Raw genomic sequence first — 144,179 nt, 5'->3', positions numbered from 1 at the left:
GCCTGTCCCCCTGCCATATACTTAGAATTAAAGAGCATAATAATCCAGGGAGTTGGCAGCAGGGTATTGCAGTACCTCTTTTTAAAAAGAAAGAAATTAAGCACTAGTTTCAGTTTGCATTCCAAAGGTTTCCTTTGAATTCCTCGATACGGAGGATGGCACTTGGAAACATTATCATAAGCTGGAGGGCAGCAGCTTGCTTTAATATTTGCATTTGCATTTAATTAATATAATTTACTTCTCATTGGCATATTTGTGGAACATGCTGGTCCACAGCTGGTAAATTTGTTGTACTTTTTCCTTTGATATTATTCCAGGATACTTGCTTTGTGCTGGCAATGAATATGCAACCTAGACACTATTATGAAGCATAATAAGTCTGCAAAGGGTCTATATTTCACACATTCCAGAGCAGGAAACTAGGATTAGCCACCTCCTTTACACTCTATCAGGATCCACAGTCAAATATGGTTCTTGTAGGGCATCTGTCTGTCTGTCAACAGAAACATATATTTAATGCATTTGTGCTTTCATTTGTAGGTGTACTCTTACATCATCTTATCTGTACAAATACCCGCAACAACAAGTTGCCCAAACACTGTGGCCTCATTCAGATGTAAGAAAAAATCATACTTCATTGCTACAAGAATGTGCCATGGTGAACCTTGAGGTTGTGCACTCTCCCTTCTCCCTTCCACAGTTTCCTGTTTTGTTTCAAGCCAGGAAATTGTGGTTTGTGCAAAGCATTATTAGTCAACAATTAGTAAACAAACTAGGATATCCTGGCTTGATATCCTGGTGTATGGACTATGGTTTGTTGTCATATCTGAAATAAGCCTGTAATATGTCATAGAGAATAAAGTTTCCTCAATGTTAAAAGTTACAATAAAGAAAATTGGTCAAAATAGGTACCCCAAAAACAAACAGTCCTGAGTTGTCTGGAATCTTACATTTCCATACAGATTTACAATCAGTGGATGGGCTGATGCAACTATGTAGAAGAGATCCTTGTAATGTTTCACTGTTTTATGCTATTTACCTGTAATGTAAATGCTGTTTGGACTTTGTATGGTAAGGCTGGTATGTCGTTAATTCTGTTGGGAGGGGGAGTGAGTGAATAGAATGTTGGAGTGAATGCTGATTGGCTGATGGATTCAACCGTGTGACGGGGAATGACAGTTAATTGTTGGCAGTTGGGAGTGAGAGAGAGTCAGGGTTAATCTGCTGAAGAGGTCAGATCATGTAGGGCCTGTGTTTTATTGTTTTGGGAATAAGAGGGAGAAGGAGTTAGATTTGACTCTAAAGGGTAGAGTAGGCAAGGATTCATGATATATTTATTGAAACAACCAAGTACTGAAACAAATAAAACACAAGATTAATAACATGCATGAACTTCTTGTTAAATAAAAGTTATTTTGTTTCACTCTGGATTGGATTCTTTAAGTACTTGAGGTAAGTTATATGGTGGCAGTGGTAAAGTAGAAGGTGAATAAAAGGTGCACAGAGAACCAAGTTGGTTGCTATAGGACCAAGAAGGGTCAGAGAATCACAGAAACAGTGAGAGATCATCAGCCTCCCTCTTGGGCAGATACCAGCACCAATGGAAAGACCCACATAGTCATCATTCACTTGGTTGAATCATTTACATGAGATTGCACCATGCCAGTCCTATTACACTGCAGCTACATGCAAAGGGGCCTTGAGACATGTAGCTTTGAGGCAAGAAAAAGAAAGTTATGCCCCCACTTTAAAAGAATTGAAACTGTCAAAATGCCTTCAAGAAATGGTTATCCGTACATCAGGTTCTAGATCAATTGCAGCGAAAAGCTAGCATTAGGAAACAGTCAAGCAAATAGGACAAGAAAAACCCATCTAGGGGGGGATCTACACTACTGCTTTTAAAACGCTTTAAAGCACTTTGAAAACGTTTTGAAACCTGTATATGCAGTGTGTCCTGGGCCTAAACAGTTGTCAAAACTGTTATAAAGTGCTTTAAAGCACTTTAAAGCAGTAGTGTAGATGCCCCCCATAGTAATTGAACATATTGGCAGAAGATGTTAGATCTCAGTAGACAGAATCAAAACCCATAGCATTTCGCGGCATTGTATTTTTGGAAAACAGAGAGAATTTATAAATAAATGTATAAAGCATATTGAGATAAGATCACTACCCTGAATTTCAGACACTTTTTGGGAATATAGCAAGTCACCAATTAATTAAATGTTCCTTTAACTGTGTGCTACTGTAGTTTAAGATTTCCAAAACTCACATAAGAGGAGGAAAACTAATTCCCCCTTTTTCTGATCCTAGCAAATATACTGTAAGAGGTACTGGGCTAGGGATGGGGAAGAAATTCATTCACATAATTTCACATTTTTGAACCAATGTGTGTAGAGAAACTCAATTATCCTTTTAAATGTGTCCTTTTCTAAAATTTGCATTGGAGCTCTCCAATTTAAAAAGTCTACAGAAATGCTAAAATTAGGGTAAAGTGAGCACAAATGTGAGCATATTAGTGAGAATAACCTTAAGAAATAAGAAAAAAAATTGCTTGCAAAATCATGTATATTAGGCAAAAATGCATCTGATAGAAGGATTGTGAAGAAAAATGCATATGAATTTTCAATTCAAAAAACAAAAAACTCTCCCAGGCATTTAACAGCATTTAACAACTGTGGTATTATGGCTTATGGTAAGTTTTTTTTTTTAATGGACCCCAAAACTGTTGTTGTTTAAGTGGATACTATTGTTTTATATTGTTGTTTTTATATTTTTGATGGTTTTCAATTTTGTATACTTTTTTTAATGTTCACTGTTTTTAACTTCTGTAAACCTCCCAGAGAGCTTCGGCTATGGGGCGGTATATAAATTTAATAAATAAAATAAATAAATGTTCCAGATGAACTGTACTTAAGAGACTGAGAAAATTCTCAAAGTTTGGGACAAACTGAAATTTAATTTGGAAAAATGAGGAACTAATGTCTGTCTTTTTTGCTAAGTGTAAGCCGCTCTGAGAGCCTTTTTTGGCTGAGGAGCGGGGTATAAGTATGATAAATAAATAAATAAATAAATAAATAAATAAATAAACTAAGAGCAACCAAAACCGACACAATCATCCAACCCTAGTATTGACCCACTACCAAAATGATCTCCTCCCCACCCCCTTAGTTACAAGAATGAAGCCAGGCTTCCATAGGAATCTTCTTGACCTTGCTCCCACACAGCTGGTTTCTTTTGACTTTCAGATGTCACCCAGAATTCTTTTTATCCAGTGTCATGTCATGCCCTTTGCAGCATTGCTACTGTTGGCATATGCATCCCCTAGCTTATATGGAAACTAAAGGTGACAGCTGCACAGCGCTGAGTGACAAATTCAGACAATTTCTTAAATCACAGTAGCAAAGCTGAAGAATAAAAATACATTCCATGGCAGGAAAGGGGGCTGGGTGTGGGTGTGGGTGGAATATATAAAGACTATTAGATTATCTCTAGTATAATTTAAAAAATGAGCTTTTGGGGTTAATTGAACTTCCAAAAATGGATGCTTATTAGTTGCACTGAGCAGACTCTATTGCATGAAATCCACATCAGACTTTGACTATAAGTGAAAATCTTCCTTTCTTGGAGAGTGTGGAGGATGTAAGTGTGACTTTGTTGGCAGTAGTTAATTGTCACCTAATAAAGCCATTTGATTTCAGAAGTTGTACATCAAAGCAATACACATGTCATGCAAAATCGTTGCATCAAAGGCAGCCAGCAAATGATCAAATTGCTTTGTTTTGAAATAAACACATACCTAAAAGGCAAAGGCATTTTGGGAAATGTTTGATAAGACCTAATGAATTTTTTCAACGGTTCTCTTGATGTGGGGAAAAAAAGATATATGAATAGGAAATTTTGACATGTACAGTTTTCAAGAAAACCAGTGATGGTACTGTCCTATACTACACATCCTCAAAGATGGACATTGCTGTAGAAGAGAATGATGGACGCTATAACTAGGACTGTTGCAAGCTTTTGCAAAGGTCAAGACCCCTCCTCAAATTCTTGCAGGAAGGATCAGGTTGAACATAGCACTGTTCATATCCTGCAAATAGGCCTGTTGTTTGCCCCAATCCTGAGAACTGCCAATGTGGTAGGAGAATAAAGGGCAATATGGCCATGGTACTCCCGTGTCTCCCCAAAAGCTTTGCATGAGTTCACATAGAACGTGCAAAAGCCCTTTTGAGTGTGAGCAAAGGCGTGCTTGTACATCCCAAGCTGTAACCACCCTTGTGGCCTTTCTGCAAGAATGAATGAAATAAAGTTCCTACTTTACATGCTGACGATGTATCAAAATGATGGATAATACTCAAGTTCCATGTAAATGTGCTGAGGATCAAAGATGTAGCAATCTCTTTCTGCTTCTCTTTTCCTAGCAAATGTGTTTCTGTCTTTCTTTCTGGGTTACAGCACTCTCTGCCAAACTCCCCCAAAAGCATCCTCCTATTCCTTTGACAGTCCTTTCATTTTATTGTGGCTCTTTCATGTTCCTAAAGCAAACTCTGTCACAACACAGGCAACTCAATTATCTGTAACAGAGCACAAGCATCCATTTAAAATGATACACACATATATTTCCAGTGACATTCTTGGTTTGTCTGCCTGACTTTGCATAATGCTGTACTCGTTGCATGTTGAACATTCTCATCTACACAGTCATTGCTGAGGGCTTTGAAACAACCACATGATGAGCTGTGACCTCAATATTTTTTCTCCATTGCCAAAAGCATTACATTTCCAAACTGTAAAAAAAATTGATGACATATTTGATGAAACATTCAGATGAAGTGGTCACTCACAGCACAGCAGTATGAGCACAGTACATTAGCTGATCTTAATGAGTATGCCACAGCACCCAAGAACTTGAGCAATGACTGAAGTGAATATTTTATGTCTTGAGAAACTCAGAATTGGCCTCAAATAGGTCAGGTCCTCTCACTAATGTTTCCAGCTGAAATTGTCTCCATAATCAAAGGTAGCCTCTCTGTTTCTAACTTCAGTTTCTTCTCACCCTTTCCCCCATTTTGTATTGAGTTTTGAGAGATCACAGAGATTCTCTAGGTTAGTAACCTCTCTGGAAGTTATTTGATTGGTAACCTCTGCTTGTTTCATAGCTGCACACCCTAATGAGGGGCACAAGATAGATTTCGACCATGTTTGCCAATGTCAAGATGCAATGAACAGAATGAATATAATGGCACTCAAGCAGCACCTATACAAGCTCTGATGTAACGACAAGGTAGATTTGTAGACTGCCTTTCTGACAAATGCAGGGAGGATAGTTTCCATTATTTGAAGTATGTCTATTGCCTGTGCATTTCCTTTCCTGATTGATAGCATGCAGGTTGATCACATTGGCTATGCAGGATCCACTGAATCCAACAGCAATCTGGTTCAACCGCTATCCAGTGCCCCTAATATTTGAGCAACTGGTTTTGCCCCCAAAGCTAAAGGATTGCTTCAAGGAGATATTCTACTTAAACCTCAAACCCAAGGTCAAGCGATGCCCTTGAATTAATGCTCAGATTTCAGCGGGGATATCGAAGGCTCCAGGCCAACGCTTTCATTTTCATCAGCAAGCTCCTCGGCCTTTTTGCGGACATTGCTGAGAGTATTGGAAGCCTTGCAGAGGCCTGTGGGGCTTGAACAGTTGGGAGAGACATAGCTGCACACTTCTCTGCACATGAACGATCTAAGAAGCAGGCAGCACAAGGGAAAGTCATGTCCAGGCAGTGCTCATCAAAACCACTGATTCAATTTTTTTTGTCAGGTTCAACCGTTCACACCCTGAGGTTTGGCTGGTTTTCTTTTGTCTCATCTCCCATTGCCCTCTTCTCCCAGGGTGTGCCATCTCTGCACCTGTTCTTACATTAAAGCACATGTTGAAGACCTGAAATACATGATCGGTGATTTTCTTTCTCTCTACCCTAAAATATTATGCCAAAATTCCTTTCCCCAGGCAAATGTCCTTCCATCTGGTATCACTGGGCTTAATTAGTTGAACAACAAAAAAGGTAAGCAATATGGGTCTGCTCTTCACGGAATGGTAATTACCAACTATCTAACATTTGCAAAACATTGTAGAAACCTTTTCCTTCTGACAACAATTTTATGTCACCCCTCTGTAACTAAACCATTGCTCAGCTTCGGCTGGTCCGCCAACTGCAGAAATTTCTGTGGAGATTGGACCTAGCCACAGTGACATTTGCCTTTAGTTGGGGGCATCTTCAACAGATGGTTTCAATAACTAAATTGATGTTGAAATCTATGATTTCAATAGATGATTTCAATAACTAAATCTGGACCCAACCCACAGTGCCATCACTGGGCATGTGCCCATAGAGTCTCTCTGTTTACAAGCCTAAGGCAATGCATTACAACAGAGATGGCAGCCAATTTTATTCACATAGAAACCCTTCAGCTTCCCTTTGGAAAAAGAGCATTTTTACAGAGTTATTTTTTTCTTCCCCTGCAGTGTGCCCTTTCTCCCTGCATGAAATCCTCGGTGTACCTAGGGGCGTTTCTGGGTTTTGGATCAAGGGGTGGGGCTGCCTCTTCTCCCAGTCCATCTTTTCCCCCATTCGAGGTAGGATGCCTTTGGACACAAGCTTCCTTTCCCACTTAGCACTACTTCCCATTCAGAAGCATTCATAATAGGGCAGTAGCCTTCTTTTGCATTCACAATATCTAGCATTTTTTCCCATTCACAATATCAAAGTAGTGCTGTTTCAAGCATTTACAATAGCGTAGTAACCTGCTCTCTCATTCACAACATCTAGCATCTTTTTCTGATTCACAGCATCACTATGGCACGGCTTCAGGCATTCACAATAGCACAGTAACCTGCTCTCCCATTTACAGCATCTAGCCTTTCTCTCACACACAATAGCACAGTAGCACTGTTTCAAACATTCACAATAGTTCAGTAGCACTCCTTTAACCTTTTGCAATAGCCCAATGTTAAATGAGAGGGCAGAGGTGTGGGATAAACTACAGGGGCTTAATTCAGCACTTCCTGAGCAGGGGAGCATGGACAGGATCAGGAAACAAGCCTCTCCCATTTGCTGAGCAGCATCTATGCATATGATGAACTTCAGTTCAACTGGCAGGACTCTGCCCACCCAACCCCAAAGTAAGATGGATTAAAGAGCACTGCTGGGAACTCAAGTGTTTACTAGTGGGGCATGCTATCAAATACTGTGATGTGTCCTCATCTCCTAGCAGAAATGCTCCTTTGCAAAGTTCTTTACCAATAGCCATGCGCTCCTCCAGGATGGTCTGTTATGAAGTTCAAGCATGGTATTTAATCCACCTCCTTCCCGCAACCCAGTTTTCCACTTCTCTTGTCCATGGCTACTAAGCATGCTCAATCCTCATTTTGCTGTTTTATGGGAGATGCTTTCCCCTTTTGTTCCTTTTTTAAATGTGTGTGTGTGTGTGTGTTTAAAAAAATGTTTTGCAAACCTCATGCTGAAACCTCATTCTTGTTTCTGAGTAGCCTTGGTTTGGCTTCCTTTCTGTCAGCATTCACCACCTGAGTTTGCTATTAGAGGGAATATGAATGGAACCATTCTTTGATCATAGCCTGAATCCCAGAGGCCTGTGATAACAAACTACTCTATCCCAGCTTTTCTACGAGAACAGAGAGCTCATCTACACCAAGCAGGATATTCCACTATGAAAGTGGTATGAAAGCAGTATATAAAAGGGAGGAGCCACATTACTGCTTTACAGCAGTATTGAAGTGCACTATAGGATCTACACTACTGCTATCAGTGTACTTCAATCCTGCTATAAAGTATACTGCTTTCAAAGTGCAATTTCGAGCTTGGTGTAGATGAGCCCACAGAACACCCTAGGAAAAAGAACCAATGGGTTTGTTTGCTGTATTCCTGGAAGAAACTGAAGACATTAAAATGTCCTACAGTTTGTTAGCTTTTTAAACTTCACGCTTTGTTAACTATTATTTCTGAGGCTGTTGGCACACAGACACTGAATAATTGCACCACTAAAGTTAGAGATATGTAGTAATGACTGTAGGAATGCTCAAATTATTTGAACAGTGCCCGTGATAGCTGATGATACCCAACAAATTAAATTGTGCTTTTAAAAAGCAATGCAGGTAAGGAATATTTTAAAAAGTATTCATCCTCATGAGATTACGCTACTTTATTAGACTCTTAGTGTGCAATTCCATGCATGTCCACCCAAAGGTAAATCCCACTGTGTTCAATGGGCCTTACTTCGTGGTACCTGTGTGTAGGACTGTAGCTTTAGACTCCAATCCTATACAGACTTACCTGGGAGTAAGTACTATTGAACTCAAAGGGGCTTACTTCTGAGTAGACACATATAGGACTGTATTGTACCTATTTGTCAGTAAGCCATTTGTAACACAAATATAGTTTGGTTAATGTACTAAATTATCATAGACACCACTTGAAAATGACAATATTTTGTTTACAAAAGATTAAAACATTAAACATTAAAAATCAATATATAAAATTTAAAAACATAAAAACAGACAACATACAAAGACAACATCCATTTTAAAGTATAGAAAAAGCTTCAAAGTACAGCAAAAGTTACAAAAGTAGGAGAGCGTGAAGTTAATTTCAGATGCATTGAATGTCACACTTGTTCTTTATTTCAGTGATTTTAACATTAAGATGTTATGTAGAACAGGTTTGTCTTATGTTGGGGTGGTCTAGTACCCCATAGGGGAGCTCTTAACTTATGCTAATGCGATTCTGCATTTTTATATTCTTGTATTTTTGTTTACCATTTTTATTTTATTTTAATACTCACTATTGTTATTGCGTTTATATTAGCTGAACTTCTTACTTGTATTCTATCTTTCTAATTATATCAAATTGTGATGGCTTATCGCTTTTAGCAATAAAGATTTCATTCATTCATATGTTGGGGTGTCCTCTTTTTTGGTTTCCAAAATATGGTCACCCTTGGCTTGTGTCTTCTATGATACTGGAGTGTGGATTAATAATGCAAGAGTTTGCAATGCAATAGAATGAATGAATGTGAATAAACAAATGAACAGATAAACAAATAAGCAGTGTGTGTCTGTGTCTGTTTCATTGTCACATGTCTTCACTTCCCCCATGGGAAACATCAGCTTCGACTGAATCACATGTAAGACTGCTTTTTCTATGCTACCTTTCACCCAGAGAGATCAGGCATCTTTTTTTCTCCTCAACGAGATATCTTCGCACATAAATAAGATTCAAAAGGAAGACCAATTCCTATTAATCATACATTTAGGATCATTTCATTATGCTTATGAGCCAAAGGAAATAGTTTCTAAGTGCTTCAGAACTAAAAGAAGAAGGGAGCACAAAAAAGAAGACCCCCCCCCACTATTAAACAAGGACGTGATAAACCTCTCTCGGGATTATAGGTAGAGCAGTAAAGATAAAACAAGCAGCCTCCTATTTCATTTCTTTGGTTTATTAACATGAATTTATTAAGATATGCAGGAAGTTAATCATGAATGAATATTTGAGAAAGGCAACGGAAAAGATAAACAACAAACAGGTGTCAAAATGCCAGCACAAGTGGACAAAGCAGCCCATCAGCCAGGTCAATGGTTATTGTGTAAAACCCTCCGGGAGTGCTGGCTAAGTGAAACAGCTGTGCCAGAAATTTGCTATATGTTTGCTGAACCCAGATGGAGAAAAGGAATTGTGTCAAGGGTACTTGGAAGAGATAAGAGGAGGAAGTGAAGAAATGGTTGGTCAGTCAGGCAAGTTCCTGTTCATATTTAAATGTTGGAAGATGGAGTGAGGAAACAGATCTTCATTCCGTTCAGTGAATCTCCTGATAAAACAGCTCTGAAGAGGGCAACAGCGAGTGGAACCAGATAATCACATCCTGCTGTTGTACCTAAGTAGGCACAAGTCTAGCAGATAATTAGATTGGGTGGGGGGAAAGCCTGTGACCTGAGAGGTAGGTGCCCTTGAGCAGCATGAAAGGATGCTCTCGATGTTGGGATATTGAACTGGAAGATTTTTTTTCTCTTCAGGGTGAGAGATGTTTGGTAAAATGGGGGAAGATTGGGATTAGCAGAACGCTGTATGTTTTTGTAAGGGAGGAGACATGAATTGGGGGTATAGACCTCAATTAGAAGAAAAGGAGGGAGACTCGCTAGCGGAAGATATAGGATACAAAGAATGAATGGAATATCATGTCGTTTTCACTACTATATCCACCATTAATTCTTTTGTTAAAAGAAAAATAAATGTGCTGGATGGCACCTTGATGGCACTGTCCAGAAGCCTTCAATGGCATAAGCTTTTCATCGGCAACAACCTACTCCATCAGATGGTGAGTTCGAACTGGGGAAAGTGGCACCTACCTCCCAGCTCACAGAAAAATCAGCAGAAACTTGACAAAGAAGACATATTCAACTCCTCACTCCTCCCCACGGGTTGCACTCTTGCCGCTCACATCCTCATCCCAGTAAAGTGATGCTTTGCTGGCAAATTTTGGTGGCAAACCACAATGGAGGCTGAAAAGGGAGAAATCTAGCTTATTCTCAAATTTCAAATTTAGCTTATTGTTTTTGGAGAGGGGGACTGTTTGGGCCAATTTTGGCAGTGCAGCAGGGGTAAGGGTGGCAGGGGCCACACTAGAGACCAGGGAGGGCACATGTGGCCCACAGGCCTTGTGTTGCTCACCCCTGCTTTATAGTATGCAAAAAAACCATAGTCTCTGTTAAGCCCTTATCTGTTACAGTCAAATTTTTATCAACACCTGTTCAGCTCTCTTCCATTCCATGCACGCACATGATTTGACCTTCCTAAGAACAGTAACTATGAGTTCTGCAACACTGTATCCAGGGAGACTGACATGATCACTCACTGGTTTCATACCAGTCTTGCTCTTTATATATGATTAGTGTCCATGCAGTCTTTGCCTTAAAGACTGGCCTATTTGTCCAATATAAACTGCAGATGGACATTTGATGCATGCAATTAAGTGATAGACAAACAGGTATAAGTGTCATGGATAGCATGGGTGATGCAAAAGCTTGTGCAAGAGTTAGTATGGTGCAAAAATATGGAGGTTTTATAGAAACTCTCGTGGGTTTTTTTCTTGAGAAAGGAATTACGCAAGTCATTCTTGCAGAAGTGGAAAAACATTTCTTTGAATTTGGAGTCATTTTCTCATCCAATGGTCTAACACAGTGTTCCCCGGTCTAGTGCTCTCCAGATGTTATGGAGCACAACTCTCATCAGAACCAGCCAACATAATCAAAGGCTGTGGGTTAATGGAAATTGCAGTCTAACACACATCTGGAGGACACCACGCTTGGCTAGGCAGATCCAGCACAAGAAACAAAATTTATTTATTTATTTATTACATTTTTATACCGCCCAATAGCCGGAGCTCTCTGGGCGGTTCACAAAAGAGTTCTTCCATGCATCAATGGATCCAACCAATCATTTTAAGGGAAGTTTTAGAAGTTCCCCTAAAAGTCCATACATAATAACTGCATTTTATAATATTATACATGGAGGGCTTATTTATTTATTATATTTTAATCCGCCCAATAACCAATGTTCTCTGAGCAGATTAAAAACAGTTCAAAGGCTAGGAGTGCAATCTTATGCATGTTTAGAAAAAAGTAGTGGATTCCCCAGCCAGCATGCTAATGAACTATTGTTTTAGCAATAGGGAAGACAAATAACTTTTCTTTCTAGGCACAATCTGAATCTTTAGGTAGATTTAAGCAAACCCTTCCGAGAATTTAAAAGTTGGAAGGAAAAGGGAGTGAGAGAAAAAAAAATAGCACATTGAAAATAGGCAAGCACAATTGTTGGCAGAAGGTGTTTTTCTATCGGGAAAATGGGCCAAAATTCAGAATATCAGCAGGGTCTCTTTAGACCTTCTTGTTTGACCCTGCTTGAAAGATGGAGTTCAAAAACATGAACTTTCTTAGCAGGGGATATTGATTTGCTGTTGCAGTAGAGCACATTTCAAGTCTTCATCTCAGCCTAAGCAGGGTCGGGGGAGGGAAATGTATGAAAACTTTACCTGGATTCTTTTCACCACTCTTGTCAGATGTACAAGTTAAAACCTTAAGCATATTTACTAAGCTGTACCTTTGAAGCCAATGAGACGTATCCTACTCTTCCCCTTCTGCTGCTGCTTTCACCTAGCCAGTTATCATATGCTAATAGCTATAGATTCAAAACAGAAGAGAGAGGGGAATGAGCATGCTCAGGGTGGGGTGGGGGACCCAAGGTTTGCAGAAGTAGAAAAAAATGGTTATAAACTAAGGGATGAAAAAGAACCACCCTCACTCACAAACTGCTCAATAGATTTGAGCATGCTCAGCAGTTACAAAATGCTGATTGTCTGTGGTAGGTAGGGTGGGAAAGCCTGGGGGCGGGGATGGAATGGAAGCTCCTGAATAGGGCATGGCATGGCTGGCTGGCTGGCTGGCTGGAACAATGGAGAGGAGCACTTCATACTACAACATTGGATTGCAGGTCCCACTTGTCTACCCTATGTCCTTCCAAATCTTGTTCCCTGATGCCCTGTGATCTGGAATTCCTTATTGACTAGTATTGACTTTACTTTGGACTGGAGTCTTTCTTACTTTCAGCCTAGTCAGCAAAGAGGCAGGAGGCTCAGAGGGCCTGGTAGAGCATACTCCATTTTTACCAGTCCTCACCCTTTTTATCCAGCATCCATTACTTATTTCCCACTTTATTTCTTGTGGATTCTAAGTTATCTTTCTTTATTGTTCTGTTAAAAGAGACTGTTGAATAAAGATGTATTTGTTGGATTTAAAGAGAGGCTTGAGTTAAACTGGCTGAAAAGTGCCTACAGGCAGGGCACCTTAGGCATGGAGACAGCACAGAATGCCTGGCCTTGGGAAAGAAGTTGCAATCTTGAAACAACTGAAGAAATTAGAAATTTTTCTGCCTGACAAGCCTAAGATGTGATGAAGGGTAGGTTAGGCTTTGTTCCTGTTAAGGAGCACTTACGTTCAGGAAGGTAAAGAAACCATTCAGTTTAATCCCATTGATGCTCTTACACTCGAAGGATATAAATGCTGTTAAATCGCCGATCTCCAAAGGAAATGCTCTGTGTGGTATACTGACAAATTAGTGGGGTAAATCTGGAATGGTTCCTGTAAGACGGGACTTTGTGGTATTAGCTGTTTTCTGCTTGGCTCCATGAAAGATGTTTTAATGTGGGAAAGGGTAGAATTGGAAAGTTAATCCCCTGCTTCGTAGGCCTGGATGTGACACATGCTGCATTAGCAGTCTTCATAATTTCCATCCTCCTCTCATCTGTTTTTGGGCCCTTTGTTCCAATGTGGTGGAGGGGAGGGGGTGGAAATCCTATTTAATTGTAATTAAAGATTTCATGCTGAATGTTACAGATTTAATTAGTTTCTCTGGTTTCACATAAGGATGACTAAGTCTTCCCCGCCCCCAAAAGTTTGGATGGGCTGCATTCAGTGAGAGGGGATGCTAGGGAGCTATTTTAAACCTTGAGTGTTGGGAAATAAGCTTAGCCGCCCTCAAACAGCTGTATCCGGACATGCTTCTGAGCATTCACCATGCTAAGCTCTTCTTGATTTGGAAATTTTTCATTTTAAAAGGATAGGCAGTCTCATTTAAAGCTGAGGACTCCTCAGCCCCAACTCTAGGGAATATCTGTTTTTGAGAATGCGGCTCCATGGCTGACATAACCGAGTGAGTCTACTGTTGAGATGCAGTGGGTATAAAACAAAGAAACTGAACACAGTTGTATCAAATAGGATGCTCTGTTGGCCTCCTGTTTGAATGTTTCTTATTTTTAAATGTGTACAGTTAAGCAACAAACCCTGAAGATACAACAAAAAAGATTTAAAAATATAAAAACATCAGAAGAGCCATGCTAGATCAGGCCAAGGGCCTTTCTAGTCCAGCATCCTGCTCTCTCAGTGGTCAGCTAGCTTGCTGCAGAAATTAGACTTTAAAGGCTTTTTTGTTTTTGTTTAGGGACTTCTTTAGATTAAGGGGAAATCATGTTTCTTTACCAAGGCTTTGCTTCCTGCTTCTCGTCTGCAATTCTAATGGGCTTCATTACATGGTCAGAGAGGGGCTAACACATGGTCTATAATTGAAGACTTCCCCACTTCATATTCTTGAATGGAACAGCACCCTCTAGAGGGTGCTTTGTTGCGCAATGTCAGCTGCATATAGTAGGTAGGGGTGAGGGGATCTCCCCATGCCAGGCTTGGGGGCATCACTGCTGCCATCTATCTGTGAATGCTCTCCAGGCTGCACAAAGCTTTTCTGAAGTCCCGCTTGGCCCAGCAAGTGCTCAGCAGCCACTCACAGCTACTTGCAAAATCATGAACTTTCCCCCTCTGTGTTAATGGTGGCCACCATTAATGCAGTGTGTGTGTGTGGGGGGGAATGCACAATTTCTGGAAGGCCCCCATTGGCATGAGAGTGGGAAATGCACCATTTTCTGAGGCTCTGGAAATTCCACATTCCCCTCTGTTGCATTAATGGTGGCTGCCATTAACACAAAAAGGGGAAAATGCACAGTTTCCAGAGGCTCCAGAAATTGTGCACTACCCTTTTCTATACCAGTGGTTACTGCCATTAACACAAGAGGGGGGGGGGGAATGCACAACTTCATAATTATAGCTAGAATGACCAGATACAAAAGAGGGCAGGGCTCTTGTACCTTTAACTGTTGTGATGAATAGGGAATATCACCAGGTGGTACATGCATACAAATGACATGTGCTGAAATTCCCTTCTCTATACAACTGTTAAAGGCCCTGTTCAGAAGACACCTTAAACCATGGTGGTTAAGGCTTTTTTGTTAACAAACAAACAAACAAAAAAGTCCTTAACCACTGTGGTTTAAGGTGTCTTCTGAACAGGGCCAAAGTTACAGGAGCCCTGTCCTCCTTTCCATATGGTCACCCGAGCTTTATCCACTGAACTATAGCCCTGAAGAAACTCAAGTGGGTTATCTTTTTCTCAGTTCAAATGATGTCTAGTATGATTGCTAGGCATTGGTTCCTCTTTGAAATTCCTAGAAATTACTTCTGACCTTTATTTATTAGGGCTGTCGCTCATTTAAAGTTTTTTTTAGTTGATTCATCATCTGTCTTCTAACTGGTTAAACAATTACTTATTTGGAGTGCAATCCTATGTGTGTCTACTCAGAAGTAAGGCTCATGGAGATCAATGGGGCTTATTCGCAAGTAAGTGTGCATAGGATTGCATCCTTACTAAATGGAAATAAATAAGAACATTAATGAAACCTCAATATAGATACCTTTTTCAGATAATTAACAAAATGTGCTGGATAACTTACCTCATTTTTTTTAAGTACAATAATAAATTTACTGATAGATAAAAAAGAAAGAAAAATATTTGGATTCAATAAACGTTAGACAGAAGTTGAGCAGAATGTTAGTGAAGCAAGCTTTTTGCTCAACATCAGTGTACATTAGGGGGAAGAGAATGAGCAGAGCAAGTGACAGTTGGAAAGGAAGGTGACATTTGGTCTAAAAAAACCACCCTGTTCGACATTGCTGTAAACTTTATGAGTGAAAGTTTAGAGACACAGACCAGTTCCAGAGATTGAGGGGGAAATATAGCAGAATGATAAAAGGCAGGGAATAACCCATAAGGAAGTATATTTTTTAAAAAAACATACTGAGGAGAAAAGTGTGGAAGAAGAAAATTATAAAAGGAGTAAGAATGAAAACATTGTACACCTAAGAAAAGAAGAGAGGGAAGAAAATAAGATGGTGGCAATTTGAAAAACGATATAAGATGTTCAAGTTAGAAAAGAAATTTTAGGAACTTACAACACAATGCTATGCATGTTCCTAGTTAAGTGGGCATAGTATTGAAGCATTAAATAAGGAGAAAGGAAAGATCTGAATATGAATGCAATTTTTTTATATATAAAAAAGGAAGAAAAGTCTGTAGGTAACTACACTAAAGAAAAAACTGGCAGCAATTTAGGCAATTGCAATTTGTAGAATGTACTCAGTGAAAGAAGAATTGTATTAAAAAAACCCACAAAACCTGTATTTCTGAAAAAGATGGCAATGTCTCAAGGAACGGCAGGAGGGAAAAAAAAGAGGTATTTAACTTTAGTTATCAGGCACCACTAATCGTCTGTTAAAAATAAATGTGTGTGGGGAAATAATAAAGGTTTCTAGAACAGATTAAAGAGATATTTGAAAGTGTATTGTCAAACAGAAAGAAGAAGCCATAACAATGAGGACGGTTCATATAAATAGTAAAGGGAAGCATATCATTAAAAAAAATAAGATAAAAAATAAGAAAAATCTATAAGCTGCCGAACAAAGCACAGACCAAAAACAACACAAACAAAAAACCAGTAGAAGTATTGTAAAAGAAACCCATAACTATTAATATAAAAATCCCTGAACAGATGTGTGTTCATCAAAGAGAAATAAGAAACACCCCCATAGCACACTTCGCAATACCAAAAATACAGTTGTAAAAAGAATGGACACTGTATAAAAGAAATTGTGATGTTTGCATTGTGACAGCTTACTATTTCATTTTCATCGTCATTTTCAGTTCTATACCACCCAATAGCCAAATCTCTCTGGGCAGTTCACAAAAATCAAAACCCAAAATACAACATAAGAAAACATATTATAAAATCTTTAACATATATAATCAATTTAAAACAGCTAAAACCAATTGAGTACAAAATACCAGGACCCTATAAAACAACTGACATTAAAAGCTTTATCAAATGCCTGGTAGTAAAGGAAAGGCTTAATTGGGCACTAGAAAAGATGCCAGGTGGGCCTCAGTGGGAAAAGCATTCCACAATCGGGGTTGGGGGTGCTACGTCTAAGAAGCCCCTGCCCCTTCTTGACATCCTCCATTACTCCCTTGAAGGAGGAACTCAGAAGAAGTCCTTAGATGTTGATTGCACTGTACAGGTAATTTTTATCATATTATGCCACCATTTTTTCACACCTGTAGGGTTGGGCTGAGCAATATTGACACCTTGGTTGATATCATGTTGTCTGCTGTAGGCTGAAGGGTTTCTCTCTCTCTCTCTCTCTCTCTCTCTCTCTCTCTCTCTCTCTCTCATGCACCTGTCAAATTGATTCGGTGTTGCTTCGCAAACCGTGATTTATCCAGTTGGTCTGAAATAACCATTTCACAGTATCCCACCAGCACGCAGAGCTAGAACGAACACAGTGTAGTAGCATTCATTTCTCACCCCTCAGCATTTAATTTGACCTTCCAAATTAAGAGAAAGTAACAGTATAATCCTATACACACTTACCTGGGAGAAAATCCCATTGAAATCAATGGCGCTTACTTCTGACTAGGATTGTGCTGTAGGTTGTATTTATATGCTATCCTTGACATTTCCCTTTTGTTTTTATTTGCACTTGCTTTTTTATCTTGTTTTGTTTCATTCCCCCAAACAGTGAAACTAATCAATTTCTACTATGGGACTTGAAGTAGCTTTTAATTTAATTCTGCTGAATCATTCTGAAAAGTCCACTATAGGGGTTGGGTGAGTGTTGCCACTTGATGTTTAGAAAATTCAGTAGGGCACATCAGACAGCTGTACTTTTAGAATTCCAATGCTGAGCCATACCCGAATGCAGACTAATAATCTTGCCATCCCTTCTTCTGTGTAGTGAGATGTCACAATGGGATCCATTTGGGACTTCAAGCTCACTCTGAGGGCAACCCTTTCTCTCTCTCTTTCTCTGATGTTAGTGCTCCCAGCACTTTCCTCCTCGACCCACACATCCACCCTAATTGTGTTTCTTACTCTTTTTCTCCCCATGCCCACAAGGCATAAGTGAGCCCACATACAAGTTGAAAGACTGTAATGAACTTTTAAAAGTATAAGCAGCAAAAATGTTCATATTTTTCTTCTTCTTGGGGTTTTCTTCTTGGGGTAGAAGGAAGAGGAAATGAATGGCAGCGAACTTCACACTGCATTACTCATTCACTCATTTGGTAAGTTTGTATCCTGCCTTTCTACCATTATGGAAGTCAAGGCGGCATGCATGAGCTTTGCCTTCTAGGCACTGACCTGATCTAGACCTCCTTAGCTTCAGCAAAGGGGCTGCATTGTCTGTCTCAGACCAAACATTTCCACATATAGCCAGTACCATTATAACACATGCATTCTATTTGAGGGTTCTCAGTCAATTTGATTTTGACTGATATAAGTAGTGGGCAGTATAAATGGTACCCCTTAGGTATCTAGTATGTTGCAAGACATTTTATAGATGAATGAAACCCCATCTCCAAAATGTCAATAATCATATTCACCTCGTTCTCACAATCATTTTCACCCATCATGGCTTAAATAAGCCACCATGGTTTGCAGCACATGCCAGGTGCCTGCAAGTGCTTGTTCCATAACCCAACACCTGTTTCTAGGTTGTCATGTCTTCCGAACCCAGCAAGGGTGGGGTGTTGGCATGGTTAACAAACCACCCAGAAACCAGGTTGTTTGTAAATGCAAACAAACCACCCTTGCTGGGTTCGGATGACGTGACAACTTAGGAGCAAGAGCTGGGTTACAGAAAAGTGCCCAAATCACTGTGGCTGAAAATGATTGTGCAAACCTGCCCATGGAGAATTGGTATAGTACAGCAGCTGTACAAATGGGATTTTTCCTCCCCTTGCATGTGGCAGGTGCAGGGCGATCAATCTAGATTGGGAATACAGCATTATTGACAACTGTTATTATTATTATTATTATTATTTATTTATATAGCACCATCAATGTACATGGTGCTGTACAGATAACACAGTAAATAGCAAGACCCTGCCGCATAGGCTTACAATCTAATAAGTTGTAGTAAACAATAAAGAGGGAAGGAGAATGCAAACAGGCACAGGGAAGTGTAAACAGGCACAGGGTAGGGCAAAACCAACAGTGTAAAGTCAGAACAAACTCAATATTTGAAGGCTATAGGGAAAAGAAAAGTTTTGAGCTGAGTCTTAAAAGCAGTGATTGAGTTTGTAGTTCTCAAGTGTTCTGGAAGAGCGTTCCAGGCGTAAGGGGCAGCAGAAGAAAAAGGACGAAGCCGAGTAAGGGAAGTGGAGGTCCTTGGGCAGGCGAGAAGCATGGCATCAGAGGAGCGGAGAGCCCGAGCGGGGCGATAGTGTGAGATGAGAGAGGAGAGATAGGCAGGAGCTAGGCAGTGAAGAGCTTTGAAGGTCAGTAGGAGAAGTTTATATTGGATTCTGAAGTGAATTGGAAGCCAATGAAGAGATTTCAGAAGTGGAGTGACATGTTGGGGCCCAGACCACACTCCATATACTTTTTTCAAACCATTTTCAAAGCATTATATCCTGATTGGATATATTCCATATCATGTTTGCAAACCCACAGTTCTGTGTAGATATGCTACAGGTGAACAACCTGGCCAGTTAAATCTACTTTTATAAATTTAAAGGGGAAAAACCCACCTTGGTAAATCAGTTGTAATCCAATTTTTCAAAAAATGGTTTTCTCAATAAATTACAGTATTTGGCTGCTATTTATGAATTCTACTATGTGAGATGGGTGTATTTTTCCTCTCCCAAAAGTGTGCTGCGTATAAATGTTGGGTATAATTTTATACATTTCAGAGTTGTATTCCTAGTATAAAAATGGATAACATTGGTCTACCAAAAAGTAGCTAGTTACTTCATATTTACATGGATAGATCTGCATCCACCATTTTGCAATAGCTAAGCCTTTTGTATGGAGGTCATCCCTCAGCAAATGTCCTATTACAGTGGTTCCATAACACACACAGAAATCCAAAATAAATTTGGCTCATTCTCAGCATTGTGAACCGCCCAGAGAGTTTCGGCTATTGGGCGGTATAAAAATGTAATAAATAAATAAATAAATTGGTGTAGATCTGGCTTAAGTCTATTGTTTCTTGGGGATTGATGACATTTCCTACATGAATCTGTTGTTACAGTGTTATCTTTTATGATGTAATTTTGGTAGTTCTTGGTTGCTATAACTTGATCCTTTATGGTTATTAGAATTCCTAAAAGCCATACAGGATTTATTATTGTTGTTGTTGTTATTATTATTATTATTATTTACATTTCTATACCACCTCATAGCTGAAGCTGTCTGGACGATTTGCAAAGATTGTAAACTGCCCAGGGACAGAGTGAGGTGACTGCTTCAGGTAGAGGACGTTGGTGTGGGAAGCGATAGCAGGGATAGCAGTGCTATGTGTGCTCCTCAGCCTGCCTGCACCTCTTAAATTATCTGCTGCCTTCAGGTGCAGTGAAGGGTGCTGTCCCATCACCAGTGTGAGGTCATGTTCCATCTATTGCCAGTCTGTTCAGCTGATGTAAGTGGAATATGGGCAGGGCTATCTTGTCCTTTACTTCAAGCAGCAGAATGTCCTGGGCCAGCCTTGGTGAACCAGGTATTCCCAAGAGGCAGAATTAGAGACAAATTAGGGTCAGTGATATACCAGGGATGGGTTCCAGAAAACAGGAACTGTCCCAGATAAATAGGGGCAACTGAAGCATTCATAGCCATAAATAATTAAAATTCACTATTAAAGGTTAACACATTTTGGAAATGTATTTTTCCTATATTCTTTGGGACACATTTTCTGAAAAGGGGATAGTACTCACCTGTGCAATCACAGAAACATATTCCCTTAAATTCACTGTCCACTGCAGCACAATGTTCTCCCTCTCTCCCTCTGGTACCTGCTCTGTATGCGTGAGGGGTTCAATTCACAGTCAAGAAAAGAATATTAATGCTTGAAGAGAACAGTGCCTGTGAGGAAATGAAAGGCTGCATTCCAGGCTGAGAAAGCCTCCCTGTCCAAATTTTACATCATTATCTGAGAATTATTTGGCCATTGACTATTGAGCCAACCTGACCATGAGCTGGAACAGAAGGTCCCATTTTAAGAAGAAATTTGGGGAGAAGGAAAATTCCTCCTATACCCCATTTCCCATTGCCACATTGCTTCCCCTGCCAGCCACTAACTGGGGAAGACACATGCAAGCATTCTAGGTAGACAGTAAGGTTTCCCAAAGGTAGCTGTACACCAGGCAGGGTCAGAGGGTAGTAACCAATGTTAGTCCTAGTTAGTAAACTTATTGGAATGAATGGGAATGAAGTTAGGCAGACTTAGGCTACTCTAAGGTTGTTTCTACAGGCTGGTCATGGCTGAAAATGCAGGCTGGTCATGGCTGACTCCCTGTGAGTCCAAATGATGCACAGGGACTCCTGGGGGCAGTGGGGATGAGCGTGGGTTTTCCCAAGGATAAATAATCCCTGGGAAAATCCGATTCTTCCCATGGTCTCAGGATCGTCCCGAGACCGTGGGAGGTGTGGCCGCCTGTCCCGGTGAGTAGCAGGGAGCAGTAGAGGGAAGAAACTGGGCTTGGAGGAATCAGGGTGGGGGTGAGTGGGGTTGGCTTTTTTAAAAAAGAAAAAGAAAAACTCACTTTTTGTTGGAGTGAATGTGTGCTCAGCTCCTTTAAAAAATAAATAAAATTTAGGGGTGTGCACGGACCCCCCGATCCGCCCCGTGGGCCGATCTGAAAATTTCGGATCGGCCTGCTCCGCTCTGCGCCGCTCTGCCCATAGTCCGCTCCTCTTCGCCGTGGAGCTCCGGCTCCGAATCGGAGCTCTGCAGTGGAGGGGAGTGGTGCCAGGTAAGGCCCCCTCCCTCCTCTCCCTTACCTGCAGAGACCAAGGGGGAGGGGGGCCTTACCTGCGTCCGTCCGCGGTCCCTCGGCTTCTTCAATTGAGCCCGTGGCTCAACCAGGAAGTCTGGGCCGCCCGTGTGGCGACGGCGGCAGAGCCCGGTAAGGGACCAAGGGGGAGGGAGGCCTTACCTGCGTCCGTCTGTGGGCCCTCGGCTTCTTCAATTGAGCCTGTGGCTCAACCAGGAAGTCTGGGCCGCAAGTGTAGCCTAGACTTCCTGGTTGAGCCGCGGGCTCAATTGAAGAAGCCAAGGGACCACGGACGGAAGCAGGTAAGGGAGAGGAGGGAGGGGGGGTTTACCTGGCCCTGCCACCATCGCGGCAGGGCCAAGTAAACCCCACTTACCTTTTTGGCGGAGCTCCGGATCGAGGCGAAGGATCCGCCTTCACCTCGATCCGCTCTGCAACGCTCTGCTGGCCCCCCAATCCTCTTCGCCTCTGCCTTAAGAGTAGGCGAAGCCCCCCGCTCTGCTCCTGCTTCTCCGGTTCGAGGAGAAGCAGAGCACATCCCTAATAAAAATGGCAGGCATGACACCCTCCTTCCTCCTGGGCTGTCACGCCTGCATGTGGACTAAGGGGAAGATCTCACAAGAGCCTCCCCCTCCCTCCCTCTATGCCAGGCTGGTGTAGAAATGGCCTAAGTAGAAGTAACATTGGATACTACCCAGAGTGAAAGGTTAGTTTGAAGAGGTAGCTGAAAGAGGCAGGCTTCTCTGACCCAAGTTGGAGAAAATTTGGCCTGGGTTCACTGTTCTTTGCAGAATTTACTCTGAAGTAGACCTATAACACAGTCCTTCTAGGACAATGTCACCTGTGCAGTAATAAATAATGCTCCCAATTTTAGCTACTTAGTATTTAGAGTTTTCTTTTTGTAAACAAAAGAAAAGTGTTGGGACAAAAACAGAAATCCCATAGGTCACTCACCCTTCAAAAGAACATTATTGGCAAGTGTAGCTAATATATTGGCACCCATGCAGTGTAACCCTATGCAGTTTACTCAGAAGCAATATCTACTGTGTTGAAGGGGACTTTAGTCCCAGATAGGTCTATATAACAGCCTTCCCTATCCTGGGGCTCTCTAGTTGTTTTGGACTGCAGTTTTCCTCAGCCTCAGACAGTATGGCCAATGGTCAGAAATGCTGAGAATTGTGGCCTGAGACATCTGGAGGACATCATATTGTGGAAGGTGGGTGGATAGTAGTAAAGCCTAAGGCACTGTAAAATGTTTGTTTAAAGAAAGAGGTTACGGGTAGAATAAGTTGATTGGCCTGAACGATATGGATGGATGTGGTCTGAAACACAGGTAAGGAGAGTCTATCACTCTCTTCTTACTCTTCCTGAATGGGGCATGACAAAGAACATAAGAAGAGCTGTGCTGGATCAGAGCAGGGGCTTATGTAGTCTGGCATTTTCCCCATAGGGGCCAACAGAAGACCACAAACAGGATACAAGCTACACAAGTGCCCTCTCCCAGAGTGAATTTCCCAGCAACCGATGATGGCTCTGGGAGACAGCCATGATTTACCCATTAAGGGAGCTACCAGAAACCTGAGCAGTATCTGAGCTCAGGAGAGGAAGACACACCATGATTACAGGAAGACTGCAACGAGCCAGATCCATTGGCTAAAGGCTCGTGACTGGAAGGGACAGGTTTTCTGTAACTTCTGTATTTCAGGCAAGAACTACCAAATGTCAACTTTTCCTGAAATACAGTAGTTACCATAGCTATGGATAGTTACTATAGCAACTGAAGAACATAGTATGACGACAGTTGTGGGAAAACTCTGCACTTACGGTCCTGCATTTTATATTCCTTGAAATAGTTTTTGAGCCTTGGGGGACTGCAGGAGACTAACTGAAAAGACATTTGCTTTACTATATTCTGTATGAATAAAATGATCACCATAAATCATAGCAGAAGCGCTTAACAGAAATGTATGACAAATAAAGTGAGATTGATTCCAAACCTATACCTCTTTGGAATTGCTTGATTTTTATTATTTTATAGCATTGGAATCCCGAGGGCAACTGTCTAATAAGAGGTGTTTCGTGTGCGTATGTGTGTGTGTGCGCGCGGTTGGATCCAGACTTAGTCATATGTAGAGTAAATCCATTGAAATTAATGGGATGGCACTGAGTATTCATAAAGTGGAAGGAAGGAACCAGTAGCTCACAGAGGCAGAGCTCCAAGAAGTAAAGTTGTTGTTGTTGTTGTTGTTGTTGTTGTTATTATTATTATTATTATTATTATTATTATTATTATTATTTAGTCATGGGAAGCTTGCGAAACTAATAGTAGCCTTATGCAGACCTTGTTAACCCACACAAATGTAGGGATAGATAGACCAGCCTTCTCATATTTGGCAGAAGATCTGAAAGGGTTTCTTGCATGTATGTGCATAAATTCTCTACATGTCATCAGTAATCCTGTGTGATTAGAGTTTCCGGTCTCATAGAAAACCTATGTGTGTGCAATTCTTCGTGTGTAGAAGCCCTTTTTAGATATTCCACTGAACATGGGGAAGTGGGGTGGGGGGAGCAGCCAATGGATGCACCAAACTGGAGGAGCAAGGCCAGGGGTGACTGGCCACTGTTCTGCTCCATCTTTTGTGCATTCATTAAATGTGTGGAGGGGAACCTCTGCATATGGCTAGTGAGATGGCACTGAGTATTCATAACGTGGAAGGAAGGAACCAGTAGCTCACAGAGGCAGAGCTCCAAGAGGTAAAGTGGGTGGACAAAGGGGGCAGAAGGGGAGCTGACTAGTAGCCACTACTCACCCTGATGTGGGTACAGAGCCCTATGGCAAGGTGTGTGGAGCAGAGATATAGAGGAACCTGAGGGAAACATAGGCCATGGTGAAAGAGGCTTTAGGACAAGGGCAAAGGAGACAAGAAACTGAGGACTTTGAAGAAACATCAATGCATACATGTTCCCTTGGACGGAGTGTATGCTATTGTGGTGGTGGACGGAAAAGTACCAGGGATTCTGCCAAAAGATGGAACGGGGTAGGGAACTAAGGAAGTGGAACAAAGTTGGCAATGAGACTGAAAAAAACAAGAAATGATGAACATTGGTTTGAATTAACCAGCCAGTTCTTTTGCTGCAAGATCGCAGTCAGACAGTAATTTCCATTTTCTGAACAAGGAGTATCCAAGGCGGAGAGAATGAATTCCATTGGTTGTTATGACTAAAACTATGGCAAGGAAGGGAATGTGAGGGCAGAGTCACATGCATGGAATCGTTTTGACTGGGTGACGTGCTTGATATATGCTTCAGTTGCTATAGCGATGACATCCAGGAAGCTGGGCGATTCATTATTTCTCCCCATGAGAAGCAGAATTACTAATTCGTAAACACTGAAGGTGCTGTTTTCGTCCTGTCAAGGAGTAAGTGTAAGTCATTCAGGATGCTTTTCATTTTGAGTGAAGTAAACATCCTAAATAAGATAGAGTGACTACTTTCATGACTTTCATGTCACCTGTCCTTGTTTGGCACCAAAGCAATAGCTGAATGTATCTTAGTTGCATGTCTGGCCTTACTCCAGGAATTGGTAGCCACTAGCCACTGCAGCAAGGTAGTCCAATAACATTTCCAGAAGCAGGAACATTTCCAGGGGGGAACCATGTTAGTCTGTTGTTTAAAGGGCTGGAGCATCTTCCCTATGAGAGAAGGTTACATCAACTGGGATTGTTCAGCTTGGAAAAAAGGAGGCTAAGGGGAGACACGTTAGAGGTGTACAAAATTATGCATGGTATGGAGAATGTAGATAGGGAGACATTTTTCTCCCTCTCTCAAAATACTAGAACCAGGGAACATCCCATGAAGCTGATTGGTGGGAGATCCAGGACAAATAAAAGGAAGTACTTCTACACAAAGTGCATAGTTAAATTATGGAACTCACTACCACAAGATGTAGTGATGGCCACCAATTTGGATGGCTTTAAAAAAAGGGTTGGATAAATTCCTGAAAGCGAAGGCTGTCAATGGCTACTCGCGCTAATAGTTGTGTGCTATCTCCAATATTTGAGGCAGTAAGCCTGTGTGCACCAGTTGCTGGAGAACTTGGGCGGGAGGGTGCTGTTGCACCATGTCCTGCTTGTTGGTCTCTGGCCGATGGCTGGTTGGCCACTGTGTGAACAGAGTGCTGGACTAGATGGACCCTTGGTCTGATCCAGCATCAGGGCACTTCTTCTGTTCTTATGTTGCTGCAACAATTAAAAGCCAAAGCAGACATTACGTTAAAGATGCAGCAAGCATTAATGGGTCAATAGTTAGCACTGTGAATTGCAAGTGTCCCCCCAATCCATATCAGGACCACATTGTGGGGGACCACAGCACTGGAGAAAGGTTAAAGCCCCCTAACCATCATACTAGGATCCCAGTCCAGTTTGGGGCCCTGTGCTTACACTAGAGTAAAAGAAGAAGAACAAAGATGTCATGTCTTAATGTAATGTCTGCTTTGGCCCAGAGTTTTGCAGTACCAAGATTTATTATGGCATACCATTTTGTAGACTACAGGCCACTTCATCAGGAGCATTAAGTGTTACCCAAAGTTGGCAGATATATAAGCACATTTGTTTATAGAGAGAAAATGTAAGCAGTGATGCTCGATAAATGTTAAAAAATGCAGACCGTGACAAGTATATTAAAGCTTAAATGTATGTAAAAATAATTTCAGTGACCCATGACTCAAAAGCAGTGTTGCTGATAACATAAACATCCTCACATAAGTAAGCTTTTTTCTCTAGTTCCAATCACCAAAGTTCTCCCTTTTGAGCTCTTAATGGTGCACAGGAATTTAAGATTTAATTGAGGATTTAATTTAGTCTGCACTTTTCAGTGAACCAACCTGATTCACACTTCCCTGGCTAATATGTTGATTGGAATGCAGTTATGCTCCCGTTTGCACACTTTCCTGAGATTTGCAATGTAGTTCTGAGCTCACAGTATGTACTAAGCTGTATATTAAACTGTGCAGTCCACAATAACGTGTGTTGGGGTAAAATGCATACAAAACGTGTAATGAATAAAAATATATTCAAAAATAATGTGAACTTCCATGCTGTGTTTTTTTAAAATGCAGGTTTGTGCAGAATTGGGATAAAATAGACATGTGAAACTGACAGGGATTGGAATAGATTGATCCATCAATCTGTAAGTGATACAGCCCCATATTGCCTGTCATATGAGTTATAGGTCCTTGACAGGTGTTTATATACTGCTGCTGGTGGGCTGTGATTGGCTACAGAATTAGTTAGAATCCTGTTTAGAAGGATCACGAGGACTGGAGGAAGTATATTTTTGGCTTTCATTTCGATCAATAGGAGTATTTTGACTTATCATCTTTTTGGCCAGTTTCTTCATGTCAGCCTAGGAGGTGGGAGAGGGTTTTGAGAGAGCTTCCTTCCCACTTGTCCTCCAACTTGACCCTGATGCTGCCCGCTTTTGGCCCATCTGCCAATGGAATTGCCCCAGAACTTGGGCCATACCAACATAATGTTATGCCTGCTGAGAGACCATGGTGTTATTGTATCTTCAAAATCCACTGCCATAAAGGACTTAGGCTACCTATACATGCTTATCTGGGAATTAGCCTCACTGAACTCAGTGGGACTTACCTCTAAATATGCATGTATAGAATTGGGCTGTAAGTCAGTATTCTGTGGTTCTCCAGTAAGTGTAAATAGAGCATAGGATAATGCTATAAATTTATAATTAAAGTAATGAGAGGGCCTTCTCAGTGGTGGCCCCTCAATTATGGAACACCCTCCCCAGTGCGGTCTGTCTTGTGCCAACTTTGTCATCTTTCCAGCATCAGGGTAAGACTCTATTCCCAAGCATTTGACAGCATATGACAAGATGTTTATTGTTGATAGCTGTGTATTATTATTCTTTTTGCATGCAAACAGTTTTATATTACAATTATTGTAGGGTAGCTTTAAGGGTTTAATTTTTGTAAACCACCCAGAGAGCTTGGGCTATTGGGTGATATAAAGAGATAATGATTGCATGTATAAATCAATGTCACTGATACTATATTATTTGTACCATCACATATTTAGATGTAGAATGAGAGAATATTTCCAGGAGGTCAAACTTGAGGCTTTATTTCCTTAAAAGGAGATCTCATGGGGCTATATTAATTTCAGACCTTCAAGACCCTGAGACAAATATAAGACCTTAGTTGTCAAACTGACAATGTCAGCATTTCTTTCTTTTCATTTTAAAGGCAAAGTTTCAGAGTAGCTAAGACAGCTACTCTTTTCTCACTGAGGTTTTAAAGTCCACTGGCAAAGATTCAGACAGTTACACAACTCTTGCTATCCATCAGATGGGTGTATATATTTTTTCATCCCCTTCCCCTTAGTTGAATTCAGCTATTACACTGAAGTGGAATCAGGAAAGTTCCAGTATAACTCTAAACTTCATCTCTCTCTGATAACTCCTGTCAGTGCTTCCACATGTGATTCAGAGGCCATAGCTAGACCTAAGGTTTATCCCAGGATTGTCCTGGGGTCAAACCTGTTCATCTAAGTGCCACACAGGGCATCCAGCGCTCAGGCAGTGACGAAATCGGGATGATCCTGGGATAAACCTTAGGTCTAGCTATGACCAGAGAAAAGCTTTCTCTGTAACACATGTGGATATATTTTGCACTCTTGGGTATGGATGTTGCAATATTTGGTTTTCCATTACAGGTGGGAGTCCCTATTTACTTGGCTCGTAAATTCACATTATGCTTGAACCTAAATATTATTCCAAGAAAAATATCAGGCATAGCTTTTTAATGTTATTTTATTCATTTTGCCCTCAGGTCAATATATACTAGTTGCTGATTAATGTACCCTAGCAACTGATGTACATACTGATGTACATATATAGCCATCAGGACTAATGTGACTACCTCACAGGGTTGTTGTTGTGAGGATAAAATGGAGAGGAGGAGGACTAGGTATACCGCCTTGGGTTCCTTGGAGGAAAGAAGGCAGGATATAAAAGAAATAAATCAACATCATCATCTTCATCATCATACTGATGACAACACACTTCAAAACTCCGGATGACCGCACCCAATGGTTTCATGTAAATGTTAAACAGCAAGACTGGAGATTCTCCCTACTGGAGAATCCATGGAGCTGAGCAATGTTCCCCAAGCACCACCTTCTGGAGCCGAACAGCCAAGTAGGAGCAGAACCACTGCAATGAAGTGCCTCCCACTCCCAACTCAGCCAGACGTTCCAGAAGGATACCATGGTCGATGGTATCGAAAGCTGCTGAGAGATCAAGGAGAATCAACAGAGTCACAAGAAGGCTAGCACCATGGCTTTTGTTCAAGTAGTTAGGGAATGTAAAAGGTATTGTGGGGGAAAAGGGATTCACTTACCCTCCTGTGGTCTTTTGGTCACTTTGCATGTAAACAGCACTAAGTGCTGAAGTGCCTCTAGGTCAGTGGAGGGGAATTTCTGCTTATGGGCCTAATTCATTCCACAGCTTTCCCCACATCTGGCCCACAGAGATTTTGGCTCCCTCTCCTGTCACCTCCACCCCAGGTGTCTACTGGGGACTTGGAAAGGGTTGGGATTCCCTCTGGTATCTCAAATCAATTTGTTGTTGTTGTTGTTGTTGTTGTTGTTTAAAAAATCACCTTACCATGCTGCTCATTTGCCTTTACCATGCCTTCCCCAATCAGGCATTACATGGTGCAGGTGAAGCAGGCCTAGCACAGGGTGCTGACTGGAGCTCCAGCCAGTGCGTCATGTCGGGGAATGATGGTGTTTAGGGACATGGCTATACCCCTCCCCAATATCATCTGATCCACAGAGGGCTGGGTTGGTGGACATCCAACCCTCCCTCCATTATAATCAGTTCCCTTCCCCTGCCATATGCAAAAAACCTAGAACATTTCAAATGGATGGGTACAGGGGTTAGGGAATTATGGTGAATGAAGAACAGTTTAAAGCTTTTTCTACTGCTTTAGAAAAAAGCAGTCTTATGGCTTCCCCCAAATGAATACAGGGAATTGTAGCTTGGTGGCATACTGATTATTCTTTGCTAGTGATGCATAGCCCTCATCTTTCAGTGAACTGTCTAACAGGGACTGGCCGGCAAGATCACATTACGCCAGTCCTTTTCCAGCTTCATTAGCTGCCAGTCCAGGTCCGGGCCCGATTCAAAGTGCTGGTATTGACATTTAAAGCCCTAAACGGTTTGGGGCCAGGTTATTTGAAGGAACGCCTCCTCCCATATGTACCTGCCTGGACCTTAAGATCATCTACAGGAGCCCTTCTCCGTGAGCCCCTGCCAAAGGAAGTGAGGCAGGTGGCTACTAGAAGGAGGGCTTTCTCCGCTGTGGCACCCTGGTTGTGGAATGAGCTCCCTAGAGAGGTCCGTCTGGCGCTTACATTGTACTGCTTTCGTCGCCAGCTGAAGACCTTTTTATTCTCTCAGTATTTTAACACTTAATTTTAACTTAAATTTAATTTTACTGTTTTAACTCTGTATTTTAATCTTATATCAATTTTGCTGTGTGGTTTTATCCTGGTTGTGTTTTTTATACTGTATTTTGTAATTGTGCTTTTAACCTGTTGGTTGTTTTATTGTGGTTTTAATTTTTGTGAACCGCCCAGAGAGCTTCGGCTATTGGGCGGTATAAAAATGTAATAAATAAATAAATAAACTACAAATTCCCTGGGTTGCTGCTGAAAAGAGGGAAGGAGTATTAATCCAATTTAAGTCAGTAGTTATATCCTTACAAATACTAGGGCTGTGCTCTGCTCTGATTCGGATCGCGAATCCTGAGTGAACCGACCTGACCCGCCTCTGCCAAAGGCAGATCCGGATCAGGTCGGGGCAGTTGTCAGTCGAGGTGAAGCGGTTTGCCTCCATCCTAAGCTTCGAACACAGGTAAGGGGGGAGGGGGGCTCACCTGGTGCCAGCGCTGCAGTCTGTGTAGCGACGATGGCAGAGCCAGGTAAGGGGGCAGGGGGGCTTACCTGTATCCAGCACGGTCCAGCGCAGGCTTCATCTGAGGCCCAGGTCATGGCCTGCTTCCGCTTTGAGGCTTGGGCCTCAGTTGAAGACTGCGACGGACCGCGATGGAGGCGGGTAAGTGGGGGGGAGGGGGACTTACCTGGCTCTGCCACTGCAGTCTGTGCGGCAATGGTGGCAGAGCCAGGTAAGGGGGCATGGGGGAGGGGGGCCCATTTTGCCCCCCCTTCCCCACTTAACTGCTTCCGCCACCTGCTGCGGAGGCAAGTAAGTAGGGAAGGGGGGGCAAAATTCAATCTGCCCCTCTGGATCTTGCTCAGCTGAGTGGAGCGGGGGAGGGTCGGATCGGCCTGATCCAAAAGTTGCGGATCAGGCCATGAAGCGATTTGGGTGTGTGTGTGTCCATGCACAGCCCTAACAAATACTTAAAACTTGCTTCTGTTGAGCTGCAGTTTTGCAGTACCTTTAGCACTTTCTCAGTTCCTATTTTATGTTCTTCCAGGCGGAGCAGTTTTGTGCTCTGAAAAAGCAATTGTCAGCCTTTCCATTGGCTGTATACAGGTAGTGCAATATATACCAGTGTGCATTGTGATCATTGTCCATTGTCACACTATTTTGATTTTTTTTTAAAAAGAAACATATTCCCTGAATGTAAACAAAAAATCTTAAATGAGTGAAATGCTGTGTCTCATAGGTGAATGTTAGCAATAACAGTCTTTTGCAATTTACTGTATTCATTTTTATAGATATATCCTCTTTAGGACTTGCAGTCTCATAATTCAGTGCAATTTACACAGCAGGCAACTCATTTGTCTGGCAAATTAATTTTTGATTTGTGCATATTGCCAGGGCCTACAATAAATTGTGTGAAAATGCTAAGTGAAAAGGGAAGGCACAGCAGATGTTGTATTTAGCAGAGAGATGATTGACGAACACTGTATAGTTGAACACTTTGAAGTTAGAAGTAATTTTGCATCTTTATGGTGTCTGAGAGCTCACATCTTCGAGGCTGTTCCTGTTGTTTTAGGGATTATTGCCTCTTCTGACTTGCCAGTATTTATCTTGTTACTGAATCCCTACTTTCACCATGGCATTGAGTAGCTAAATTGTACGCTCTCACAATAAGCTAATGATCTGTTTCAGACCTATTACATTCCTCGGGTGACTAATTATCCCCATGCAATTCTTTTGGCTTAGTAAAGGGACCGTTTCTTTAGTCTGTAAATATTGTTGAACTCTCGGGGTGAAATTAGGTCATGGTGCCAAGTTACTATAAAGCTTATATTCTCCGCCACAGCTTCAGGTTTCTTCTTCTGGGACCTCATTTTAGGGGCAACTACACATTTCACTTAATATGTGCATTAGTGAATAATTATCTCTCACTCTTTTACTTTTATTAATTGCAGAGCTTGGAAAAATGCTAAAGGTCTTTCATTTCAGAAATACTTAGATAGAATATGGTTGGTCGCACTGGCAGAGATATTAACCAGTTGTTTCTATACGGCAAGAGGGGAAATAAAAGAAAATAAACTTGTAATAATTTGAAATCCATTCTTAATGTATTGCTTAGGAATGAATAGAGAAGATGGGCCTCCAACTAATCAACATCAGTTTTGGAATACCAGATTCTAATGTGATATAAAAATGGACCAATTGATAATAGGTATAATATTCTAATTGTGTTATCTATAGATGTATCAATAATGTATGTGTATTTTCTATAGAGGGCTCCATCAAACTAGTGTTTTTTTCACACTCTGGTTTGAAGTTTTGCAGCCCAGTACTCACATGACGCCATGCCTGCCCACCTCTTCTCCATTTGTCATGTTTTCCTAGAGTGGGGGAAGTCTGGCTTATTTCCTCCAAGCGAAATTAAAGTGCTCTTTCGCCCCCATGTATTGCCATTCTTGCACCATGTCCTTTGTTGGAGGCTTGTGCTTGCTGATGAAAGAGGAGGGCGGGACGGATGCACAGCTGTGCATTATCAAAGTAAAGGAGAACAGATCCTCCACATATGCAAACAAGTGGAATTTCGCATTGGCGGAGTATCAGGAGAATGGTTTGGGGGGGGGGATTAAAAAAATCTTAAAACTCAAGGCATGAATGGATCTGATTCAAACTTGCCATCGCTAAAGCCTTCCTTAAGAGCTATCACTGTGCTAAGTTTCATGACTTTATCTTTAGAAATTATGCACATGCAAGCATTTTGGTTAGCCACAGATGTCAATATGAAAGCTACCCCTCAGCCCACTCAGACTCTTCCAAATATGGAGATGTTCAATGAAGAAACACACACACACACACACACACACACACACAGCATTAATGCCTGAAAAACTGTCTGATAATTTCGGAGACATTAGAAGCTCTGTTTGGGTGCAGTAATTGTGCAGTTTCAGACTGCCATACTATTGTATTTGCCCAGAAATAAACACACACACACACACACACACACACACACAGAGGGAAGGAGAACTTAGGAGGAAATTTTGTCAGCATAGTAGTGATACAAGTGAAAAGATACCACACACAAATGTAAAACTGCCCAGCACTAGACTTGCTAAGGAAATGGAGGGGGAAACCACAGACTCAAAGCCAGGGGGCGGGGGAGTAGGCGTGATGCAGCTCAAAGAGAAAGAGAAAAGTATTTTTTAAAAAACTGAAAAGAAGAAGAAAAATAATTGCAGGGGCTGGACAAATATCCTTAATGGCATGGCAGTGAATGGGGAGGGTAGGCATATCTGTTCCCTCCCCAGCACAATTGGAACTAAACCCCTACCCCTACCCCACCCCATAAACTAGCATACATAGGGAAAAAGTTCCTATTGGCACCAAAGCCCACCCTACAGTGGGGATCTTAGGGCTGAGATTGTGCAGAGTGGTTCCTACCTCTGTTTTGCTAGGGACAGCACTTCAAAACAACCTCTAACACTTCCAGTGCGAAACTAGGGGCATGCATCCGTTTCAGATGGATTCTAAATCCAGAACCGCATTGGGCCACTTCAGAGAAATGAGGGCATAATCTAATGCAAACTAGGGCATCTATAAAGGATTCTGAAGCAAAGCTACCTGCTCCCAAAGCTTTAGATCAGGTATGGGGATCTGGAGGGTAAGGCCTTAGCTAGACCTAAGGTTTATCCCGGGATTGTCCTGGGGTCGTCCCTGCCTGCTCCCTGGATCCCCTGTGTGTCATTTACATGAACAGGGATGACCCTGGGATAAACCTTAGGTCTATCTAAGGCCTAAGAGACCATCTCAGATAGTGGCTGTTAAAAATGGATGGCATTCCCCACTCACCCACGCCCCACAACCCCAAGGGAGAAGAGGCGTATAGTTTTATGACTGACAGAACTAGCTCCCAACCAGAGAATACCAGGTCTTTTCCTTTTTGCTCCTAATCACAGTGTTTGGGGAAGAAGGAATTTAACAAAAGACATATCAGAGTTTTCCCTGCAATTTTGACTGTGCATCTGTGGCAGCCGCAGGAATGCCTTGAGAAACAGCACTAGGAGATGTCTGTACTTACCTGTTCAGCATCCAGAGGGTAAATGCCTGCAGACATCAACTCCTCAGCCAGGCATATGGACTTTTTACCCATAATAACTCCATAAGACCTACACTCAACTCAGAGTATCTGTTTGAAGTTTCACAGGCTAGTTACCTAGTCATAGTTCTACAACATATACCACGTTCATTAAAAAAATGCCCATAAAGCAAGTGGGGGAAGGGAATTCCTTTTTTTTAACACATACCTCCACATTGTAAAACCTATATTTGCACAAAAAACTCTGCACCTATCTGCTTGGAATTTGACAAGCTTCACCCCTCAGAAGCATCTAATATGCTTGCAAATATATCATTCAATTTTATCAAACTAGCTAGCTGGAAGGTTACTTCTCAAAAGTTACAGATATTTTGGAGTTGAGTTTGGGTATTGGGTTGAATTGTTCAGATATATATATATATATATATATATATATATATATATATATATATTAGCTACTCTCTTGGGGCTCATCTACACCAGGCAGGATATTCCACTATGAAAGCGGTATATAAAAGGCAGGAGCCACACTACTGCTTTATAGCAGTATTGAAGAGCACTGCAGGATCTACACTACTGCTTTATAGTGATACTGAAGTGCACTGACAACTGTTGAGGCCCATGACACATCTACCCCAAGCAGGAAATAACACTACAAAAGTGGTTTGAAAGCAGAATGTGGTATGTGTCAATGGGCCCCAACAGTTGTCAGTGCACTTCAAAACTGCTATAAAGCTGTAGTGTGACTCCTGCCTTTTATTTATTTATTTAAAACATTTATATCCCGCCCTATATCATTAAGATCTCAGAGCGGCGTACAGATAAAAACATACAGTATAAAACAATAAATATGCACAGTTAAAAACAAATTTAACCATGATCCAAGTTAAAACAATATATAATTTAAAAGCAATAAAAGCAGTTAAAACAGTTAAAACAATGTGCCAGTGAGTTTAACCGTCAAAGGCTTTGTTAAAAAGTCATGTTTTTACTTGGCCTCGAAACGCAATCAAATGCTTTCATACCGCTTCCATAGTGGAATATCCTGCTTGGTGTAGATGAGCCCTTAAAAGTAGCCAACACAGAACATTTTACATGTCAAAAAGAAAAGCAAAAGCAGCCTTCACAATCCCCTCCTGCTTTTGAACATCTCAAATCAGCAACCTATGACTTCGCCATTCTTAATATATGACAAAGTCAAGGTTTTTTCCTTGACCGCCATGACTCATAATGATAGCACTGTGTAAATGCCTGCTGTGCTAAACTAATAAGGAAGAAAACTTGATAAGAACAGACTGAGAGCAAGATAATGAAATGGGAAGTGAAATGGAGCTGCAGTAGTTCGAGATGCTTCAGTGCCTTTTGGGACTGAGAGCTACACAGTTGATTTTTTCTCATCTGAATGGATTCAGTCCAGTGGTAACATTGGTACTATGTGCCACCTATGATAATTCAGATCCTTTTTGAAATATTTACACAAAAATGGGTGTTAGGGCAAACATTCTGGACACCCAAACAGATTTGTCAATGCTTGAAAACCAGGTATCTCGAAGATATATTTGGACTAAAACCAATGAGCACTGGCAAGCCCCCATGGGACTTCAACATGTTAGGTGTGGGAATTCAGTAGGCTGGGATCTTTATACAATCTCTCCTTCCGGATACATCTGAAGACATGTTAATCTCAGCCACTTAGAACCAAGTCACACACACACACACACACAGAGAGAGAGAGAGAGAGGGAGAGAGGGAGTCAGAGTCCTAGGAGCACTGTACCATAAGAACAAAAGTACTTAAGAAGACCCTGCTGGGTTAGACTAAAGGTCTATCTAGTACAGCATTCTGTTTGCACAGTGGCCAACCAGATGCCCTTGGGGCGTCCACAATAGCGTCCTCTGCTTAGTTTCCCCAGCAACTCATATTCAAGCTGGCATGGTTCCTCTGAACCTGGAATAGCTATTAAACCAATCTCCTTGAAACTACTTGCATCTTACTTGAGTTACTTCGAGAAAGAAGATACTCCAAGTGCACACAGTGAATTAATGAGCCTTTTGTTAACAGCAGCCAAATTTCAGCTGGCTTCATGATGGTATCAACCGTTGTTTGACAAAGTATGGGAATTGCTTATAATGGAGAAATATATATGTGCAAATTTGGGTTGCTTTGCAATCTAATTTCAAAGGTGAGTTTTTGGTGTGTCCCCCGCCGCCCCTCCCTCTTTCTGGTATTATGTTGAGGGATGTGTAAAATGCCTGCTATGCTTAATCCTATATTTATATTGACACTTGGAACCTTTTTTTGATATATAAATTGAGTTTAAAAGCTGTTGGGAAGGTGATACACTGGTGCAGTTCACGCAACACTTTTCTCTACTTAGCAGGAAAACACCACTCAATGGAGTTTGTAGGGGGTACTCACCACACAACATGTTCCAACTCCACTGTTGTGTGGGTGTGGCCTCCTGTGGAGTGGAGTAAAAGTCAACACAGTGTTTGATTGACAGTTCCTCTGCCTTCTCTCCTCCCTCAGTCCTCCCAATGGTATCCCATCAGCCATTGCTGCAAACAACAACATCCCCAATGGCTCTCCTACAGCGGCACTCCCTCCTTTTGCTTCTCTTGCTAGAGAACTCCATAGCCACTAGGGAGCTCCACTCCACTCAACAGGAAACTCCATGGAGCCCTCCGGACAACATGGAACACAATAGTTGTGCAGGAACTCTCCTTTGCACAGTATGGAGATTCAGGGTAGAGTATTATTATTATTATTATTATTTTAAAAAAAGCAACAACCCTCCACTGTGAGGTGGAGTTTTCCCTTCAGACAACACTTTTCTCAATGGTGGTGTAACAACAACACAGTGGAGTTCTAAAACCACCGATGAAAAAAGTGTTGTGTGAACTGAGCCGTTGTGTCCTATTCTTTCAATGGGTTTAATCCAAATAAAGTTAGTCACATTTATTTATTTATTTCATTTATTTTATTACATTTATATACTGCCCCCCAGCCGAAGCTCTCTGGGTGGTTTACAACAATTGAGATCATTGTTCAGTTGAGATCATTGAGATCAATGGGATAAGTTAGTCATGACTAACACAAGTCTCATTGATTTCAATGGGGAAAATCATGATTAAGGGCTTTTATACAGAAAAAAATGGTCTACAACTGGGGCATGCTGCACACTGGGAGCTGTAGGCCTTATTTTCCAGCTAAACATGTATAAGATTGTGTCTTAATTTAATTTGAATCCAATGCAATAAAACTGTACTCTGAAAAGATGATATGTAACTGAAAATTGCTGGCTATCTTTAAAATCCATAGTTATTGAAATGTTATTTGAAACCTTATTCTTTTGCAATCATCCAATAATTTTTTGTGAAAACATTTTTTGAGGATACACACACACACAAATAAAGAAGAAAGAACAGATAAAACCAGTCTTTAAAATTATTGCTATATTTAGCAGCTTGTTAACATCACCAGCATGCATATTTTTCTGTGAATTTATATTTAATACAAATACACCATATCTGAAAATGCTGTCCATTTTAATAACTAGCCTTTTCACCAAAATATAGACCTTTGGCATAACATATGGGTTTTTTTTATTGCATATAGCAAATGATATTTTTACAAGTATAATAAAAATATATTTTATAGTGCAATCCTATGCACGTTTAGTCAGAAGCAGGCCCCACAGGCCTGCTTAATGGAGTTTACTCCTAGGAAATGGTATAAGAGTGTACCTTGAACCTGCAATCCTATATTCCCTAGGAGGCTATATCAAGGATGATATGATAGCTGAGATCTCCCCCTCCAAGAGTAGAGATAAATATCTATTCTTGGCAGGGCAGATCTGACCTCAGATACTTCCTCCCAGTCCCCGGAGAAACCTCCATGGCCCTTTGCTTCTCCAACATTAAAGCTCCAATGTTGGTACAGGTGTGGGAAGTGTATCATGGGCTTGGGATCGACAGGATCCTAAGCCCTCCCAGTCCCCAGACATGCTCCCAACAAGGGAGAAATGTATGCCAATGCTGGCACACAAAATTTCCCTCCCATTAATGGGAGGGAAATAGTCAAATGAAGACACCACCTAACAAAAAATGGGAAGAAGAAAAATGCCGTTCTTCTGTCCCTTGCCTGGCATGGCTTTGGATAAAGCAGGTCCCCTACTTTTGGCCCTCCTTTCCATCAGTAGAATTGCTCTGCCCAAGATTTGGTCTGCAGTCCTATATCCAGATACCTGGAAGTAAGCTCCATTGAACTCAGCTTGTTCTTAGTTTGAAGTAGACATGCATATGGACACATTGTTAGTGCCTCTGATAGCCCACATTGACTGATATATACTCTATTGAGCAAGGCATGTACATTTTCAATTTGATCTTCCAGTTTGTATAGGGGAAATGAAAAACTGCTTTAAAAATTATACTAAACACTGTTCAAGCTACTGAAACTACATTTATGCTACTTTGTCAGATGCATCATAAAACATCACTGTATTATTAGTCATAATATTGTTTAAGTAAGGCAAGATTTTTGTGTGTGAGAGAGAATTTAATTAGTGTATTTCTCTTACATGGTTAAAATTGGATGGTCTGGCCACCCTAATTGTTCTGATATCACTACATACAAAGCAATGCCAATACACAACTAAGCATCCTTTAAGTATGGAATCACAGTGAAGGAAGCTGTGATATAAAATTCATTTGGGCAATCACAATAGATGTCACAATAAAAGAACACTGGTTATTTACACAGTGGCTTGATTGGCAAGAATGATTTTAGTGTAAACAATGGTGAATCATGTGCCTTGAGTAATTCATTGAATGTCTTGTTTAGGCGTTGGCCCGTTTCTCATGTAACGAGATGGCACCTTCCACGAATTTCACCGCAGGGTTTCTTGTTGTGGCAGTGGCTGCCATTTCAGGGCATGGTGGTAGGTGTGCTGTAGGTCCTCATTACATGTGAACCCAGTGAGGGTGGGTTCTTGTTGAAGTGATTGACAAGCTACCTGTAACCGTAAAACAACCCATGGGTACTGAGTGGCTTGCTGACCCATCCTCACTGGGTTCACACATAATGACAAGCAACATGACTCAGTGGTGGTGGCCACCACAATGAGAAGCCCCATGGGAAAATTCAGCCATGGTGGCTTGTCGTTCCATACGAACTGCGTCATGAGAAGGTGGCTGTTGTTGCTGCTGTTAATTCCATTGCACACTTAAAGTGAGTTAAGAACAAGGCTCTTGTTTTTAAAATAAACACCTATTTAGTTGCCTGAATTTAAGTGGGAGTTTCAAAAATGCATGAATGTGTTTTATTTGCCTTATGAGCTACATTAAATTGTACAGCAATATTATGCTTCAAGAAATACAAGATTTTTTGTTGATGGTATGACTAGTGCTTAGAGAAGTTTATAGAATATGATGAATATTTAGCACTTTTGAAGGCATTGTATCTAAAGTGTTGGAAACCAAATATCTTTAGATTATGATATATATAAATCATTGGCTAAATCTTTTTAGCTACACTGTACAATTTTAACTTACAATGGCAAAGTTCAAATTATTCTCCGCTCTCCAAAATAGAGATGATTTGAACTAATATGGGATACCGTTGACCATGCTTTAATAATATAATGAATAGTAAAAAAATAAATTAATTAAAATCTGGGAAATGTAATCTTTTCAAATTAATGTAGTAGTATATTTTTAAACATTACTTCTAAAAGAAGGGGATGGAATCTAAATAGCTTTAGCCAAAGAACAGCTCTTTATCATTTTGCATACACCTATCTTTCATATGGCTTCTTTCTCTATCAGTTTAAAATGGGCACAGACATTTGTTGGTAGAAGTGAATCTGTGAGATTTAGCTAGAAATTGCTGGTCCTTGCCTTTCGCCAATAGAGAGTTTTGTCTTCATCCAAATCCATGTATGTTATTCTAGTCTGTCTGCTTTCCACTAGGCATATAGCAATAGGATTTAGTGTGAATATCTCGGATCTCAATATTCAGTTTAACGGGCGGCAGCAGTTGGGTTCCCTAGAGCTGCATATGACCTCTTATGACTGCAAAGATTATCCTTGATACAATTCTACTCTTGAAGAGGGATTTGGTCATCCACTTGCCTCACCATTCCTTCTCAGTGGGGCATGACAGGGCTTTCATCTTTAGTGACTTCAGTGTGCATCATCCAATTTCCTCATACGTGCACACAACTGAACGACTATGGAGGCTTTTGGTCTTAACACTCCTGGATAACTGTAATGTGTAGGAATTTCCCTATCATGTGAAACACCTTTTTTTTTAATAACTTGTTATTCTGTGGTTTACTGATGCATATCTTCTCTTATAATTTTCAAGTAGCCCTTTGGTTTTACTTGTTTACATTTGTTTGTTGTATTACAAATTCCTTATATTTATGAGAATCTCTTATACATCATCCCTTTTTCACTTTAGCCACTGAGGAAGTAGAATTTGCTATCATAATCTTGCTTTGCGTTATATTACAGGTCTGGAAGATTGCAATGGTGCATAGATAGATAGATGGACAAACCCATGATTCTATTAGTTCCAATCATCTCTAGGGCTTATCTCTGTTAAACAAAAGATTTACAACAATTTGTTCTGTAGTTCTATAGTAACCTAAAGCTGTGATCCTGTACCTGCTTACCCAGAAGTAAGGCCTATTGAACTCAATGGGATTTACTTCTTAGAAGACATGTATAGGATTGAACTGTAGATTTGTAACTGTGTCAGTAAATCACTGGAAATTATCCAACCAAAGAAAATGTTTTAGTCTCATTTATTTCAATGGAAGAGATTTAACTACTGGCATCAATGAGTATTAGCTATTTAAAATTGATTGGATCATGCCAACTGTATGCAATATAATAAGTTGCATAATACGAGGATCTTTATGTAAAAACGGTTACTTTTGCTCAAAGATAATATACATATAACCTCATCTGAGTGCATTTGTACATTTGAGGATCAGTGTTGCATTGCAGAACTTGAACCATGGGGCTAACCAATTTAGCATTTAAGTGTTAACTGTAAATAGTCAATCACAAGATTTCTCTTTTCATACTGAGTCAACCTTCACTAAATTGTTGTTTGTGATCAATGGTGAGGGTTTGCTTTTCATCCTGTCTACTGCATCATTAGAGCTGTCCTGGAAGAAAAATTTTGCTGTACAAATGGTCACAATAATTCGTTTGTATTCTCGTCTGAAATTCTGGTTCAGAAGTCCATAAATGATAGCATTAAGGCAGCTGTTGAAGTATGCCATGTAGTAACTAGAAACAAACAACCACTCTGGAATCCTGGGAATTATTGTTTCTGGGTTGACGGCCACCGCAAGGCCTATAAAATTCAAAGGAGCCCAGCAGACTGCAAAGAGTACAAAGACCACAAACATGGTCACAAAGTTCCTTAAGTCATGTGGCTTCAGTTTGGGTTTGTTGTCAGGTTTAACTCTCCTCCGCACTTGAATAACTAGGATCCATATTCTCAAGTAGCAAAATGTAACTATGGCTATTGGGAGCAAGAAATGGAAAAACACAACTGCTATTGTATATGCAGAGCTCACAGACTGGGAGAAGGTACATGAGTAGATCCTGGCGTCATACTGAAGGGATCCAACAAACAGATTGGGCACAATGGCAACAAATGTCAAGACCCAGATAAGAATGACGTAGCACAAAGAATTCTTGTCACTGTACAACTTGTCATACTTGAGGCTGTGGCAGATATAGCAGTACCGATTAATCGCGATTCCAGTAATGTTGAATATGGATCCAATAACGCTTAGGCCCATAAGAAACCCACTGATTTGACAATGGACATATCCCAGGTTCCATCCGTTGTGAAAGACAGATGTCAGGACCAGAGGGTAAGGGTAGATGGCCACTACCAGATCAGCAATAGCTAGGCTGACAACGAAGACGTTTCCTGAAAAATAAACAGATATGCATTGATAAATTAACTATACTTGTGTGTTGTTGTTTTTATCAAAACCACATTCCTATTGGATTGCAACTATATGCATCTATTAAACAGTTTTTGGGTTTGTTGCATCTGGTCTAGTCTAGTTCCTGTGTTTGTATCCTTGCTATGTGGTCTGTTGTTGCTGATGAATAACCTTTTTAGGCTGAATGGCTCTCTGTAAGCATATATAGGCCTACCACCCATGACCTGTGAGAGGGAATTGCCATTGTTCAGGATGAGCTGTAGATCACTGATGCTACATTTGAGTGGTTTTCACTGGGAACTGCAGGGGGCATCAATTCTATTTTTTTCCTGCACAGTCTTTGTAGCAGATTATTCTGGGGTACCAGTCTGGCCCTCTTTATCTTTTTTTTTTTTTTACTTCCTTCAGTGAGTATTGTAACCTGGGAAAACAGCATCCCCCAACATCAGGGGTTCATGCAGTTACTCATCTTCTAATATGACATATGCCATCAATTGCCAGCAATACCCTACTGCATTATGTATAGGCCAAACAGGCCAGCATCTATGCAAAAAGAACAAGAAATTGCAAAATATGATCATCCAACCCATAGCGTTGTTAACATTTAAATAATAATTGTGATAGCAAAGACATTATTGTTGCAAGTGAGGCTTATCTATATCAAGCCTCAAAATTGGTATGAACTGGGTGTGCTAGATGCAATTAGACATGTTGGCAGCTCATCTGAAAATGTTCTAGGTAGCGATGACAGAGTACAAGCACTTAAATAAGTTGCTTAGATAAGCCGAGACCTGGTTCCAATCCATCCAGGTTTTAGAAGGAAGTCACCGTGCCAAAATCTAGCTCTAGTGGCACATACTTATGCATAAGGAGTTGCACGAGAACGTGGAGGGGAATGCATATTCAGATGTGTATCCAATCTAAAGAAATACAATGTGGATAGACATTGGCAATTGAAAGACCACCGGCATGCACATTCCTCTCTCCACCTTCTGGCTCAGCTAGTCACGCTTAACTCTGCATCATGCATGACTAGAGCTTCGTCAGGGCACCAGTCCTTAAACTTAGCCTCTGAAAATGGCACACAGCAGCTGAAAAAAGATAGAAACATTGTATAAACTCCAGCTACTCTTGGGAACTTGATTCTTTTTCCAGTTGATATCATCTCTCTCAGATGTGATATGTCTATTTTAGAATCCAGGTTCTATATATAAACCTGGCTTGTATTTTTTTTAAAAAAATATCCATGTGCATATTAAATTTTAATTATGTGACAGGGGCCTGTGGGATTTAGTTCTGATTAACAAATTAAATTTGGGACTGCAGGAGGCCGTGCAAGAGGTTGTGAATGGCTTCAAACTCAGAGTGTGCATTTTGGCATAGAGCACGTGTGCTGCAGCATCCCTTCCCATCTAAAAATAGGCCTTACACTTTACATTATTTAGCAATTTTCACAAGACTCTATTTTAGTAGCTCAGCCAAGGGAGTTGAACTCTGTGGTAGCAGCTGTCACGTTACTGGATTGACTTAGCCAAGTGACTGCATGCTACAAGTAGGCCTTGCTAGGCAAGGAGGAAGTGGCCAGGCACTTCTGAAAATAAACCATCAGAGTAGCCAAGACCAGACCAGACCAGACCCAATGCCAGAAAGGAGACCAGAAGAGCTGCCTTTGAGATATCAAAAAATCAGGATCCATTCGTGTGCCCTGCCTATGTGTTATTGGGACCCAGCTGAAAGGTTTATATAAGAATGTCAAAGAGGCTGTTATTACATATTAGCCATGTAGTTATGTACTAAGTTCAAGACGTTACAGCTGATGAATGCAGTTAAGTTAGTGGCAGCCACATGGATATATTATAGGTAACCATTAAAAGAACACTGGAGTTAAAAAATAAAATTGAGAGTGTGGTGATACCTTTCAGAGCTAATTTAACTTCCCTGCATGCCTTAAGAGAACCAAATACCTCCCAGCCTTGCCCTTCAGGGAAAGATAGCTCAACACCAATGCTGAAACTTTTATTATAACTAGAGCTGTGCACAAATGGCCTCTTGAAATTCTCCACCTGATTCGTTAGCAGAGATTGCCCGGAGGGGGGGGGGGATTTCACTGAATTTCTCTAGCAGGAAATAATTTTTCCAACAGTTTCTCACAAGATAGATCTCACCATTGGCAGGGGTTGTAACACAGCTTTGCTCTTTCTTATGGGGTGGAGTGGGGTGGGGGTTGTGCTGCCACTGCAAGTCGCAACAGCAGCAACTGTGTTGGCAACTGTTTTAGATCTATTTTAGACAGGGTGACCAAACGTCCGGTTTCGGCCGGACAAGACAGGAAATCCCGCCCCCAAATGGGGTCCGGCGGGAGATTTCAAAATCCCCCCAAATGCCTGGGAAAATCGGGGCCCTGGCCCAGCCCTGCGTCCCCCAGGGACGCTCTCCCCTTCTGCTCTATGGTGGTGCAAGCGCACCTGCACAGAGCAGAAGGGCGGCGGCGCTTGGGGGAAGGAGCTGGAAAGCCCGTTTGCCGAGAATGGGGTTCCCAGCCCCCGCCCCCAGGGACGCTCTCCCCTTCTGCTCTACGGTGGCGCAAGCGCACCTGCACAGAGCAGAAGGGCTGCGGCGCTGGAGGAAAGGAGCTGGGAAGCCCGTCCCTTCCCTCTACACCCGGTAACCCTTTGTTCTCCTTCAAACCCCATCTGAGATTAAGGCAGCAAGGGCTTCCAGGTTAAAGAGGGCGTGTTGGTAGTGGATTCCAAGGAGTGGGGCTCTCACACTCTCTCTCTCACACACGCGCTCGCACACACACACACAGGCTCTCTCTCTCTCTCCCTCGCTCTCTTTCAACGAGGTGCAGCAGGGACGTTCAGAGCGCCCGAACGGTTAAAGTCATCCTGCAGGAGAGTAACGCGCGCGCACACACACAGGCTCTCTCTCTCTCTCTCTCACACACACACACATTCACCATACGTTGGGGGTGTGCAGCCAACAGCCACGCTCCACTACAGCTGGCCTCTGCATGTATGTGTGTTTGTGTGAAAGCGGGAGGCGCGCGCGCATGCACTCCTGGGAGAAAAGGCCGGTCAGGGGCTGGACGCGAGGAGGTAAACAAACAATAAGCGCTCTCCGCCGCGCGCGCAGCTCGCCTGCCTGTGTCCTGGGCTCGCCCCCCCCCCCCCGCGCTATATCGTCCACCTGTTCAAAATCTTGGAAAGGGTGAATTTCCAGCTCCTTCCCTCCAGCCCCGCCGCCCAGGGACGCTCTCCCTTTCTGCTCCATGGTGAAGAGATTCCCACCCCCCACCTCCAAAAAACAAATATTAGCTTCAGAAGAGGTATTTTCTTCAGGACTACATAAGGGAAGAACGGGCTAAATAACCCCACCACACCAGCTCTGATACTGATAATTACCAGTCTCCTCCCTCCATCTGGTGTTATTTCCATTTTAAAAAATTTCACTTTAAATGCAAAGCCACATTTAGTCACCTCTGGTATGGCTCCTAAAAAAAATGCAAGGTGAGATTGTTTCTGGAAGCACTTAGGGCTCTTTTGTTCTGTTTGATTTCTATATAGCTCCTTCAAAACAAAGATTACCAGGGTGTTTACAGTAAAACATACATTATATTAGTTATTATTACTAATATTATTATTGACCATCTTTCAGGGCAGAAGCCCAATTAAAACAACAACATAAAACAACAAATTAGTTGGCTGAGTAAAAGCAGTAATAAAACTAGATAATAAAACACCTCAGAGAGTAAAATCTCAGAAAAATAAGATCTTTACCTGGTGCTGGAAAAATATTAATGTAGGTGTCAGGCAATTGTTTTGGGGAGGGTGTGGATTTTTTCCCATGATGGGTGAGTGTGTAGGGATGTGTGGATTTTAATTTTTATTACCTTTGATGAGCATATGTGAGCTGTGTATTGCTGTTGTTATTTTACCTTGAGTGTGTGTGCGAATGAATTTTTATTTTTGACTTAAGGCTCATCTACACCAAGCAGGATATTCCACTATGAAAGCGGTATATAACATGCAGGATGTACACTACTGCTTTATAGTGGTATTGAAGTGCACGGACAACTGTTGGGGCCCATTGACATGTACCATATACTGCTTTTATAACCACTTTTATAATGTAATATCCTGCTTGGTGTAGATGTGTCATGGGCCCCAACAGTTGTCAGTGCACTTCAGTACCACTATAAAGCAGTAGTGTGGCTCCTGCCTTTTATACACCACCCATACCACTTTCATAGTGTTATATCCTGCTTGGTATAGATGAGCCCTATGTCTTTGAGATTATGGTTATTTTACAGTATGGCTTTCTTTTCATAGAATCATAGAATCATAGAATAGCAGAGTTGGAACGGGCCTACAAGGCCATCGAGTCCAACCCCCTGCTCAATGCAGGAATCCACCCTAAAGCATCCCTGACAGATGGTTGTCCAGCTGCCTCTTGAATGCCTCTAGTGTGGGAGAGCCCACAACCTCCCCAGGTAGCTGATTCCATTGTCGCACTGCTCTAACAGTCAGGAAGTTTTTCCTGATGTCCAGCTGGAATCTGGCTTCCTTTAACTTGAGCCCATTATTCCGTGTCCTGCACTCTGGGAGGATCGAGAAGAGATCCTGGCCCTCCTCTGTGTGACAACCTTTTATGTATTTGAAGAGTGCTATCATGTCTCCCCTCCATCTCCTCTTCTCCAGGCTAAACATGCCCAGTTCTTTCAGTCTCTCCTCATAGGGCTTTGTTTCTAGACCTCTGATCATCCTGGTTGCCCTCTTCTGAACACGCTCCAGCTTGTCTGCGTCCTTCTTGAATTGTGGAGCCCAGAACTGGACGCAATACTCTAGATGAGGCCTAACCAGGGCCATATAGAGAGGAACCAGTACCTCACGTGATTTGGAAGCTATACTTCTATTAATGCAGCCCAAAATAGCATTGGCCTTTCTTGCAGCCATATCGCACTGTTGGCTCATATTCAGCTTGTGATCTACAACAATTCCAAGATCTTTCTCGTTTGTAGTATTGCTGAGCCAAGTGTCCCCCATCTTGTAACTGTGCATTTGGTTTCTATTCCCTAAATGTAGAACTTGGCATTTATCCCTATTAAATTTCATCCTGTTGTTTTCAGCCCAGTTTTATTGTACTAGATTTTTCTGCTTCATTTGTTAATATGAATTTTCTGCTTCATTTGTTAATAATGCTCCTTCTCTTGCTGGTGATGATTACTGGTTGTAGTTGTTTATTATGTTATAAAAATAAAGAAATGGTTTTATATAAGTGTTAATTCTTTTTTTAGTGTTTAGCATATTATTATAGTAGTTGTGTGCCTTTGGCACTCATTGGTTGCTATCATTTACTTTTTGTGAACCACGCAGAGAGCTTCGGTTTTGGGCAGTATAAAAATGTAATAAATAAATAAACGTGACCGAGGCCACGCCCCCTTGGGGGCTGGACATGTTGAGTTGGCTCCGCCTTGGGGTGGGCATGTTGGGGTGGCCACACCTCCTGAGGGCGGCCATTTTGTCCTCCTTTTTGGTTTCCAAAATATGGTCACCCTATTTTAGAACTTCCGCAATATCCCTTACCATCAGTCCAGGGGATTGTGGGGGGAAGACAGAGGCCTTAGCTAGACCTAAGGTTTATCCCAGGGTTGTCCCTGCCTGCTCCCGGGATCCCCTGTGTGTCATTTACATGAACAGGGATGACCCCGGGACGATCCCGGGATATACCTTAGGTCTAGCTAAGGCCAGGGACGGCAGACATCATATAAAATTAATTGAAGTGTGGGGAGATAAGGAGGCCACAGGCTGCCAGAGAGGTGATTGTACAATGAAAGGCAAACAGTCATGCTCATTCCTCAGCCATCTCATGAGTTAGGTAAACACAAGAACCCTGAACCCAACCCATGAGAATTTCTCCAAAATGTTGTTCTCCTGTCAGTTTCTTTTCAAAATCAGTTTCTTTTCTATCAAATTGAATGAGAAGAATCAGGAAAAAATGTGGGAGAAATTTTTGGTACAGCATTATTTGTAACCCCTTCCTGGCTCAATCAATCCACTTATGATCTCCAGCAATCCTCCAAGAAAGAGTGCTTGCTTGGCCATTTGGCCAACTTTGCGAACAGGATTTCTTCCCTTTTCTCCTTCCCCTCTCGTCTCGGTCTGTCTCTCCCACCCTATTTATATCTCATTCTCTGTGGCTTGGGCTTACTGATTGTACAAGCCATCTTAGTCCCACTTCCATCTGTGTCCCCGTAATTGTCTTCAGGTGGAGCAACAAGCCAAGCAGAGTTTCCATCCAGGCCCAACTTCTCACAGAGAGCAAAAACTGTCCATTAAGAGGAATACGTACATATCTCATTATGAGGCCCAGTCTTCTCATGACAGAGGTGTACAAAAATTATACTTGGTGTGGAGAATGTGGCTAGGGAGACATTTTACTCCCTCTCTCATAATACTAGAACCCGGGGTCATCCCATGAAGCTGATTGGTAGGAGATTCCAGATAGATAAAAGGAAGTACTTCTGCACACAGTATATAGTCAAACTATGGAACTCGCTACCATAATTGCCATGGCTTTAAAAGTGGATTAGACAAATTCCTGGAGGAGAAGGCTATCAATCGCTACTAGTCCTGATGGTTATGTGCTATCTCCAGTATCAGAGGCAGTAATCCTATGTACACCAGTTGCTGGGGAACATTTGCAGGAGGGTGCTGTTGCACTCATGTTTTGCTTGTGGGTTTCCTGTGTGCAGCTGGTTGGCCACTGTATGAACAGAATCCTGGACTAGATGGACCTTTGGTCTGATCCAGCATGTTTCTTCTTATGTTTACTTTGCTGTTTAAAATTTGTATTTCTAATTTGTATTTCTGCACTGCTGCTGCTTTTATCCTGGTTGTGCTTTTATATAGGGTGACCATATGAAAAGGAGGACAGGGCTCCTGTATCTCTAATAGTTGCATAGAAAAGGGAATTTCAGCAGGTGCCATTTGTATATATGGAGAACCTGGTGAAATGCCCTCTTCATCACAGCAGTTAAAGGTACAGGAGCTATACTAGAGTGACCAGATTTAAAAGCGGGCAGGGCACCTGCAGTTTTAACTGTTGTGATGAAGAGATAATTTCACCAGGTTCCCCATATATACAAATGACACCTGCTGAAATTCCCTTTTCAATGCAACTGTTAAAGATACAGGAGCCCTGTCCTCCTTTTCATATGGTCACCCTATTTTATATTGTATTTTATATCATGTTTTTATACTGTTTGTTTTATGCTTTGAATGATTTTAATTTTTGTGAACTGCTCAGGGAGCTTCAGCTATTGGGTGGTATGAAAATGCAATAAGTAAATAAATGTTCTGATTATGGCTCCAATTCAACAGAGGTTTTTGTCCATTATTCATCTGGCAAGGATCCCTGATGCTACTTATCTGACAAGGATCCTCATTGCTGACAGTCTTGTTTTAACTGGTCACAAGTAAGTCAGAGTCAGGCATTACACAACCAGCATTCAGGGTTACCAAAATCAATAGTTTATATGGTAGGCTGAGCACTCCTTGTCATGGAGTGGAGTAAATATTGGGAAGTTGTATCCAATGTTAGTCTAACTTAAGTCCCATTCATTTCAATGCATCTACTCCAAGTAGGACTAAGACTTGATTCAGCCCTTTATCAACAAGAGTGGTGCCGCAGGTTTCTTTATTTTTCTACAAAGATCCCATAAATTGTGATAATTTGGAAAACTGCCACTTCTTTTCCTTTTTTTTTTTTTTAAAATGGCATAACATTTGAATGAAGTCCAGATCATCAAATTTGGAAGAAACTATGAGTCAAAATGCATTTTGAATTCTCCAGTGCCTTCTGAATCTTCAGATGCCAGCAACTGCTGGCAATGTATTATTACTCATTCCAATATCTGCAGTAATCATTAACAAACAACAAAATTTAATTGCTATCTGACAGATATTTAAAATACTGTGTGCTGTGTAAACCTTAATCTGATATGATAGTCAAATGGTTTATTGTCTCCCTTAATTTATCTCAGCTTTTCATTTTTGAAGTATGTAGGGAATTCCACAACTGTGTAGAGTTTCATTTTCATCACCAATATGCAGAAATCCAGAATTAAGACAATACAGGGTTAGATCCAGACTGAGGCCTTAGCTAGACCTAAGGATTATCCCAGGCAAATGGAGGGGTTGTCCCTGCCTGCTCCCGGGATCCCCTGTGAGTTATTTGGATGCACAGGGATGATCCTGGGACAATCCCAGGAAATAGGCCTGGTCTAGCCATGGCCTTAGTCATGGTTAGAGTAGGCTTACTGAAATCAATGAGAAAAGTTGATCATGAGTAACTTCAGTCCCATTGGTTTCAATGGGTTTAGTCTGTGACCATTGGGTTTGCTCTCATTCAGGTGCAAACTACAAGTGATGCAAATCTTTGTGTTATTTTTGTTTTTAAATGCACACCAACCACAACAGCTGTGCTTGAAAGCCAAAAGAGAAGTGGGGTGAGTGGGGCTAATTAGATTTTTACCTCTGCCATTCATACACACAAAATCACATCACCCTTCCCTCCCAGAGGTGTTTTCCCACTCATAGGGAAAAGATGCAGGAACAAAATATTGAATATAGGTTCAGTGATAGACTTTTTTTTCCTTACGTGACATGGCATGTACAGGAAATACGCAGAATGGGTTCAGATTACACCCACTGATGCTCCCCTAGCCTACACATGCACTCAGTAGTGCTTATGAGCTCATTTTGCGCACTACTCAATCTATGCCCAATCTGGGACCTGGGGGCTATCTAAACACTCAGAAAGCACAGTGTCAATTTTTTGGGACTTTACACCCAAGCTGTGGAGAAAAAAAAGGTGGGGACTTACCCCAACTTTTTTCTCTGGAGTTGCAGCAGCTTTCCTGGGAAGATGGCAACCCCCGATTGGTCACCATCTGCCCGGGCAGAAGACAGGGCACATGACCAGTGCCAGAAACCCCATGCTTTCACTGTGATGTCAAGATTACCCGCCACTGCTCCGCAGCAGTGAAAGCACAGGGGTTTGGATCATCACAGTGTCTATTTGCTGATGTAAAGACAGCTGCCTGGCAAAAAACAGAGTCACTAATGGCAAGATAGGTCCATGTGAATGCAGTTTGTATATACATGGGATTGGTTCACAAACTCTGTTGAATGCAAGCAGGCTCAGTGGGCACAATCCCAGAGCCCTCCTCTCCATGTATTCCCTATTGATACCATGTAGCATGAACAACCTGATGTAAACTGCCGTTTTGGATTCTTTTTATATGTGAACGACACATTTGCACAGGACCAGAAGAATCCCATGTGAAATTACCCATTGCTAAGCCAACAGTGCCACCTTTGTTATTGGTTAGCACCCTTGGCTAGGGCTGGGGAGTCCCAAGTTCAAATCCCCACTCATTGATGAAGCTTACTTTGAGTACTTGGGCTAGTCAGCATGGCACAGCCTGAAATGAAAATTGATGCTAGCCCTCTGTGTAAGTATGAAGAAGCACTGCCAGCTTGTGTTCAGGGTTGTTTGGATCTCACCCATAGAATCCAGGAATTAAGGTAGAACACAGTACTTCCAGGTGTTTACAGATTGTGAGAACCAAGTCAGAATGCAGTATTCACTCTGAAATTAGGCTAAAAGGCTTGGGTAAATAATATATAGGATCTTGAAAACGTACCTTGGAGAAATTATTGCTCAAACAGAAGAAAGAAAAAGAAAAACTCCATGGTTGCCTTACTTTGTTGATGCTTACATATATACAACAACCTTAAAAAGTCTCAATACATTGCTGTTTTCTGATGCAATCTTTCTATTGCTCAAGCAAAGAATATTTGTTCACAATCATCTGTTGCTACCCTCATCTCTCCTTCCTCTCTCTCTTCCTCACTGTCAATTTTAGTTTGTAAACACCCAAGAGGCAAGGACCATGTTTGTTTACAGACTGAATAAGCAGCCTTCCCCAGTCTAGTGCCCTGTAAATGCAACTCCCATCAACCCCAGCCAGCATGGACAATAGTCTGGAGGGCACCAGCTTGCAGAGGGATGGAATAAAGCATCATGCACATTGATGGTACTGTATAAATCAATAGAAATATTCAAATCATTGTATCATCATTCCTATTAGAGACAATGCAAAAGAAGAAGCAGAAGGCACCATTATCTGCATATAACAGAACAGGAAATTCCTGAACAACTATTGACATTTCTTACTGAAAGAGATTTTGTGATATTGCATCCTCCTCTGAGTAATCATCAGAACTACCAAGACAAAAATGGTACCAAAAGTAAGCAGCAGCAGCAGCAACTGCTGCTGCTTCTGCTTCTGCTTCTGCTTCTGCTTCTGCTTCTCCTTCTCCTTCTCCTCCTCCTCCTCCTCCTCCTCCTCGTTACCTCTACTACTGGTCCTGATAAAAGGTTCCCATTAGGCATGAGAGCAGCTCTTGACTTCCTAGACTGACATTTGTACTCAGATCTATAACTTGAGAGAAAAAGATGCTGTGTTACTTGGCAACCATAGAATTTGCTCTCCAACTACCAACCTTTTCACACAGAGACACACAGTGTAGCTTGCAAAAGAGTGATGAGGCAATAAGAAGTTACAGTTTGGCAGGCAAGAGGTGAAGGCTAGAGAGGCAAAGGCGCTGGCCACAATGGCTCTGGGAGGACTTGTAAAAGTGGAAGAGGGCAGTCAATCACCTGAACCAAATCTAGTGTGTGTCTTGGGTCTGCCAGCCAAACTTAACCATTGCTGAAATGTTAATGTCAGGACTATGTTTCTCAATTCACTGTCACTTTTCTTAGCAACCACACATGTAATCTAACTCAAAACAATCAATCTAGAAAATTTCTAGGAAAAAGCAGTACTGCTGCTCCATCCAGGAGGCAGAAGCAATAGCTATGACAAATAATGGCATGTCAAAAACTTAGCAATAGCTATATGCTGTATAAAGTCATCCTCGTTTTTAAGATGAGTAATATCAGAGCTATTATCTATTCTGGAGACCAATGTGATGTAGCTTAAGTGGATACTTCTAAGCATCTCCACTTACTGGCAAGTAGGGTGCCTATATTAGTATATTTTTGTTACGAATTTTTGAAAATAAGCACCATTCCAAGGAGATAAACTGTATTTTTACCCAGTATTGGATGAGGGAAGTACAAACAGTCATTCTGAGCGTCTCAGAAAGAGTGACTTATAGCATGCTCATGATTGGCCACTCATGGAAATGTGCAGGTCCATTACACGATGGTGTTAACAGCCAGGACATCTCCCCTGGAAATTGTGCATTTGGAAAAACACACAGATAATATGGTAATATCTGGGAAAAGTGGGATCTCTTCACCACTAGCTGGTGCTGTCTCATTAAAACACAATGGGGCCTTTCCGAGAAGAGAACACGTCATGTGGTTATGTGTGAAGAATAGTGGGATTACTGCGATGAAGAAAGCCACAGTAAGGTGCGGGATTTTTCCTGTTTGTAGAGAATTCCATTGTCTCAGAACAGAGGCAACCACTGGTGATAAATGGAAACAGCAAAACAGTTACAAAGCTCTGCTCAAGAGAAGGGGGGAAGAGAGAAAGAGGAGAGAGGGAGAGAAGGATTTTCTATAGCTCTCTTAACATGGCATCCAGTTGCCTACAGAAGGCAACCAAGTCTGAGCTACCCGTGCTTTGAAGCAAGGTCTGCAGGAGTGACCACATACTAGACACTCTCTTCTGCTTTAGTCAAGGCAGAGTGGCAGAAGAGACGCTAAACATGATCATCCAGTATGTCTTTCAAAATAAATACAAGTAGAAAGGGGGAGGGGGCAAAAAAGAGAGAGAGTACATTTAAAGAAAGTGAAGTTCTATATATAGACAGCTAAAGATAGTTTCCTTTTAAATATTCAGCAAGAACTGGCTTGTTCTCCCGCTGAACCTGTGTTTTAAGTTCACCATCCTTCTTTTAGCTACACATCTAGAATCTACAGGCCTGCTTTATTATTTAAGAACATCTAACAAAGCAGAAAAATGACAAGGAAATTCTCCACTCAGGGAACTAAAAATAGTAAGAATGCACCAAGAGAAAAGTATGGATAATTAATTCTGTGTATAAGTTCAGGCAGTGCAGGCAGAGTGACCATGTGCCCTACTTTACAAAGGCCAGTCCTCTATCTGAAGGGCTGTGTAGTCCAAACCTGTCTTCAAGATAAAGGGCCACCAGAAGGGAGAGCAGCAGCCTTGAAGTTGCCCATCTGCACTTGGCAGTTGAACAGCACACTAAGCAGGCCTATAGCCCACCTGTTCATGTTCTTCCCCAATATGGTGAGATAGACTGTTTTTATTACTTAAATCCAGCCATTTTTTCTACATTTGCTTTTATACATATAAATTAGCACATGCCAGTTTCAGAGGTAGTAATCCTGTACACACCAGTTGCTGGGGAACATGGGTGGGAGGGTGCTGTTGCACCATGTCCTGCTTGTGGTTCCCTGGTCGACAGCTGATTGGCCACTGTGTGAACAGAGTGCTGGACTAGATGGACCCCTGGCCTGATCCAGCCAGGATGGCTCTTCTTATGTTCTTAGTTTTATGAAACACTCTCATTGTTCCAGAGGCAACTTTGAAAATGGGATTGCGATCTACATCAGAGAAGAGGCATGCTTCCGAATGTTCACTGCTTCGGCAATTGCCACTCATGGGGCACACGACAGTGGCCATGGCTAGACCAAGCCTATATCCCGGGATCATCCCGGGATCATCCCTGTGCATCCAAATGACACACAGGGGATCCCAGGAGCAGGCAGGAACGACCCCTCCATTTGCCTGGGATAATCCTTAGGTCTAGCTAAAGCCAGTGTTGTGTACCAGAATTACAGGTGCGGAAAAAGAAGGAAAACCCCATGAGGGAGTGAAAAACAAGCCAAAGGCGGGGGTGGAACCACTTTCATTAAACTTTTTAACAAATAATATTTTGCAGAAGATATCCTTGGTTCCGCCCCTGCCTTTGGCTTGTTTTTCACTCCCAGAATTGCAGGGCTGTCTTTCCAGGAGCACATGCGCCCCGGTACTCCAGTTCTGCATGTGTATCAGCAGAAATGGGTGGGGATAGGCAGATGATGTCGATAAGTGTTCTTGCCAGCGGTGGGCAATGCTGCGTCACACCTATCTACAGGGCAGAGGTTTTTTTAAAAAATGACTCATGCAGCATGTGCACAAGCACAGACGTGCAGCTACAGTACATATGGGGTAATACGAATTCCCTCAAATATGTGCTCCTGCACGGAGTATTGTAGTGTTTTTTAAAAAACAAAAACAAAGCCAATCAGCAACGAAACACTCCTACACACCACCGATTCCCATGAGCACGTCCCTCACAGCTGATTAGCTGTTTGTAGAGCCCGGAACTCACAACCAACAGCAATGACCTCACAAAGGGGGGGGGCACACAGCACACGTACTTTGGAATGGAAGCAAGAGAGCCGGAAAAAACACAACAAAAGCAGTCAGGGATATTCCGGTACAACTGAGAGGTGGAACCGAGATCACTGTGAGAGCAGGTGAACGTCATGTGCCCCATTAGTGATGACTGTGATACAATCTTGCAATAAATGGCTGGTGTAGACTCCCCCAGAGGTTCATAAGCCAGAAGACAAGTCAAATTCACCCCAGAACCATTATATCTGCAAAATGTTGTGTAAAATCCTGTTCTAGTTCCTTTAGTTTAGTGTATGATATTGGGGACTAATGGCCCAAGCCTCAAAGCCTCCCATTGAGGTAACTGGTTTATAAGAGTGAGGTCTAGATTCTAAGCACTTAGGAACCATTTTTCTGGTGCCCTCATCAGGTGAAGTGTCGGGAATGGTGGAAGGCTGTTACTCCTGTTCCTTGTGTGTCCTGTAAGCCTGAGGGCAGGGACTGTCTTTTTTGCTAAGTGTAAGCCGCTCTGAGAGCCTTTTTTGGCTGAGGAGCGGAGTAGAAATATGATAAATAAATAAATCTATATAAATAAAAATGAAAAAGACCGTTCGTTACTGTCGTTATATCTCCGAAAGTTCTTCACTGATTGCTTTGAAATTTTGACACAACGTTGCATTCGAATACGCGAGCGTTGTTATGTAACTATGTTCTCTATGGGGTCAAAGGTTTGTCTTAAAATCGAAGAAATAGGTCTCCTCAAAACCAGTCCTGCTGATCATTGTGACATCACCAACCAGTAGGCCAATCCGCTGCCTCTGCCTCCTCTCCTATTTGCATGTACTCTTGCAATTGGCTGTGTGAATATAGATGTCACACCTGTGACAGTTACACGTTCTGAAGAAAGGTAACTGCCAGGAGTTTCCAGTAACCTCCTCACCGTAAAAACATGCTTTTATATCTCCGAAAGTTCTTCACCAATTGCTTTGAAATTTTGACACAGCGTTGCGTTCGAATACGCGAGCGTTGTTATGTAACTATGTTCTCTATGGGGTCAAAGGTTTGTCTTAAAATCGAAGAAATAGGCCTCCTCAAAACCAATCCTGCTGATCATTGTGACATCACCAACCAGTAGGCCAATCCGCTACCTCTGCCTCCTCTCCTATTTGCATGTTCTCTCCTATTTGCTCTTATAGGTCATTGTGACATCGCCAACCAGTAGGCCAATCCACTGCCTCTGCCTTCTCTCCTATTTGCATGTTCTCTCCTATTTGTTCTTATAGGTCATTGTGACATCGCCAACCAGTAGGCCAATCCACTGCCTCTGCCTCCTCTCCCATTTGCATGTTCTCTCACAATTGGCTGAGTGAATATAGATGTCACAGCTGTGACAGTTACACGTTCTGAAGAAAGGTAACTGCCAGGAGTTTCCACTAACCTCCTCACCGTAAAAACATCCTTTTTTAAAAACCAAACAGTAGGCCAATCCACTGCCTCTGCCTCCTCTCCTATTTGCATGTTCTCTCACAATTGGCTGAGTGAATATAGATGTCACACCTGTGACAGTTACACGTTCTGAAGAAAGGTAACTGCCAGGAGTTTCCACTAACCTCCTCACCGTAAAAATATTCTTTTTTAAAAACCAAACAGTAGGCCAATCCACTGCCTCTGCCTCCTCTCCTATTTGTATGTTCTCTCACAAAACTTTGCAGTGGCACGCAGCTTGCAGTAAAAAAATTACTGAGCAACGTCATAGAAGGAACAATCTTGACAGGACCTTTCAAAGGTGAAGATGTCCTCATTCCTTGCATTCCTATGATTCCAACAGATATGCCATTTCAATTTAAGAGATTGCAATTCCCAATTCGATTGGCATTTGCAATCACCATCAACAAAGCTCAGGGCCAATCTTTAGAATTGTGCGGTTTAGATCTAGACACAGATTGCTTCTCACATGGACAATTATATGTTGCGTGTTCTAGAGTCGGCAAACCAGACAATCTCTATAACTACACAGACAATGGAACAACTAAAAATATTGTATATCCACAAGTGTTGTGAAATTAAACATATTAGAAACATCCACTTTGTCTTTTCTTCCTTTTCAATTTAACCAGACTGAGCCACAGCAACGCGTGGCAGGGTACAGCTAGTAAATAAATAAATAATGCCCTTTTCAATAATATAACCAAGGATGCAGAATGCCCTCCCAGGGAGGATCAACAACCATCTGTTCTAATGTCCATTTAGCATTTATTTTCCCAGACCTTTTAAACTACAGTGCAGCTATTCTCTGTACTTCATATAATAATAATAATAATAATAATAATAATAATAATAATAATAATAATAATAATTTTCTTGATTTCTATTGTTATTGATGGTGTTGGTGTGAGTTTTTATTCTGTAAGCCGCCCTGAGAATTTAAATATCTTAAATGAATAAACAAACCCGTAAATAATTTGACAGGCAGTCACATGGTTGATGGTGCCAATTTGTTTTCCCTTTCTACAGAGGGAAGAACCCCAAGCAGTGGGTTCAAATGGCAAGAAAAATGATAGACACTAAGGCTATCAATGGCTACTAGCCCTGATGGTTGTGTGCTATCTCCAATATTCGAGGCAGTAAGCCTGTGTGCACCAGTTGCTGGGGAACACGGGTGGGAGGGTGCTGTTGCACCATGTCCTGCTTGTTCATCCCTGGCTGGTGGCTGGTTGGCCACTGTGTGAACAGAGTGCTGGACTAGATGGACCCTTGGTCTGATCCAGCATCAGGGCACTTCTTGTGTTCTTATTAGGAAGAACATCCTGATGGTACAAACTATTTTGACAGCAGAACAAATGATCTCAGAGGGCTCTTCTCAGAACAACTCTTTGATTAGTTGATTTTGAGCAGAGGCTGGATGGATTCCTGTCACAGTTGACCACATTCTCCCATACATGCCTGCCTGGGTTTTAAGATCCTCAGGGAAGGCTCTTCTCTTGGCACTGCCACTACAAGAGGTACGTTTGGTGGGGACACAAGAGAGGGCCTTCACAGTGACTATTCCCAGGCTCTGGAACTCAGGGAGGCAAGGCTCCCACTCTGTTCTCCTTCTGCCAGCAAACATATACACTTTTTATTCAGGCAGGATTTTGGCATATACGGTTGTCTATCACTGAAGTTTTTTTTATAATTGATTGGTGCTGTTCATTTCTTTTATGGTTGTGTTTTTAGTTTTTTTTTTAATTTAATTGTTATTTATTACGGTCACAGACCAGCAAAATCAACACCAAAACATACAAGGGATAGATAAAAAGTGATATAAAAACGAAATACAGCTTGGTGAGTTGCTTCTCTCAGAAGGATTGCAATGTTATTTTTCTAATTTGCATTGAGTTCATGAGAAACTTAGGCCATAGCTAGACCTAAGGTTTTTCCCTGGATCGTCCAGGGGTCAAACCTGTTCATCTAGGTGACACACAGGGGATCCAGTGCTCAGGCAGGGGTGAACCCTGGATGATCCCAGGATAAACCTTAGGTCTAGCTGTGGCCTTAGAGACCCTTTCAGTAATATGGGAGGACACATCCCTTAAACAGATTAATATCAATTTTGTGGGGCTACATCCAGAAAAGGCTGTTAATAATAGAAAGATGAACTTTTTTCTGCATTCCTCATACATGTTACAGTGCAAAATGACATGTTCAACAGATTCTATTGCTCCAGAACCACAGGGACATATCCGTTCATTAACCGGGATCTTACTAAATCGTCCTTCTAGTAATGCTGATGGCAACACATTAAAGCGAGCAAGGGTAAATGCTCTCCTATACTTGGGAATGAAAGCATACAGATATGAAGCTGCAGTGAGCCCATAGTTATTAAAATTATTGTAGAGCAGTGGAGAGCAAGATTTGTTAGCAGCAGTTCTTAAATGCTGTAGATCTAGATCTATTAGTCTTTGAACAACAAGAGGTTGGGCTTTCTGGAGCCCATAGTTGCCTACAGCTTCCACAGAGGAGCCCAGCCTAAGTAGCTTCTTCTCAATCTCTCTCATCCAACGAGTGACATAGGAATCTGAGAGCAGTAAAGAGAGATAGCTACCAGGAGCTGTGTTTTTAGTTGTGTTTTTAATTTATTTATGTCATGTTTTAATTAAGATTTTGTTTTTAAATTAGCCACCTCAAGTGCCATCCTTTTGGCAGAAAGGTGGGGTAGAAATTCAATAAATTAATAAATAACAGTAGTGGATTTTCTGCTTTGGCAGGGGATTAAACCAGATGACCTTTAAAGTTCCCCACCAAACCTACGATCCTATTTTTTAAAAAATAAATAAATAGGACAATCGGTGCCATCACGTAGGATCTGCCCCTGACTTTGCCATTGCCTTTGCCATGGTTTTCTTGGCCAGTGACCACCTGTAGCATAGTTGGAATATATAAGCAGAGTAGGGTTCTCTATGGGCTCTTCTCTTGCATTGGAATACAACTTTATGCAAAACACAATGATATAGGGCATGTCTACACCTCCTGGCGATCTGGGAGGGAGGGGGGAGGATCTCGCGATATGCTGATATGCTCCCCCTGCATTAACACGCAGTGTTCGACATCCAGGGAGGAAGGAGGATGTCACACCCACCATTTTTTTTAAGAATACAGGAGCTGGAGTGCACCTGAGCTCCAGCAAAAAAGGTAAGTAAAAAAAAAAAGGCCCAACCCCTCAACCCACCCCACCCCCGATGGCCCTGGACTCTTCCCATCCTGGCTCCTTCCCTCACAGGGAAGAAGCCGGGAGAGCTGGCCACACCACCCGTGGTCCTCGGGATCATCCTGGGACCATGGGAAAAGCCATGAATAAAGGGTATGGCAATATCCAGGGGAAATGCAGGGATCTTCCCTCCCTGCTCCTGGGATCCCCAGTGCATCATGTGGACACACAGGGATGATCCCAGTGTAGACATGCCCATAGAATCAGTTGCCGAAGGGTTTTGCCTTGAGAGTCCCACTGCTCTCACTCTTTCCCTCAGACAGGTCACATGACAACAAGTGGAAAATAATTGGATAAGATAAGATTCACTGTGAATGCAAAGAGTTTTCACCTCAGGGAAGTGCATTATTGTGACATTTAGTCACTTTAAATGTTCTGTTGGTAACCCAAGGGCATATAATAATAATGTGGCATCATATCTTATTTGATAAATGCATTTCTTGTTGGCACATGATACGATGGCAACTGCGAGAAGATATATGGACAGCTAGTCTCTAAGGTATTTTTTATATTTCTTCAGTTCAACAAACTCTGTTTGACTCCTCTGCAGTAATTGCCTCAGGGGTGCAAGCATATTTCATATATAAACATTTTTATAACTACAGTGGGACAATGAGATTCTTTCTGAAAGAAGACTTGGGGAAAAGAAAACCTCACTTCCAGAACAAAATCAGAAATGTGTCACGAGTGGCTTCTGGGTTAACAAGACAGTCTCCTCTATGTAAAGGAACTATTATAATTACCATTTTACCTATTCCTAAACTTCCTTAAAACAGTGCACATGTTAGTCTCAACTTGCCACCACACAGAGTCTTAAAAGTTCTGTGATGGGCATAATGAAAATTGCTTGCAAATTGAGTGATTGTAAATGAGACTCAACATCATGTAGTAGTTTAAAGCAGAGAGCTCCGGCTATTGGGCAGTATAGAAATGTAATAAATAAATAAATAAATAAATAAATAAATAAATAAATAAATACATGGTGGCCATAGCATGCGCCAACTCTCAGCTATTCTTATTCAACTCATTAGTGGATGATGAATGATTAGACCTGCGTTATCTGATTGTGGGGAACGTTGCATGAACTTATTCTAGCCATCTATCTCCATTTGGAAGACAAAGTATTTTGTCTAAAACTGGAACTGTCAGCATTGCTCTTTTAGATGCTAGTTCACCTGGGTCTCTGGTAAATATGATTTGTTATTGTTGAAGGTGGATCATCCATGTCCAAGAGCTATCTCTAAGCAAACACAAATATAAAAGAGTTTCCATATAGTCGTTGTGGGCACAGCAGTCACAACAATGTTGTTGTTGTCGTTGTTGCTGCTGCTGTTATACTTTTAGTGGTTTTAAATTTTGTGTCTCTGTTTTAATGTTCATTGTTTTTAACTTTTGTAAACCGCCCAGAGAGCTTCGGCTATGGGGTGGTATATAAATGTAATTAAATAAATAAATAAACAATGCATGATGGCCAGAAAAAGCAACAGACCTTAAAAACAGGGACTGGATCTCTTTGCCTGGCCTTTTGTCATCTTCTGACTATCTTCACTGTTTATTAGGACAAATTAAGTGGCTGGGATCCAGCAATTTCTCCTACCAGTGAGCGTACTCCCTGAGTGGAGATCCGCTCAGGACACTGTGGACACCAGAAGAATAAGGAAGGGATCTTTTCCAGTTTTCCCCTTCCCCTGCAGTCCCAGTGCTACAATCTGCACTGTTTCAGAGGGTATCCCAACCTTTCAGAGTAGTTTTTCAGGGGGTTAGAGAATATTTTCTGCAGGGTGGCTTGTTAACCATGCAGTGTGGCTTAGTTTTCTCGCACAAGCCACCTTGAGATCCTATTTGTTGTTCAGGGTGCTTATCCTGGGCAGGATCTACACTACTGCTTTGTAACATTTTATAACGGTTTTGACAACTGTTCTGGCCCAGGATACATTACATATGCCGTTTTCAAGCTGTTTTCAAGGTGTTGTATCCTGCCCGGTATAGATCTGGCCGTGGCTCAGATAACACGCTAACCCATGGTTCAAGAACAGCCTACACTCAACCACTGAGTATGGGTTAGCATGTAATTTGAACAGACTACGCACTACATCAATTGTGTAGAGTGTACCTGGACCTGTGTGTGTGTGCATGTGTGTTTCACTTTAGAGTAAATGTGTGTGGCCCTGATTTGGACTGAGTCCAGTACACACCATGAAGGGGAGATTGAAACTTCTCCCACACATTTGCTTCCCAAGATTCCTCCTACCTCCATCCCGCTGACAGGGTTTTTAAAAAGGAAAACTTCTCCATTTACTGCAATGGTAAGTTTTGTTCCTTTTTAATCCTTGCATGGGGAGGTGGAATTTTCAGATGGAAATGGATGGAAGGGGAAGGTTTATTTCTCCCCTCCTGGTGCAAGGTAGTCCCAATTTGAATCGGGGCTGTGTGCTTTTACCCTAGAGTAAAAAAAAAGGAGGGAGAATCAGGCTTAGCTACACCCTTTGCAATTAATAAAACACATAGTTTGACCCTTAATTAACACTGGGAAATAATAGAACAGCCTTCAAACACCTGCTACCCAGGTGTACATGAGAAAATTTACAAGAGTAATCTGTTGTTTTTTGGTTCCCATCTTACCAAAATAAATGGTGAATTTTTGTTCCATAGAAACCATCCATATGTGAACCTAGTTCTAGTATCCCCACCTCCTGGCAAGAAACAATTACACGAACCATTATGCAAACCACTCAAAACAATACAACAGGTTTTCTTTTGAAAAGAGGCTCAACAATGCACTACAGAGATTTACTCTCATCTAACATTAAGGCATAGCAGCTGTTAAGGCATAATGAAGTAACAAAATATTCTTTAACTGAATGGGGCAGAGTCTCTCCTATGATCCATTTCCTTTCATGCTGCTTGCTAGAACAAGCAGACTAATTGCAGTTATCTTCCAAATTGCAGGATGGGGTGGGGAACCAAAAAAGATCTTTCTTTCTTTCTTTCTTTCTTTCTTTCTTTCTTTCTTTCTTTCTTTCTTTCTTTCATAACTGCTCCACTGAAAATAAAAGAATATTCCTCCTCCTCCTCCTCCTCCTCCTCCTCCTCCTCCTCCTCCTCCTCCTCCTCCTCCTCCTCCTTCTTCTTCTTCTTCTTCTTCTTCCAAAATTTACTTTCATGCATCAGTAGAAAAAAGGAGCAAGACTTTTCAAACCAGCCCTTAGGTCTCCAACCTGGTGCCTTGTGGATACCTCTCTTTGCCTGCCATGCTTCCTGCCAATCCTGACTTTTATTTTATTTCTTAATTTTTTAATTTTTAAAAAAACGTTTTAAAAAACCCTGGTAGGCTGGCATAGTGCTGTCCAGCCAGCGCCATCTTTATTTTGGCTTATAAGTGTCATTCTGTGTTTTGGACCTCAGATCCCACCTCTACCTTGTATTAGGTTCTTGGGCAAGTTACTTTTTGTTCAGCCTCACCAGTTTGCCTTCGGGTAATGAGTGTCTTGTCACCGGGCATGCCCACCATGGCAGCCATTTTATCAATGGACAAACCACACCTGAGAGCAGCCAGCTAGTGACAGCACCCCCAACAGTATCAAAAAATTCCACTTACCAAAAAATATAGGGGACCCCACCAGCCTACTGAGGAACCGCTGCTCTTCTGCCATAGTGTGTTGAAGATTCTGCAGTATATATTCTATTTGTATATAGTCAATGCACACATAGGGCATTGCCCAGGCATCTGGGAATTCTCTGGGCATGTCTACACCATAGGGTGCAGAGATAGGGAGGTAGGGGGGAGGATAATGGATTTATGGAATTCCATGATCCTCCCCCACCCCCGATGGGCACGGACTGCCCCTGTGCAGCTCCATGCCCATTTTACAGTCCCTGCTACACATGGGAATGGTTGGAGGACACAGGAGTAGCAGCCACATGGCCCGCACTCCCTGGGATGGTCCCAAGACCATGGAAAAATTGGGTTTTCCTCAGTTCCCTATATCCTGGAGGAAGTCCTTGGTCATCCCAGGTTGCTCTTGGAATACCCTGTGCATCATTTGGATGCACAGGGCCAATCCAAGGACTACCCTGGGATAATGGGCTGGTGTAGACATGCCCCTCTGTCTCACTTTGTGAATAGAGTGTCCTAGAATACATCTAACACTTTGCTGTGCCTATCCATTGCAGGGCAAGCTGTCCTTCATGGAATTCTGTCCACCTCAACTGAATATCTCATTGATGAATCCCTGAAAAACTTTGGAGGAAGTCCACCGTTTCCGAAAAGCCACTTAGCTAGATTATCTATACCAATGGTTCTTTCATGGGGTTGTACCTAATACTGTCTTGTCAGCAAAATGGAAACCACAGGTGGAATAGATTCCCCCGCCCCTGCTCCCACATCTCCCTGTGGCTCTCTCTAATCTGGGAAACCTTTTGGATCAGATTTTGGGTGTGCAGGGGAAAGAGAGTAAAGGGAAGTCCCACTTCATGAGTGGAAGCCCACTCACATAATATTGGATGTAGCCCATAATTCTGACAGACAGAAGATGCAACAAAAAGAATCAAGTGATCAGCGCTAGTCAGTTTTATTGTCTGTATCTTACAAGCAATTTTTTCCCCCCTCTGGGGTGGAAATGGGACAATGAACTCATCACAGAGTTGCCAAATAATATGCATGTTTGATGCAAAGCAGAGCCCTTTCTTTTCTGGTGCCTATCCAACAGAATGTTGTTACACCTCATAGGGAGACCCGCCAAATGCTTTTTTTTTTTTTTTACTTATGTTACCCAAGGCAAGTGAATACATGTTTGTTTACTACAGCTTTCTCTGATCATCAATGTTGCTGCTATTTCCTTATTAGCACTTTTAAGAGGATATTTTTCGTTGGTAGTATTAGGCCAGATCTACACCTTGTGTCAGATCATTACGAATGTGGAATAAAAAGCAGGATATAACACTATGAAAGCAGTATATGGAATGTGTCCTGTGCCCCAACAGTTATCAGTGCACTTCAATGCTGCTATAAAGCAGTAGTGTAGATCTAGCCTTAGTTGTTTAAATGATTTGATTGATTCTTCAAAAGTTGCTTTTGGTGTTTCTGGTGAAGGAAAGACAAGTCAAACCTTGTTATTAACAAATAATATCCTGTGCTCAGAAATGGATGTGTACTTTATCAAAACCTGTATACATCAATATCTATGATTCAGATTGTTATAACAACCTATTTCAATACAATACAATCAAGTGATCATGGGTCATTCTCAGGTCACTGTGCTGCTCTGAAACTGTCAGGGTCAACCCATGAAGCTCACTGGTGGGAGATTCAGGACTGATAAAAGGAAGTACTTCTTCACACAGTGCATAGTTAAATTATGGAATTCACTACCACAAGATGCAGTGATGGCCACCAATTTGGATGGCTTTAAATGGGGGTTGGATAAATTCCTGGAGGAGAAGGCTATCAATGGCTACTAGTCTTGATGGCTATGTGCTACTTCCAGTATCAGAGGCAGTAAGCCTGTGTGCCTGGGGAACAGGGGTGGGAGGCTGCTGTTGCACTGTGTCCTGTTTGTGGGTCCCTGGTCGACAGCTAGTTGGCTACTGTTTGAACAGAGTTCTGGACTAGATGGACCATTGGTCTGATCCAGCATGGCTCTTCTTATGTTCTTATGCTCTGCAAAACTATGAATTCTGCCCAGCAGAGGTAAAGAGGATGCTACTGGTCCGTTGTCCCACAATGGCAAAGAGATGCATCAAAAGCAAGAATCTCATCTCTTTCAGCACACTGCAACCTCTGACTCAACCCTTGAACATGTATACATAGCAAAGGTTGAAGTGTCTAATGCAGCCTTCTCCAAACTGGTGCTCTTTCCAGATGTTTTCATCTGCAACTCCTAGAATTACTGACCATTAGCCATGTTGGCTGGGGCTGATGGGCAACTCTTGGACATCTGGAGGATACCAGCTTGGGGAAAGCTGGTCTAGTGGTTACTATAATAGGAACACTGATCCTGAAAGTGATCCCCATGTGAGCATCTCTCTGGTGCTTTTCAGTTGCTGTTCGTTTTGACAGGTCCAGGTAGAGATGTTGTTTCTTTGAAAAATATTATCAGGAATTAGAGAAGTGAAAGGGAAGGAGTGCAAAAGACTGCAGTAATCAACAGAGCTCCAGAGTTTGCAGGAAGTTGCTAGTGCCTCAGCTATGCCTTTCTTCTCAGCATTCTCCTGACATATGTATTTTGTTACAAGAACTCCTTCCAATGACTTCTACCGGTTGGTGGGGAATGTCAGTCACTTTACTTTTGTGTCCTCTGCTTTGCTTGCAGCCACACACTGGTTACACAAAATTGTGTTTGACAGTTGTTTCACTCGGCTTTTGCTCCCTATCAGCATAATTGTAGTTGCTCCATTGGCAATTGGGAATCTTTGATTTAGCATTGCATCTTTGTAACAGAGAACAGCGCTTGGCCCATCTATATGGTACAAGGTGCTTCTTTAAAAGGGAATTTTGCCCTTCAGGCTCACACAACACAATTCAAGGACACAGAGGTAGAATGTCACTGCAACCTGCTACCTGTACCCTTGCTTTTAGTAGTTCTAAACCGCCCAGAGAGCTTTGGCTATTGGATGGTATAGAAATGTAATAAATAAATAAATAATAAATAAATTCTGTTATCACTGTAACAAAAATGGAGGAGAATATTTTGGGGTTTGCATTTTAATGTGGTCTTACCTGATTTTGTACTTGCAAACCAATAAGCAAACTGAAACTTAGTTATCTTTTGAAATTCACTGTACAATAAATTTCATACAAAAATGCATACATCAGGGGAAAGTGCACCCAAAAGTGCTTCTTTGTAAAAAAACCAAAAAGTTAGAAAATACATTATATTGCTTCCAAAAATGAAACATGTTCACACAAACATTTTTTTTAAAAAAAATCTCAAAATTTGGAACAAACTGAACTTAAGATTGAAAAAATGAGAATCTGAAATTGAAATTGACAGACTTGTCTATAGTACCAAAAAAAATGGATATAGCATGCTTCCATTTCCATTCAGAGTGGAGTCATATTCTGTAAAGATGGATTTGTCTTGAGGGAGTGTTTCTCATATTTCTACCTGATACTCCACAATCTCCTGATACAGCTGTGGGAGTTGAGGGGGTTAGAGTTCAGGCTTGCTGCATATCTACCATAAGGAAAACCTCATCTCAGCCTAGCCTGTGTGGAAGGTCAAGCTGAGAGTCTGTGACTGGCCCAAAGACACCCAGGCCGTAGCTAGACCTAAGGTTTATCCCAGGATCATCCCGGGTTTATCCCTGCCTGAGTGCTGGATGCCCTGTGTGGCAGTTAGATGAAAAGGTTTGACCCCAGGACAATCCTGGGATAAACGTTAGGTCTAGCTACGGCCCCAGTGAGCTTCATGGCTTAGTGGGGACTAGAACCCAGATCTCCCAACTCCTGCATTGAGTGGGGGATTGGACTTGATGGACTTATAGGCCCCTTCCAACTGTACTATTCTATGATTCTATGATTCTATGACTCCCAGTCCAACCACTACTGCACACTGGCTCTCACCATATCTTCACTTCCCAAAGGCACTGGGGAATGGAAACAGGGGATGTGATTGTCTGGAGCTTCCCTCTACAGCAGTGTGACTTAATCTGTAAAATTAAAACAAAGCAAAAAAAAAAAAGAGGAAGGAAAGGTATTATGGCAACTACCACTTATGCGGCACTGTTGTTTAGAGCAGGGGTAGGTAGAATTTAGGCTTGCGGGATCTCCTAGAACTCTGAGGTGGCTCATGAAGCTGAACATATTACTGCGGGATAAGGTGTTTCTGGCTGCATGCTCAGCCTCGGAATTTGCTTTCAGTACCAGAACTGTCACACTGACACCAGATCTACCCCCTGTTTCGCCCCGAGTGTTCTTGATTATTAGCATCTAGTACTTTAGATGGGGAAAAGAGACTATTGTTGCTGCTATTGTTAAACCATTAGGAGTTACAAAATCCTTACTGATCTATCGCAATTCACCCAAAGATCTATCAGTAGATTGAGATCTACAGTCTGCCCGGCTCTGGTTTAGGGGACCTCCAGACTGCGGGGTCCCAGTCCTCTGCCTGGAGAACTGACCCTAGTGGTGCTGCTGGACACCTCTATTGCAACTGGATTGCCACTCTTCCCAAATGGGAAGTTAGTTCCACACTTCGTGGGCCACAGTGCCCTTTGAAAGTTGGTTTAGCCCATTCACAGAATTTGGGTTTGTAAGATTACCCCTGACAAAGGAAGTTCTTTGTTCAGAAGCAGGTTGGGCTCAATAAAACCTTTTTCATTGACACCTTTGAGAACACTTTCTCTTTTCACATTCTGTCCTCCTCTGGAGCTTCCTTTCTGCTGTTCATTTCTCCACATGGCTTCCTACTGCCTCATCCAGAAGGCTTATATCAAAGTTAAAACGTTTATCCTTCCTTGCTCTTCCCTCACCACATCAATCCATCTATTCCTTTGCTTTGGCAGAAGATCAGAAATATTGTGTATTTTCTTGCTTCCCTTATTAATCTATTCCTTTTCCATTCTAAAGCAGTAAAGGATGAACTCTGATGCTCTGTCATTAAAATAGTCTGCCTTGAAGCAATGGAATTAAAATGTTACGTTTTGCTCCAGTATACCATTCATCTTCTTTGGGGCTACTTGAAATGTCTTTATGGACAGTTGCCTTGGGTTATTTTTCTGAATGTTAACTCAAAATACTCTGAAATCCAAGTTCACTTGGAATGAAGCAGACACAGCTTTTTTTTTCCAAAGTTCTAAAATATTATCGCACAGTTTTAATGCTATCATGAATCTTACTTCAGACAATAAGGTTAACAAAACACCAAATAGATATTGGCATGATGCCCATTCGTGTGAGGGAGCCTATGGGTTTAGCATTCTCATGGACATCAGGCCAGTTGGGCATGCAGCATTGGATGGGGGACCAATCCTGTTTCCTGCCCTGTGTAGGCCTATGTACATTCAGATATCTTCCCTTCATCCTGAGACAATTACACATTGCTCAGGGTTTGTGTGGCTGACATGCATGTCTTCTAGGCAGCCGAGCTGACCCACACATAATAGTCCCTTCACAAGTTTAGTATCCATAGGACCAAAGCCTGAATAGGGTTCTAATGCATGTATTGATGTCAGGGCACAGGGTAAGTGTTACTACATAATACAGGAGAAAGAGGAAAAAGAACTAGACATGTAGCTGCCATTTTCCTTCTAGCATCCCATTCTTAACTTTAAATGTTATTTCATCTCAATATTCTAACAGCAGTGAGGACCTATCAGTTCACCTGCATTTGCTTTGCTTCATAAACTTCTTGCTGTAGATGAAGGTTGGAGTCAATCCAACCTTCCTGCAAGGTAGGCCCTGGACCAAACGTCCTGTCATCCCTGGCCACCCCTTGCCCTAGCCCTCTTCCCAACCGGGACGAGCCAGAGATTCCTGGAATAAAAACACACACACTCAGCTAAGGGCCAAAACAAGTTTAATACCATTCAGCTAAAACTAACACGTAAGGTTTTGGCCAGAGGTAGCAACAAATGGGAAAGGGGGGAAGAAGAGGACGGGAAGGGAGGGGAATCAAAGGAAGGACAACAAAAGGATAATGTACTAGAAGCCAAGGCTCCATCTAAAACCTTCAAACTCACAACCCACCCCAGCCATAAAAGCGGCTAGCCTTGTCTCAGGAAATCCAGACATTTAAAATAAACAAAAGACCCTAGCTTACTCCAAGCAGAACACCAATGCTGACTTGGGTGTTCTTCCTCCAAAACCAGAACAGAAGATGCTCATCCCAAACAGGATACCCTTTTTATCCCCTTTTGGAATTTAGGGCCCCATGACCTCTCTGAACCAACACCCAGCTCTGCCTGGCTCCTAACAACCCTCCCCTCCTAGGGAGGGCTTCACCCTCTCTCTTACAACTAAACCCAATTATCCTAAAGACCAGGGAGAGAACCTGCAGGTGAGAGGCCCAATCTCACCTTGGAGTCTTGGCGCCGAGAGTTCCACACTCCCACCCCCATTTAACATACCATCATAGCTACACAACACATACCAGAACAGATACAGAACAGAAAGAATAATTCAATTAAAGAGCCAGTACAGTCCGCAAGCCCGCAAGGCCTCATGTCCTTCACACTTGCTACTCTCAAGATTTTGTTCTATATTTTTAAGTCACTTTGTTATCAAGATCCTTCTGACATTGTATGCCAGCTCCCCCACCCCGCCCCAGCCCTGTGCCCTTCAGATGTTTGGGGCTACAAATCTCATCAGTGCCAGCCAGCAGGACCGATGGTCAGGGATAATGGGAATTATTGTCCAAAACTTTATTTATATTTATATATAAACTTCTGAAAGACACCATGTTCTGGAAAGCTGCTTTATGACACTGTGTCATAAAACTAACCTTGGGTATTTATGTTAACAGATAGATGATAAATAGATGATAGAAGAAAATTAATCATAAATCAAATAAATCAAAACTATCACATTTATATTGGCCATTACAGCATTTAAGACACCTCAGATATATTATCTGAGTAATCTTTACAACAACCCTGTATATAGTTATCCTTTTATGCCTTGACATGCTTCTCAAATGAATATGTCCTCTTCTGTGCTAGTGCTCCCATATGTTATTATTAATTATTACATTTGTATACCGCCCGATAGCCGAGACGGTATACAAATGTGTCAGTTCTTGTCTACAGATGGAATATTGAAATTGACCAAGCAGAATAAGGAGTGGGGAAGTGGTTTAAAGCTGACAGAAGAGCCCAGTTTAGTGAGTTTATGTAGAATAAAGTATGATTAACCCCTTACATTTCTATATATTTTTGAAATCATCACTTTTTATTACTCATTAGTGAGTGGGAACAAAATTACAAACAAGGAAAAATAAGTTTCTTTTGTTCAGTGCTTAGTTTCTGTATATCACCATACCTTCACCAAAGCTATAAATTGACAGAGGGAAGATCAGCCTCCAAGAGAAAGAAGGCATTTGGGACACAACATGAACCAGAAAAAGAACAACACTCTTCTAAAGTTAGACTTCAACTGGTCTATAACAAGCATCCATCCAAATCTGAACCTGTATAATAACTGAGCAAAGAGTTTAGATTTAAAAACTTCAATTATTATTATTATTATTATTATTATTTATTTATATAGCACCATCAATGTACATGGTGCTGTACAGAGTAAAACAGTAAATAGCAAGACTCTGCCGCATAGGCTTACAATCTAATAAAACCATAGTAAAACAATAAGGAGGGGAAGAGAATGCCAACAGGTACAGGGAAGGGTAAGCAGGCACAGGGTAGGGAAGTGCTGAGGGTAGGTATTTACCACCTTTAGTGTAATAGAAGTGCATCGAGATTTTAACACCCTGGGATGCTTTTCCCACCACATACTTTTGATGAGCTGACTGTGCCCCTGTTGACTGAAAAACGATACCCAGGTATTTGAAGACTTTGGGCCTTGCTAGACCCAGTCGAAAATCCGGGGGAGAGGAGGAGAGAACGTGCGTTATGACTAACGTGAGATCTCGCCCTTATGCACATGTGAGCCGCGACGAGCTCTGGAGGAGAGCTGTTGTTATTATTATTATTATTATTTGTTTATTTATATAGCACCATCAATGTACATGGTGCTGTACAGATTACACAGTAAATAGCAAGACCCTGCCGCATAGGCTTACAATCTAATAAAGTAATAAAGTTGTGGCCGCCATTTTTTTTTAAAAGCAGCAGCAGCCAGGAAAGGTAAGTAGGTTTTTTATTTTTTTAAAAAAAATATTCTTCCCCCCGTCCCCAATCTCGTCGCCCTGTACTCCTTCTCCTTCCCCCCTCCCTGATCTCGTCGCCCTGTCCCCCTTCTTCTTCCCCCAGTCCCCAATCTCGTCGCCCTGTCCCCCTTCTCCTTCCCCCATCCCTGATCTCGTTGCCCTGTCCCCCTTCTCCTTCCCCCAGTCCCCAATCTCGTCGCCCTGTCCCCCTTCTCCTTCCCCCCATCCCCAATCTCGTCGCCCTGTCCCTGTTCTCCTTCCCCCCATCTCTCCCGCCAAGTCTGCTCTTTCCCCCTGGCCCCCATCTCCCTCCCGTGATTCCCCTCCACCCAGTCTGATGGGCACAGCGCTCCTATGGAGCGCTGCGGCCCATCTGCTGCTTTTCCTGGCTACTCGCATGAAAGTGTGGTAGCCAGGAAAAGCAGTGGACCGGTTCACATGCCCGCAGTCCCGGCCTCAGCCCGACCTGAGGCCGGGACCGCAGGAAGAACCACACTACAACCGGTTCCGGTTAGCGCGGTGCCAGGGCGGCTCGAGTCCTCACTGAGGCCGGGATCCCCTGTGTGTCATCTGCATACAATAGGATGGAAATAGCTTTTGTAATCAATTTAGGGATGTGTTAAGTTGGAGATGTTAGATACTATATCATTTATGAACAAATTAAACAAGACAGGGGCCAAAATACAACGTTGCTTAACCCCTTTTGTGGCTAACACAAAGTCTCTAAGCAGTCCATCTATAGAGCATTGCACCTGCAGCCAGGTATTATTATACAAACATTTAATAAAAAAATAAATCAGGCTTTTCTCCGGCATTTGGTCACAAACAATGAGTTTTTTTGGATCTTGGATTTGTCTTATGGTCATGGTTGATTGCTTAAAGTTGTTTTATTTGTATCTACTGTCTGTATATGTGTTTTATGTAAATGGTTTAAAAAAATTGTATACTGTATTTTAATGGTGTTTAATCTTTGTGAACTGCCCAGAGGGCTCCAGTCATGAGGCAGTATAGAAATGTAACTGAAGGAGGAGGAGGAAGGAAGGAAGCAGTCATACTTAAAACATGTTCAATAGTCAGGAAATTCCTGAATCAGTAAAAGGCAGCATAACTTGGCAAAGCCTGTCATGTTCATCCAGAAAAACCACCACAAGTGCTTTATTATTTTTAACCTAGGAGCATTTCTATGCAAGGCTAAAATCCTGCACCCTTATTGGGGCTTCTCGTCCGGATTCCTTGTTGGATTGAGTTGACTTCATTTCATCTGGATTTTATCTTTCCGGGCAAATTCTATATATTTTATTAAACATAACAACCTTTCAAGTATTTGAAGAGTGCTATCATGTCTTCCCACAATCTTCTCTTCTAAAGGCTAAATATGCCCAGTTCTTTCAGTCTCTCCTCATAGGGCGTTGTTTCCAAACCCCTGATCATCCTCATTGAGAATAATGCTGCTATAATGGCCAAAAAGCATGGAATAGGACCTGAAGGTTGACGATGTCATGTAAAGGACCTGCAAAAAAGCATGAGTGACCAATCATGAGCACACAATAAAAGCCCTTGTGTAGAAATGCTCTGATAGCAGACATGCTCTAAAAAACCTAGTTGCTCGAAGAAAAGTCTAAAGCAATGCTGACACACCTTTAAAATAAATATCCCACCCCTCCCCCTCAATTTGGAAAACTGCTGTGTGTCAAGATTTCAGTAGCGACTTTTTTAAAACCACTATTCAATAGGTTTATACATTTAATGCTGTTTATTCTATGAATGGACACAAAAGCCTGTTTTACTAAGGAACAGCCAAGTGACCTGAAAATGTTTCAGCTGCTCTAACCTCTTATTATATGCTTATTGAATTCATCTTTTGTGTGTGATCATTGACATGGGAGCCATTCAACACCTCAGAGGAATACAATACACCATGAGAAAATATTCCAGAGACTGACAAAGCTACTCTAATACTAAATATTTCCTTTCTATTGCTTACAATATTCAGTGGTTAAGCATTGGATCCAAAGATTCACCTGAGTAGGGAGAACTCATTTTCCATGTTCTACAGTCCTTGTGACCTCCAAAAAGCTGTTCTATAGGGTCCCCTGACCCTCTAGAGTCTGGTTTTTTTTGGGGGGGATACTGGGGAAATGGAAATAGAGCAGATTGGTTGTTCACACAGCACAAACACACAACCTTTCATAAGCAGAAATGGGATTTTTCAATACTTTGAGGGTTTTTTTTCAATCCCGTCAAATTATTTTACTTGTTTTACCCTAAATTTGGCAGGTAGAAAAAAATCTTTCCCAAAACTTCAAAAACCATAATGAACTGGCAGTGCCTATTTAAAAGCATTAGCCAACTCAAACGCATGTATTCTAAAACACTCAAATTTGTTTGCTTGTTTTTGAATGAAATGCACCTTTGGAATGCAACCACCCAAGGGATGTTGCCTATATTTTTATTTCTAAATCGGCTGGAGAGAAGACTACATCACCAAGCTCATGGAAGTACAAGTTTGCACTAGGCAGCGGGTCCCCAAATGAACGGGGGGTGCTTCTACTGCAAGGAGCCTGGGCACTTGAAGAGGGAATGCCCCAAACTGGCAGCGAAACAGTCGGGGGCAAGCGGCGGCCCAGCCCCACGACCGGTGGTGCGGGCGGCGGCGGCTCCACTGGCACCAGCCTCCCCGTTGTCCAATTGGAGCAACGACAGTTTGTTTTTTTATGGTCCTTCAGGAGGGGAGATAAGAACCAGGCAGCTGCGTGAGGGGGAGACGACCGGAGCCAGCCTGATTGTAACTGTCCGGTGTCCTTGAGTGATTAGCCATCCCAGGCTGAAGTGTGAAGAAACTCCACGCATCAAAGCTGAAGGGAGGGGGGAAGGAGTAAAAAGAATAGTATAAAGACCCCCCTGTGAAAAGAACAGGGAGGTGTTGGCTGAGTGCGGTCTGGGTGACATATTACTTTGTAGTTTTAGTTTTTAGCTTGCTTGGTTTGGGTTCTTATACATCTATGCATGCTTTTATGGTTTTATTCTGCTAATCCCATGTATTCTTGCCCTTTTCCAAATAAATGGTCTTAAACCTCATCTTGTGTGAGCCGTGAGTGTCTGAGCCTGGGGATCCGTGCTAAATCCAGTCAAGAGCCAGCAGGTTGCTGGGCGCTCTTCCTTTACAAAAGGTACACAAAGGAGCAGTTTTCCTTGAAACATTTCCTTTTGAATTTGCAATAACTTGAACTAGATATGCCTTCAAATAGAGGACACCTTCAAAACAGAGGGCAGTCCTCTGACAACTCTTCAAGTAGAGGTCTGTCCTCTGTAAAAGAGGACCCATGGCCACACTATCTTCTATTGTCATCTAGTAGCCACCATTCAATCAGGCATAGCCAACTGTTACATGCCACTGTCTCTGAAGTGAGGCACCAGACATTTGGACAAGAACAAAAGCAGAGTCAAGATAAGAAATGTCCTGGAGATTTAGAAATGTTCTGGATAACAGAGATATTGCCACATGTAAATCCACACGATGGCCACCAAGTTGACTAGCTATAAAAAGGAGATTGGACAAATTCATGGAGGAGAAGGCTATCAATGGCTACTAGTCTTGATGGCTATATGCTACCGCTAGTATCAGAGGCAGTAAGTCTATGTATACAAGATGCTGGGCAACATGGGCTTGAGGGTAGCTGGTTGGCTACTGTATGAACAGAATGAGGAACTAGATGGATCTCGGTCTGATCCAGCATGGTTCTCCTTATGGTTTTATTAGGGGGGGGGGTCTTTCTCCATTAAGCCATACATGTATTAATACTCAAATTATTTACATATGTAAAGTATCTGGGCATTTTTATTGCCAAGTTCAGTAGTCTCTAAAAAATGAATTTTGAATAGATGCTTTTGGCAGACGTGATGTACTTGACAGCTTTCTAATACACAAACTCCCCTGAAGAAATGGTTTTTTATACTGAGAATGGATTGGAACGAATAAACAACAAATTGTTCTGTCCAAGAAGTGAGGGGACACTTTGAAGAAATTAGCTTCAAGTGAAATTGATGAGCATATCATCACCTAATTACAGGCACACATTTCCAGTTCTAGTAATGTAAATAAAACATAATAATCTTAGCCATAGGAACAAATTAAAGTCTGTGCAGCAGGGGAGGAGTTTGAACACAGTCATTTCAAAGCCAAGCTAGGAGCTATCATGCTAGCTGATGCATTAGGGGGGAAAAGTCCCATAATTTGGGCACATGCGGTTTTTAAATGCTTCAAGCAATAACAAGGTTAAATTAAGTAATCAGAGATCCCCCATGGGTATGAAGTGTGTGTGTGTGGGGGGGGGGACATACTCTGTGAGACATAAATGTGTTCTTTCAGTCAGTCCAAAGTTTTGTAAACTCCTCTTTGGAAGCATCAAAGAACTCTAACTACACAAAAGTACATATTAAGTTGCTCTGAGTTCAGTGGGGCTCCCTAGAAAGTATGCTTAGGGATTGCCCCTAGGAGGCCAATGGTATGTCTAAGTCAAATTGATTTCAATAGGATTTACTACCAAGTATATCTTAAGTGGATTTGCTGTTTTTTTCAAGAGTGTTCTCAATTATTTTCAGTTTAGTTACATTCAGTACTTGCCAAAGTAACGACCTTAAGTGTAGCAGTCACTTGAATGCTCTTTTCAGAAAGTATTATATAGCTGATAGTTGTATCCAGTGTTAGTCTAACTTAGGTCCTATTCATTTCTAAGTAGGACTACCTTTAGTAACAAGCCTGAAGTAGGGGAGAAAAACACATGCTAAATGTGTCCAAGAAAACACATGCTAAAAGTGCAGTAAATGTCATATACAGCTTTTTATATTTAATGTAATAGTGACTGATTGTTTATTAATAATATTAATATCCTACCCTTCCTCCAAGAATCTCAGGATAGCTTCCCATTTTATCCTGACAAGAACTTTGTGAGCTAGATTGATGGTGAGATTCATGGCTGAGTAGGGATTTGAACCTGGGTTTCCTCAGTCCCAGGGCATGTCTACACCTAAGGGTGTAGAGGGAGGGAGGGGGAGGATTGTGGACTTACTGCTTCCACGATCCTCCCCCAGTGTCTTGACAACCCCGTGACATCCCAGAAGGGAAGAGGGATATCATGGCCACCATTTCCCCCCTTCAACGGAGACGGAGTGCAATTGTGCAACAGTAAGTTTTAAAAAACATCAAACCAAACCTGCTCACCCCCACCCCCCAAGGACACAGAGTCCCCCCATACAGCTCCATCCCCATTTCCAGAACCCCATTACTGAAGGGAGGAAAAGAAGAGGCAGGCGTGGCAGGAGCAGCAGCCACACAACCCACAGTCCGCTGCAGGAAACATTGGGTTTTCCACGGTTCCCAATATCCCATGGAAAAATCCCTGCTTGTCCCTGGGATTCCCTGTGTGTCATATGGATGCACAGGGACCCACATGAGACCAGCCCAGATTTAATGGTTGGTGTAGACATGCTCCCAGTCTGATTCTAACCACTAAACCATGCTGCCTCTCTGATGAGCTACAGATAAGCTCTTCAACTTGTTCTTGCCTTTCTTTTAGATATGACATGAGGGGGAAAGCAAGCACCATCATTCATGCTTTAGTCACTTCTAGATCAGATGATTGTAACAAGCTCTGGACTTGCCTTTAAAGGGTACCCATAAAACTCAGGTGGTTCAAACTATGGACAGGTATGAGACATCTAGAACACATTACTCCAGAATTACTTCAGCTTAACTGGTTGCCAATTTATTTCCTGGCTCAACTAAAGATGCTGAACTTGAGCTTTGAGGTTCGAAATGGCATGGAATCAGGATATCTCTATGAGCTCTGTTGAACAACTGAGTCCTTGTTGACTATTGTCTCCTGTCTTCCCACATCTGATAGACAGGGATGCATGACAGGGCCTTATCAACTGTGGCATCCAAATTGTAGGATGTCATCCCAGTTGAGGCTGTCAAATTCATTGCTTGATTTCTATTGGCTTTTTAAGAAATCTTTTGGGCTGGGTTCATTGATTGTTATTGTATTCCTTTGGGTTTAGTTTTTGTTTTGTTTTATTGCTAATGTTGTTAAGATATACATCTTTAATTAGTTTAAAAAATAGAAAGTGAGAATCAAATTTCAATATACAATTGCTTTCCTAAAATAAATTGCTTCAACATCATTCTAGTTTGTGTCTGCTGCCCTTATTCAAAATCAGCAATATCCTACTGCTTTCATAGTTCAAGTTCATGGCAACATTATCAGTTGAATGGTTAAAGCGTTCTGTTTCATGATGTGCACCTGGTGTCAGTGGGACAGAAAGAAATGTGTAATGAATCCAGGCAGTCCCTGGGGGGAAAGGGTGTGCTTCACACTGAAATAGTTGAATGTCACTGAAGCAACAGAAATGTGTCTTTGAGTTCATCATTTTTTGCAAATCTAATGGATGTGGCATAAAATCTCATGAAGCAAGGCTGTTCAAGTTCTGCTAAAATGACTAATTAATAAGTTATTTCTTTGGTGGCTAAGAGTGGTAGTGAGTAATGAATTACAGAGGGTAACACATCCATCTACTTTTTCTCTGCTGTAAAAAAAATACAACACACACACACACACACACACACACCAGAAATGACCAAGTGTTCTTCCTGGCCATCTTTCCCACAGGCAGATGCAGTTAAGACAAGTGCCAATTACAAGCAAGAAGTCCTGACGGCTATGTGCTACTTCTAATATCAGAGGCAGTAAGCCTTATATAGTATACCCTGTCCTGCTTGTGGGTCAACAGCTGATTGGCCACTGTGTGAACAAGTGCTGGATTAGATGGACCCTTGGTCTGATCTTATGTTCTTATGCTAAGTGAGAGGAAGTGTTTGGAAGCCTAATCCAACCTGGTGCCCTCCATATGACATGCTGGCTGGTGATGATGGGAGTTGTAATCCAACACACCTGAAGGGCACCAGGTTGGACAAGTCTGAATACAGGGAGAACCAACATCAGATAAGACCTTCAAACAATTTAGGTTGTCACGTGATGTGAGATGACACAAGATTCACTTGGCATGTTTATTCCACCTCTCCAGCAAGATAATCCTTTGAATCGTCACACTCGCGACTCTTCAACAGCTGCCCTGCCTCTACAATGTTATTCCCATAGGCATTTGTTGGTTATCTCAAGAACTTTTAGACTAACACCACTGGACAGATTCTTGCTCCTATACAAATAATAGCCCTTCATTGGACATGATCAAGAAAAACCTGGCCAGGAAGATTTCAAGGACAGGGAAGGCTGAGGATTTCATTCAGTTCATTTCTTGATAAGAATTTAGCAAAGTTTGCACATTTCTTCATAAACAGAACATGAAGAACTTGAGATTAAATTTAAAAAAAAAACCCTGAAAGGAGAGAACTGACAGTTTCATCCATCTAGGCAGAGGGCTTTGAGAATTTTACTTTTGAAAGTCTGGGTTTGAATCACCAGATACCACATATGTAAATTAGGATTGACATTTCATTTTTCTGACCAGCTATCTATCTTTAACAGCTATATGACAGGTAGGTACAACATGGTCTTCTCTGGGCCATGCCTACATTGAATTTGGTGTACATGCTGTACCTACTAAATTTGGCTAGGGCAGATGGGTGAGAATTTCATATGGTTCATTTTTTTTATAAGAACTTGCTGAAATTTACAGATGTCTTCATATATAGCTGGAAAGATTTATTTTTTTAAAAAAAATGTGAATGTAGTAGAAAGCAAAATTGACCAATTTATCAATCCGTAGTCAGTAATAATTTTAAAATAGCCTAATCTGTGTTAGGATAGAAGGCTATCACCTGGTTTGCATATATCTCTAAGCCATTATTTATTTAACTGATGATTTGTTGCCCTACCCAACATTTATCTGGCAGATGATCAAATAAACTATCACTTGTTTTTTTCAATCCCTGGGTTGTTTGTTTGTTTCCCTCCTCTTCTCCCTTCTCCCTCCCTGTTCCTAAATGTTTTTTGCAAGCACTACATACCAAGTGTGATTTTTTTTACCATTTTTGTCTGTCACCTCTACTGCCTGGTGAAATAACACCTGAAAGCTAACAGTTCTGGGTTCACATAAAACAACAACTCATGGCTTAAACAAACTAGAGTTCCCAAGTTAACAACAAACCATGGGCTCTCTTTCTGTCTTGTTTGTGGTTAGCAAATTATGGTTTGTTAGCACAATCACATTCACATATCACGACAACCAAGAATTCAATCACCCATACCATAAGTCACAGTTATGTGTGAACTAGGCCTATGAGTTCCATCAGATGAGCATTTTATTGCATGCTCGTTGCTGGGCACTCACAGATTTTCGCAGGTCTCTCTCACAACGTCATCTGCCCCTTCCACCCTTTCTGGCCTTCCTCGCACAACAAAAATCACCCAGTAAGTCGGACTTATTTTTAAAAACAGAATTGCTGCTATCTCCAGTTGTGTGCAGGAGAAGCAGTGCGATTAGAACAGCCCACTGAATGGGCCACGTGCAAGTTGTTAACTTCCTCTTTTGAAAGAGGAAGTATCAAGCAATGAAAGTGGGGGTGGAGAAGCAACGGTAGGGAAGCGTGATTTCCCCCCATCTGATGGAGCTCAATATATTGACTGATCAAGCTGATATACAATCTCTGACAGGTTTTTGGCATTATTTAAATCAAAGTTTGTGGCTGCCTGGCTGAATTTGAGACTAAATCGTTTTTTTAAAAAAATGCAAGATTTAATATTAAGTTATTTTCCATAATAGATTTTGTTGCAAGAAAATTACCAGTTATATGAAAAATGCCTGAAAGCAATCTAACATCTCTTGGAAAGCTAAAGAAATGGAAAGGCACCAAGAATCTCACAGCTTTTTAACAAAAAGCAGAGGTGGTATTTTTGGATAAAATTGAAAGAGGAGCAAACATTCATACTGTACAAAATGAGTCAATGTTTGGAAGCCATAAAGATGAACTGTAGCTGCATGGGTTTTTTCTTTCTTTCGTCCTTGACCATTCATTTCCATATCTGTTCAGCATTTCTAAGGCATGTGAACAGATTTGAGATGAGTTTGGGGATTAGTGTAATCACTGCTGATGCCAAAAAAAGTTCTTATAATAGGGATAAAGTACAATATTTCTTGGTGTAGTTCTTAGTATAAGATGAAACGGCCCTGTGTGGCTCTCTCTCCCAGGTAAATAGAGGGGTGTCTCTTTCTTCTACATTTTGGTTGTACTTCCATCAATCATACCAGCAAAGCAGTTCAAGAATAGAAGGGAAGCAAATAGACTTTCAGATATAGGATATATTATTATAGAAGATTGAAGAAGTTATACTGGAAAGTACACAATTCCTGCTTTGGATTAGCTAGGTCATAGCGGCTAATTGGATTTGGAAATGAGTTGTGGTTGCTGTTAAAATGGGTTTTTCAACTGCGATTTGGCCACAGCATATATATATATATATATATATATATATATATATATATATATATATACAAAGATTACTTCCCAACTATGTTATGAATAATTTGCATGATGATGGAATGCTGTTGCATTATTGTTTCTTTTTTAGAATGTGCTCATATCATTTAAAATATTAATTAACTAATTTCTTTATACGAAAAGGATATTGAAAAGATGAAGGCAGTGAGATCTTAAAATGGGCAGTGGATCACCTGATAAGGGCTATGTGAATGACATATAACTTATTCAGATAAAATAGCTGTCCGGAATAGCTGACGTTCAAATAACCAGGGTCTGCTGAAACTGGAAAAGGTTAACCTGTAAACTGTAGGTGTTTAGAACTATAGGTAGTTACAATCTTATCCCTATGCAAATGAGTCCAATGGGACATTGCCAGCTAAATGTTCATAGGATCAGAGCCTATGTATGGCCCAGACCTAAGTCTCAGAAGCAATCCGAGATACATTTACCTACGTCACATTAAAATGAATCGATATGCATCGGATTGCACTGTAGTAGATAGGCATAGTTATGAAGGAAGAATTTTAGAAAACATAGAGAGGCTTACTTCTGAATAAACAAGCATAGGATCGCTCTGCATGAGATCTAATAAAATCTGGAAGGAATGTAGGAAGCTGCCTTCTACTGAGCCAGACCATGAGTCCATCTACCTTAGTATTGTCTACAATGACCGGTAGCAGCTCTCCAGGATTTCAGGCCATGGTCTTTGGTAGCACTCTCTGGAGATGCCAGGCATTGAATCTGGGATATTTTGCATGAAAACCATGTGCAATCCTATTACAGTGCAACCCTATGCATGTTTACGCAGGGCTTACTCCCATTATGTTCAAGGGGACCTACTCCCAGAAAAGTGTACATATTTCAACCGCAATTAGTAATTAGAATACTGGGGCTGCAACCCTACACATGCTGACTTGGGAATAAACTGTACTGAACCCAATGCGATTTGTTTCCCAGTAAACTTACACAGGATTGTACTGGATCTTTCTTGTAGTATTTGTATAATGCTGTACTTCTATGGCAAAGCGGTTTCTTCTCCTACACACCAGCATTTGGAGCCACAAACACTGCTCCACTGCCACTGGGAATGGGGAGTTGCATGTAAAGACCGAAAGGGCCTTTGGGCTCCTCCTCACCTTTCTCGAGTCACACCTGAAGAGCTGTGCTCTTCATGAGGAGAAACTTCAGCCATGGGTAAGCTATTACGGGTTCTCTACTGGTGTGTGGAAATCATCACACCACCCCATACTGTGGGTTGGATCCAACATCATGTGAGAGTAAGTCCACTCATGCAGCAGTACTTTCACTTGTGCAGAGGGACTCCTCTGTCCTCTCCAACCCATGCAGCCTGAACCTTCTGGAGCAAATATGGGGAGATGGGTGCAGCAGGCTGCAAGGGCAAATCCATTCTACCAGTTCTTTCCCATCTGCTGGCAGAATGGCACCACTGGATCTGGTCTAGAAGGTGTGCAGGAAAAGAACCCAGAGCTCTGACTGTCTTAACATCTGATTTTGGACTGGGCCATTCATTCAAGATTTCTGATTGTCCTGGCAAAACTATGAGCCATGTCTAGATGTCAATATGTTTGTTGAAAAGCAGATCATATTGCCAAAAGAAAAGTGATGCTGAACGATCGTGTGGGAATTAAGGCAAATCAATACAATAGTGCAGATTTTGCAAACTGTGTTTTATCCCTTAAAAAAATTAAATAGCAGATTTTCTGGTTCTTTTAATGACATTTTTGCTGATTGAGGATTACTTGCAATAGCATAAAACTGCTAGCTTGACACTGCATACTGAAGAGTTCAATTTTCTGGGATGCGGGTTAATCCATCTTAAATTGCCCTTAATCTTTATTACTAGATTAACAAAATGTATGTTCCCAGTTTCTTACAGATTACATGGAAATAACCTGCTGTAATTGAAGAAATAACATAGAACAGAGCTCCTTATCAAAATCCCCTAATGTGTCCTCTGAACAAAAACCTTTAACCTCTACAGGCAACTTTTGAGAGGGGTTGAGCCCACAATTGAGGGGAATCTCTTCTTTTTCTATTGGATGCTCAATAAGAAACTAAATGCAAAAAATAAATAAATCAAGACAACAGCAACATCAATATAGAAAAAAGTGCCATGAATTGCTTTTACCTGGTACTTCTTTCAAAAACTAATAAAGATTAGTAAAATTGTTCAAAAGAAAATCTGTAAGTTTTTCTTTAAGAAACGCAGGACACAATAATTGCAGAATGATTAACTACTGTTCTTCCCACATGCTTAAATTGGCCACAGCAGAGAAGTAGCTCTAACACTTCAACAAAGTGATCCTTTTGACACAACACACTAACTGGCAACTGAAATTGGCAAGAAAGGAAGGAACAGTGAAGGGGACCAGATTTCAAACACCAAACAAAATCATTTCAAGCATAATCATGGAATTTCTTATTAAAGGTCCTTCCTGTTTGTTGCGAAACAAACCTGGCATAGAGTCATTCACTGGGCTGCTTCTCATGTCACACCATGGCCATGTCTACACCAGCCCGATAGTCCCTGTGCATCTAAATGATGTACAGGGGCTCCTGGGTGCAGGGGGGGGATGGGTATGGGATAAAAAAACCCTGGTAAAACCCGATTCTTCCCACAGTCTCAGGACCCATCCCAGCTTCTTCCCTCCTCCCTGCAAGTAGTGGGGGTCAACAGAGGGAAGGAGCTGGGCTGGGGGGAGTCCAGGGCCATCAGGGGTGGGGTGGGCACCGAAATCATGCCCAGATTCCATTTCTGGCATGGAATCTGGGCTTTCTTTTTTTCTTTTTGTACTTACTTTTGCACTAGAGTGCAAGTATGCTCCAGCTCCTGTTTCTTCTCTTTCTTAAAAATAATAATAATAATGGCTGGCATCACAGGTGCGATGTCCCTCCTCCCATCTGGGATGTCACGCTTCCGTTTAGACAAACAGGGACAATCCTGGAAGCAGGTAACTCTGGGATCGCCCCCTCCCTCTACACCCTTAGGTGTAGAAAGGGCCTATGACACCGTGGGTTAATTAAGCCATGGGGCTTAGCAACACGTGTGGGTGGCCATTTTGATTATTCAAGTCATGACTGCAGCTTGTCATGTTGTGTGAACCCAGTGAGGGTGGGTTGTTGGCGTGGTTAACAAAGAACCCAGAACCAATTGTGGGTTGTGGTCACTTTGTTAACCACACCAATAACCCCCTCCTCTGCTGGGTTCACATGACACAAACATTTCAAAGCTGCCCAGCATGCACCACAACCCACTGTGTCTTATTTAAGCCAGAGAACACTGGGCCAATTCACACAATCATTGTAGCACATGGTGGCCTGTGGTGATCATGCGAAATGGTCAAGTGTCTCCCCGTTTACCTTCTTTTTAGACCACTCATCTCCATACTTCTGTCATTTAACTTCAATGCATTTAACTGTATGAATCTCTTAAGTTATTAAAGCAACATGGAGTTTCATATGTAATACAAACAGCCATGGAGTACAAATAACCTATGAGATAGTAATGACTAAGAGCCAAACCGAATTTTCACTCCCACCACTCACTTGCATTTTATCAAAACATCTTTGTTTAAATAATATATCTTCACTGAATTGTTACTACAAAAGAATGCAGTGAGATCTTACCCACCCACCCTCACAACAAGCCAATATTGAAATGCATCAGAAATAATAAATGTTCTACAACTGAATACCATTCAGTTGTCTCCCTCGAGGCACAGAGGGAAGTGTGTTTTGTTCCTATGGTGCTGTTCCTCCTTTTTCATGCTCCACCCTTTACTAGACCAAATTATGTTGATCGAATCCTACAGTAGGCCAGCTTTTGAGAAAGAAATTAACTGGAGCAAATTTGCAGTATATTTAAAGAGACTGGGATGACAATTCATTTTGTATACATGAATAGCATTGCTGTCCATGCAGCTACGAACTCTTCTCTCTTCCTCCTCTCTCTGGCATGGATTCTGTCTCCCTTTTTTTGGCCTTAACCATGGTTTCACTGTTAGCCATGTAAAATAATAATAATAATAATAATAATAATAATAATAATAATAATAATAATAATGATGGAACGCTGGGTTTCAAGCAGACTTGCAAACCTTGCTTAAGAGGGAACCTGTTTAATTAAATATGGTTGGCACATGAACGGATGGAATGCTAAACAAGAAAGGGGAGCAGACATTACGTGATTCCATAGCTCACTTCTCTTAACTAGCATAACATTCCCACAAGGCCAACCTGGATACATTTTAAGTGGTTAAAGGCTTATAGAATGCTGACTCAAAATGGAAGCGTTTAGGTTTTTTTTTTTTAGAAACTTTTGAATAATCTCTTGATAATCTTCTCTGAAAACATCCAAAAGCTCTATTTAAAATATCTGACTGCTCTTCAAATAAGTAACAGGGAAAGTGGAAACTACTGTATTGGCATTGTTCTTATTCAGAACTCCAAAAAATGTGGACCATTTTTCCCTCTAGTGACTGATATTGCAAATTACAGCTGCCTGAATGCATTTCTCAGCAATTATTTTAATGATTTCCAAAGACTGAAATTTTGCTACAGGTCAGAAGGCAGATTTAACTACAAGTTAAGCCACAATCATCCTTTTAGTAAAGTCCATAAATATGTGGTCACTGGCCTCAAAGAAACCACAAGGAGGTCCCATATTTTAGAAAATGAGAGATTCTTTCTGAGTGAGTTGTGAAAGAGAGACGTTCTTTCTTTGTTTTGTTTTATATCCTGCCTTTCCACCAAAAATGGAACTCAAGGCAGCTAACAATGATAAAATACAAAATCCTAATTAAAACATACTGTAAGAACAAAGCTATTTACACAACAATAAAAGAAATAGACAGCACCCAACCAAGTAAAATCCCTTTCAGGAACAAAGCTATTTACATAACAATAAACCCAACTAAGTAAAATCCCTTTCAGAAACATGCAAAATACCAGCCTGAATATGTATGTCTGCCTGCCAGTGGAAGGACACTTAAGAGGGAGACAACCTAGCCTCTCTCAGTAGGGAGTTTCAGAGCTTGGGAGCAGCTGATGAGAAGGCCCTCTCATGCATCCCCACCAAATATGCCTCTGTTGGTGGTGGGACCAACAGAAGGGCCTCCCCTGAAGATCCTAAAACCTGAGAAGGCTTGTATGGGATAAGACAATCTTCCCAAGCCACACAGGGCTGTCTTATAGCTTATAACCAGCACTTTGAATTGTGGCTGGAATTAGAGTGGTAGCCAGTGAAGCTATTGTAAAAAAAAAAAAGTCACATGAGTCTACAGGAAGAATGTGACACCATCCAGCACAGGTCTAATCCCTATTCCCTGATCTTCCTTTTGACTATCTAGAAACAGCTCTGCCTTGTCGGGATTATGCTTCAAATTTATTCACACTCATCCAGTCCATTACTGACATCAGACACAGCTTTCTTGGATTTAGATGGAAAGGAGAGGTAGAGTTGGGTGTCATCAACATAGTAGTGGCACTGAACTCTGAAACTCCAGGCAGCCTCTCCCAGGGGTTTTATGTAAATGCCAACTAGCACAGGGAATAACTTGGAATGGTGTCAAACTGGAATTCTCCACCATCACTTTCTGAAATCACCTCCCCAAAAAGTCAGAACCACCCTAGAACAATGCATCCAAGTCCCATCTGAGACAGATGCCATGATTGTTCATACTGAAATCCACCAACAGGGGCATACTCTTCCTGTCCAGTTCCCTGTATCAACCAACATGGTGCCCAAAGAAGTCTCAGTCCCATAACCTAGCCTGAAACCAGACTGAAATAGATCTAGATAAGCCAGAAACCTCTGGAGCTGAGAAGCCATCATACCCTTCAGCATCTTGTCTAAGGATAGACTGTCCAGATTTCATCTAATGTAGTGGGGTTCTGGGAGAGGTTTTTTTTGTTTTTTAACCAGCTGTCTTTCCACACCTTGCTGTAAAGAGGCATTTCGTACTTGACAGTCCCCCCTCCCTTACAAAGTTTTTTGTAAGGGCTAGGACCCAGCACACATGTGGTAGGCCCCACCTCCCCAAGGATTCTGTCCACATCCTCATGCTCTACAAACAGTAAAGCATCCACTATAGCTGAACAAGCAGGGGCCAAAGCTACATCCATTAGACTTGCATCAACTATGGCATCCACATCAACATGGATATGATCAAGTTTATCTGCAAAGTGTCATGCGCATTTGTCACAATGGCCTATCGTTTGGTCCACATTTTCTTCTTGTGGGCCAGAACATAATAGGCTTTGACTACCCAAAAGAGCTTCATTCAGAGACTGTGCGAATTCAACGGTGACAGAGAATGAAAATAGGCTATGGTCAGCAGCAGTCACCATCATCACAGTGCCACTTTTTTCAACAGCAGCAATCAGCAGGATGGTTGTGGGTATATCTGTGTTGTGTGACTGCCCTCACAAGTGTGTCCTGGGAATGATGGGGACTGCTCACATAGCTAGAAAAAAGCACTGTGTTCCAGAACCTGGAAATGAAATGCTCAATCAGGAAAGGAGATGGGACTGAGTATCAGCAGTAGCTGCTTGTGGCCCTGAACTTTGAGATAAGAGACACTCAGTCCAAAGTACATATCTAATTCCTCATGTATCTCTCCCCTTTCCCCCCGGAATGAAGCTTGGATTTACAGAGTTCTTGCACACAAGTACTAGTCTCATTGGGAGGATGAACTCAATGGACTTAAAGAAAGCGGTTATAATTTCCTTCCAATAGAGCATAAAATGGTCTATGCTTGATTATTTGATTCTAGCCACAACTGTTGATTATAAGATTCTAGCCCCAAACTGTAGCCAATCCAATTAAACATTTTGATGCTGGCTAGGTTTCACATGACAATTTTGCCAGCTTGCTTTACTATCAGTTCTGAATCCATTCCCCATGACTTCAAATTGTTTGTGTAGTTGGAACCCGAACTTAGCTTCAGTGGATTCCCGTTTCACGATGGAGCCAGGCTGCTTGAGGCCAGGCTCACGATATGCTTAGCTATATTCTTCATGCTTCTTGTCTGAAACAATGGAAGACATGATTTTATGTAGCATTCTTGCAGTGCTACAAATGCGATTTTACCATCTTCTAGATAAGGGAAGGAATGCATTGGGAAAAGACAAGCCTCCAGATACAGCAGAAATCACATTAAGCATTCTCTTGATCTCCAAAGTATGTAACCATTCATGCACAGTTGCAAAAGTGAGGGAACAAGACAATGGACTTCAGTTTGATTATGACAGAATGGCTGCAGAAACATCCTGCCTACTTTTCATTGTTCACATAACAACACTGCACAAGTAAGCACAGTGGATATATGCAGGAAAAATGCTGCTGCTAAATAGTACAATAATCCTGTGTGCAGACAAATCTATATCTACTTATATAAATGGGCTTGGATAGAGAAGTGTCTTCAGCATGCAGAAAGACATTTCCACGTGCACAAAGCAGGTCTGTCAACTGTTTCGCATTTATCATACCTTGCTGCAGCTGCTGATGAACTATCCTATCCCCATAGGGTCCCATGACCTCCATAAGTAGCTTTTGTGGTGGTGGTGATGGTGGTGGTGGGGCTATAGTGGTTGGAGGAGGCAGGAAAGCACCAGTGCATGAGTGGAGGTCCACTCACTCTTCAATGGATACAACTCATGAGAAAAAAAACCCAACAACTTGACTGTGGCCTGGTTCAGACAACACGCTAAACCAAGCTGCCAGGCCAATATAAAAATTAAGCAACCAAGGGGAGGCCCTAGAATCAAGAAAAGATAAAACACCATTGGGCTGAAGTTGAGATTTAACACGATCCATAGTTTCCAAATGAAATTTTGCCATTGCCTAAATAAGAAAAAATAAATAAAAATCCTCTACTAATGTTTGAGTTCAGCAGAGCTACTTCCAAAGCAAATCTTATTTTAAAGTAACCCAAGTCTAGGGAGAGGTTTGTTTACCTGTGTAATTAAGAAGAGACACTTCTGGAGCAGGTGCACAAAAATCTTAGATTGATAAGTCTAGAAGAGAAGCTAATTGCCTGCCTTACTTGTTGGGCCCCATCTACATGGGGCATTTACTCTGGTTCTACTGCACCTTGTCAATGCCTGGGGCACATGACGTGTATCCCTCTCTGTAGCAAGTGTGGGTTTTCATGCTGTAAAACCCATTTTTGCAAACTCATTTTCTGACAGATTTTCCTGTGTCTTCAGCCCCATTTGGCAGTCTGTGTGATCTCAACTGGAAACTAATTGGCAGCCAGTGGAGTGATTTTAATGTTGGGGTAATATGCTCACCCCTAGATGTACTGGTGACCAACTTGGCTGCCATATTTTGAACTAGTTGAAGTTTCCAAACTAGGTACAATGGTAGCCCTATGTACAGTGCATTGCAGAAGTCAAGCCTTGAGGTTACCAGTGCGGGCACAACCGTCTTTAGGTCTTCTGACTCTAAGAAGGCACAACTGGCGTATCAGCTGAAGCTGATAGTAGGCACTCCTGGCCGTCACGTTTATCTGGACTGTAATTTGGAGTGACGGATCCAGGAGCACCCCCAAACTGCGAACATAGTCTTTCAGGGGGAATGTAGCCCCATCCAGTACCGGTTGACACACCTCCAAACCTAGGTCAGAGCCCTTGACAGCAAGCACCTCTGTTTTGTCTGGATTCAGCTTCAGTTTGTTTTCTCTCATCCAGCCCATTACTGCCTCCAAGCATTCATTCAGAGCTGATGCTGTTATTGACTATCCTTAGCTGATGCTGTTATTGAAGGCATAAATATATTTGGGTTCCATTAGCATACTGATAGCACCCCACCCCATGATCTCTCCCAGGGGTTTCATGTAGATGTTAAACAGCATTGGGGATAGGATGGCACCTTGTGGTACGCTATACAACAGCTCCTTTTTTGAGGAGCAACTATCCCCAAGCATCACCATCTAGAGTCTACCTGAGAGGTAGGACCGGAACCACTGCAGCACAGTGCCCCCGATTCCCAAACCCCTCAGGCGTTCCAGAAGGATACCACGGTTGATGGTATCGAAAGCCACGGAAAGGTCCAAAAGTACCAGCAGGGATACACTCCCCCTGTCAATACTCATGCGGAGATCGTCCACTAAGGTGACCATAGTTGTCTCAACTCCGTATCCCGCCCTAAAGCTGGTTTGAAATGGGTCTAGAAAATCTGTATCATCCAAAACTGCTTGGAGTTGGAAGGCAACTGCCCTCTTAATCACCCTGCCCAAAAATGGAAGATTTGATACTGGTCTGTAATTATTAAGGTCCAGGGGGTCCAGGAAGGGCTTTTTTAGAAGCGGCTGTACCACTGCTTCTTTTAAACATGATGGAAAATTCCCCTCCCTGAGAGATGCATTAATAATATTTTGTAGTTGTAGTCTAACTGCATCTCCTCCCTGGGTGACCATGCATGACAACTATTCCTCACCATCAACTCCCAGTCTTGAAAATTTGGGAAGGTGTGGGAAATGTGTGCTGTGCCTATCAGCATAGTCTATCAGCATAGCCTATCAGCATAGTCGAACTTGTTGAAGTTCTCCAAATTCTACCTCAAAGGTCATCCCAACTCGTGTCCATGGGCCTTGCTAGACCCTTGCTAGACCCATGAAGAACCGTTCTCCCTCCCCCACCAAGTTCTTAGGTTGGATCCAGATTTAATCATGGAATTTACATATAAATGCATAAGAATTTGTATGTGCAAAGAACCTCTCTCTCTCACACACACACACACACACACACACAAACACACAAAGCTCATGGTGTAACATGGGGCCTTGCTAGATGAGGCCTTAGCATGCTGTGAGGCCCAGTTTCCCTGCTGTGCGTCCAGATGACTCAGGCCACACTGAAGCCTCCCCTAACGCGCCATAAGCGAATTCGCTTATGGCATGCCTTTTCCGCAGCCCCGACCTGAGGCTGGGGCTGCGGAACGTCTAGCAAGGTCCGTGGCTTTTTGCAGCTACTCGCGAGTAGCCGGGAAAAGCCATGGATTGGGCACAGCGCTCATACGAGCGCTGTGCCCATCAGGCCAGGGGGGGATCCCGGGAGGGGAAGACCGGACCTGGCATATGACCCCCTCTCTTGCCAGGTCCGGCCTTCCCCTTCTGGGATCTCCCCCCTGGCGCTAGACGTTAGGGGAGGCTTCAGTGAGGCCTGGGCCCGGATTCCCCTGTGCGTCATCTGGACACACAGCAGGGAAACTGGGCCTCACAGCGTGCTAAGGCCTCGTCTAGCAAGGCCCCATGTTACACCATGAGCTTTGTGTGTGTGTGTGTGTGTGTGAGAGAGAGAGAGAGAGAGAGGTTCTTTACACATACAAATTCTTATGCATTTATATGTAAATTCCATGATTAAATCTGGATCCAACCCAAGAACTTGGTGGGGGAGGGAGAACGGTTCTTCATTGGAAATAATGTAAACCTCAGTCTAGTTCAGAATGGAAAATAAGGCTCTGAATATGCAAGCTCACTCAGCGTCCAGCAGTATCATGTAAGTGCATGGAGAGAATTTGATTCATGTTAACCTAACCCCTTTCTCTCAGTGTAACTCTCACTGATTGTTGTGAATTAGATGACCATGAACAAATCTTTAATAATATGTCTGTCCCTCATCCATTTCTATCTCTCATTTAAAAGCCCCTCCTCCTTCTTGTGTGTGTGTGTGTGTGTGTGTGTGCATGTGTGTGTGTGTCTGTGTGTGTGTGTGTGTGTGTGTGTGTGTGTGTGTGTTGGGGAAAGGAATTGTAGTTGAACTTACAAGCTGTCATGGCTGCTCAGAATGATCATTCTTCAGTCCTGAAATTTCAATTCCCAGACAACTTTGCAAGAATATGCATGCATCCTGGAAAAGAGGCACGCATGACCTTTACTTTTTAAAAGTTACAAGGCAGTTTATAATTTGGCAGGTCGTGGAGTGATGGGGTAGTCAGAGACCTTTTTTCAAGCATTCTCCAGTGCTACTTCTGCACAGCCTGGAGAATATCTTTTAAGGTTCTGGGGCAATGTCCGGAAGTGATAACCCAACTTCGAGCAAGTGTATGGGTAGCAATCCCAATAAGCTTCCCTGTCATATAAGAACTTGAAAAACTGTTTGCTTTTCCAACCAGAGCATCCACTTGTGTGTGTAACCCATGCACAGTTGTTTCTCATGTGTTATATTGCTAAGTTTAATACCAGTCATCTTCCCTACAAGCTTTGTATAAGTGTAGGTTTGGGTGACCATACGTCCTGTTTTGCCTGGACATGTCCGGAAACGGGGGGGCAAAACCGGGTCCGGCCAGAAATCACTGATTTCCCCCTTTTGTCCAGAAAAAGGTAGGTTTTTTTTTAAAAAAAAACCTGTTTAAGGCTCTCCAGGCTTCCATCGGGGCCTCTCCTAGGTCATCGTCACTATGGCAACCAAGAAAAGGCCCTGATAGAAGCTGGGAGAGCCTTAAAGCACACGTTTCTGAAATGCGGAAACACCCGTCTTAAGCCACGCCCACCTCATCCATCCGGGCCTCTCCTATTGACGTCGACAGGAGAGCCCTGTATGGATGAGGGGAGCATGGCTTAAACTGGGCGTTTCCAGGGAGGACAAGGAAGGAGACAACAATGCTGCAGGTGCTGCTGTTTTTGCTGGCAGGCTGTGCCCAGGCAAGCTTCTCCCAGCACGAGGAGGATGCTCCCCCTCCTTGCTAGGTCTGCTTGCTGGCTGCTAGATGTGCCCAGGCAAGCTTCTCCCAGCATGAGGAGGATGCATTTTGGCTCCCCCTCCTTGCTAGGTCTGTAGTTTTTACCCCAAAATAAAATATTGTCTGCCCCCCCACTTCCCATTAAGTAAGTTAGTAAAAAAAGACTGTAAATTTATTTTTAACAAATAAAAAGGGATACCTGGTTTGGATCCCCCCCTTCCCTGCACATAAGTTCTTGGCTGCATTAATTTGATTTTCTCCAAGGGAAAAAAAATCCAAGAAAGGATTTTATTTCTTTGGAGAAAATAGATTTAATACAGCCCAGAACGCACATGCAGGGAAGGCGGGGGAGCAGGGGAAGAATCCAAATAATGGGTTTATTAGATTTAATTCTGCATTTATAAATCTATTTTTGTAAAATTTGGGGGAAAAAACCTTCCCTAGGCATGAGTTCTTGGCTGCATTAAATTGATTTTCTAAAAAAAAAAAAAAAAAAAAAAAAATCCAAGAAAGGATTTTATTTCTTTGGCAAAAATAGGTTTAATACAGCCCAGAATACACATGCAGGGAAGGGGGGGGAATCCAAATAATGGGTTTATTGGATTTAATTTTGGATTTATATAATTTATTTTTGTAAAATAAATTCAATCCAGTAAATCTCTGATTTGGATCCCCCCCCCCCTTTCCTACACATGAGTTCTGAGCTGCATTAAATTGATTTTTTTCCAAGAAAATAAAATCCAAGAAAGGATTTTACTTCTTTGGAGAAAATAGGCTTAAAACAGACCAGAACATACCTGCAACAAACAGCTGTTATCACCCCTGGAAATAGCTGCAAAAGGCCTGGAAAAGAGTCCTCCCAGCCATCACTCTGTGCCCATCAGGGCATCTTCTTGGTGGATGCCAAGATGTAATAGGAGGCTTCATGAGGACTTGGGATTGCCTTTATCCACCCCTCCATTGCCAAAACTCCTACAATATATGCAACATAATATCATATCAATAGCCCTGATGGTTATGCGCTCCCTCCAGTAAACCTGTTTGCATCAGTTGCTGGTGAACATGGGTGGGATAGTGCTGTTACATCATGTCCTGCTTTGTTGGTCCCTGGTTGACATCCTGTGTGAACAGAGTGCTGGACTAGCATGGCAGACTTAATAATGCTCCTTCTGTTGCTGCTGGTGGTGTTAAAGGATGCTGATGCTAATATTAATAATGCTCCTTCTGTTACTGGTGGTGGTGTAAAAGGATGCTGATGCTAATATTAATAATGCTCCTTCTGTTGCTGGTGTTGTTGTTAAAGGATGCTGATATTAATATTAATAATGCTCCTTCTGTTGCTGGTGGTGGTGATAATGGATGCTGATGTTAATATTAATAATGCTCCTTCTGTTGCTGGTGTTGTTGTTAAAGGATGCTGATGTTAATATTAATAATGCTCCTTCTGTTGCTGGTGGTGGTGGTAGTTTTCTCATCCATCCTCCCGGTTCTTGGAAGAGGATTAGAAAAGGAAAGAAAAATACTCCGGATGAATGACTGGCTTCAAAGGTGGTGCCGTCCAGAGAGTTTTGGATTCTGGGACCACGGGCTACGCTACTTGGAACATGGACTGCTGGCAAGGGATGGGTTGCACCTCACAAGGGCTGGAAAGAATGAGTTCGGCCAAAGCATGAAGAACTTCATCAGGAGGGCTTTAAACTGAATCTTACGGGGCTGGGAGACGTAAATTTTGAGGCAACAATGGATGAAGGCCAATGCACCACAGTACAGAGAACAGCTCCAACAGTGTCCCAAAATAGTGTCTGCAACAAGGTAGGAACAAAGCCAGACTATAAAACACATGGTCTTCGATGTCTATATACTAATGCCCAGAGCATGGGAAACAAACAGAATGAACTTGAACTCTTATTACATGAAGGCAAATACAACTTGATAGGTATAACTGAAACTTGGTGGGATGATTCCCATGACTGGAATATAGCAATTGAAGGATATAATTTGTTCAAAAAGAACAAAAGAAATAGAAAGGGAGGTGGAGTTGCACTATATGTTAAAAATACCTATCCCTGCACAGAAATACAGGCGGATGAGACTGGGAGCCCCGTCAAGAGCGTCTGGATTAAAATAAATGGGGCTAGGAATAAAAAGAATATGATAATCGGAGTCGACCACCCAATCAAGGAGAAGACGAGGATGAAACTTTTGAGAAACAAATTGCCAGTGTTTCAAGGAAGTGTGATGTACTAGTGATGGGGGACTTCAATTACCCTGATATCTGTTGGGAGACCATTACTGCCAAAAGCGGCCCTTCCAAGAAATTCCTGACATGTATGGGTGATAACTTTCTCCTACAGGAAGTGGTGGAAGGAACTAGAGGATCGGCAATCCTTGACTTGTTATTGACCAATAGGGATGACTTAGTGGATAAAGTGGCAGTTACGGGAACTCTGGGGGAAAGTGACCACGTCATACTTGAATTCTTGATTATGAAGGAGACAAAAGTCGAGCATAGCCATACACGTACTCTGGATTTTAGGAAAGCTGATTTTAATAAACTCAGAACTATAATAAGTAAGGTCCCGTGGCAAGGGAGCCTAATGAGAAAAGGAGTGCAGGATGGGTGGGAGTATTTAAAAAAGGAAATTTTAAAGGCACAGTTACAAACAATTCCAACAAGGAGAAAAGATAGAAGACAACAGAGGAAACCAATGTGGCTCCACAAAAAGCTTAGAGATGACCTGAAAACAAAAAGGGATACATATAGGAAGTGGAAGGAAGGCCAGGCTACAAAAGAAGAGTACAGACAAGTGGCGCAGAAGTGCCAAAATGGCGTCAGGAAGGCTAAAGCTGTGAATGAGCTGAAATTAGTGAGGGATGCTAAAAGCAATAAAAAGGCTTTCTTCAGATACGTGAGTAGTAAAAGACAGAGGAAAGAAATGGTGGTTCAACTGCTTAATGAGGATGGCAAATTGATAACAGATGACAAAGAAAAGGCTGAAATGCTCAATTCCTACTTTGCCTCGGTCTTCTCCCAAAAGCGGGTCTATGACCCCCCTGGAAAAAGTGAAGCAGAAGTTGAGGGGGCAGGATTGCAGTTTGAGATTGATAAACAAATGGTCAAAGAACACCTAATTTCCTTGAATGAGTTTAAATCTCCAGGGCCCGATGAACTGCATGCAAGAGTAATGAAGGACCTAGCGGAAGAACTCTCAGAACCTTTGTCTATTATCTTTGCAAAATCATGGAAGACGGGTGAGGTGCCAGACGACTGGAGGAGGGCTAACGTTGTCCCTATCTTCAAAAAGGGCAAAAAGGAGGAACCTGGGAACTACAGACCAGTCAGTCTGACATCCATCCCTGGGAAAATTCTGGAGCAGATTATAAAGAAGTCAATCTGTAAACACCTTGAAATCAATGCAGTGATTACTAGAAGCCAACATGGATTTGTCAGGAACAAATCCTGTCAGACTAATTTGATCTCATTTTTTGATAGGATAACCTCCCTTGTGGACTGTGGGAATGCTGTGAATGTCATATATCTTGACTTCAGCAAAGTTTTTGACAAAGTACCACATGACATTCTGATTAACAAACTAGCTAAAAGTGGGCTAGATGGAACAACTATTAGGTGGATCCACAGCTGGCTACAGAATCGGACTCAAAGAGTACTTATCAATAGAACCTTCTCAAACTGGGGAGAGGTAACGAGTGGGGTGCCGCAGGACTCAGTCCTGGGCCCAGTGCTCTTCAACATTTTTATTAATGATTTGGATGAGGAGGTGCAGGGAACGCTGATCAAATTTGCAGATGACACAAAATTGGGTGGGATAGCTAATACCCTGGAAGACAGAAACAAACTTCAAAGTGATCTTGATAGGCTGGAGTGCTGAGCTGAAAACAACAGAATGAAATTTAATAGGGATAAATGCCAAGTTCTACATTTAGGGAATAGAAACCAAATGCACAGTTACAAGATGGGGGACACTTGGCTCAGCAATACTACAAATGAGAAAGATCTTGGAATTGTTGTAGATCACAAGCTGAATATGAGCCAACAGTGCGATATGGCTGCAAGAAAGGCAAATGCTATTTTGGGCTGCATTAATAGAAGTATAGCTTCCAAATCACGTGAGATACTGGTTCCTCTCTATTCGGCCCTGGTTAGGCCTCATCTAGAGTATTGTGTCCAGTTCTGGGCTCCACAATTCAAGAAGGACGCAGACAAGCTGGAGCGTGTTCAGAAGAGGGCAACCAGGATGATCAGAGGTCTAGAAACAAAGCCCTATGAAGAGAGACTGAAAGAACTGGGCATGTTTAGCCTGGAGAAGAGAAGATTGAGGGGAGACATAATAGCACTCTTCAAATACTTAAAAGGTTGTCACACAGAGGAGGGCCAGAATCTCTTCTCGATCCTCCCAGAGTGCAGGACACGGAATAACGGGCTCAAGTTAAAGGAAGCCCGATTCCGGCTGGACATCAGGAAAAACTTCCTAACTGTTAGAGCAGTGCGACGGTGGAATCAGTTACCTAGGGAGGTTGTGGGCTCTCCCACACTAGAGGCATTCAAGAGGCAGCTGGACGACCATCTGTCAGGGATGCTTTAGGGTGGATTCCTGCATTGAGCAGGGGGTTGGACTCGATGGCCTTGTAGGCCCCTTCCAACTCTGCTATTCTATGATTCTATGATTCTATGATGCTGAGGCTAATATTAATAATGCTCCTTCTGTTGCTGCTGCTGGTGTTAAAGGATGCTGATGCTAATATTAATAATGCTCCTTCTGTTGCTGTTGCTGCTTGTGTTAAATGATGCTGATGTTAATATTAATAATGCTCCTTCTCTTGCTGGTGATGGTGATAATGGATGCTGATTCTAATATTAATAATGCTCCTTCTGTTGCTGTTGGTGGTGTTAAAGGATGTGCATGCTAATATTAATAATGCTCCTTCTGTTGCTGGTGATAGTGACCGAGGCCATGCCCCCTGGGGGCCGGACATGTTGAGTTGGCTCAGCCTTGGGGGTGGGCATGTTGGGGTGGCCACGCCTCCTGAGGGCGACCATTTTGTCCTCCTTTTTGGTTTCCAAAATATGGTCACCCTTGTGTAGGTGTGTATATATCTTGGTTTCCTCTGCCTTGGGGGTTCAGCTGAGGGTGTAATTCACATGGAAATATCTAATTAAACAATTCATCATTACAAAGTTGGGATAAACCTTTCATTCCCTGAGGTATATTGATGCAACAACATCCAGTCATGTGGAAAGCAAATAACTAATAATATATCAGCAGTAGAAGAATGCAAACAGTAAATAGCCTAATGCTGTTGAAAAACTGGAGATCCAGCCACCTCTTATTGACAGTCAACTGTTACTCCAAGGACTATTTGGGATAAGTGGTGTTTGGATAATTATATCTAATTCAATTAAGCCGTCCTCCATTTCTCAGGTTTTCAGAACTTCTCAAAAATATTCAAATCAGGAAAGAAATATATGTGATCTATTCACTGGAAAAGACAGCAACATACGAGAAATGTACACTACTTCTTTGCCAAATTTGTCCAAGTGTTTATGAATTACTTCCAAAGTTTTAATCCTTTGAAATATCTTAAAGAAGACAACCACTTCAATTATCAAAATCAAGTAAGTGGTGTACCTAAGAAAGTAATATATGATACATAATGAACATTAAAAGATATTTTAACTCAGTGTTTTGTCAGTGAAGACTTTAATTTTTTCTATAGATACTTGGTAATGGCAGTGGGAGGTTTCATTTTCCTGATCAAATGAATATACAAGGGCACTACAATATCCTAAAATGATTATCTAGAATTGTTCCAATTGTTTATTTAATACATAGGCAAAGAATGTTCAAACTAGGGATGTGCTCCGCTCCGATTAGGAGCGTAGAAGCAGTAGCGGATTGGCCTGCTCCGCCTTACCCAGAGGCGGAGTAGGAGCGGACCGCGGACCCCCTAGAAGCAAGGCGAAGAGAAGCGACCATTTTTCGGAGCTCCGAGTTCAGTCGGAGCGCTCCGGTCGCCATCTTGAAAACATTTCGCCATAGGATTGCATTGCGGCAAATAATCGCGCATAACTACGTTGTTTTTGAAGCTATCGTTCTGGAAATTCTTGTGCACAGAGAGTCGTGGATGGGGGTCATTTTGAGACCACTCTCACCTCTCTGCGTGCTGTGGTTCACGTGCAATATTTTTTTAAAAATCGGGTCAACCGCGGGGCTCAAACTGCGTTTCGGCTTTTCGCCCATAGGATTGCATTGAGGGAAAGAATCGGGGATAACTGGGGGGGGTTTAAGCTATCGTTCTGAAAATTCTTGTGCACAGAGAGTCGTGGATGGGGGTCATTTTGAGACCACTCTCAACTTTCTGCATCGTACGGGTCGCGGGCTAGAAGTTTTTTAAAAATAGGGTCAACCGCGGGGCTCCGTTTCGGCTTTTCGCCCATAGGATTGCATTGAGGGAAAGAATCGGGGATAACTGGGGGGGGGTTTAAGCTATCGTTCTGAAAATTCTTGTGCACAGAGAGTCGTGGATGGGGGTCATTTTGAGACCACTCTCAACTTTCTGCGTGCTGTGGTTCACGTGCAATATTTTTTTAAAAATCGGGGTTTGGGTTTTTTTTATTTTTTTATTTTTATTTTTTTGGAAGCGATGACAGGCACATTCAACTCCCAATCCTGATGAGAATTGATCTCCTCAGAAAGCATCCTCCTCCAATCCCAGCGTTGGAGGGGGGACTAAGGCAGACCCACCCTGAGAACTTTCTGTTTTGTGTCTCTTTGTGGGTTGGCGTTCGTGGAGGGAACACTTAGTTAGTTAGTGCTCCTGCTTTGGACTTTGGAGATAGATTAGGATAGGTTTAGTTTGGCGTGTGTGTGTGTTTGTTTGCTTCTTTCTGACTTGTAGCTTAGTTTGCCCTGTGTTTTCCCCTTACTTTGATTTAATATAAACTTTATTTTTGAATTTTGGAGTGTGTGGTTGGGTTGGTTGGGTTGGTTGCCCCCCCCCCTTCCCTGTATTAAAGCCTGACTGTTCTGCTTTTGTGAAAGCTTTCTTTTGAAAGCATACACACAGTTTTTGTCCCATTTCCCTACATTTATATTCTTAAACATATTTTATTATATTCTTTCACATAGTCCATTAGTATATATTCTCATACATATTATATTAGTATTCATATTTTGTTCTTCTTATAGTAGTGGTTGGTTCTTTTCCCCCCTCCCCTCTCTTAAATCCTGATTGTGTTTCCTTCTATCTTCTATACCAAATATACCAAAAAAATTGGATTCTCTTTTTCTTCTCTGTGTAACTTCGACGGAGTGGGCTGCTTTTGTCAAGTTCAACAGGCAGCCACAGATTGAGCATTTTGGGGAAAGCATACGCACACCATTTCCCTATTCTTAAACATATTATTATTATATTCTTTGACATAGTCTTAGTAGTCTATTAGTATACATTCTCATACATATTATAGTAGTGGTTGGTTCTTTTCCCCCCTCCCCTCTCTTAAATCCTGATTGTGTTTCCTTCTATCTTCTATATACCAAATATACCAAAAAAATTGGATTCTCTTTTTCTTCTCTGTGTAACTTCGACGGAGTGGGCTGCTTTTGTCAAGTTCAACAGGCAGCCACAGATTGAGCATTTTGGGGAAAGCATACGCACACCATTTCCCTATTCTTAAACATATTATATTATATTCTTTGACATAGTCTTAGTAGTCTATTAGTATACATTCTCATACATATTAGTAGTAGTAGTATTCATATTTTGTTCTTGTTATAGTAGTGGTTGTCCCATTTCTTGTCCCATTTCCCTACATTTATTAGTAATATTCTTAAACATATTATTATATTCTTGTAGATATTCTTAGTAGTAGATATATATATATATATTAGTATATTCTCATACATATTAGTAGTAGTATATTTTATTGTTCTTGTCCCATTTCCCTACATTTAAACATATTATATCTTCTTATACATATTCTTAGTAGTACCTTATACATAGTATTAGTAGTATTAATATTTTGTTAGTCATCATGAAAAGAGGAAGCAGGCGTGCTGAAAGCAGCAAGGCTCAGTCTGCCAGCAGTAAGCAGGCTTCCTCTCCTCCTGTGAAACTCAAACGGGCAACTCCTTGGCTGACTGCTCCAAAACAGAAGCAGGACAAGCAGCAGGCAGAGCCACTCTCTTCTGCAACTTGTGCCCGGCGTTCTCTTTTTGAGGGTGGGAATGGGAAAAGTGCCCGTTTGCAAGAGGCACGTGGCAGCAGTGCCATTAGAGGAGGAGGAGTATCCCCAACTCCTTCATTCTCCTTTCAGCCCACGAGCCCGATGATGGACCTAGACGAGGTCCTCAGCACAGTGGAGGGGGGGGAGGAGGAGGAGGAGGCGGTGGGCCTCCAGGATGTGGGGGCTGAGGAGGAGCAGCAGCAGGCCGAGGCTCTCTCCCCAGTCTCATCCCACACCCCTGTTTCTGTGGCAACACCAGAGAGCTCAGGCGGGCAATTGGTGGTGTCACCACGGAAACGAAAGACAAGCATCGTGTGGGACCACTTTGAGTTGGGAGCGGATCCCCGCTTTGCTGTCTGTCGCCACTGCAAACTCAGCCTAAGCAGGGGTTCATCGACAGGGCATTATGGAACCAGCAGCATGAAGATGCATCTTAAGAGGCAGCACCAGTCGGTCTTGCTGGGGAAAGAGGCGGGCAAGGCGACTGGTTCCAGGGGAAAGCCGAAGGCGGCGGCTGCTGCTGCTGCTGCTGCTGCTGCTGCTGCTGGCACTTCCAGTCTCAGCTCTCCATCTCCCATCCCCACAAGGGTTAGGCAGGCAACCCTGCCGGAAATGGGGTGGGGGAAGTATGGAACCACAAGATGGCGTTTTCCAACGCCCTCCCAGATCACCACGTCAATCGGTGAGATGGTGGCGTTGGACGACCAGCCATTCAGCCTCGTCGACAACGCAGGCTTCAAGAGGCTGATGGCGCTTGTGGTGCCATACTACAAGCTGCCGTGTCGCACCACCCTGAGCAGGCGGGTGGTGCCTTCCCTGTACCGTTCCTGCAGGGAGTTAGTGCTGGGTCGTCTGTGCCAGGCAGAGGCACGGATGGTGCACTTCACCTCGGACATTTGGTCCAGCGAGGGCGGAGTGCACGCTTACCTGTCCCTGACGGCACACTGGTGGGCAGCCGTGGGGCAGGAAGGATCCAGCACTACAGGGACTGGCAAGGAGGGCTACTGCTGGGCCCTCCTCCACACGCAAGTGATGGACCAGTCCCACACGGCAGGGGAGATTACGGAGGCCATGAACCGCATGGTGGATGGGTGGCTAGCTGGGCAGAAGGTCACCCGCGGTTACATGGTCACGGACGGGGGAGCCAACATGGTGAAGGCGGTGCGCGACGGCGGATTCGAGGGCGTCCGCTGCATCGCGCACGTCTTGAACCTGGTGGTGAGGGATGGCCTTGGGATGGGCAGCAGCAAGCCCAACCTCGGTCCCCTGTCCGGGATCCGTAACCTCCTGGAGAGCTGCAGAAAGGTGGCAGGCCATTTCCACCACAGCGTCAAGGGCAGTCGCTTGCTGCGGGAGAAGCAGGAGGAGTTGAATCTCCCGCAGCACAGGCTAGTGCAGGATGTGGTGACACGCTGGAACTCCACCTACCTGATGCTGGAGCGGATGGTGGAGCAACAGCGTGCCATCCACGACTTGTTCAGGGTCAGGGACATGGGCATCCACCACCTGGGCAAGCAGCAGTGGGACGCCATGTCCCAGCTGGTGGCGGTCCTCAAGCCGTTCCTGAACGCCACCGAGACCCTGAGCAAAAGCTCTGCCCTCCTCAGCCAGGTGATCCCTGTATGCAGGCATCTCCAGAAACAGATGGGCGACTTTCTGGAGTACAGGGATCCCGTCACCGGCAGGCGCTTCGAGCCCGAGGTCCGCGAAGCGGTGACTAGGCTGAGGGACGGCGTGACGCGGAGGCTGGAGCCCATCCAAACCGACAGGGTCCACATGTTGGCAGCCATGTGCGACCCTCGTGTGAAGGATGGGCTTTGTGGGCCAAATAGCAGGCAGCACTGGGTGGAAACGCTGGTGGGCGAAGTGCGGGCGGCATGGGCCAAGAGGGTGGGGCAGAGTGAGGCAGAGGAGCAGGCCACCCCTCCCCGCAGCAGCACCAGCAGCACCAGCAGCAGCCTCACCTGCATCCCTCCCAGCAGCAGCACAGGCGAGGGGTATTGGGAAGAGGCTCTGCACACCGTGTTTGGGCAGAGACCCTCCCCAGCCACCAGCCAGGATGACGCTGCAACCACCGTGCAGCGTTACCTGTCAGAGCCCATCGAGGACTCCTCCATGGACCCCCTGGCCTACTGGTCATCCCGTTTTCAGATTTGGCCGGACCTGGCGCGGGTGGCCATGGATCGACTCAGCTGCCCACCCACCAGTGTTCCAAGCGAGAGGGTGTTCTCTATGGCGGGCGACATAGTGACCCCTCACCGCTCTCGCTTGGAGCCGGACTTGGTGGAGCAGCTGGTCTTTCTGAAGGGCAATCTCCCCCTGCTGGGATACCCCACCCTCAAGCCCTCGTGGGAGTGACAGGCAGGCTCCCTTTAATTCCACCCCTCCTTGGGTTGGCAGGCACACTACAGTTCAGGCAGGCTGGTTTTTTCTCTGTAGGCACTAGGCAGAGTTTGTCACCGTGCGTGTGTGTGACTGACTGTGAGGGCAAAGCACCGCACTTGAGTTCATTTCATTTCTGTGGCGTCCGGTACAGCTTAGTCAACTCATCCGGATAGTTTTCCACCCAGTTCCAAAAGACTCCATTTATTTATTTATTTATTTATTTATTTATTTAATTAATTACATTTATATACCGCCCCACAGCCAAAGCTCTCTGGGCGGTTTACAACCGTTTGTCCATGATTGACTGCACGTTTAGGTGAGGTGCAAGCAGGGGGCAAGGCAATGCCTGGCACCACCACCACCACTAGCCAGGCTGCCTCTCTCCAGCAGTCCACGGGTCGCCCTTTGGAGTGCCCTGGGAGTGGAAGACGTACTCCCTGATCCAGAAGTATGGTTTTTTGAGAAGCAAACAGGCGAGTCCTCGCCTTTGAGAAGCAACCTTTCACTTGAACTCACGGAAGTCATTGACTTCAGCACAGCCACTACATAGAGGCTGTGGACCTCTGGGTGACTCCATCAGTGTGCTGATTTTGAGAAGCAACCTTTCACTGAAACTCATTCACTTCCCCAATTGAGGGTGAGGGAGGTTACACTCCAGCAGTCCACGGGTCGCCCTTTAGATAGCTCGGGGATCAAATGGAGTCCTTGATCTGTGTGCTGATTTTGAGAAGCAACCTTTCACTGAAACTCATTCACTTCCCCAATTGCGGCTGGTACTCCAACAGTCCACCGAACGCCCATAGCACAGCCACTTAGTGCATAGGGACAGTTTAAGTTTCCTCCTGAGAAGTGAGCACTCACTTCAACTCATGACAGCCATTGACTTCACCACAGCCACTACTGCGGATGCTGTGGTCCTCCAGGATGTGGGGATAAGTAGCAGTCGCTGGTCGAGCTTCTCTCCCCAGTCTCATATGGAGCAATTTTGAGCTCTCACTTCGACTTCAAGTTCAGACACTTGAGCACAGCCCCTACGGTGGAGGCACAGCTGGCCGTGCCTCTCTCCCCAACCACTGACTGCACAGGGACAGTTTAAGTTTCCTCCTGAGAAGTGAGCACTCACTTCAACTCATGACAGCCATTGACTTCACCACAGCCACTACTGTGGATGCTGTGGTCCTCCAGGATGTGGGGATAAGTAACAGTCGCTGGTCGAGCTTCTCTCCCCGGTCTCGTCCCACCCCTCTTCCGCTGTAACCCTGTCTTTGAGAAGCAAGCTGTCACTTCAACTCATGGACTTCCCCTATGTGCGGGTGGTACTCCAGTAGTCGACCGATCGCCCATAGCACAGCCACTTAGTGCGTAGGGACAGTTTAAGTTTCCTCCTGAGAAGCAAGCTGTCACTTCAACTCATGGACTTCCCCTATGTGCGGGTGGTACTCCAGGTGTCCACCGATCGCCCATACCACAGCCACTTTGTGTGTACGGACAGTTTAATTTTCCTGAGAAGTGAGCACTCACTTCAACTCATGGACTTCCCCAATTGCGGCTGGTACTCCAACAGTCCACCGAACGCCCATATCACAGCCACTTAGTGCATAGGGACAGTTTAAGTTTCCTCCTGAGAAGTGAGCTTTCACTTCGACTCATGACAGCCATTGACTTCACCACAGCCACTTCTCGGTGGATGCTTTGTTCCACCAGGATGTGGGTGAGGAGGATTAGTTGCAGCAGCTGGCCGAGCGTCTCTCCCCAGTCTCGCAATTCAAGTTATCTGAGAAGTGAGCTTTCACTTCGACTCATGGACTTCCCCTATGTGTGGGAGGTACTCCAGCAGTCGACCGATCGCCCATAGAACAGCCACTTAGTGTGTACGGACAGTTTAATTTTCCTGAGAAGTGAGCACTCACTTCAACTCATGAAACTCATGAAAGCCATAGACTTCCGATGCAACCTCTCTCTCCTCAGTCTCATCCTCTTCCTCTTCCCCTTCTGCTGTAACCCGTCTTTGAGAAGCAAGCTTTCACTTAAACTCATCATTCACTTCCCCAACTGAGGGAGGTAAAGTCCAGCAGTCCACGGGTCGCCCTTTGGAGTGCCCTGGGAGTGGAAGACGTACTCCCTGATCCCGAAGTATGGTTTTGAGAAGTAAGCTGTCACTTGAACTCATGAGCCTCTGTGCAAAAGCTGTCCTTGTGTGTGTGGTTGTGAGTGTTACTGCAGCTGCCTGTCTCGCTGCGAAAATGAAACAGGCAAGTCCTCGCCTTTGAGAAGCAACCTTTCACTTAAACTCATGGAAGTCATTGACTTCAGCACAGCCACTACGTAGAGGCTGTGGACCTCTGGGTGACCCGATCAGTGTGCTGATTTTGAGAAGCAACCTTTCACTGAAACTCATTCACTTCCCCAATTGCGGCTGGTACTCCAGTAGTCCACCGAACTCCCATAGCACAGCCACTTAGTGCATAGGGACAGTTTAAGTTTCCTCCTGAGAAGTGAGCACTCACTTCAACTCATGACAGCCATTGACTTCACCACAGCCACTACTGCGGATGCTGTGGTCCTCCAGGATGTGGGTGAGGATTAGTCGCAGCAGCTGGTCGAGCTCCTCTCCCTGGTCTCATATGGAGCAATTTTGAGCTCTCACTTCGACTCCAAGTTCAGACACTTGACCACAGCCCCTACGGTGGAGGCACAGCTGGCCGTGCCTCTCTCCCCAACCACTGACTGCACAGGGACAGTTTAAGTTTCCTCCTGAGAAGTGAGCACTCACTTCGACTCATGACAGCCGTTGACTTCACCACAGCCACTTTGTGTGGGATGCTGTGGTCCTCCAGGATGTGGGGATTAGTAGTAGCCACTGGTCGAGCTTCTCTCCCCGGTCTCGTCCCACCCCTCTTCCGCTGTAACCCTATCTTTGAGAAGCAAGCTGTCACTTCAACTCATGGACTTCCCCTATGTGCGGGTGGTACTCCAGTAGTCGACCGATCGCCCATAGCACAGCCACTTAGTGCGTAGGGACAGTTTAAGTTTCCTCCTGAGAAGTCAGCACTCACTTCAACTCATGACAGCCATTGACTTCACCACAGCCACTTCTCGGTGGATGCTTTGTTCCACCAGGATGTGGGTGAGGATTAGTAGCAGAAGCTGGTCGAGCTTCTCTCCCCAGTCTCATATGGAGCAATTTTGAGCTCTCACTTCGACTCCAAGTTCAGACACTTGAGCACAGCCCCTACGGTGGAGGCACAGCTGGCCGTGCCTCTCTCCCCAACCACTGACTGCACAGGGACAGTTTAAGTTTCCTCCTGAGAAGTGAGCACTCACTTCGACTCATGACAGCCGTTGACTTCACCACAGCCACTTTGTGTGGGATGCTGTGGTCCTCCAGGATGTGGGGATTAGTAGTAGCCACTGGTCGAGCTTCTCTCCCCGGTCTCGTCCCACCCCTCTTCCGCTGTAACCCTATCTTTGAGAAGCAAGCTGTCACTTCAACTCATGGACTTCCCCTATGTGCGGGTGGTACTCCAGGTGTCCACCGATCGCCCATAGAACAGCCACTTAGTGTGTACGGACAGTTTAATTTTCCTGAGAAGTGAGCACTCACTTCAACTCATGACAGCCATTGACTTCACCACAGCCACTACTGCGGATGCTGTGGTCCTCCAGGATGTGGGTGAGGATTAGTCGCAGCAGCTGGTCGAGCTCCTCTCCCTGGTCTCGTCCCACCCCTCTTCCGCTGTAACGCCCTCTTTGAGAAGCAAGCTGTCACTGAAACTCATGAAAGCCATAGACTTCCGAAGCAACCTTTCACTTCAACTCATTGACTTCCCCTTTGAGAAAAAGCTAAGCTCCAGTAATGCACCGTTTTTCCGTGGGACAGCTCTCTTTCGAGAAGCTGCACTGCATATGCAGCAGTGCCATGGCTTTGAGAAGCCGAGACCCATCCCAGCCACCGGGAACCGGAGGAAAACTCCAGCAGTCCACGGGTCACCCTTTAGATAGCTCGGGGATCAAATGGAGTCCTTGATCTGTGTGCTGATTTTGAGAAGCAACCTTTCACTGAAACTCATTCACTTCCCCAATTGTGGCTGGTACTCCAACAGTCCACCGAACTCCCATAGCACAGCCACTTAGTGCATACTAGGGACAGTTTAAGTTTCCTCCTGAGAAGTCAGCACTCACTTCGACTCATGACAGCCATTGACTTCACCACAGCCACTTTGTGTGGGATGCTGTGGTCCTCCAGGATGTGGGGATTAGTAGTAGTCACTGGTCGAGCTTGTCTCCCCGGTCTCGTCCCACCCCTCTTCCGCTGTAACCCTGTCTTTGAGAAGCAAGCTGTCACTTCAACTCATGGACTTCCCCTCAGAGAAAAAGCTAAGCTCCAGCAGTCCACCGATCTCCCGTAGCACAGCCACTACATTTCCTGAGAAGTGAGCTCTCACTTCAACTCGTCTTGTAGTGCGCCCGCCGAGTTGAGCACAGCCACTACAGTGGAGGCGCCTGCCCGCCTGCCTGGGAGCCATCCTTGTGAGGTAGCTGGATCTGCTGGGACTGACTCCCCCACAGATCTATGGCTTACTTGTGCAAGGTACCAGCTTTTCTGGGCCCGCCAACCCATGCCTGCCTGCCTGTCTGCCCGCCTCCCCCGGGGTGCTGCTGTGGTGGGGCATCTGCCAGGACTGACTCCTCGCCTGCTCTGCCCGCCTGGTGCCTGGGAGATGGGCTTTGCGGTTCGTGGCCAGCACCCTCCGGCACGCTTGCTCCCAGTCGTCCTCCTCTGTGCCCCTCAAGGCGTAACTGCTGGCTTAGAAAGAAACAACCAGCCATCTTTGCCTCACTTTGCGCCCACTTATGGGTTGGTTTGCTATGCGTTAGTGCTCAAGCCATCCTTGCGGCACTACAATGCATGCTGCCTGCCTGCTTTCCCTCCCTTCTCCCCTTCCCGCCTTGCAGCGATGGTGTATGTGTCTTGCTTTGACTAAGGGGAGAAGTCCTTCCTGCGCTCACTTAGACTTTATCAAATTCAATAATCCCTTTTTCAAATGTGCCAGAAGATTTAGGGTTATCTCGTGGCATGTTGGGATTGCCTTGGAACTGGCCCCATTGAGCTGTCTGCAATTGCAACTTTAAATCCCTGACATACTGGAGTGTTCAAATTTCAAAAGTTCCCCTAACATCAGGGGATGATGGGATTGCCTTGAAACTTGGTGTCCATGGGGACACATGGGTAAGCTGTCATGGGACCAAAGGATAGGTTTCTAACGTGCAAATTGACGTAGTTGTAGAATGGGACTTGATTTGGGGTGAGTTAAAAAGTTTAAGCCGCGCCAAAAATCAGGGGATGATGGGATTTGCTTGCAACTTGGCGTGCATGTGGACACATGGATAAGCTGCCCTGGTGCCGAGTTTGAGGTTTCTAACATGCAAATTGACGGAGCTATCCCAAGGGGTGTGAATGGGGTGCCCGATTTTCATAAATTCCCCAAAAATCAGGGGATGATGGGATTGCCTTGAAACTTGGCGTGCATGTGGACACGTGGATAAGCTATCATGGTGCTGAGTTTGAGGTTTCTAACGTGCAAATTGACGTAGTTGTAGAATGGGACAATTTGGGGTGAGTTAAGCCATGCCAAAAATCAGGGGATGATGGGATTTGCTTGCAACTTGGCGTGCATGTGGACACATGGATAAGCTGCCCTGGTGCCGAGTTTGAGGTTTCTAACATGCAAATTGACGGAGCTATCCCAAGGGGTGTGAATGGGGTGCCCGATTTTCATAAATTCCCCAAAAATCAGGGGATGATGGGATTGCCTTGAAACTTGGCGTGCATGTGGACACGTGGATAAGCTATCATGGTGCTGAGTTTGAGGTTTCTAACGTGCAAATTGACGGAGCTATCTAAAGGGGTGTGAATTAGGGTTATGGGAGGTGCGTTAGAGGGTAGAGCCGCGCCAAAAATCAGGGGATGATGGGATTTGCTTGCAACTTGGCGTGCATGTGGACACATGGATAAGCTGCCCTGGTGCCGAGTTTGAGGTTTCTAACATGCAAATTGACGGAGCTATCCCAAGGGGTGTGAATGGGGTGCCCGATTTTCAAAAATTCGCCAAAAATCAGGGGATGATGGGATTGCCTTGAAACTTGGCGTGTGTGTGTATACGCCCATGAGGTGTCATGGTGCCAAACGTGAGGTTTCTAACTTCAACGGAAAAAAAGTTGTTTACTTTTTTAGCTTTCAATGCAACCCTATGGGGGGGCAAAAACGGAGCTCCGGATCCGGATCCGGAGCTCCGAGCGGAGCGGAGCGGAAGTGGGCGGAGCGGGGGCGGGGCGGAGCGACCCGCTCCGAAAAATGGCGGATCTGCAAGTGAAGCGGAGCGGGGGGTCCGTGCACACCCCTAGTTCAAACTGCTTTAAGCCACTCCTCAAACTTTAAACTCCTATAAATAAGCCGTTTCTTACCCTCTGTATCTCAAAATTGGATGGCCCAATTACTCAAACCAGCCTTTCTTACACTGCCCAAGTTTCAGATCAGCTTAATTTCCTTCTTAATTTTTGCTTAATACAATTCGTCCAACTCACTCTTAAAACAGGGCCACAACTGTGGCCCTATAATACTTCATTTCTATCAAATCACTTCTGGCGCACAATTTTCAAACAAATGGTTATCTTAATCATACAATATCTATCGGTACAATTTAATGAAGATAGTGAAATGAGAAGTTCTAAGTAATATTCTGCCCTGTGTCATATGCAAAGACTAATTCTGACATCACAATAACCTTGTCTCCAAATCACCATAAACAGGTTTTTGGGTGTCTGTTTTTCCCCAGCGTACGGTTTTGAGAATAATCTTAAAATGCTCTTGTGAACAAATGATGTTTGCTGAACTTTGGCTAAGTGGTGCCAAAGGAAGTATAAATCAAATACTTTGCCTAAAATGGCTTTTTAGGGAAATCCCTTAGAGTTTGCTGTAGATGAATTAACAAGCAATTGGTTGTAGAGGGAGTTCTCCGTAGACAGTAAACTAATGCAATCTGACAGATTGAATGGTGCAAAAATAATGGCCTCAGCTGTCCAGTGACTGTAAAACAGAAGCTGTATAAGGTGAATATATGTTTGCTATGTATAGATTTGTGCTTGTATATACACAAGGCATCCCAACCAACAGAACCATAAGTGCAGAAGAAGGCCATGCACCAGTTGCTGAGTGTAAGTGCTACATCCTCCCACTAAACGCAAGTTCATAGTATGTATTGCTGCATCGCAGTTCCTACACCTGACCATCTCAAACATGCACACTGTCTACAAAGCAAGAACCTCCCTCTCTCACCCTTCATTAGCCAGTTTGCTTCTAGCTTTCATAGCACATTTGCCAACCAAACAGTCTGCTCATATGCAAACCAGTAAAAATTTGCCAGGTACCCAGAATGCACTCTGAATGCAGGAAGCTGCCATGCTGTCAGGTCATCTACACAAAGGGTGCATGACTTTTTTTGGCCCTGAGAGTTGCATCCAGTGTCAGGAGGCCTGGGGCTGCACATCCGAGGATACACATGCACGCACACACACATATTGTGTGTGTGTGGCAATAGCTAGACCTAAGGTTTATCCCTGGATCATCCAGGGGTCAAACCTGTTCATCTAGGTGACACAAAAGGGATCCAGTGCTCAGGCAGGGGTGAACCCTGGATGATTCCAGGATAAACCTTAGGTCTAGCTGTGGCCTGTGTGTGTGTGTGTGGGGCGGGGAGGCTTAAAGCTTGGTTCCATTCCCATGACCCTGTATAAGATCTCTAGGGTTGTGGGGAGGCTACCTCAAGGTTGCTGAGGGAGAGGGAGGCTAAAATCTCCTCCCTTCTCAGTGACCATGATGTGGATCTTTGCTTCAGTATTATCATTAGCGACCATGATGAAACAGCTGCCTTGAGGTCCCTGGGGGGTGGGGGGTGGGAGGAAAGGATTTATCCAATGACCCTGATCATCATTCCTGCTTCCATGCTGCCATTAGTGGCACAGAAGCAGAGAACCCAATTAGCAGGGTGATAATTTGACAGTGGGGGCATTGGGGGGTCACATAAAAGCATCCAGGGGCTGCATGCAATCTGCAGGCCACAGCTTCTGCAGCTCTGATCTACAAGCATTGTCTGCAGTGGTCCAAGATCAAGTGCCTTTCCCGGCCCTATCTGGAAATGGGAACCTGGGACCACTAAGCTACCACTAATATACTTTGGAGCTGGCCCTACAAAGTTGGAGGTCTTTTTCCAAGGCATCCCCATGACACATCAGATTCCACGCTTGGCTTTGCCTATGACTTGCCATGTTCTGCAAGGATCCATCCCTTGCTTGCTGGACCTGGGTACGATCTACACTACTGCTTTAAAGTGCTTTATAACAGTTTTGACAACTGTTGAGGCCCAGGACACACTCCATAAATAGTTGTCAAAACTGTAATAAAGTGCTTTAAAGCACTAGTGTAGATCTGGCATTCACTAGCTCTGAACCATAGCTACACTCAGGATGTCTTTTTGGACTCAAAGGTCGCCATCCCTAATGCCCTGTTTTCCACCTGCCCACATGTGCCTTCCCTTCTGCAACAGACCAGGCAAATCCCCACCAGGAAACAGGACCATGACATTTGTCAAAAGAAGCGTCATTCTCAAGCTAGCTCTGAATAATAAAGAGAAAGACGAAACCTTCAACAGAGCAGTAAATTCCAGGTAACTTTGCCATTCCTACTTGAAACCCCATTATTACACAGTTAAATGAGACAAAACTATCATTTAAATATAGACAAATTGAAAAGGCACAAAAAGAGTTTGGCAGGCTGTTGTTAATTTCAATCATGTGGGGAGGGGAAACTAAACGAAAGAGGAATAACAGATTGAGGAACTCAGTGGGATTCCCTTCAAAATCCTGACTGAAGATAAATATACCAGCAGGGCTGCACATATTGTGAGGATGTTTGGTCCAAAAATCCATAATTAAAGCATGCATCTGTTAATTAAATATCACATGTCTATTTTGGAATGTCTGATTTAAGGACACAATACACATAATTTCAAAAACCTATTGCTTTTACAGTTCTGCCTCCTTGGAATATATAATTTATAGGTAGCCTATAAAAATTCAGAAATCCAGATCTGGAATAGAAAAATTGTACATTGCTAAAATTAGCTGACTTTTTAAATGTGAAATGTAACCTAATTTCTTACACAGGTAACTTTGTCACCACTATTGTTTCCATTACTGATAAAACCTGCCAATGGCAATCACTGGGCATTGCAGCACTGTTATGGATGTACACTTTGGGCCCATTCAGAAGACACCTTAAACCATGGCTTTAACCACGGTGAATAAGGCTTTTTCCTTTATTCAGTATGGTTAAAGCCGTGGTTTAAGGTGTCTTCTGAACACAGCCCGGCTTTCTGGCTTAACCAAAGCCAATGGTTTAAGGTGTCTTCTGAATGGGGCTAATGACTGTTTCAGAACCTGTAAATGTGAAAAGTGTTTTCTGGGTTAATGAAACAGGTGAATTTTCCAGACATTTATTCTGATGATATGCTTTCAAGTCTCTTTAGAAATGGTTTGCAGATGTAGTTACTACTTCTCAGTCTTATGAATCTCTTGTTTATCAAACCTAAAACAAATGTTCTTTTCCTTTTGGCACATGATGGAATGCTTTTAGCTGAAAAGCATGCAAATATTTTTAAACCCCTGGAAAATCATGGGAGCTGATTTTTCTGGAGCCAGTGATTTGTAAATAAGATAAATTTAAAGCCAGGTGCCTTTATGAAGATAGATACATGAGAAAAGCTAAGGGCAGTTTTGACAAAGCGAGTGTTTACAAATGTGGAGTGAGATACTGAACTATGGCATGATGTTGTCAAGGGAACCCCACCTTGAGCAACAAGAGACAGAGAGATGACAAGCAGAAATCCTGTTTCTACAATTTATTCTTAACCGGTGCTTTAAGCCAAATTTTATACTTCACCCCATTTAAATTATCTAGATTAGAGAAAAAAGATTATCTCATCCATAAAAAGGTGAGATAAATAAGCAAGAATCTTTGTATACCTTTATATCACATACTGTCTGAATGTCTTTTACTCGGGGAATGCCCCAAACATCCCGGAATACAACAAATCTGGACCTATTTGCACTAAATCTCCATCCCTGTAGGCTTTCTGGAAGTACCAAGCCTTATAATGCAACCTCCATATAATCTGGTTTCTGGTTTGCCACCAAAGATTTGTAATATTCCATCAGGACGATGGACTCTTGTATTGTTAACTGCATGTTCATTACTGACCGTGAGTAGGATTAACTGTGTAATGTTGTACTTTGTAAGCACATCCAGTTGCCATTTAAAGTAAACATGAGGTTAGAAGACCTGACTGAAGGAAAGTCATTACAACAATGCATAGTATCATGTGCTCTGACATGACTGGGGTGTGGGGTGGGGTGCAGAGTACACTCTGCAAAACACTATGGCCCTATTCAAATATTCCAAATGTGATGAGAGAGTTAGGATGAGGTACAGTGGGGTCCACTATCCCATCACCCTTCATGAGTTGGGGTTCAACTGACTGCACTGGGCCCCCTGTTTTATTCCCGTAGGCTTTCTGTGCTATTCCAAACCCCAATTTTCTGGGGTTCTAAATATCATGGGGTGGGTGCACTAAACAAGTGGGACAGGGAGATTTCTTGGTTAAATTGGAGAGCATTCAAAAATTGCTGTTCCTCATCCAATATCCCAAACAGTGAAGTCTATGCTACCACCTCATTTTGTTGTGTGTGATACCCTTCACTGAGGCCAGATCTGCACCAAGCAGGGTATGGTTTGAAAACTGTCTATGGAGTGTGTCCTGGGCCCCAACAGTTGTCACTACTGTTACAAACATTTTAAAACGTCGTGTAGATCCTGCCTGAGCCTGCCTAGAATTGAGTCCATAATGAGGTCTTGGATTGCTTGCATTTTGAATGCCTAAGTAGAAAGAGAATTATAAAGAGGCATTATCTTACAATGTCCCAATCACAGCATGTCCTGAATCCGTGACACCCTTTGCTTGCCATGAGCAAGGTTTGCAAATAACAGGCCCAGGACAGTACATGGCTGCCATGACTACAGTTGTCATATTTACTGAGTGTAACCATTTTCTACCCATTCTTTGCTTTTTCTTTGAATCCCTCTGATGCTCTTGGGGAAAAAAATGAGTCGTACTGTATTATTTCCCTTGTTCATACTAGTGACAGCTAATATGGAAGTGCCCTTGTTTTATTCATGTTTTCTTTCCTAATGTTGAGGACTATTTCCCCTGACAGTGGGAAACAGCTACATTCTGACCCACTCTTAGAGGACAATGTATTAAAACTTAACACACCAGCCTTAGAAATATGTTTACAAGGAATTTCTATTGATTAAAATGAAATTGCAACCCTGGTGGGATGTGTTTCGGATTTTAGCTCAAAAAGTGAATAATCTTTCAAGGTGACGTTACTACACCAGATATTAGAAGCACAATATCCACTTACTTTCCTTTATCTTAAATGTAATGACACAGCATTATAATTATGGTGCTGACTAGTGGAAGGTTCAGAAAATGTATTTTCCACATTCCCTAGATTTCATTCTCTTTGTACTTCACCCCGCCTCCCCCTATCATCATTCAGATGCACAAGGGAACATTTTTATTTGTGGCTTGAGCAGCTCTGTAATTATTCTTAGCTGAAGACTGTGGTGCTATCAAAATCTATTGTTCTAAATTTGTTTAGATGTGAAACAAAGGGCTACAAATTCACAACTGCTAAGAAATAAGAAGTAAGGACGCTCTTAGGAAAATGTAATCCACTCTGCCCCTTTAGAAGAACTGATCATATTTCAGGAGATGGGTTTTATTCTTAGTGCTAAAGCACTACTTGCTTGAATCCAGCACAAGAATTACAATATCTTGACCCATGGGAATGGATTGCCAGAGGAAGCGAAGTAGCTAGAGGGTCACCATACGCTGCCTGTTCTAAATGACAGCTTGCCCCCATATTAGGAATATGGGAAACTGCCTTATCCTGTCAGACCTCTGGCCCATCTAGCACAGTATTGTTGACACTGACTGGCAGCAGCTCTCCAGGGTTTCTAGTGGGAATTTTTCCTGCCCTACCTGGAGTAGTTGGGGGTTGAACCTAAGACCTTCTGCATGCAAAGCAAGTGCTCTGTCACACTGAGTTATGCCCCCTGCCCATTAATTAAGAGTTGAATTAGAGCATAATCACACAAGGGAAAATCTTGTTTCCTTACCGTTGCTTCTCCACACTTCCTCATTCTTCCCAGAGGGGAAAGAGAAAGTAAACAAAGACCACATGGCCCGTTCAGAGGCTGTTTTTATCTCGTCACTTTTCCTTCATGCAGCACATTCCGTTGCTTTTTAAAAAAAAAGCTGGATTAAAAGGGGTCTATTTTGCTATGGAAAAACGAGCGGGAGGTGGATGTCATCTAAAGGACGCGCGCACATCCATAAGTGAGCAGTAGTGGGCATGTGATAAATACTCATCTGATGAACCTCTTAGGGGCCTTGTTCCAAACGTTGCCAACTGCAGAAGCGAAATGGATGGTGACCAGAAACAGGACCTTTTCAGTGGAGGTGCCCTAGCTATAAGATGGCCACTCAAGAAACACTTGGATGATGCCAACTCTGGGCCTTGCTAGACGAGGCGTTAGCGCACTTTGAGGCCCGCTTTCCCTGCTGTGCGTCCACATGACGCACAGGGGAATCTGGCCCCAGGCCGCACTAAAGCCTCCCTTAATGCGCCATAAGCAAAGTCACTTACGGCATGCCTTTTCCGCAGTCCCGGCCTCAGGCCGTCTAGCGACTTCCATGGCTTTTTGCGGCTACTCGCTTACTCGCGAGTAGCTGGGAAAAGCCACGGACTGGGCACAGTGCTCAGCGCTGTGCCCATTGGGCTGGGGGGGATCCCGGAGGGGACATGGGGGGGAAGTCTGGACCGGCAGGAGAGGGGGATGGCGCATGGCGACACAGGAGATGGGGAGGGCGGGCGCGTGCAGGGTGGCACAGGAGACGGGGAGGGCGTGCACGCGCAGGGTGGCACAGGAGATGGGGAGGGAGGGAGAGCGCAGGGTGGCACAGGATATGGGGAGGGCGGGCGGGGAAAGAGTGGGCAGGGGGCAGGGGGCTTAATTTTAAAAAGGGTGGGGGGCTTAATTTTTTTAAAAAGGCTCTTACCTTCTCTGGAGTCTTCAGGGCGCACGTGGCCCCTTTAACAAAACAAAAAAAATGGCTGACGCTGCAGGGCTTCCGTAGTCCCTGCACATCAGCTGTCTAGGAGGCGGGGCGGCGCACTCTAAAGTTAGCGCGCCATCACCCCGCCTCCCTGCCGGCTTATCCCGGCACTTCTAGCAAGGCCCTCTGTTACCAATTTAGCACCCAGGTGAAGATATTATTTATTCTCCCAGGTTTATAATGAATAACAGAAAATGTGTCTGCATTCACATGTCTGCTTTTAGTGCTGCTTTATTTGCTCTTTACTTTTGTATTTGATGTTACTCCATTTAAATTGTTGTATTATTATGGTTAGCTGCCTTGGATGCTTTGGCTCAAAAGCAGCCTAATTTTTTTTTAAAATAGAACAGTGAGAGCCAGTATGGTGTAATGGTTAGAGCATTGGACTGGGACTTGGGCGGTCTGGGTTCTAGTCCTCACTTGGCCATGAAGCTCACTAGGTGACTTTGACTCTCTGCCTAACCTACCACACAGGGCTGTTGTGAGGATCAAATGGAGAGGAGGAGGACCATGTAAGCCACTTGGGTTCTTTGCAAGAGTAAATAAAGTGGGGTATGAATATAAATAAACAAATAAATAAATAAAAACAAGCCGTTGTTTATTTTGTACTTATTTAAAACATAACTATACTGTCCTTCTTTCTATTTAGACATTCAGGGTAGTGTACAATCAAATATCACAACGTAAGTCCAAGAATAAAATAGGGAAAGCCATCAATAAAGCCTCGTGTAGCTCGGGAGGCAGAAAATATGGCATCTTTTAAATGCCAAACACAACAACAACAATTAGTAATAAAGGTCGTGTCTTAAACCAAAGTCAATACACAGAACAAAATGGGTTTAAGTGAACAAGTACAATACAAAGTTAAAGCAGAACTACCACTATACAAACTAAGATAAAAATTTAATGAAATAACTAATCCATACTGCTAAGCATAAAAAGTGATAAATACCTATCACTTTTTATGCTTTGCAATATGTATTAGTTATCTTTTAAATGCCTCCTGAAGACACACTTGTTCACCCAGGCTTTCCCTGGGCCATAAGTAAATTAATTTTGCCACTCCATTTTACTGCTCCTTTATTATAGTTGGAAGTGTTTAAATGTTGTTTTAATATTGTATTTCAATGATGTGAACCGCTGAGAGATTCTGTTATATTCAGCGGTATATAAATGCTACAAATAATAAAATAAAATAATGAAAATATACACAAGTTGAAACACCTGGGTGAATAAAAACCATTTTGGCCTGTTGCCACAAATGACTGCAACATGGACACCCAGGTAAACCTCTGTAAGAAGGCCAAAGAAGGCCTTTCTTTTCATGTCAAATACCACTAATAAAGGCACCTGAACAAGTGCCTCAGCAGAAGAACATAAATGCAGGGGTGGGCAACTTGTGGCCTACATCTCTCATAAGTCCTCACAATTAGCTATGCTGAAGTTGCAGGCCAAAACACCTGGAGGCCTGCAAGTTGCCTGCTCCTGTCTTAAAAGATGCACAAGTTAATATGAGAAGAGACACTCCTTCAGATATTTTTTCCCTGAGGGTAGAAAATACCCTCCATTGTTGGAGAGCATTCTCCACGTTCAGCTAAACAAAAAGAAAAATGGTACATGAAATGGCAAGCAATGAATGTGGGAAAAGGGGTCAGGCTTGATGGTGTTCCTCAGCAAAGTTTTTGTTTCAAATTTTGTAAGGACAGATAAGCACTCCCCTTGGAGGTGACATATGAAGAGCCTGTAGGTTTAAGACAGAAGATGAACATTAAAAATAAATCAATCAATGGATGGAAGTATCTTGTTGGGGGTGGGGGGAAAGGTTTCATTTGACATTAGGAACATTGCACTGGGGTGCCATAGCTCAGTGGTAGAGTCCAATGTTCAGTCCCCAGTGTCTGCAGGTAGTACTAGAAAAACTCCGGCCTGAAACCCTGGAGAGCCCCTTCCAGTCTCAACAATACTGGGCTGAATGGAATAATGGCCTGACTCAGTATAAGGCAGCTTCCTATGTTCCTTTCTCTGTGATACTCCTTCAATTTGTCACCTGCAATAAACATGCTCACCGAGTGGGATTGGAGTCCATTCTCACAAAAAAAACAAAAACAAAAAAAAAAACCATTTTGGTGTGACCATATGACTGGATTTGCCTGGATTTGTCCAGGTTTTTGGTGGCAAATCCAGGAGGGGGAGGGGAAATCCGGATTTTCCCCCCAAAGAGCAGCTCTAATGGGAATTAACAAAAATGCTTATAACTCCATCATTTTTTAAGATAAAGACATGAAACTTGGCACAATGGTAGCTCTTAGGAAGGGCTTTAGTCATACCAAATTTGAAACAGATCCGTTCATCCATTGATTTTTTTAGGGATTTTTTTAAAATTGAGTTTTTAAAATTATTATTTTTAAAACCATCATTTTTAAAGATAAAGAGATGAAACTTTGCACCATGAAAGGATTTAGTTAGAGCTTTAGCTACACCAAATTTGAAACAGATCTGTTCATCCATTGATTTTTTAGGAATTTTTTAAAAATTGAGGTTTTAAAAATATTTTTAAAATCGTCATTTTTAAAGTTAAAGAGATGAAACTTTGTACCATGATAGGATTTAGGTAGAGCTTTAGCCATACCAAATTTGAAACAGATCTGGGGCCAGTAGCAAACCCTGTAAACAACAACAGCAGCTTGCAATGAGTGAAAATACAGTCAGAAAAGATATTTGAGGGAAGGGGAGAATGTAACACAGAGAGTATAGCAAAAGCTTCAAAGTACAGCAAAACCTACAAAAGTAAGTGTGAGTGAAGTTAATTTCAGATACACTGAATCTTTCACTTGTTCTTTATTTCAGTGATTTTAACATTAAGATGTTATGTAGAACAGATTTGTCTTAAATGTGTGCTGTAAAATCAGACATGTGACCAAGGCTATATTCGGGTGGTACTGGACATGCCCCCTTGGGGGTGACCATGTTGTCCTCCTTTTTGGTTTCCAAAATATGGTCACCCTAGGTTTATTACACTTTATGTGCCAGGAAGATGTGATTTCCCTTCAACAGAAGCATGAATTGAAGGAATGGCATTTAGATTTCCCACAGTTGAGTCACAAGTGCATATTCATTGCACAATAAAATGGTGATCTGGAAAGGACCTGAGTCCATGCAAATAAAACATCAGTCCGATCGACTGATAGATTTAGAGTTTTGCTGCCTTCAGTATTTCAGAGGGAAGCATTCTCTCTGGGCTCTTGCATCCTTTCAGCATTATGAGAGGCAGTATAAATATGCCTTGCAGACTGCAGAAATTTTGCAGATGCAGACACACCAAGTTTAGAACTGTGTATTCTACTCCATTATCTTTCATTATTGCACTAAATGCATCCTATATATAGCTGTTTAATTATCAATGCTAACTGCATAGTTAACCTTTGTTTATAGCTGGATCTCTTCCTACATGATCATCTCTTGCAGGATAAAAATTACATAGGATCGGTAGATCAAGTGGGCAAATCATGTGCAGCCCATCTCCACTGTTGTTGCTGCTGCTGCTGTTGCTGCAAGGAAAGTCTTAAGGCAAAATTAACAGTGCAAGCCTATTCATGTCTACTCAGAAGAAAGACCCATTGAGTGTGTATACACACTTACCTGAGAGTAATTCCCAAACTTAATGAGACCTACTTCTGAGTAAGACATGGTGTCTATGCTATGCTAAATCCAGCATTGGATTGTGCTGTAAGTCAGTAAATTTAAGTTCTCTAGGCAATTAACAAAGCTTTGTTAACTATATTCAAACAGCTACAGTAGGATATTCTCACTTGAAGCCTGGAGGATCCATACTCTGAAAGACAGCAAATCCCCTTCAAGGGTCCTTTCACTGTAACACCATATTGAAGATAGCATTTCTCAGTTTATGACCAAAACTTGCTTCCTCTGATAACCTTTTGTCCAGGAAAAAAATACCACCCTTGCTTTATTTCCTCTGCACCATTACTATAATTCTTAAATATAATACATAATTTGAAATGAAGAGACTAAGGCAAATGACAAATCATCCCTGGGGATTTTGCAGTAACCTGAACTTTGAAGCAATTTGATATAGAAATTGTTTCAGGAGAATATATGTGAAACTTGCAACTGTATTTTTTTTTAAAAAAATCCTCACTCTAGTCACACTTTACAATATGTGTAGCACATTGCACTATGTGGGGAAGTAATTGCCCGAGGAGTGCAAAGAGGTGGGGGGTGGGTAGTGGCAACGAATTTGGTTATTTGTCTGTAGTGACAACTAAACACAGCACAGGCAAAGATATATTTACAATAATTCTGATTTTCTTTCTCATAAAGCACAAAACATCTATCCAAGTGGTATCATTCAAGGCAAAATATCTTTATAGTTTAGTCTTCTAAACTGTTGCATTTTTCTTACTGCTTATGAAGAAAAATATTACAGAAAGAAATCTTTAAAAGTAGGAAACATTTGGGGTGACATTTAGGGCTCTTTCTCTAAGGTCCGAACTACATAGGACAGCAGCTGACCTAAACATGTTTCTGTCTCTTTCATATATAAAGTTACGCTGGTGGAACAATTCCAAGAACCAATGGGGTGCATTGACAGAAGTTCCCAACCTCTCCCCATCCAATGCTCTTCTCACTATAATATAGAGTTACAATGTGTCCCACTTTACAAAGGGAAGTCCTCTACTTGAAGGCATTTTCTTTTTGAAGAGCTGTCCAGTCCATGGCCAAAATAAAGATTTTTTCTAAATTTGTGTCTCTGGATACCAATTTTTTTATATATAAAAATTATAATCCTTCTTCCTCGTCACAGATCCAAAAGCACTCTCTCTCTTTCTCTCTCTCTCTCTCTCTCTCTCTCTCTCTCTCACACACACACACACACACACACACACAGTCTTTTGATTTTCCCCTAGTAGAATGAAGATTGGTGTCATATAGTATCGAGTAATCTAACAACTGGAACCAACTGGTTCTTCTTGTAAGTTCTATTACAATCACTGAACTCACACCACCGAAAACCATGCTAAAGTGGAGTGCATACTACCATGCCAAATGACCATCTGTGCTCATGAGAAATGGTTCAGATGACGAGAATGTCACAAGCCCAGTTCTATCTGGAGCATAGTTACTGATGTGGCCAAGTCCCATTGCAGAGAAAGAATATTCCTGGAGAATTGCACTGCATTCATTGAGACACTCTGTGATTACAGATTTTACAGATGAGACGCTGAAGCTAAGAAACTGGGAGATGCCTCACAGCGCAGCATAACTGTGAATTAAGGAGGAACCTTAACTCGGACCTCTCAGTTTCTAACTACTATTCAACACAGATAATTGTGCACAGTCACAAGTATAGAGCTCACCGCTTTATAAAAACATATCTGATCCAGTGGGCCCCAACAGATTGAACAATTCTAAGCACCTCCCCATCACACAAAAGGAAATAGGAGACAAAAATGTAATTAGATGGAGAACAATTCTGAAGGAAGTAAAATGTTGTTCCTCCATCCAAAATCCGAGATGCAGGGACAAGAGGCCTTTTTCAGAGTGCTTTTTAAGAATATTTTTAAGCAAATGTGTTAAGGAGTGATAATACAGAGTTCAGCCTATAAGAAAATGGTGCTCAGAAATCAATTCACAGCTCCACTGGTAGCCTATGAAGCTTTCTCAATAGAAGAACATTATACTTAACCAGCTTCAGACAACCTTCTGGTGGCCAAGATCTAAAGGAATTCTAGGCAGTAACTGAGAGGTTTAACGCATGATATTTCTTCCCAGGAGACATTCAAATAAGCATACAATTTGGGGTGGGGAATCTACAATGTCCTAAATCTAGGCATGTCACACACAGTGCAAAGAATTTAAATAGAAATTAAGTAGTAAGTTAATGACAGTTTAACAATATTGGTAGCATTACCAACACTCCCTGAACAACAACAAAAAACATTATTTGTGCCCGCATCCTCTGAAATGTTCTCTTGTTGCTGATGCTGCTCTCGATAGAGCGTTGAGGAGGAGCATCACCAAGGAAGGGAGGTAAGCAGCTGTCATTGGATGTGCCCGGCTCTGGCCAATCCTGCTGGGTCTGCTTCAGCCTGCACTTCTCACACACCAAGTGTTCCATCAGGAGCCTGTACTGAAAGGCTGGGGCCGGGCCCTGTACTCCCTCCCTCTGAAGGGCAAAGACTGTGCACTTGCTTCCCTCAGATTCTGAGAAATATCAGGATATCAGGATGGAGTGCCTTTGAGCATGTTTGGCCCCTCAAAGTCACACTGTTGTAACTAGTTATGATTTTACTACCATGCAGAGGGTGGGAAGAGGCACCGCAAATGGTGGGTTGTTTCCTTTTATATGGGATTGGGCGGACTCCTCAGGGTTGTAAAAGACACACAGAAGCAACCCACCCATGCACTCACAATGGCTGCCAAAGGCCAGTAAGTCTGGCCTCCCACCCAAGGCACACTGGGAGTTCTGCCCAAGGCATGCTAGGAGTTGTAGGCGTAAGCCTTAGTTTTTATTTAATTCTTTTAAAATACTTACAACCCCAAATTCTGTGTTTTTAGATTTTTCTGGCACATTGTACAGCCAGACCTATCAGCATGCCAAATTTCAAGTTTCTAACTCATCTGGAAGTGGGTAGACATTTCCGGACATACATCACACACACACATACTTTCCACTTTATAGGAAGAGATTAGCTTTCTTCTGCTCTGTGCCAAGCTGTTTCATTTTGCTCACAGTCAAAATATTCAATTCTGATCATCTTAAAAGTCAGCCAAAGCCATTAATATTTAAAGAAGCAGATTAAGGAATATCTCACGTTCTTAAAATGTTTTTATTTAATATTTCTTTCTAGGACAAAGCATTTGTGAGACAATAACATAAAGGAAAAAGAAAACACCTTTAGATTTTTCAACAACAAGACAAGTCATCCTTGGAGGCATGCTGTTCCAAAATACCTATCCATGTGGCCTTTGAATGCAACCATCATTAAAAAATAAAATAAAGTAACAAAAAATATATCTGTAAATGTAATCACATTGTCAGCTGGTATACTGTTGTAATTATCTGAAAGCTTTATTGTTAACCATTACATCATGATCAACATTGCATTATTAATAGTAAAGCTTAATTAAATGGACCTTCATATCATATTAACAAAATTTATAGGATTCCAGTACTGTTAGAAACATAATCACAATGAAAATACCTGAGAAACATTTTCCATGGAAAAACCAAGGCAGGATCTACAATACTGCTTTAAAGCACTTTAAACAACTTTTGGGGCCCAGGACAAACTCCAGTTGTCAAAACTGTTATAAAGCCCTTTAAAGCAGTAGTGTAGATCCGGCCTGATTCAGAATACACAGCAGAATATACCATCTCAGAAATAAACAGAACTAAAAAATGAATCACAGGTAAACCTGAATTCATTTCACAGTAAAACAACAGGTTGATTTCTTGCCTAAATTAAGACACTTGATCTTTGCAAATATTTTAATTCAGTCAAATTGATCATGTACTTGAGTCAAACAAAGGAAGACCATTTGGCTAGGCTCGATGGGCCTTTAGTCTTATTCAGCATGTTGATAGTCAAATAATGCTGAGATTGACAACAGAGCTGAGATATGCAAAACATTAAAAGTTTGCTCAGCTCTCTAACCAGTAGATGTACTCACACGCCTCAGAAGTAATGTTTATTATTTATATAACCTCTGGAAACCTGGACACATGTTGATCATTTTAACATACACCCAAGCTTTGTGTGGGGTTATCTATAGAAACAGTGAGAAACTGCTAGTCTTGATAGCTGTATGCTACCTGCAGAATCAGAGGCAGTATGCCTTTGTATATCAGTTGCTGGGAAACTTGGGGAGAAGGGTGCTGTTGCACTCATGTCCTGCTTGTGGATTTCTCACAGGCAGCTAGTTGGTCACTCTGTGAACAGAATGCTGGACTAGATGGACCCTTGGGCTGATCCAGCATGGCTCTTCATGTATTCTTAAACTGGGACTACTGAAAGGTATTTGTATGATGAAGCAACTTAATTTTTAATTAATATATCTTGATTCTTGACAAAGCAATATTGCTTAATGATATGTCTTCCAATTCCATCATTGCATTATTGAAATAAACACATTGTGATGAGAAAGAAAAAAACAATCATATGAGCTTATTCTAATGGTACATATCTGTTTGTACATGTTAATCAATCGACAAGAACAGCTTCTAGTTCTCCACTAAATCATTAACACAGGCTCATCCTTTATCCACCATTGTGGAAAACACTTACTTCCTAGGTATTTGATCTCTCAATGGTACTAAGGGGTAAATAATCAACATTAAGGGAACTTGAACATATGTGATGCGTCTTCTATTTGATGTCTACCTTCAGCCTACTCAGCTGTGGCATGATCTGTTTTGGAAAACTTGTAAGAGATTGTACTGTATTCAGCCTACATCAGTCCTTTATCTACAGTGGGCAAGCGAAACCAGCCTGACTTAACAAAACCAATAAAAATATTGCAACTAGTGGAATAGTCCTAGGTGCACTATTATTCTCGACATACAAGTTTTCTGGTTTGCTTAATCAACTGATTTTAGGACTGCATTGCTGCTCTCATCATATGCAAGGACATCCTGAATCGTCTGTCACACACAACTTAATCTGAACAAGTGTCCATAAACATATAAAAACCAATAAACTAGTGGAATACTGCAAATAGATTATAAACGTTGTAACATAGCTTACTGTCCATCAACTCCAAGAAAATAATGCCCCATGACCTTAATGACTTGGTGCTCAAACATCATGAGGAGTCAGTTGTTTAGACTGATTTCCAGAGCTGGGCATACTCAGCATTTTTTGAAAAGTTAGATAACTCCATCATTATATTACTCAAAGAACTATACTGTGATCCTATGCTACCTACATGTAAAATATATATATTTCCTGGTCTTTTCACACAGTTTTGTATGATGAATTTCTAATCGTATTAATGTAACATCTCAATGCAGTAGACATGTTTTACTATCAAAAAATATGCTATTGATGAGCTACACTGAACATTACTCAGCAATGGAAAAACTGATCACTGTACCAAGACAGGAGGGGGGGTCTTATTTGTTTTGCACTTAATCCTGAAATTAAAATTATCACTTGGTCTGCAAGAGAATGAGATCATGTGGAGCAAGATACTGTTTCTGTCCCCCTTCAGAACATAGAATGGATGGAATCTAAAAGTTCTGTTGCTGCCTGAATGGAAGACAGTTCCTCCAGTGGAAAGTCCCCTTCTATAAGCAAAACGACCCCTTCCATAAAAGGAAGACTCCTGCTGTCAAAGAAACCTCCTTCCATTGGAAGGAAGAACCCTTTGGACACAATCTATAGGCTCCCATTTATTAGCTGACAGGCTACTCATGCAAACCCTTCTGGAAAGTCTTTGCTTGGTACTTAAGTGATCACTTTGATTTAAACACACAGACACAGCAATAAATTAGGAAGCCCTTGGTTCAATTTTTTCTTCTGATAATGGTGACTTAGGTAAGCCACTCCCTTTCAACCTCAGCTTCCCATCTGTAATATGGCAATAATAATACTGACACACTGTACACAGTTTCTGTAAGGATTACACCAAGATATGTGAATCACTTTGAACATTCTAAAGCCCATTGTATGTGCCAGTTATTCATGCTAATTATTATTACCATCACTGTCAGAGAAGAAATGCAAATATGGATTTCCCCATAGGAAGAACTAGATAAGTTTGTGTGCCCACATGCCATTGTGGGATGAGGATGGAAAACTGGGAAACTTCAATCACAGCCCTGAGAGAAAGGACACCCCTTCCCCTCATTTTTTATAGAGGATTTAACCAACAGGATTTAGCCAAAAGCTTTACCATTTGACAAAATGATATAGAAGACCAAGGGCTCAACTACATCAAGCAGGATATTCCACTATGAAAGTGGTATGAAAGCGGTATATAAAAGGCAGGAACCACACTACTGCTTTATAGCGGTATTGAAGTGCACTGACAACTGTTGGGGTCCATGGACACATGCCATATATCACTTTCATAGTGTTATATCCTGCTTGGTGTAGATGTGTCAATGGGCCCAAACAGCTGTCAGTGCACTTCAGCACCACTATAAAGCAATAGTGTAAATCCTACCCTGACTTCAATACCACTATAAAGCAGTAGTGTGGCTCCTGCCTTTTACATACCACTTTCATATCACTTTCATAGTGGAATATCCTGCTTGGTGTAGATGAGCCCCTAGTTGTCCCCAAGCTGAGCTCCTTCCAGCTCCTTCCAATTCAATGATTCTGATTCCCTGGCAGGAAGTTATCTTCTGCATGTAACTTCCTGCTTTCCCAGCAGGAAGTCATGTTCTGCATAACATCTTCCTACCAAAACCCTCCATTCTTTTTTGGAGCCCTGCTACTACCCTGTCTCCCTTCCCCAAGGTGATTTTTTTGGGGGGAGGGGGTGGTAGCATCCAACGGACAGCTGGCATTTGCAACCATTGAGTCTAAGTTAGACACTTAGAGAGTCCCCTTGACACATCCAAGCATTTGACTTTAAATGTGCAGGGAACAGAAATATTATTTTTGGGGCAAGTCAAGGCTGTTTACCCAACTGCACACTGTATCCTGATCGAAGTGTTAACACAGGGGTGTTGTACCTCAGGCCTATGGGCCAAATCCAGCCCACCGAGGGTCCCAACCTGGGATTCCTCAGAAGTCCATGCCCCCTTCTCCTGGCCCTTAATCCATTCCCCACCACCACTACAACCACCAATCATTTGGTGTTTCCCCAGGTTTTGCATTTCCCCCATTCTAAAAGGCTTAAGTGCCTTTCCTAAGGCTTAGTTTCTAGCAGAATGAGCTTTAAGCTAAAAATCTGCTGCTATTTTTGGTATTTTGTCTCCACCCCTTTTTTCTTTTGGTCCCACCCACCACTGGAATGTGACCGCCCAAGAGCTTCTCCAAAATAGAGTTCAGCTTGCGAGCTGAAAGAGATTCAACACTCCTGCCAGGGCATTGGAAATAAGGTATTCACTTTAAGGTTTCCGTTTCAATATTTTTACTTGGACCAAATGATCCAGCAGTACAGTGTTAGGTAGTGGTTGGTGTAATGGGTTTGGATCCATGTTCAGCCAGTCACAGCCTAACAACTGCAGAGGTGTGATGAAGATAAAAGCAAGAGGCAGCAGTGAGTGTCATCTTATTTATTTATTTATTTTATTTATTACATTTCTATACCGCCCAATAGTCAAAGCTCTCTGGGCGGTTCACATCTTGAGTTCAATGGAGGGAGGGCAGGTGAGCAAATAATCAGAAATAACTGAACAAGCGGTTTCCATTCTGTTGGTGGATTGCAACCCTGTGGCTGCAATCCTATGCCCATCTAGCTGATAATAAGCCCCGCTGAAATCTATAGGTAAGGCTCTCCATTATTAGAGCCAGTTGTTGGGGAACATGCATAGGTGGGTGTACTGCTGCACTCATGTCTTGCTTGTGGGATTCCCACCAGCAGCTGGTGGGCCACTGTGTGAACAGAGTACTTGACTAAATGGACCCTTGGTCTGATCCAGCATGGCTCTTCTTATGTTTGTATGTGCCTAGGATTCCAGGGCTCGGACAAAAGAGAAACTGTCTCAAGCATAACATTGCCCCTTGCCCACACCATAAGGAAGAACATAGGGAAGATGTAGGTCAATATACTGCTGTTCTGCTATAAACATTAAAGACCACTTAGGGTGCAACCCTACAGTTCCTGGAGAAGCATCTCAGGAGGCCGTAGATGGTGTGGATCTCCCTCTCCACCCATGGGGATAGAGGACCATGGACAGAGAAGGAGATCTGCTCTCACAAGGCTCCCTGTTGCAAGCATGGAAACTTCCACTGACCTTGCTGCTCTTCAGTTGGTGTTCAGATGGCAGTAACAGCAAAAAAAGGGAGCATCCCAGAAGTTGATTGGAAAAAGCTTTGGATCTGCCAGAGCTAAGCCCCTCTTCTTCCCCTGACACAGACCCAGAATGCGGGATAGGGAGTAATACACCATCCCTGAAGCTCGCATGCTTGTTTTCTTTCCAAACATCCCATCACCTTCCACTTTGCTGGCACAAGCCTTACTTGGGTATGTCCCAGAGGTTTAAGAAGAAAGCTTTTTTGGGGTGGGATGGATGATGCAGCCAGGCACAGGAAGGAGAAACAGGAAGAGGCTTGTGCAGGAGTATCATAGATGCAGAGAAATAGAGCAAAACAGACTAGAGGTAATGGATACAATTCTGCACTAGCTAATCATTATTGACTTCCATTGACAGCAACAGAATGGGACAGAATTCCAGCCAAGTCTCACCGGTTTCAAAGTGAAGGAACTGCATCTGAATTTTGCTGTGTGTGCCCATTTGTGCTAAGTGTGACTTTTGAAAGAAAGAAAGGAAATATGCTGGGCAAAAACATGTATCTTTTTTATACATAAAGAGAAGTATTACAATATTTGCGTAGAAGTGTCCATTTTGTGTGTGTGAACCCATATTTATTTATGCTTGCATTTATTTACTTGCTTCCTGGTAAGTTTATGGCATTAATATCATGCCTTATTACCAAATGGTCTCAAGGAGACTTACAGTGCAGCTAAAAATCCTACAAAAACACAAAAGTAAAAAAAAAAAAAGCAACAAGAGAAGATGATAAAAGCAATGGGAAAAAGAAACAGGGCAAGTATTAAAAATGATAATCAGATAAAACAGTAGAAAAATTGTTAAAAGGGCCTCCAATAAAGTTTCTAAAAAATTAAAGGCACAAGAAAACAGGACAGACTTTACCTGAGGCCTAAAAGATAGCAAGACAGACATAAGGGGCACCTATCCAGGGAGTTTAGGTGCCACTACAGAAAATACATGGCCTTTGGTAGGTCCCCACCTAACCATTGAAGGCAGGGATGCTCAGAGAACAGACTCTGGCCTTAGCTAGACCTAAGGTTTATCCTGGGATCATCCCGGGGTCATCCCTGTTCATGTAAATGACACACAGGATATCCTGGGAGCAGGCAGGGATTACCTTAGGTCTAGCTAAGGCCTCTGTTCCACAAGACCCTGGAGAATGGATACATCAGAAAGCAAGAACCATAAGGGAGAAGCAGCATGAGACTTCAAGTTGGCCATCAATAGAGAAGCACTTAGCAGACTGAGCAGGCATAGTAGGGAAGACTGGGTCACTGGGTCTTTGTAATGCTTACAAAGTATTAGCATATGTAAATATTATTCAAATTTGCACCCTCTTTTCATTCCCTTTTTTGATGATGCATTTCTCTTTTGGCAATGGATAAGTGGCCATTGCACTTTGACAAGCTCAAAATATTTAGAGAAAGTGGGTTTGATCTGATAATGATTTAAATGGGAGTAACATCACAATCCTAAACATGTCTGTTCAGAGATGTCCCATTGAGTTCAACTGGGTTTATTTCCAGGTTACAAAAGCACAGTATAGCAGCCTCAGGCTGTAATCCTATGCACATTTATTTGAGAGTAAAGCCCACTGAAGTAGGTAGAACATACCTCCAAGTCAATCTGTACTGTAGTCTTCCCCAATCTGATGCCCTCCAGATGTGTTTGACAATAATTCTATGACTCCCATCATCCTTGATGATTCTATGACTCCCATCATCCTTGACCATTGGCCATGCTGGCTGGAACTATGCAACTTGGGAGTCCTACAACAGCTGGAGGGCATTAGATTGGAGAAGGCGGATGCATAGGAACACAGCACACCTTTAACAGTAAATGTGTATATGTGTATATAAAAGCAACAGCTTGTTCTTTTAAAATCATTGAAAATATATCACTATCCTGCGTGTGGATTTTTTAATAATTCTCTTTTCTCTGATAAGTTAGCACACAATACTTAAGGAGTGGAATATTATATGTGATGATACCTCAATCAGCAGACATCAAGAACATAAAGTCAGAAATAGGCCAATCGTGCCAAAAACAAGGATCTATTGTCAACAACAACAACAACAACAACTGGAAAATTGCATTCTAGCAATTCAGAATGAGTTGGATCCAGGAATGGAAAAGCTTTGCTCATGGAAAGTGCCTCTGTCCAAATTGGGGGAGATTCCCTATTCCCTACACCTCAGGTCACATCATTCAGCATGGTCCTCTGTGCCCCTGTGTAGCATTTTCAGTGGGGTGGAGAAGTCTGCTTCTGACAGCCCAGTTGCACATGACTAAATCTGGATCCAACCTGATCTTGTCTGTGATAAGGAAAGCAAAGGAACTGTCCCACGAACATGGGTAGATTACTGTCCCTTCTATCAGAAAGCTCCATGATAATTGACCAATATTAGAAGAATGTGGAAAGAGAAATGGACGATGGCAGAGTTAAAGAATTATGGAAACACATCAAAGAATTATGGAACCACATCAGAGAAGAATACTGTGAAGTGAAATACCACATCAAAGGAGGACAGTGTGAAGTGATGGCAGCCAAAATCCAACAACTCACAGCATAGTCGTATACATGTCTGCTTGAAAAGTAAGTCCAACTAAGTTCACTGGGACTTATTCCCAAGTGAATGGACACAGGATTGCAACCTGAGATAGATATCCCACGCCCCCACCAGACACACAATTTGCTTACCATTTATGCTACCTGTTGTTAGGCAAGTCTGAACTACAAATGTCCATTGTCATCCATTGTTCACTCTCTTGTCTTCGGATCCTGAGCTTGCATGGTAGGAGTTGGTCTTCTAAAAGCGAAAACCTGCCTCTGAGGATCCAGATGTTCTTTGATTCTCCATTCTCCCTCAGGATATCCAGAAATGGTTCAAAGTACATCTGTAATAAAGACAAGGACTTCCTTACTCCAAAACTCAAGACAACAACAGCAGCAACAAAATCGGCTTTCTATGAAAGGCAATGAATATTGAAATATCATTCAATTTTTTTAAAAAAAAAAAGACCATCAAGAACAATGAGGGCGAAAGTGGCAGCTTGATTGTCTGAAGAGGATTCTGACCTTACACCGAGTATTTGTCTTTCAACAAATACCTATGCAAAGAAATGGAACACTCTTCATCCATCAGTTAATGATGTTGCTAGCCCAAATGTCACATATATTTTAGAAGAAGGCAAGGTCCAATTATGCAAGCCCAGTTGATCCACGGCATTATATAAGGGCTCGGCTATAACTTTAGTTTCCTATATGAATGTCGATTTGAATGTACATGTTCATTAGAATTAACTGAAAGCCAAGCTGCACAATTGGCAGAATCACATGGGTCAGCTCTTGTTAGACCATACTTGTACAGATTGGAGGTGGCGGCATGAAGGCTTGAATGCCCCACCATGCCCAGAAGCAAAACAAAAACTTATTTCTGTCAGTTCAATGAAACATCTTAGATATGAGAGGAATCAAAAATGCAATTTCCCACCTGTATTCTGATATTGTTCCATCCACCAAAGCTGTACTACACAATCCTGTGGATGCTATAGCTTGGCTACATTTTGCCTCATGCGGCTGTGGCTGTTGTTTACAAAGGCCTGGTGCAGGCCTAACTCTTGGTTCCTTGCAAACCATGGTTTGTAAACTGAGAGGTGGTGTCAGGAAAGTGTTTTCCTTCCCCTTTCCTGCATGAAGCTGACCCTTCCCTCATCACCTTTAGCTGCATTTAGCATTATATCAGGTGTGAAACACTAACCAAGGTTTGAAGTGCAAACTCTAGTAAAGAAGGGACCCTGGTTAGTGTTAACAGTGGTTGGTAATTTTTTTGTTATTTTACAGAGGACAGTCCTCTGTTTTGAAGTTGTCCTCTATTTGAAGGGCTCTCCTGTCCAAGTCTGGTCCCAAGATGAAGAACCATAAGAAGGGAAAGGAGCAGGGCCTGAAGTTGCCCATCAACACTTAGCACCTGGTAGGGTGACCATATGAAAAAGAGGACGGGGTCCTGTATTTTCAATACAACAGTTGTATTGAAAAGGAAATTTCAGCAGGTGTCATATGTATATATGGGAACCTGGTGAAATTACCTCTTCATCACACCATTTAAAGCTGCAGGTGCCCTGCCCTCTTTTAAATCTGGTCACTCTAGTATAGCTCCTGCAGCTTTAACTGTTGTGATGAAGGGGGAATTTCACCAATTTCTCCATATACAAATGACACCTGCTGAAATTTCCTTTTCTATGCAACTGTTAAAGATACAGGAGCCCTGTCCTCCTTTCCATATGGTCACCCTAGCACCTGGAGAGCAGTTTGCACAGCAGGCGCACAGGTCACCTGGTCACAGCCTTTGCCATAATGAAATTGATTTCTATTGAAATTGTAATCATCTCTATTAGCATATGCAAATTGTATGCAAATCATTGTCCTCTTTCTTTGCCCATGCATCAGTGGTGCAGATATAATGCTAAACCCTGGCTAATGTCAATGAGGGAAGGGAAGAGAACATTTGCACAAGAGGGGAGAACAGGGTGGAGCTGATATTACATGCTCTTAAGGGTACTTTCTGATTTGGAAGCCATGGGATGCAGGGAGATGGTGTCACATCTCTTCTGCACTACAGGAGGGTCTATGTTAAACGAAGATAATTATCATACACATTCAAATCAACAACAGCAGTGGATTTGTTCTGAGCCCTTTCATGGGCCTCCCTACATTTCTATCCTATGTTTGATAACTTTACCCTCTTGTTTGGCTAAGAGCACAGTGAAGTCAGTAATATATGTATGAGAAAATATGCAACCTGGAAGGGATGCCCACTCAGAAGAATATCAATTGCCCAATTTGGTACTCTCACCTAGTAGCAATAGCATTACAGCCACATTAACAGGGAGGTTTGAAAATAATCAATGATGTGTGAAATTGGGCTTATGTGTCCAAATTTAAAAATTTAAGGAAGCTGAAAACAGAGAATTGGCATCTCAGGTTGCTTTGCGCTTCCAACTTGATAACTAACTGTGCAGAAGGGAATGAGTAAAACGGTTCAGTCCCTCCAAAATTAAAAACAAAACAAAACTCAAATCTAGATTAAAATCACATTTTTAAATAAATGTATTTCTTTCCTTTTTTTCTGTCTGAGCAGGTTGGATCCAGATGTAGAACAGATCCATTGAAGTCAATGGGGCTTGACTAACTTATGATACACTGAAATCTATGAGGCTGGTTTCAATGGATCTATTCTACTTTTGCTTTATTTTGATGCATTTTTGTTAATGGGTTTAAGACTTGAAGTCTAATTATGGAAGCATTATTATAATTTGAGAAAGAGGGATTTCTCCAAACTTGTATACTGCAGATTTTGGTGTTTATTTTAGTTTCTTGCAACAGTCAAATCAAGCAGGTCTAATAGCCACAGGACATATAGAAAGGAAGAAGTGACAGGATAGCAAGTGGGAAATTATGAAAAGCAATTGCTGAAACTCTAATAAATCAACTGAAATCAGCAATTGCATAAACTGTAATAAAACAACTAATTCTTGTTCACCCAATTTTTGGGTGTGCAAGGTGTGCATGCCTGGTAACTCATAAGGCAAATGTAATTTTAAAACCACACACAAATACTTATAATTGAATAATTGTTCCTTAGAACAAGATGTAAAACTGCTTCGTTTCTTTGTTCTTGATGTATTGCTTTCTTTGCATGAATAACAATGAAGGCATAAGGATATTACTAAGATCAGAGAAGTCTGCGGACACCATTTTATCACATCGCCTGCATTATTACTGTGTTTTCATAGCCACAGGCATCTCATGTTTAAATTAAAACAAAACAAAACACCTGCATGTGAGATACTCCTCACACAGGCATGGGCAACTTTGTGACCCACCAGGGTCATCCTAGACACGGAATAATGGGCTCAAGTTACAGGAAGCCAGATTCTGGCTGGACATCAGAAAAAACTTCCTGACTGTTAGAGCAGTACGACAATGGAACCAATTACCTAGGGAGGTCATGGGCTGTCCCACACTAGAGGCATTCAAGAGGCAGCTGGACAGCCATCTGTCAGGTATGCTTTAAGGAGGATTCCTGCATTGAGCAGGGGGTTGGACTCGATGGCCTTATAGGGCCCTTCCAACTCTACTGTTCTATGATTCTATGATTATAACACAGTCCCACAAACCACACAGGGTGGCCTACCAGGTACCTGAACCATGGCCCCCACCAGATCCTTGGCCCCACCCACAGTCAGCAAAGATGGGACATGTATCAAGGCCTTGACAGCCCACGCAATATACAGCGTTCGGCCTTATCAGCCTGAGTGACTGTCCTAGCTTCTTTGTCAAATTTTTGTTTTGTTCTTTTATCCCAGAATTCTTCTTTTAACCTATCCAGCTGATCCCTGTGCAGCAGTAATTCTCTATAAAACTGAGAATGCCAAATAAAGAGAAATGAAGATAAGGTTAGCCCGTGCTGAGTTATGTTTTGTTTGTTTGTTTTGCCTCCTGAATGGTGGATCATTCGAAAGAACAATACCCAGAGTCCTCTTCTCAGGCAGAAGAAACCATGGTCTCTACCATGCACATGGAACTTCATAACTGCTCATGCTTCTTTTCTTTAATATCTGTCTGAGCTAGGTCCGCCCAAGCAAACAGTGCACAGGTGTAGTTTGACTGGAGGCTGCCACCCCTAGGTCTCACTTCAGTCCTAATTCCCATACCACAAATTGCACACCAAGGTATGTGTATGAGTCAGGGGTTTCATCACACAAGGCAATGTCCTATCATTGTCAATATCACTTCTGGGTAACAAGCATATGCACCCCATAACATGTGGCAAATTCACCGCACCATGCTTGGCAGTAAACTCCTGCTCTAAGAAACAGGCACATGTTCATTTGTCACACTTTAGCATGTGTATGCTGTGTACGCATGTATGCTGTGTACACATGGACTTCCCACACAGAAGTAACATTTTGTACAGGAAAAAAGAGACATGCAAAGCCTTTTGTGTGAAGGGTGGAACCTTTCCCTGTTTTGCTAAAAGGTACTGTCAGAGCTCTGTAGGCAAGAGGTTAAAGAGAATGTTGATAGGCTAGGCCAAGGACAGCCAATCAGCTTCGCTGATCTTGAGATAGTCTGTAAACCAGAAGGGTGTTTTGCAGTACAACCAAACCCTTTCATGGGTGGAAAGGCTGCAAAATAAAATCTAGCAGCAAGCACTTCAGAATTATGGAACACATATTTAAAATTATGCCCAATGCATCACATATGACACTCCAAGAGAGATGTCAACATTTCAAATGTGGAATCTCTTTCACACAACATTAAAAAAATTTGTTCTTTCTTATTAGTGATTATAATTTGATAGGGCTGCCAATGTGCTTCATGGGATGTCCATTTGACCATCCCTGGTTGGGCCATGGCCCACTGCAAAGTCTCCCTGGTAGTGGGATAAGAGGAAAATAATATGAAAAAGTGTGGGTTCTATTCAATATTAGTCCTACTTCGAGTAGACCATTGAAATGAATGGGACTTCAGTTACACTAACATTTGATACAACCCAATAAGTGTTGATGGAACTTTTGGCATTCCCTCCTTTGTTCAACTAGCATTGCCCAAACCATCAATTGAACAGAGAGATAGTATGATGTTAAAGAACTATGAGACATGATGAATCTATTGCATTCAAAAGAGATGGGCCATTATGACATAAGAAACATAATTAGGTTCTAGGGAGTTATGATGTTCTGCAATAATGCACCATCTTTGATAAGAGATATCTAACTAAAGATATCTATCTACCTCTAACCCACAATTGATATTGGTCAGTCAAATGAAGATCATTATGCTGAATATAATTCACATATCAGAATCCTTATGCCTTCTATGCATCCTCTGCAAGTTGAAGAAAAGGTAAAGCCCAACAGACATAGAGGACAAAATTGAGTCCTTCACCCTGATCAATATGTTTCTTCCAGAACTGGAAACTCTATGTACACACAGAACACTTCCTGCCACTGAGGGCTGCCCCAGTCATTTCAATGGAAACAGGTGATCTGTCTGTGTATATTCTAGTGTGCATTTTCTCTTTTATATGAGCAAATTGTGCTTGTGCCCGCTGAAGTCAATGGGACAGCCCATACAGGAAAGACCTTTCTGTACACATCAAGATCAGGGTACTGGTGGAAACAAGCACAACTTGAATTGCAGTTGCTGGCACCAGGGACTGAACTTTTCTCCTGGAATCTGTTCAATCCTAAAACAGATCAGATGAAACTTATTACAGTCAAGTACATTAAATAAAAGAGGATCCTACCAGTAGCATCACCAGCTTCTGTGTCTAGAAGAGCATCTACTGAAGCCATGCCTGTGACTACGAAGGAGCCCTTTGTATCAGACACGCCTGCTTGCGGGGACAAAACGTCTTGGGGCCCACTGACTCCTCTCTTTGAGTACATGGGCTCATACTAAAGTTCTGACCTCTGGGCAGGAGAGACCTTCTTGTCAAGGTCTTTATAAGGCCTTTCTACTGTGCACAGCTCTCTCTTTTCTTTTCCAAAGATAATAAAAGTCCAGATATCCAGTGTGAAGTTTTCTTCAACCATTGTGCCATGAGATAAAAAGAACAAAAAGACACAAAAGATCCCAACACCACCACAACCACCACCATATCCAAGTGGCCTTAATCTGTCTGTTTTCTTTGGAGAGAGAAGGCAAAGAGATCTTCATTGAGATAGGTTTTCTTCAGGAGGTATCTTCTGTTCCTCCCTCACCTGCTCCAGGTGGGACTTCCAGACGGTGTCCAAGTTTTTCACAATGGAAAATGCCAGCAAATGACCATGTTAATACGCAAGGTTCCATTTTGACTCTGGAAATAGTTGTATTTTCCTCGTAATTAGCAGATTACAAATAAAAGAAGATAGGTACGTACGTTGCAGATGTCATTATTATTTTTAAAAGCATAAGTAGCACCAACAAATAGAAAGGAAAATCCTTGCTTCCACACACATGCACCCACAAAATAATGCTCCTGTCGAATCTTGTACATCCTTCTACAGCTGTCCAATTTCACTAGCATTGGTAATCCCATGTTTCTTTGCTGAGTCTTATTTAATAGTATTCTCACAGGTCTAAAAATGCACAAAATGTAAATATATATCCGAAGACTTTGAAATCACAGAGTTTATGTTAGCTATAGCCTTATCCTACATTTCAGTAAATAGCAAATCCCCCATTGTTGAGAATCGTGGGGATCTGTATTTTAAATACTTCCCATTTTTCAATTATCTACAAATTTTAAAATGTTTTATAAAAGTGAACAGAATTCTTTCAGAAATTTTAAAATGTCATTTTATCAGAATATACTTACCTAAAAAGTTAAATTACTCTCTCAGATCTATTCTCTAGATTTAAGCTGCAATACCATACACACTTACCTAGGAGTAAGTCTCATTGAACTCAGTGGGACTTACTTCTCAGTGGAACTTACTTCTCAGCAGACAAGTAGAAAACAGTACTGTTAATTTCAGTGGTAACATCCCCACAATTCACCACACTGTAGTTTAAAAGTACAAGGAATTGTATTGAATGTTTGTCTGACTTAAACAGAACTAACTTAATTCGAATTTCTACTTAGCAAGCTCTAAGTAGAACTAACACTGGAGACATCCCATGAATTCTGTATTTCCCAACTATTCTGTTAACACACGTTTGTCTCCATCTTTTAATTGCAACAGTCTAAAGACAATCAGGAAAACAGTTGAAGTTGAGCAAGCAGACATGTCTGAAAAAGTCAGTTGGATATGGTGCAAACAAACTAGACAGAACTATAGTTCTCAAAATATGGGGTGGGGTGGGGGAGACACAAGTTAGGCTGTTCCTTGAACAGCAGAACCTATTTCTATGAAGGGAAAGTTCCAGTCTCATCATCTCCCAGCCATGGTGGTATCCAATAGCTTTCAACTATGGCTTTCAATCATATCTAATCCACAATACTGAGAATGGCAGGAATTCATCAACCAAACCTCTTTGCTGATCTAAAGTATAAACCCAACTCCTCCACATAGAAGGTTGTCTCTCTGTTTTGAAATCTCGTTTCTCCTATAAGGTTAATTTAGCATGAGAATGTAGATCAAACTGCTGCTGGTGAGGCAATGCATACTAATCCTCTAAAATCTGAGGCTGCCACGTATCCAGTGTGGGGTGGCTGGAGCATAGAAGTGCCCCTTGTCTCCATGCTCCAGCTACCATGCATTTTTTGCTAGATGGGCAATTTCACCTGGATATCATCTAGTCATAGTGGGCAGTATATTCAGCGTCAGCATTTGCTGGAGTCTAGTATATACGGCCCATTAGCAATGAGTGCTTCAGCTTCTCCTGCACTGATGGAGAAATTAATTGGTTCTTTACATAAAGAGAAGCCCACAAAAAGTCTTCTGGAATGTAGTAAAGCAGGCATTTGGAAGGTCAGAGACGAACGGAATAAGGAACTGAGAATGCTCTGTGCAGTTTAATCAATGGAAAGTTGCCTTCGGTGCCCTATGTACTGTTTCTGTAGATTTAAAATTGAGGTGGATTCAATGAAAAGCAATGTTTCATGTATATTGGATACTAGGGGTGTGCGCCGCTCCGCCCATAGTCCACTCCTCTTCGCCACGGAGCTCCGGCTCCGAATCGGAGCTCCACAGTGGAGGGGAGTGGCGCCAGGTAAGGCCCCCTCCCTCCTCTCCCTTACCTGCAGAGCCCGGTAAGGGACCAAGGGGGAGGGGGCCTTACCTGTGTCCGTCCGCAGTCCCTCGGCTTCTTCAATTGAGCCCATGGCTCAACCAGGAAGCCTGGGCCGCAAGTGCGGCCTAGACTTCCTGGTTGAGCCACGGGCTCAACTGAAGAAGCTGAGGGACCGCGGACGGACGCAGTTAAGGGAGAGGAGGGAGGGGGGTTACCGGGCTCTGCTGCTGTCACCGCATGGGTGACAGCGACAGCGGCAGGGCCCGGTAAACCCCACTTACCTTTCTTGCGGAGCTCCGGATCGAGGCGAAGGAACTGCCTTCACCTCGATCCTCTTCGCAACGCTCTGCTGGCCCCCCAATCCTCTTCACCTCCGCTTTAAGGGAAGGCGAAGCACCCCGCTCCGCTTCTAATTCGCCGGTCCGATTAGAAGCAGAGCACATCCCTATTGGATACTACAGAGGCTTGCCAGGAAGAAGCTGGCTAGCTGTGTCAGATCCTGGCAATGTAATGAGGACAATGCCTGTAGTGGCTTCTTTCTCTTTGGAAGTCATTGTTCAGACAAATACTGTTCTTGAAAGATGTGTGATGGTAGCAGATGCAACTGCATTTTAAACTTCATCCCTGTGATGTGAGGATTAACAGGTGGACAGCAAAAGTGGATACAGTTGCAAAGTGACTTCTGCTTCAAGCTTGGAAGCAAAAACATCCACCACTTAACACTGAAGATCTTACTGCTCTTGCTACATTTCAGTATATCTCCTACAAGTGTCAAAGCCATATGGACGCTTATTTAGATATATGGACTGCTTATATTAATATTTGAAATGTTAATGCCTTTTCTTCCACTCCTTGTGTTTTCTTTCTTTCCATTCTTTTCTTTTTGTTTTCTTTTCCTTACAAGTAATGATTACTGTATATTGATGTGTTTCATGATATGATTTTTCTCCTCCCCTCCCCCACCACACTTTGGGGGTGGCTTTTTATGGCCCTTTGGTTGTTGTTCTCAATGTGTTGCAAATGCAAAGATTAAAAAGGCAAGAAATGCAGTGGAATGCAGAAATGCTGCATTGTCCCACATGAGAATCCATATGGAAGTGCTTTCAAATTAGGAAGGGAAAAGGACTAGGTTACATGCAGTGAGGTTTGTCCCCCAATGGAACAGCATCTGTCAGTGGCATTGATTTCCTTTCCCCCCTTGCAGTTCCCCCTAATCCCGTCAAATATGCTACAAAGCAGATGGGGGGGGCACAAGAGGTTACAGCACCCCAGAAAAGGTGTCAAATTCATGGCCTAGCTTGTCTAGAAAATCAAGCACTTCTATAGTTATTTCTTATTTCATACATGCTGTAGAATACTGCAGATGAACCTTTGTGTTTATCAGCCTCCAAATAATAAACAAATTCCCCAAACTGAAACGAACAACCACAGCAGATCCCACAGGGGATAAAACTTTGCATACTAGGTATTAAACAGATAAAATTCCAACTACAGAAATTCCAGTAGTTACATAGGAGAGAGAAAGAAAGAGAGAGAGAGAGAGAAGTTGTTGTTGTTGTTGTTGTTATTCAAAGACTATAGGTTCCCATTACGACTTGCTACTCTATCTTCCTGGCCACCGCTGAAATGGCATGCAAAAGTACATTTCAGAATTGTCTTCAGGATCTAATCATCTTGTCTTACCAGATTTTGAAAACAGCGTACAGCCCAGGGTACAGCCCAACACAATCCTGCAAGCCGTTTCATTAATAGCGTGAACCCAGAGCTTTGCAATACTGGAAGAAGAGGTGAAGGGAAATGTGGAAGCAAATTTCTGACTGGTTTGCTGACGCAATCCCTAGCACGTGTTCCTCTCACTCTGGTGTGGGTTTTTTTTTTCAATGAAAATTTAGGGTGGGGGTGAGTGCATAGATTTCGTACACGTGCGCACCAGCTGGTCTGACATGATAAAGCAGAATGCCTCTGAAGGAGAAGTTCCCCTGTCTGTCAGACCAATAATCCATAAACCGAGACAGATTTGCTCAAGAGACCATCACTGATGTTATCCGGTCCACCCGTTGCCCCTTCCCCCACCACTAAACACCCACACACCCACACCCACACACCCCTAGCAACCCACCATGCGTAATTTAGCTATCAGGTGCCCTCAGTCTTTAAAGTAGAAAATAACAAGAGTAGGCAAAAACAGCTCCTCAGCATTAAGTTTACGGCTTCCCAACCATGCCTCAGCACCAAATGAACATTCCTTCACTTTGCACGAATATGTCACAAGCATCATTACAAAACCAAAACCAAAGAATGCCGATATTAAAAGAAAATCCGTAGCAAGACTTCTCTGTTGTCTGCTTAGGCAATCAGCTGAGCGTCGCCTCCTAAAACACAAGCACCCCCCTCCGTCAGACTGGATTGAAGAAAATAATAATGCTGCTTTGCTCGCCTAGCGCTAGAATGATCATATGGAGGGCTTTAAATAGCAGTGTGGTTTTGTGGTCGTTACTAAAAATACACCCGTTGCCTCTTGATCACTGATCTGAGGTGAAAAGAGACAAGCTTTTGGCATCTGTCGCAACCTGGAATCGCTGCTTTGGAATGAAGGGAGCTGGGGGGAGGAGGAGAAAGAGGGGAGAGAGATCCTCAATTGTTGGGGAGCCGTTCAAAGTTCTAAGGCATATCAAAAGAAAGGATTGTGTCTGTGTGTGTGGTGGCGGGGCGGGGGGGGGGGGCGTTGGGTTGGGGGAGAGACACTGCTTCATCTGACAGGAGCAGTGGAGGCACCCATGTCAGTGGGGCGGTAAATCCGCTCACGTTTTCAGTCAGAACGCGAAAGGAGCTGTCCAGGGCATTGTGAATCCACTCTGAGTTTCAGGCGGAGCTCTAAAGAGCTTCAGCACCTCGGAGAGCTCCTTTAGCGGTCGGACTGCAACCCAGAGCCCGAAACTCACCGCCCCACGGACAACCGAGCCACCAGCCACCAGCCACCCCCGGACAGGCGTGAGTCGACTCTAAATCTCCCGGAGCGGCTCTCCTTCGCTCGGCTGCTGATCCGCTTTCCCAGAATCCCGCTCGCCTCCTACCCCGCACAATTCGACTGTGCGCACGGGAAACTTCAAGCACCACAACAGCGGCGGCGTCTTGGACCGCCCCGGCCAACTTCGCTCTGCCGAAAGCGGGGCACGAGCCACAACAACAAACTCGAGCGAAACTAAAGATGGGGGGACGCCCACTGCCCCCCCAAAAAACTTCACTTCAAATAGGGAGGTCGCTTGAGACGCCGGAGAGGGGGGAGAATTGTTCCATGATCGCCACTGTGACCCCCCCCAACCGCCCCCTCCGCTTTCCGCCCACCTGCCTCCCACAAAGCCCCCTCCTCTGCCTCGTAGGCGCGCCCGGGGCGATTCCCCTCCCCGCCGTCGCTTTCGAAAACGGCGGTTTGGTGTGGTTTTCCAGCCCTCCTCCTCCTCCTCCCGATTCTCACCCGCGTTCCTCAGCTTCTTGTTCCTGTACACGGACAGGATCACCAGCAGGTTGCCCAGGATATCTACCGCGATGGTGAAGATGAGGATGGCGGCCAAGGTGGAGGCCACCCAGGGGGGTCGGTCCAAGGTGAGCTGGTCTTGCGGCTCAGAGCCGTTCGGCCCGCTCCCGTTGACGCGCATGCCGCAGCCCGGGCCGCTCACTGAGCCGCCATCCCGGGGCAAAGTTGGGCAGCGGGCGAGGGACGGGGAGGAGGGGGAGGGGGGAGCGCCCGCGGCCAACTTGCACGGAGCGTCCCTCTCGCTCTGCCCTAGCCGAGATAGCAGCGAGGAGGGCCGGGAGGGCGCAGGGCTTTCGCCCCCGCCCCCGCCCCCGCCCCCTCTCGGACTCTGCACAAGGTCCGATCCGCCGCTGCCGCTGCTGCTACAGCCGCCGCCGCCGCCGCCGCCTCTCCCCTCCGGCCTCTCTGCGCTCACCAGCTCCTGCCATGCCCCTCTCGCTCGGACGGGGAAGTTTCGCCCAAGTGTGCATGTGCCATGGCGAGTTACTTTTATAGCCTCCCACCACCA

At 42.8% G+C, this 144,179-nt stretch overlaps 1 protein-coding gene across 1 annotated transcript; it reads right to left on the bottom strand.

Annotated features, from left to right (window-relative positions):
* Positions 1-41,425: 41,425 nt before the first annotated feature.
* MTNR1A (melatonin receptor 1A) lies at positions 41,426-143,794 on the bottom strand. Its single transcript, XM_063135138.1, has 2 exons — positions 143,612-143,794; positions 41,426-42,294 (listed from the first exon to the last, which is right to left on the bottom strand). Exons 1-2 carry the CDS (start codon positions 143,790-143,792, stop codon positions 41,426-41,428), a joined length of 1,050 nt encoding a protein of 349 aa, XP_062991208.1. The 5' UTR covers positions 143,793-143,794.
* Positions 143,795-144,179: the final 385 nt, after the last annotated feature.

The sequence above is a fragment of the Elgaria multicarinata genome, chromosome 10 (assembly GCF_023053635.1).
Source record: "Elgaria multicarinata webbii isolate HBS135686 ecotype San Diego chromosome 10, rElgMul1.1.pri, whole genome shotgun sequence".
NCBI lineage: Eukaryota > Metazoa > Chordata > Lepidosauria > Squamata > Anguidae > Elgaria > Elgaria multicarinata.
Note: the sequence above shows the minus strand (reverse complement) of the source record. Positions and strands in the feature narration are given on the sequence as shown.

What these genes read in the sequence shown, in the direction of transcription:
- MTNR1A (XM_063135138.1), bottom strand. Translation starts at nt 143,792, where the DNA reads ATGCGCGTCAACGGGAGCGGGCCGAACGGCTCTGAGCCGCAAGACCAG. An exon ending in CAAGAAGCTGAGGAACGCGG is followed by an intron (nt 42,295 to 143,611) that starts GTGAGAATCGGG and finishes TTTATTTTTCAG; the next exon opens with GAAACGTCTTCGTTGTCAGC.